Here is a 144,179-nt window from a genome sequence, read left to right as displayed (position 1 = left end):
ATAATAAAGTACATGGCCTATGGGAAAGTTGTCCTTGCCCCTTGTCAAAATAGCCATTAAACAGTGAAATACGATATTACCATTAAAGTTTTAAAAAGTATGTTTTGTGTCAACAAATTCACATTTTTCAATTATTGAATACGTTGATATTCAAACATGGAATTCTCTCATCATTCTGAGAGGTTGAACTGGAATAAAATAGTTTTGAAACACAATTCTCTCTTTATGTCGCTTCTGCACGTCGCACCTCCTTTCCTTCCCCGCCGACCTCACCCTCCCCTCCTCCCCCACCCCTATCTCTCTCTCTTCACTCATCCTCGTTCTCATGCCATCCTTCATTTTATCTGGTCACTCATCCGTCTTTGGACGCCAATTTCAGAAGGATGAGGAACGTACGCCTATGACGGGCCGTTCATGCCATAAGCCGTCATTCATTCACTCACTCGAGTGGGTGAATGATTTGTACGTTTTTTGCCATCACTCACTCGGGAGGGGGAATGATTGTACAGTATTATCCAATCAGAGAGCTAGAATCGTTATCGAGACCCCCCCCTCACTGGAGTGGTATATCCACTCGAATTGTTTTACATCCACTCAATTAGATTTAAATCCACTTGAATGGATGTAAAACCACTTCAGTAAGAGGGATCTCAATAACGATTCTAGCTCTATGATCGGATGAAACTCTTCAATCATTCACTCTCCCGAGTGAGTGATTGTAAAATACGTACAAATCATTCACTCACTCAGCATGCTCTAGTGAGTGAATGAATGACGGCTTATGACATGATAGGCCCGTCATATACGCCCACTATCCCTCGTCCCTAGGAAATTTGAACTTTGTGCAGCTTCCGACGAGGAAGGGTGACGAAAATCGCAGAGCCTAGCTGCACGCAAACATCAATATTCATCTATCTATCTATCAATATATTAATCTGGCTATCTATATTTCTGTATACCCGTCTTTACCAACTCCTCTTCATCCATTTGGGAGTATATCATAAAACGCTATCGTTCTTTACAATTGCCTTGTTTGACAAACCTATTTCAAAGTCTTTGTACACACATAACCGTAAAATAACTCATAATCTGCCCGAACAAAGGTCATTCACATGACCTATACTACTCTATATTGCAAAGATGCTATATATATGTTGTTTCATCTTGGTTAAGTGTCGAATGACTATAGGCTTGCCGGTTCGTTCGGGAAATTATGAAGGATTAACGAGCTTCATTAATTATATGTCACGTGGAGGTAAGCCTTGCTTGTTAAACTTTTTTTCATATTTCATTCATAGCTTACCTACTCGAGGCCACCATTATCATGGATTAACACATTATGATAATAATAATAATAAAAATAATAATAAAATCGTGTGATCAATTCTTATTTATATTGGTTTATGCAAGGAGTTAGCTTGTTGTTCATTTGATTTTAGTTATCAATGCTCCCGAATATATTTACGTTCTTCTATAGTCGAGCGTAATCAAATTCAGAACTAATCTAGCTCAAACTTAATGACACAAAACCGACAACATAATATAGCACAATTCTTCCTTTGTGCAGAACTTTCCTCATGGTATGGCTGAAAAAAGAGTTTCAATTTGATTAAACGCCGATTACATTTTTGTGAATTAGAGATCACCAGCACAGATAAGTACATGTGGAATAGTACATTATTATTATTAATATTGCATGGAAAAGACCCGACATCGTGCTCGAATTTCATGCTTAGTTTGCTCATTTCTCAGCAATCACAGAATCCTTCATGGCACATATTTTGTATTCGTACATACATACATGCATACACTTGGTGGTCATTTGATTGGATTCTGTAGGAACCCATTTTTTAAATCCTAACAACTGGCGTTAATCTTTGATATTTTTGGCATACCCAATGCCATGGAAGAACCACCATCAGATTGTAGGCCATCCGATGCAAACAATACCAAACTTATTATCAACAATCATGTCTGGACTTGATCAATAGGGGCAAATATTACCTCAAAATGGGGCATTGTGTTTTACAAATATTTGAATCAAAAGCAAACACATCTCTTCTGAAGTTCTGTATCTCTGTCACTATTTCACCCAGATTACAGCAACGGTACAATAGCGTTCACTATCATTTCGGTGCATCCAAAAGACGACTCGTCACCCGTCGATCATGGCATCGAATCGGACGTTGATGCTGGCCATTGGATTGGTGTTGGGTGCAGGAGGTCTTATTGCGGCGATCCTGTGTGGGGTGCTCATTGACACCTCGGAAGGACCAGTGTTTACCCCCGTCACCGATGGTTATGTGGAGATCAGACACGGGGACGACGTCGTACTCGTCGGACAGGTTGGGGTAACGCTAGACGGTTCCGGTGACGAGTGCACGAGCGAAGGGGAGGTATAGGCCAATATGATTGCTTTCTCTAAAAATCTCTTTTCTGTTATGAATAGATTAACATCTACCAGCCAAAATAATTCAATATTACCATGGTACTTCGATGAAATTTACATAGCTCTCGCGGATTACCTCTAGAATAAGAGGGGATTGTATTCATCCCCTATGATCAGCAATATCTTCATACAAGAAAACCGGCATAGCAAGTCTAACATTTCAAGCAAGGATCACATTTGACAATTATTCTTGAACTTTCAATCACAAAAATATAGTGCCGTTGTTGCATTTGTCCATCGCTTATTTTTTTATGCAATTCAATTTTCTAACTTAGATCAAAAGTTGTAATCGTTGCAATCTTCCGACGAAGGACAACTAATATTATCCTTGATAAACATTATGGGAACCCCGGCTATTAATAACCAATCTGAAACGGGTCTATCCCTGCGATATATAATTTTGTATTAAATGCATTGTTTTTTTTTATTGTTACATTATTATTATTTGATCATGTAATGTTTATTTTGTTTTTATCTATGTATATTTTCTTTAAATCGTGAATAAAACCAAACAATCTTAACTTAATCTATTTTTCCTTTTTGTTCTTTCCCAGAATGTAATTCAGTGTTTCGAGTGGGAGAATACAGCAAGGTTAGAGATCCGACAAGAAACACCAGATGACATTATATGTAACCGCGTGAGTTGGCAAGCCATGACGCCCGACGTCGTCCTCCAAGACTGCTACGAGCTCGGCGATGCACATTGGTTCGGTAGCGCCAATAGGTTCTTCCAACACTGGCCCATCAACGAATGGAACGAATCTATGACCATGTATGTCTCCGGTGATATGTACGCCAATTATAACGACTATGGTTCGGTGCTCGAGAGGTACTGGCTGTCGTCAAAGGGAGTGGCCATTCGGGCATCGCATAATTCGCCGCTTCACGTGAGCTTGAACTACGACGATGACGGCTTGGTGTGTTTCAAAGGAGAATACAGAAACTCTTACTACCCAAGTACGGAAGATGCTCCGCAACCGTTTCTGGATTACACGATCTGCACAGGTGAGAACACCAGGGTTATTCATGACTACATGACACAAAGGTACGTGAAGAAACCCTCAGGTTTACCTGACATCCGAATGATGCGTTCGCCAATTTGGTCAACATGGGCAAGGTACAAAACAACTGTCAACCAGTCGCTAGTCTTAGGATTCGCAGACGAAATCACCGCCAATGGATTTAACAACAGCCAGATAGAAATCGATGATGGGTATGCTGGAAGAAATTACGGGGATTTTTTCTTCGACGAAAATAAGTTTCCCGATCCTGTCCAGATGATCACGGAGCTCCATGACAAGAACTTCAGAGTCACGCTCTGGGTTACACCTTTTGCGAATTCCAACACGGACGCATTCATCGAAGGTGACGAGAATGGGTTCTGGGTGAAAAACGAAGATGGGTCTACGGCTTTGATCAGATGGTGGGCAGGAATTCAAGCTGGAATGCTTGATGTCACGAATCCCGAAGCGGTCAGCTGGTTTGTCAACAGGCTTGAGGAAGTCCGTTCCGACTATGGTATCGACTCATTTAAGTTTGATGCTGGTGAAACAAACTATTTAGGGTACCACAAGACAATGGTCCCGATCGTAAATCCATGCGAGTACACTACGGAATGGGTAAAGCTTGCGGCTCAACTGGGAAGACAGATTGAAGTGCGAGTAGGCTTTGAGACACAAAACCAACCGATCTTTGTTAGAATGATGGACAAAGATTCCAAGTGGGGCTGGAACAATGGTCTAAAAACTCTCATAACATCAGCCTTGTCCTTTAGTGTTTTAGGATATCCATACGTCTTGGCCGATATGATAGGAGGTAATGTATATGAAGGGGGCTTTCGGGAGACCTATCTACCTGACAAAGAGCTTTTCATCCGATGGCTACAGATCACAGCATTCATGCCGTCCATGCAGTATTCAATATCACCATGGCAATACGAGGATGACCCGGAAGTGGTCGAGATATCTCGCAGATGGACCAGTTTCCACGAGAACGTCATTACACCGATACTAGTTGATTTGGCAGAAACGGAAGCTATTCCTGAAGGAAAACCTATGATCCGACCTCTTTGGTGGATTGCCCCGACCGATGAACACGCCCTCCTCAGCGATGATCAGTTCCTAGTAGGTGACGACATGTTGGTCGCACCGATTGTCGAAAATGGTACTCTTTCTCGCGATGTCTACCTACCAAAAGGTAAATGGCGAGACGAGCTTCATGGAACTGAACATGATGGTGGAACATGGTTAATAGACGTAGGAGTACCTTTATCGGAAGCCCTCTATTACACAAGATTGTAGCCTTGGTTCCGTAGCTCGTAAGAGAGATATTGCACCTAATATTTTTCAAATGATCAGCTCAAGTATTCTTTAACGTAACATGGCTGTATTCGAAAAAAAAATATTTCATGAGGCACACACCAAAAAAATTAAGAATAAGACAATCTGGATCAGCATCATAGTGTCAATAACTGATGCAGTTCTTAAGGAAAGGCGAACTCATCATTTAATTTCACCATCTTATAAAAGGATGTTGAAGTTCTTATATTCAATGGTATTTTATTCAAAAGCGTCATGTCGCCGCTGAAAAATTCTTTGCACCATCGTGATCGAAATGTCTGGCGGGGGGGGGGGGGTAAGGTATGATAGCCGCACGATATGATCTGATGTGTGAGAAAAATCTTGTAAATATTTTCGCGCCAGCCAATTTGAAGCACAGATGTTGAAATATGCAGATTTTGATTAACATTATAACATGTATAATGTTGGATTATTATGATATTATATAACTCCGTTATATATCATGTAAACTATACTCTCTCTTATACATTGGTCACATTTGCTCTACAGTGGTCGTAGGGCGAGTCAAAAACAGCCGTTTATTAATTTTAATTCAAACCACCTATATATGGAGTTGGTACAAAAAATGTTAAAACGGCCGTTTTCGACTCGCCGTACGGTCGCCGAAGAGCAAATGTGACCAAGGTATTAGCTGGTCCCTCCCCTATTTGGAGGGATCAACACACTATTCACAAATTGAATGATAAATAATAAGATCACCTTTGATGAAACAAATTTTAACACCAATGTATATATCAATTAATGCATGTACACTGTAAGTAACGCGAAGATCTGCTATATTTTGAGTCAATCATTAAAGGATTACGCTTTGAAATCGTCACTTAGTACACTATTGAGGGTTTTACGCTTATTCCTGTTGTATTTATCGCAGAATGTTTTCTTTGGATTGAATTTTTATTTTAGATGTAACATGAACATGACAATATTGACAGGCACATAATGATTAATTACATCTTTGGATGGCACATATTTCATCTGCATTGGGAATACCGTAGACAGAGGCGGCAAATTCATCTGGATAGTCATATTCATCCAAAATAACTTTTCTCTCTGGTGTCAACAAGGGAGTAAGAGATTATAGAGTAGAATAGGTGTGCATCCCACACTTGGTCAAAGTAACCAATCTGAGCGGGAATAGGTGTCCGACCGATAAAATTATAGCATACCTTTAACAATTCATAGTTCACGGTAAAATACTGTTTTAAGCCCGCCACTCTAACAACTATTCTTTAAAAAATTAAACAAGTTGCTTGACGTTTTAAACAAGTTAAAAAAACAAACGAAAGGCTTTGACGATTTTAGTCGGTCGCACACGAAACACATTGGCTACTTTGACCTATAATATCTAAGAGTGCTTGATTGATTGATTTTATTTGTCAGGTAACTGTGAACAAGTACATGAAAATATGAACAGTAGTGTATACCTTGACAGGATTGCCCATGAAAGCCGAGATGGCTTATTTCCAATGGGGTCCTTACATCAGTAATTGACAACAATGTACATCTATGAAAAAACACCTATAGAAATCTACAAACTACATCAATTAAGTCTAGACCACTAAAATTTAGAAGAATTGAAGAATTGTAAAACTTAATATATAAAAAGACAAAAACAAATAAGTTTGCCATGAAAACCATTTACGCAAAATATGATTAAAATAATTGTAAAACAGGTTGAGTAAACGATCATTACTTCTAGGTTACATATGAAAATTATACTATAATCAGTTTTTAAATAGCGCTAAATGCATCGTAACTAATACAAGATTCATGAATCGTAAAACCTAAGATATGAAAAAGTACAAATAAGTTTGACATCAAACTTTCACGCAAACAACAAAAGATGATGAAACAATGTAAAACAAGTTGATTAAATAAATCATAACTAAATAGTTATATATAAGACTACATGATACACATGAAATTAGAAAGAATATTTAACATTACAGAGTGGGGACATTTTTAAGTGTTGTTTCAATACTCTTTTAAATTGTGTAAAAGTCTTAACCGATTTAACATGATTAGGGAGGGAATTCCAAAAATGTATACCATTATAATAAAATGTGTTGCCAATTTGACCTTTTCTCATAGGTACAACAAAGTTAAACAGCCTATTTCTTGTTTCATGCCCGTGAATATTAAATGACCGTGTAAAGTTTTTTGAGATGTAATGATATTCGTTTGAATAGAAAATTTTATGAACATGGTGAAGTATAAGTTGTTGCGACCTCAAGTCTATGCGAAGAAGGCCAGCTTTTTCGATTTCATTCTTCCCAACATGTGTTCTTGGGTGTAAGCAAGTAATAAATCTAACAATCTTGCATACGTTTCATACATTTTATTAGAATAAAACATCCTCCAGATCATAATTGGGGAAAAGTGGGACATCTGATTTTTGTCACTTAGTTGTCTAATGACATTTAAGTACAAAGACGATTTAAAATCTTCACGGCACCTGTTCAAGATCTTTCTTTCCCGTTTGGTTTCACTGTATCTGACATAGCACCAAGCGTGTTATTAACCCGTGTGTGTTGTAATCGGATGCCTGGGGAGCGTTTCATGAAAGGACTTGTCGGACGTTTTATCCGACAAGTCCCATTTATCCGACAGTTACTATGGTAACATTGCCTCTCAGCCAATCAGAATTTAGGAAAAATGTCAGATCTGACAACTTGTCGGATGAAAATGTTGATGAAACACTCCCCTGGTGACGCGACATTTTGCCCCTGCGGCATTTGTTCCGGTCTCAATATCTTAGAAGGAGTTAGAGATAGGATTGCAATAAAGTTTTATTGGTTCAGAATAATGTGTCAAGATGTGGATAGGGTATAGAGTTTTGTAGGTGGGTTTGGCTACACTAAAAAAAAACCTGATTTTACAGGGGGGAGATTTTGCAGAAAGCAATAACAGAATCATACTGTAAATTCATAAAACAGGACAGGTCTGTTTAAAAAAGGGGAAAACTGTGTTTTCTTTAAGGAAATTTGTAAGGTTCCATACACCAAATACCAATTTCCTGTAAGATTTGGACGCGGGCCGTGCGTACACTCGTTAAGGGAATAAAAAAAAGCACCGATTTTTTTTTAAAAAAAAGAGGTTTTGAAAGACTGGTCGAAGGTAAATCGGGGTTAAACGTATACATTTTATATAGGGGTCTTTCCAAAGCTTTTTTTCAGGGCTCATATTCTGGCGACTAACTTGTTTAGTGGCCAAAATGTGTAAATAAAGCCCGCGAAACTTGGTAAGGGAGTTATTTCGCACACAGAGAAAAAAATCTCGTTTAGGGGTGTTTGGAAATAATAATATGATCACGCATGAGTACATAAATACATTTGACTGGAGTTTATTGAATTGAATTTATTTACGCTCTGTAGGTTCATATTGCAGCTCAGGTGGGTGTTCATATAGCTGTTCGTAAGTTAAGAGCGACTCTAAGAACGACTGGTGGTCCTTTCTTGTGGTAAATAGTATATTCATTGGCGATGGTTTGGCACATAATTATGAAAGGTTCACCAGTCGTTCTTAAAGTCGCTCTTAACTTACGAACAGCTTTATGAAACGGCCCCCAGATTAGTCGCATATTCATGTATGACGTTATCGCGAGCCCAGTCAGATACAACTGAGAAGAGCAAAGTCCAAAACATTATAGGCCTACAATATGGGCCTTGGTGTATATGCATATTAATAGAAGGAACGCCTATCCATACAGTGTCACTTGCATGGGGTTCACGATACTGTGTCGGTATAGAATGAATATTTTCAGCAAACACAGCCTTGCATAGAAAACCTTAAGATTATATCAAGCCTATACTCCTTGTGACAACATAAAGTAAAAGGATGCCGCTTGTGGTTTTCATAACGGGGTGCTCGTCTGGCATCGGGCTGGCTTCAGCTGTAACACTCGCTAAAGATCCATCCAAACGGTTTCTAGTTTATGCTACAATACTAAAGGCCTTTGAAGAAGAAACACGATTTCAAGAAGCCGTTGATGGAAAGCAGATTCTGGATCAGACGTTGTTTCCGGTCCAGATGGATATCACCAACGATGAGTCAGTAAGGGATGCAGTTGCCACGGTGATGAAGCAACAAGGGCGGATAGATATTCTTGGTAAAAATAAGATTTTTGCGGTTTAAAGGTGCACGTTCCCGGGATTCAAGAGTGCGCTGCTGGACTATCATGACTTGAATTCGCCGCCATCTTCATAACGAATCATCGACGTAATATGCATGCAGCTGTCAATCATCAGCCAGTCGAACAGCATATGTACACATGCAACGTGCATATACTTTCTGCTGCTTTTCGTTGGCCCAAACATCTGTTGAGGTCACTTTACACACATCAATAGGGCCCGAGGAGCAAACCTACAAAGCCCGGGGGCCACTTAATGTACATTGACGAGTGGATACCATGCGTGACCAAAAAAACACGTAAAAAGGATGTCCTTTTCACGATAGGGCACGTTACGTACGTAACGTGATAAGGGTGTCAAAAACACAAAAATAATGAAAAAAGGGTGTCTATTTCGCTAGGAAAATTACGTATTTAGGGTCGAATTTGCGGGAATGATAAAACAAAATTAAAATGTTTTATAAAGGATGTCCATTTTGCCCCAACACTTCGTCTTTAGAGTCCGATTTGCGCGAGGTGTAGAAGGTGGGGTCGTACTAAACCAAATAAGGTAAAGCCGTAGACCGAAGGACCCGTATCAATAAAACATTCCTGTACTTGTTTAGGGGTTCATTTCAGGGAATATTTGCCAAGAGTATCGTTTTGTTTCCAATTCTTGTTAAGGGTAGGGTTTCACAAGCCAATACTTGTTAAGGGGTGCATTTTCAGAGTATGGAAATTACGTGTTTAGGGTGCTTTTCGAGACCCCATGGTCGCGCATGGTATCCACTCGTTAATGGAAGTGGCCCCCGGGCTACAAAGGCCTCCGTACAGCAGCCGAAGCGTAAGCGAAAGGAGAATTGCATTCGGAATAATACTTTATACGTAAGCGTAGTATATTAAACTTTGGACTCCGGCCAGCTAGCGCCATCTGCAGCGCGTACGTATTAGTGCCCTCTTGAATCCCAGGAACGTGCGACTTTAAATACTACATATACATGTACCAATTCTAATGTTATATTACCAGTGAGTCCATTTATAACGGATTTAGATGAACAGCTGTTTTCTATGAATCCTGAAACACACCAATTACCGAGGCCCAATGGCGTACCTTAAAACCTCGATGGGGGGGGAGGGAGGGGACAAACATTTCCTGACAATAAAAAAATTAAAAAGGAAAGAAACGGAAAAGTCAAACGTCATCGCCATTTCCAGAAGCAAAAACAAAACCACGATTTTTCTTTACACAAGCCAGAAAAGGGTTATCAAATTTGTGTTGGGGCGCTCTGTCCCCCCCCCCATTTAATTATGTATGATGAGACATAGTGGCTTGGTATAACCAAGGGTGAAGAGTGACCAGTAAATGGAGACTACTTTTTTCTCCATACTCAGATTAAATGTAGCTGGACTCGAATCATTGTACTCAGTAATTCATGTTTACAATTTTTTCGAATAAGATATTAGTGTGAGTTCGTCGTGGTCTAGTGGTTCTGACGCCCGCCTTTCAAACAGAGGGTCGCGGGTTCGAATCCCAGCCATGGCGTGTTTTCCTCCAGCAAAAAAAAATCACCCTAACTGTGCTCCATTCGACCCAGGTGAAGTGAAGTGGGTACCTGGCCGGATTGATTCCTTGAATGCGCCGAGTGCCGTTGAAAAAAAAATGGTAGCCTGAGCTAAAGCCGGGGTAATAATAACGGCGCTTGGTATCCTCAGGCAAAAAGCGCTTTATAAATCCAGCTAGTTATTACTATGGTTATGGTTCTTATTATCATTATTATCATCATTTCTAACGATTGATATTGCGCTTTATAAATCCAGCTAGTTATTACTATGGTTATGGTTCTTATTATCATTATTATCATCATTTCTAACAATTGATATTGTGTGGCACTGACGCAATCAGTCTTGATGGACCCGGGGTTTGTTGCACAAAAATTTGCAATCGATCAAACACAACTCTGAAAAATATTATTCGTACCTCGAGTTTCAGCCGATCAAAAGCGACCATTCGGGACTTGCCACTGATTATTGGACTTTCGTTAGAACTCAACTTTATCCGTAGCGGGCCCCTAGAGTGATCATGTCAATTTTTCTTTAATAATTTCCACGTAAGCCTTTTTTTTCAAAGGGGGACTGTGAGACCCACAAATGTAATAATCGCCCACAAATGTAATAACGCCCACAAATGTAATAACACTTTACCCACAAATGTAATAACGCCCACAAATGTAATAACACTTTACCCACAAATGTAATAATTTTTGATCACCCACAAATGTAATAACACTTTACCCACAAATGTAATAACGCCCACAAATGTAATAACACTTTACCCACAAATGTAATAATGCACTTTACCCACAAATGTAATAATGACTTTACCTACAAATGTAATAAATTTGAAGTGATTTTTGGCGAATTCGTTCTAAACTAATATCCTATATAGTAATGCGTTCATATAGCACAAAAGTTCAAAGTCTTTTTTCCAGACCCGGTTAATGAAATATTACAGTACAAGTCCAAGTCTTTTTCCAGACCCGGTTGTTTCAAAATTATAATATACGTCCAAAGTCTTTTTTCCAGACCCGGTTTATTCAAAAATTATAATGCAAGTCCAAAGTCTTTTTTTTCAGACCCGGTCGTTTCAAAAGTTATGATATACGTCGGTGAGGGGTAAAGACAACACTCTAAGCCCAAGCATTTTAAGTGGGTTTTAATTTTGAAGATTGGTCTCAGCTGTCATTTTTTTCAATATTTCTTTATCTTTTAAAAAACCGGGTCCAGACGAAAGACTAAGCATAATACTCGTGTTATTCCACAAGAATAAGAATATGAGTCTTTTGTTTTTAGGATTATTTAAATCATTTTTAAATCACCGGGTCTGGAATAAAGACAACGCTCTAAACATGTGCTTTTCTACATGCATGGTCTTAAAGGGGAAGTTCACCCTGAAGAAAACTTTGTTGTAAAAATAGCAGAAAAAATAGTAAAAATTATTGGTGAAGGTTTGAGGAAAATCCGTAAAAGAATAAGAAAGTTATTGGAGTTCAAAGTTTTGGATTTGTGACGTCATAAACGAGCAGCTGCTTCATGTGTTATGTAATATAAAATGCATGAATTTCAAATTTTTTATGGTTCCTGATGACTTAATTATCTTTTCTATTCATGATCGGGTGTGAAATGATTTGTCTATTGATATACAATAGGTACAGTGAAAACCATTTTCAATTTTCTGAGAAAATGACATTTCATTGATTTTTTACCATTCGCTATGTAGGAATGCTGCTCGCATATGACGTCACAAATCAAATAATTGAAATTCTAATAACTTTTTAATTATTTGATGAATTTTTCTCAAACCTTTGTCAATATTTTTTATTATTTTTTCTGCTATTTTTACAATAAACTTTTTGTCAGGGTGAACTTCCCCTTTAATTTGGAGGATTGTTGGTTCTTAGATTCGTTGTTGGGGGTTGATTTTTATTGATTTTTTATTCCTGAAATAATTGTGTCTGGAGGAACCAAGTCTGGAGAAAGGATGTCTGCTTTACCCACGCGTTATTACAATGTTTTGTAGGGGTAGTAGTATTATTTAGAAAAAGACATATTTTTACTGGGTGAAACTTTGGAAATTTGGTCTTAGATTCGAAGTTTTTCAGTTACTTTTTTTAATAGCCGGGTCTGGACGAAAGAGTACGTTTTAAAACTCGTGTTATTCCACGAGAATAAGAATAAAAGGTATTATGTTAGAAGATTTTTTTTCGTAACTGTTTTAGGTCTGGAATAAAGACAACACTCTAAACCTCTTTTAAAACAGGTTCTTAGGTTGAAGGTTTGTTTGGTTTTATACTTTGATTTTTTTTAATTCTTACTATGAGGGTTTTTTTTTTTAAGAAAAAAAATGGTCGGGCTGAAAGACTACGCTATATCCAGCATTAATAAGATTACATGGGGGTCTTTATACTGTTTTTGAACTGTTATTCATAATGTTTAAATAACAGGTAACCAGGTCTGGAGAAAAGACTACGCTTGATTCTCAATTTACTCTTAGTGCATATATTCACAATATACACCGTATAAGTTGAAACAACAACAAAGACATTAATTCCACCAGTTTTAATTAACTGGGTCTGGAGAAAAGACTAAGCTCGATTCCCATTTTTTCCACAGGAATATCATTATCGTATATTAGTTTGGACTTATATTATAAATTTTGAAATAACTGGGTCAGGAAAAAGACTTTGGACTTATTAAAATTCTTGAAACAACCGGGTCTGGAAAAAAGACTTTGGATTTATATTATAATTTTTGAAACAACCGGGTCTGGAAAAAAGACTTTGGACTTGTACTTTGATGTTTTATTAACCCGGTCTGAAAAAAAGACTTTGCACTTTTGTGCTATATGAACGCATTACTATAGGATTTTAGTTTAGAACGGATTCGCCAAAAATCCCTTCAAATTTATTACATTTGTGGGTAAAGTCATTATTACATTTGTGGGCGATCAAAAATTATTACATTTGTGGGTAGTGTTATTACATTTGTGGGCGTTATTACATTTGTGGGTAAAGTGTTATTACATTTGTGGGCGTTATTACATTTGTGGGCGTTATTACATTTGTGGGTGCAACAGCGCATCCGAACTGATAAGAAATATATCTAACTAAATAGAGTAAAAATTACCGAGAAATACTCACATTATCATCATCACTAGTCAATGCACGATCATGAAGACATGCATAGAATTGTTTTACCGAAATAATGCAAAGTTTTGAAATATCATAACTTTGTTATTCTTTGTTCGTTTTTTCAGTGTTTTGTTTTTAATTTATCTGTTCAAATCATAATATTTTCTACCCCTTTATTTTTTCTTTCTCTTTGTTCGTAAGTGAACAACGCAGGTGTTGCGATGGTAAACGTTTCAGAGACGGCTTCAGTTGAACAAGCCAAGAAATTATTCGACATCAATTTCTTCGGTAACTTCCGTGTCACAAAGGAAATACTTCCGGGGATGAAGAAACAGAGGTCCGGTCGCATTATCAACATTTCAAGTAACAATGGAATATTTTGTAAGTTAGGAATTCTCTAATATAATTCTTCCTCACTTAACTCTCTCCACCAGAAGGAGCTGAGCGAAATAGCAAATTTCATTCCACAGTAAACGAGTAGATTTTTTATAAAATGATCAACGTTAAAATTTCATTAGAAAAATGATTCAAAGAAATACACATCCACTTCTCATAAAGCATCACACTTAAACAATTGCTTTTCTTTACTTATGACTTCCAAGTCTCTGTTAAAGGGGGTGCTCCCGGCTGAAAACAATATGAATTGAACAGATAAAAACAAAACACTCAATATTTCATCAAAATCAAACAAGGAACAACAAAGTTTTGACATTTGAAAGATGTGCATTATTTCGATGAAACAGTTCCGAACTATTTCATCGAACACATGCGTAGTATTGCTTCTGTTCATGACTATTTCATGAGGAAACTGATGATGTCATATATCCATGATTTTGCGTAATAACACGAGACAATGGAAAGTGGGGATGTGACATCATCAGCCAACCTAATGAATATTCATGACGACGTCCATAACCGTTTTCACCAAACAATGTTCAACTTTAAAATTCAATAACTTCAGTATTTATGAACAGATTTTGATGAAATTTTAAGCGTTTTGCTAGGTTGATTTGACTCTCCTTAGATAATTTATAATTATTTACCCGGCGTATCCCTTTAAAATCGCACAGGCAATGACACATAACTCTAAGACTGTGGGTGTGAGCCTTGACCTGTGCGCATCGGCCAAAATGCACAAGAAAATATATAATGTTTTATCTTTCCTATCGTTCCTAATTCTTACATAAAGGTAACCCTTACTTGGGATTATATGCAGCAACTAAGCAAGCTATTGAAGCTTTCAGTCAGGAGACAGCTATTATCGGTCGCTTCTTCGACATATGGTAGGTTTAAGAAGAAATCTTAATAATAGTCTAGTAATGAACAATAATAATTAGTATTCCCAGTATTCTAGTTTCACGGATTAGTGTGTAACTCATTTTTAAGTACTGATCAATCCTTTTTATAGTGTGAGCTAGCACCCCAGTTATGAGAAATATGGTACCAAGAATACTTTGAAGCTGATGATTAGGCCTACAATGCAGAACCAACGGAACGGGGAAGGTTGTTGGTCTGGGGCTTAAGACCCCCCCCCCCCAAAAAAAAAAAAAAAAAAAAAAAAAAAAACACACACACACACCCACACAATTACTTCAGTAACCATAATTGTACAGAACGTAAAAATCAATATCAAATTGTTATGAATGATCTCCATATGCCCATCCCCCCTTGGCACTTTTTACGTGCCGCAGCCCCTGTCATCTGTCTTTTAAGTCATTATAATTTGGAAACGTGACTGTGGGAGGGTAAACAATAAAAGCAATATAGAAATACATCTTATTGACCTTAATGGTGTGGTTTGATTGTGCTTTTTTTGCAATTATTTCTTTTAATCTTTCCAATCTTTCCGATTACGCATTTTTAGGATAATTCAGTTTAATGTTTCCAATCCTCTTTATTATTATTATTATTACTTTCATTGTCCACAACTTGATGTTCTGTTGGTATATTAAACAGCAACCAGACTTCTTCCAGAAATCTAGGGTTATTGTTCTATATTCTATCAAATGGGTCCTCTTCTCATTTATCATTATTATTATTACTATTATCATACAAAGGGTTAGTGTTATTGAGCCTGGTCCCGTCGACACCCCTATCCGACAGACGATAATATCCAGTGGGATGGGGGGTGTGGAACATATCGCACAGACTCCAGACATCGATGACCTCGATAAACACCTAGCCAGGTACTTCGAAGTCGAGAGCGAGTACCACGGTCATCCGATGCAACAGCCTGAGGAAATCGCTGAGATCGTCATCGAAGCGGCCACCGCAGAGAAACCCCATTTTAGATACCAATCATCAAAGGTAATTTACTTCAATCCATCCTTCCTCCATTCATTCTTTTCTTTCAATCTTTCTTTTATGATTTTTCTCTCTTTCATTCTTTGTTTCTTCGATTCTTTCTTTCATTCTTTCTGTCAACTTTTTTTGCATTTCTTCGATTATTTCTTTCTTTTCTTTGTTCTTTTTTTGTTTCTTTTTCCTCTCTCTTTCCGTCCTTCTTTTTTCATTCATTCTTTCTTTCCTTTTTTTACGATGTGTCTTTATAATCTTTCTTTGCGGGCATGAACTGCCTTTACGCGTCTTTGTATAATAGCCAAAAAAAATACCATTATATTGATCGACGTGATTGAGCATATCATTTTCGAATTAAGATCTAATTCAAATCAAAATGTATTGTAGTGGCTCAGTGGATAAGTCGGTAAATATTTATTGCCCATTCGTCCCATGCCAACTCCTCCACTCATCACACTGTCTACCGTCATTTAGTCTAGTGCCATTCCGTCCATCAACATTTCGTATAACAATCATTTGGTCCAATAACCTTTTGGTCCAATCAATACTTCGTCTGATCACGAGTTTGTCTATTACCATTTCGTCTAATAACCAGTCGGTCTAATTTTTATTTTGCACAATTAACACTTAAGTTTAGTTAGACCAAATAGTATATTGATTAAATGGTTATTGGACCAACTGGCATTAGACTAAATGAAAGTAGACCATGCGGTGAGCGGACGAACTGATGGTAGACCAAAATGATGATAGTAGACGAGTTTGCAATTGGACGAATAGGCATTAGATGAAATGGAAATAAACCGATAAGTCTTCGGATTCTGAAGAACCACAAGGTCCGAGGTTCGATGCCACCTTGGAACTTGCATCCTTTAAACCCCATTCCACAGAGAGCAAGACCTCTAAAATACCGATGTGAGACCATGAATCTTGCTTGATCTTTAAAGGGTCTTTCAACGAACTTTCAAAGATCTCCGAGGTCTTTCACGATTTCTGATGGATCTTTCAAAACAGTCTTTCAGCGGTCTAACAGGAAAAGTGTCTTTTGAAGGTCTTTCAGCAGTCTTTCAATGAACTTTCAAAGTTCTTATTAGTCTTACCATGATCTTTCTGCAGTCTCTCAAGATTTTTTTTCGAAGATCACTGTAAGACTCAATATGAGAGATCATTGAAAGATCGTTCAAAGATCATTGAAAGACCAGGCAAAGACCATAGAAAGAATTCTGAAAGATCACTAATTGAAAGATTTCTATATCCATCAGTCTTTCAGAGTTCTTTGAGAGGTCTTTCTGAGCCATTCCACAGAGGTGACAATTTTTTTAGTGATCTAAAACCTTGCCAATTTTTGGTCTCCCCTCTGTGGAATAGGGGACATATCAAGGCGTTTATCTGTAACATCGAGCATCGGATCAGGGTTGTTTGCTAACATGAACCGCTGTTATCGTTAGAAACATAAATGTGCCTTGTATGGCTTGCATATTTTGCTGATTTATCATCAAATCTAATTTTCTTTTCTTTTTTGAAAGTTTTTATTGGGTTTTCATGATTTCGTGTGACAAATCAGAGATTTGTTACACGAAATAAAACAAGAAAAAAATAAACACAAAATAAAAAATTATGCAACATACACATTAGTTTACATTGGAAACAGTGCAGGATGTCAGCAAATAATTAACAAGTGATTAACAATTAGTTAACGCAGTCATTTTTGTTATTTCAACATAACCCCTTTAGTAAAGGCAAGAATGTAATAACACAGGGATAAAAATCTTAATTTTCTTTCTTTTTTCATAGGCCGTGGAAGATACTGCGAAAGAGATATTCATTGATGTAACAGGAGATTCTTATATCGATTCCAGAGCAAGTAAATTGAAGTCTTGCACCGATAAAATCTGCACAAGTCCACCCCAACAAAAAGTCGATATGAATAAAAAGATAAATATCCAACAATCATAACACAGAAATTTCATCAAAATTTGATGTAAAATAAGAAATTTACGACATTTTAAAGTTTCGCTTTTTTTACAAAACATTTATATGCACATCCTGGTTTGCATGCAAATGAGGAGACTGATGACGCCATCCACTCACTATTTCTTTTGTATTTCATTATGTGAAATATGAAATTTACATTTACGAAATTAACATTTTATGGTTCAATCAAGTTGGTCCATATTGTCAAATCTAATCTGAAAAATATTAAATATTGTCTAATTCAAACAATAAAAAACAAAAGAAATGGTGAGTGAGGGATGCCATCGATCGCCTAATTTGCATGTCACTGAGTTGTACATAATTACTGTTTTGTGAAATAAGCGAAACTTTAAAATGTCATAACTTTCTTATTTTACTTCCGATTTTGATGAAACTTTCGGTGTTGCTAGTTTGATTTTTCTCCATTTATTCAAATCAACATTTCTGGAGTGGACTTGACCTTTAACTAGAAACATGATGCATGTATACCAGCACTTAGTCATCAACTACTTATATTTGGCCAGGTTCATATCTGCCCATAATGCACCATTCTGAGCAGTGTATAGTCTTTTAATACATGCACACTTGAATAATGATACACCAATTCAATACTTTCATATCTTGATAATAATGCCATGTAAACAATAAATATACTTTTTCCTCACAAACCACTGTAGTAACTCCATATAAATCAAATTTATAAGCTAATTTACTTTTTGTTTAGATATCTCAAAAGATATACTAGAGTTTTATAATACACACAATGACAGTGATGGTCAGCTCGCTCCCCCTTTAATTCATTTTATTGAATTTCTGTGTATTACGTGTTTGGTTTGGGGTTTGTGCATTTATTCTTGACAATGGGACTACCGAGCGAGTTAAATAACTTCACTTAAAAAGTTCGATATGAAAGTCTAAAATTTTACGGGACTTACGAGTTTTCTATATCGTACTTATTTTTAACAGTCATTTGAATTAGTTTCTTTCAAATAACTATAGAGTCTTTACTCCATATTTACATATCAAAAACAAAAGTAACAAATTCGTTTTAAAAGTTCGAAATTTCAACTACTTGCGAGTTTTCTTTATACTCTAAATCAAAACTTGAATACGTGCAAGCTTTGGTATATGCGCGTATATCGTAAATCATTACCAAACAGGGAATGTTTGTACGCTTCAAAATATGTGAAACATGCGATTTACAAAGGTGAATGGATTAATATCATGTAAATACCAATACTGATAGAATATGTTAAAATATCGGATAGAAACTATTAATGCCCCGTCTCATTGTAATTTCAATCATTTGCTATAATTACTTTGAGCATTTATCAAGTTCATGGGAATATTTCCCCCATATACGTTGATAATACTTCTTAATTTGAAAAAAAATCAACTGAGGTAAATATATTTTTCATTGTTAACAAATTTATTATTGTGGTATGTATTGTAATATTTGACTTTGATGTTGTTATGTTTATCATTGTTATGTACGAAATGAAACGAAAATAAAAAAAAATCAAATCAATTGCACCACTCCTGTAGTTTGTTTACGATTAAAAAAAATGCATTTGCCAATAACTTTTTATTTCCGGACTGCCGTCCTCTGTTAACAAGAAATACTGACTCTGTGCAAAGGGTTTCTCTGAAAAAAATGAAGAAATTGTGTCATTTTCTATATAAAGATAATTGCTTTCGAAACTCAGAGGCGGACCTTGACCCGAAGGAGACAAATGATTGGAGGGGCATTGAATTCTCTGTGAACAATGCTGTACCCCTCCAATGCTTAATTTATTGTCTCCTCCGGGTCACGTCCGCCAAAAACCTATAGACCTATATTTCGAGTATTTCATTTATCAACTTCAACTTCATTTGGGAAATATTGTGGATAATGTTAAAAAAAATCAGGCTTCATCCGACGAATAGTGAATACAATGAATAGTTTATTTATTCTTAACCATTTTTATATTCAATCTGCAGATCAGTCATCGAATATGGAATGTATCTAGCTTCCTCACCAACAAAATCACATGTCTTTGCGGTCCATTCAAAGACGCTTCACACGATTTTGTTTTTCTTATAAACAGGCAAATGCACTTTCCTACTCTGCAAGATTATTACAAAACTTGATCTTTCTCCGCCCTACAACCGGCATATAATTTGTTTGTTGTTTCATCACGTTTCTTCCGATATAATGTACCTGCCTATACCCCTTGCCAATTAAGTCCAAGACTTCGCAAAACGTCCATAAACCCTATATCTGCGCGATACGGGGTCCTGGTTACAAAGAGTTACGATTGATCCAATCAATCGTAACTCTTTGTAAGACAAGGCCCTGGAATCACATCTATATAGTCTCCCTCACATTGAGAATGCAACCTGATTTTCATCCGTCTAACATAATGCACAATGACAACTGTAAACAAAGAGAAGTGCAGTGAATTTTCAAGAAAACAATGAATGCATGAATACGCATCTATTTTGAACAAACATGCGTAGGGGAAGGCGGGGTAAGTTGAGCATAGGGGCAAGTTGAGCCACCACCCCCAGGCCAATAATGAATGAGTCAGACATTGTGGTGGTGTCATGTATTGATGACCCATTACATAACCCTTTACACAACCATACTGTTTTCGACTTTGAAACAAAGAGTAATTTTTTAGACGGAAAAATACAAATTTCAGCAAAAAAAGTAAAAAGGGGTGTAAAATAGTGGGGTGCTGTTTCCCTACACAAGTCTTTAAATATGATAAAAAATAACAACAATATTGTTAGACCAGGTATGGATCTTCATTCTTTTCATAGTCTTTAAAATGATGGATGCATAAGAAATGAGTGGATGTGAAAATATCGCATTAAGTTCGGACTGGGGTACTGTGAGCCAGCCAACATGGGGCAAGTTGAGCCAATGGTAATTCTTATGGTAATAAGAGTGAAAAAAAATGAAAAGTCTTTGATATGCACGCAGAAAAGTGTAAATTCACATAAAAGTTCTTTTACTTTTAGCGGATGTTAGTATTTATAGAGAATTAGCAAGTGAAAAGACTTGAAATAAAAAAAATTAAAATGCTGCTTCTTCCCGCATACATTTTGTACATAGTTTTTGTGGCCCAACTTACCCCAATGGGGCAAGTTGAGCCATTTGACATCGTTTTTTTCAAAGGTCACAATGATTTTCAGTGTTGGGGTAGAAAGTTTTATATAGGTGAAAAATGTTTCCCGAGAATCAAATTTAAAGGCAATGTATTTATTTCTACAATATTATTAGTCATATCAATTCTAACATGCAAAATGCAAAAAGTGTCACAACTTACCCCGCCTTCCCCTAATGATGTTGACGTTGCTGGCCGTCCATAGTTGTGATTGATCGGATCGATCGCAACTCTTTGAGACAGGGCCCTGAAATCACATCTATGTAGTCTCCCTCACATTGAGAGTGCAACCTGATTTTCCTCCCTCTAACATAATATTCCACAAATGATTTCTGATGCTTCACTTTTTATTTCATTTCATTTCGTCTATTTCTATTTCCATTTCCAACATTAGGCCTACAGTTTGTAATGACAAAACACATTTCAAGTATCCCTGTACAATCAGGTTGGAAATGGAGGAGGCTGCTATGAAAAGCGGAGCTTGTAGAGTGCAGCCTCCTAATAAGTAATCTTGTAGTTACATAGCATATAAAAATCAAAATAACAACTTGAGCATGAACATGTAAAAACAAAAAAAGAAATAGGGGAAATTAATAGTCTCTAGAATCAACAGGAAAACGAAAGAGATGGAAAAGTGATGAAGAGTTAATTCAATGGTTATCTAGGAGAAACTTTTTGAACTTATATTTGAAAAAATTTAGGCTTGGCGATTCTTTAATGTTATTATTAATAGTTTCCCGGAGTCTAGGGCCTTCAAAAGTAAAAATTGATTTTGCAAGGATGGTCCTGGTTATTGGTAAATGGAATTCATCTGATTGACGTGTGGGATATTTGTGAAGAGTTTAGATTTTATTAAAATATGGGTGGTAACATATTATTGTTAAGTAATAATGATAGGCCTTATTGTTATGGTACACATGTTAAGTTTTACACTTATATATGCAGTGACTTTGTCCTCAAAATGTAGGCCTATCTTACATGACGCACTCACCCTGCTGATTTAATTCATAGAATTTTCTCCCTTTTACACTCAACTATTTCTTTTTAATTCACATCAGATTAAAAGATGATTATCATGGGCATGCCATCATGGGCCTGACATATGGAATACATTGCCAGATTCACTCAAACAGTTAAGATTCATTTCTCCCTTTAAAACAGGTATTAAAACATTATTATTAAATAAATATTCAGAGAGTTAATTTCAAAATTGCTCTTTCTCTTTATCTAATGAAACACATAATTTCCAAAACAAGAAAAACAACCAAGAATCAAAATACATTGTGAGGACCAAACGCCCCCCCCCCCACCCCCGTCATTTTGCAACTGCACCCTTACGTTAAGATATGTTGGATGAATAAATAAATATTCAGAGAGTTAATTTCAAAATTGCTCTTTCTCTTTATCTAATGAAACACATAATTTCCAAAACAAGAAAAACAACCAAGAATCAAAATACATTGTGAGGACCAAACCCCCCCCCCGTCATTTTGCAACTGCACCCTTACGTTAAGATATGTTGGATGAATAATAATTATTGTTTTCTGGGGTTGCCACGCAGTCTAGCTTAGCTTATAGTTGTAACCCCTGCAACCTTCTAACAATCGATATATATTAATAGAAAATGCAATTATGTTCAACATTTTGCTTGTCAGTTAAACGTATATTATTGTTGTATTTTCATTGTTCATGTATTTATGAAAAAGTGTTGCAGAAACCAATAGATGAATAATCATGGACGGGAATCCCAGAGGGGACAGGGGAACGTGTCCCCTCTACTCAGAATAGTAGGGGGCACAATATCAAATGTCCCCCCTACTATTTGTGGTCTTTTATGATGGTAAGAAATACATCATTCAAAATCGAAACAAAACATGTATTTTAGGACGAGTTAACCTTACCATTGGGATGATAACCTTTTTTTGCTTGTTAAATCAATTTTCGTCGAAATGACTTTGAATTCTTAAATTTGGGGTGATAACCTTTTTACCTTTTTTTTTTTTTTTTTTTTTTTTTTTTTGCTTGTCAAATTTTCGAGCCCCTTGTCCCCCTACCTTTTGGGAGAGATTTTCCTCCCCTGTATTTGTGACATTATATATTTCGCATTTTGTTTTACATGTTCCCTCATGCTCCTCATTGCTGCAAATGTTTTTTTTTTAATTTAAAAGTGTTTTTGGTGACAGTGCAGTAAATCTATGTATTTGTATTAATTTTAATGTTTATAATGATGTTTGTAAACTATCGATGTGTGATGTGATGAGAGAACATTTAATAGGAAGTAGTGTCCTTTTAGCTATCCCTGGCCATCAGTAGATGGGTCTTTCAATTTCCTTGCATTTGTAGTTTTGTGTATTCCTTTGCAAGAAATAAAATAAGTAAATAAATAAATGAAATATCATAAGCCTTGAAGATAGGGGGCGCTATAGACGACTCAAGAATATTTTTCTGCATTGATTTATTTTCGACACGCCCCCTTGCCGGCCAACCACGTGTGCTCAGTATATACGACTGTCGACTGGTAACGGGCAGGCCAATCGGGCGCAATATTATATTATACACGTACACGACGCGACGCGACAGCGACAGCTTCCCAACAGCAGATCGGACAAGGTTTGTGAAGAACCTCGATACACGACTATATGAGCTGATTGTAGTAGACCAGAGGCCGAGCAAGAACACTATCCGACGACGTAGACGAGGCACTGGAGGCAGCTAATTCGACGAAGCTTTACCATGGCGTTAGCAAATCTCAAAATTGGTTTCATTGGGGCTGGATCTATGGCGCAAGCAGTGATAGAAGGTTGGATTCGTGCAAGTGAGTATCATCATCACCGCCGGGAGCTCCGGCCCGTGTGTTCCGCGGGAGCTCCGGGCCGCCATACGCCCGGGCCGGAGCTCCCTTGGTATGTTTAACAAGTGAGTAGATAGACCAACTCACTCATTCAAGTCATTGACATTCCACCTGTACCTACCTTCCTCACTCCATTAACCGTGTATGTAGCCAGGATTTAATTTGGAGGGGACCGGCGTTAAGTGCTAGTGCACGCGAAGCCTGCTGAGTGCGCTCCCAAGGGGTGGTCCCCTCTCCCGCAGCGCGAAGTTTTGGCATTATCGTGATATAGGTAACCACCATTCACTTCATACAGCAGCGCTTTATTCAGTCGCACGCACGGTTCCCTTTTTCCACCTCCATTCACTTTGTACACAAATGCGCGTACACAAATCTATGAGTGGTTTCCAAAACCACGATTTGGCCGAAGTTTTTGATATCAATGTCAAATCAGAAGAAGACGGAAATTTCTTTAACTCGATCGCAAAACAGAGTAGAAGATCGGTATATGGAGGGAGGAAATTAGACAGAAATAGCCATCGTTTCTGGGGATATATGTATTTAACAATTTTTTACGATTTACTATCATCTCCATTCACCGACGGTAGTATGTTAGACATTTATGATTTTCTTTTCTTTTTTTGGGGGGGGGGGTTGTCCCCCATCAGAATTTTTGGTAGACACGTATTATCCTGCTCCCGCTGCCTGCATATGTACATTATTTTTTGTCTTCTTATTTTGATCCTGATTGATGTGCTTGTGCGATTTAGTGTAATAAAGTTGATTTGAGTAAACAAAGAGTAAGGGACTTTGTGCAAATTATCTGAAATCTTAAAGGTATTATCTACAACAGAGAAATGTTGATTCAAGTAAATAGACAAAAATCAAACTATAACGCTAAAAATTTCATCAATATTGGATGTAATTGAACAAAGTTACGACATTTTGAAGTTTCGCTTATTTTCAACAGTGATTGGCACAACTCAGTGACATGCAAAGGAGGCAGTTGATGATGTCCTTCACTATTTCCTGTGTTTTTTATTTTTAAATTATTCAATAATTAATTTTTTTACAGATTTGACTAGATAGGACCAACTAAGTTGAGTGAATCATATAATATTTGCACTGCTAATTCCACAGGTTCAGGGATGGCTGTTTCAATTAACAACGAGGAGAAAATTAGAATGTTTCATATGCAAAAAAGGTGGATGATGTCATCAGTCTCCTCATTTGCATATCAAACAGGACAATATATATATATATATATATATATATATATATATAAATATATATATTTATATATTGAGATTAAGCGAAACTTTAGATTTAATGTAAATTGTTATAACTTTCTTATTTAACATCTGATATCATTTTTTTGATGAAATTTTCAGTGTTATTCCTGTTAGATTTTTCTCTTCTTATTCAAATTTATCAACTTTTTGTTGGGATGAACTTGTCCTTTAATGTTGACCCTGAGTTATATTCAAAATCGGTTAAGGGCTGTTATGATATCTGTAGGAAATTCCTACTCGGGAAATGAAAAAAAAAATGCACAGCAGAGAGATATAGGCCTTAAGAAACTATTTACAGGAGATGTAATCTAATGGTAATAGATCTATTGGAACAAACTTGAACTATAGGCTATACAAGTATTAGACATTTCTAAAGCTACTATTATACAGTACATGTGCGGTATGTGGTACAATGACCATGGAGCTATATGCAATGACCATGCAATGACCATTCCTGCATGTGTACAGAAGATCCCTAGAGGGTCTTCTGGGCACTGGGACATTGTTTATGTTGGGTTAATTACTGGCTAAATCTGATCTGCGTTATCAATTATCTTCTCACTGACCGCTGGTAGCAGTTCCCCTGAGAGACTTACGAGCCAATGGAAAGTGACTCCGAAAGAAGGGGGTGGGGCTATATTTGGAGTGAGAGAAATTATTTTTGAAAGATGATATAAATGCAGAGTGAGTCAAATGTATTGTTGTACACGTGCGTGATCAATTTATTTCCACCCCCAAACAATTTGTTTCTCTTTATGCAAAATAACCCCCTAAACAAGTTTTTCACGGGCTTTATTTACACAATTTGGCCCCTAAACAAGTTGTCCCAGAATATGACCTCGGGGGGTAAGCTTGAAGGGGAAGGATACTTTTTCTTGAAATTTTGTGTTTTTGATACACATTGAGGGCATGAGCAAAACTGAAAAAAACAAACCGTAAAGGGGAATCCAACCCAAATAAAAACTTGTTTTTATAAGGAAAAGAAAAATCAGACAAGTTGATAGGTGAAAGTTTGAACAATATTGGACAAACAAAAAGAAAGATATGAATTTTTAAAAGTTGTAAATATTGGTAATCACTATACCCATGGAGATTTCAAATTGGCCGCATATGGGATGTAATAGTGATGTAAGGCAAGGACTACTCTTCCATGTACTCCAATACATATTATGGCTAAAATGTCATTTTTCCCAAAAGTTTTATTTCAAATTATATTTTTCTTTCATGAGGACATAAAACAATATACTACATGGGTTATATTTAGATTACTGCCCCAGGGGAATGGGTACTTAGGAGAAAACCACAAATCCCTGATAATTAAGTACATGGCCTATGGGAAAGTTGTCCTTGCCCCTTGTCATAATTTAATTACCCAGTTGCCAATTTGAAATCTACATAGTATTAGTGATCTCAATTTTAAAGCAGCTATAACTTTCTTATTGCTTGTCCAATTTCTTTCAAACTTTCACCATTCTGTTTAATTTATTTTTCTCCTTCCCAACACAACATTTTATGGCCAAGGCTGGATTCCCCTTTAATGCGTTATTTTGGTCATGCATGTGTACAGCAATATATTTGACTGCCCCCCCCCCCCTCTGTTTTCTCTTGCAAATTGTGAAAAACTTTTTATTTTGGCTTAAATACTATTTATATCATAAAGCCGAAAGTGTGTACTTTCTCACAATATCACTGTCAATATGTGGCACCTTTTAATCGGGTCAAGATCACACTTTTCCCATCAAGATACAAGACAAGATTTTTGAAATTTCTGAGTAGCATGAAATCCAGAGATATGATTGGCTGAATAAGACTTAATAACAACAGGCACAGGAAATTTGAGGAGATTACCAAATGGGGAGTGTGAACTCCGACAGGCCTCAGGAATGGAATGTTGGAATGTTGAGGGGTGTTTGGTCTCCTTGACCAATCAGAGTGCAGTATTCTTGTTTGAAAGGTGCTAAATATTCTTGGCCTAGAAAAAGTGTGATCTTGACCCGATTAAACATTTTCCTTTTACAATCTAGTTATACTGGGGACATTGTGGTCAAGTGGATAAGACTCGTCTTTCAATCTGAAGGACGTGGGTTCGATTCCAAGCCATGGCATGTTTTCCTTAAGCAAGAAATTTACCCACATTTTGCTGCACTCAACCCAGGTGAGGTAAATTGGTACCGGCAGGAAGTAATTCCTCAAAAAGCTGTGTACATTGGTATCCGGGATAATCTAGGAGTGCCTTGAGCACCTTGCAAGGTGGATACGTGCACTATACAAATCCTATATTATTATTAGTTATTTGAAGCTTAGATCTTCAGCTTTATTACTAACAGAAATAAAGAGAAAAATAACAACTTTTGTGAGGTGAAAGTGATTATTCTGCAGCATGTTTTAGATCAAGAGTTTCACCTATATTAAAAAAATTAAATAAATTCAAACACATGACCTGAAAGAATGATTCTTCTTTACAATGATACCAGAATCATGATATAAATTTAGAGCAGCAATGGCCGAATAAAAAAAAGTGTTTTAGTTCGCACCCAGCTCATCAAATATGCAGAACCTCTTTAGTCATGTATATCACTTGGATGCCAAAAAGAAGCTACTTTTTGAAGACCTGAACTTGCTTTCCCAAAGCACAGTTAACCTGATGCGTATGGGAACGGGGTGGGCCCTGTACAAAGTCTATGGGGATTTTTTTAATCTTGTGGTAAGCTGGTTAATTGTACCTCTCTACACATCTTTGAACAAGAGGTACCAAAGACCCAGCTCCGTTAAAGGACAAGTCCACCCCAACAAAAAGTTAATTTGAATAAAAAGAGAAAAATCCAACAAGCATCGTACTGAAAATTTTTATCGAAATCATATTTAGAATAAGAAAGTTTTGACATTCTAAAGTTTGTTTAATTTCACAAAACAGTTAAGGCCTGGTCACACTGTTGGAGCAGTCGTGGAGCAAAGAGATAAAAATCATCACCGCTCGCTCCCGTTCACCATTTTCGATTGTTTTTATATTTTCGATTTTTGTTTTTGATCTTTTCCCCAATTTTGTGAGTGAAATTCGACCCCCTCTCCCTACCGCTCCACGACCACACCAACAACGCTCGGGCGGTGTGACCATGCCTTAATATGCACATCCTGGTGGGTATGCAAATGAGGAGATTGATGATGTCATCCACTCAGTATTTCTAATATTGTATTTTATTATATGAAATGTGGGATATTCTATTTTTCTCCTCATTGTCAAGTGAAACAACGATCAATTCCTCCCTGAACATGTGGAATGAGCATTACTACATGTATATGATTCAGTCATGTTGGTCCTCATTGTTAAATCTACAAAAGAATGAAATATTGTATAATTCAAACAATAAAAAACAAAAGGAAGAGTGAGTGAGGGACATCATGGAATGTCTCTTGAGTTGTGTATATCACTGTTTTGTGAACTTAAGGTCAAAAGGGGTATGTATGTAGAGGACTATAACATAGATGTTATTGAAGTTATGCACCATAGATACATTTTGCAAATTGATATGCAACACATGTGTATAAATGAGGATCAGGTATTAAAAAATAGCTGAATTTTAGCCAGATTTACGAGTCGCAGCATTATGCAATAAAATCCAATTGACAACATCAGTTATTCTGTCCATATTGTTTTGTTTTTTTGTTCATGACTTTTGTAATATCTGTTTTGATGTTGTGAAGCAAACCAGATTCCAAACAGGGAATTGATCATGCGGTAGGATATCAAATTTGCTCATTTTATGTTTCTTGTATTCCCTTTTAGATGTTGTCAAACCAAACCAGATAATGGCCAGTGCACCCAGTGACAGAAACCTCTGCAAATTAAGGGTAAGGTCCTCCCCCCCCCCTCCCCGTTCCCCCTCCTGAACAAATGCTTGAAAAAAAATTAGAGAGTCAAAAGGGGCCTAAGCTTTCGATCCTAGCAGAATCTTCGTCGGAGGCAAAATGACAAACATATAAAGTGGAAAAGAAATCATGAGAAGAATAGACCCTTTCGTTTGATGATTGTAAATTACTTAAATGACTTGTATATCTTTAATAAGAAAATAATTGAAAATGTGAATATGTAACCTTCCTTCCCTACTTCTGATTTTGACCAATGCATATAAAAACATGACAGGATGAGGACAAAGCACAACTTCTACATGCATCAGATAATCTTTCTTGTCAAACACAGACACCTACCTGCTCAGGAAGTAGGGGTTCCAGGACCATTGCTCTGATGAAAAAATCTGCAAGTTAAGCCAAAAATAATTAACCTAACCTCCAAATCTAAATACTAATCCTCATCTTTCCTTTATTCTGAACCAAATTGCATGTGTCTACACAGAATCGTTAAACGGTATTACCCGCATAAGTATCCAGAATTCCGGAAAACTTCCATGTAGAAACAGACGCAATGCGGTTTGTTAAATAAACCGTATCCTTCAAAATACGGTTATATGGTGGTTATTGCTGTGTTAATCCATTTAACTTTTCTGTAGAAACGCACAGCAAAAAAGTGTATCATGTCTGAAGTGCGTGAATCCAGAACGGGGGGGGGGGATTCACATATATTGGTGGTACGGGGACGTGCTGCTTTGATGACCTCCTCCTTCAGTTCTCTTGATACTCCAAGTGACAAAACTTCAGTTCAGTAACAAGACACTGAAGACAGCTCAGTTCCTTTGCCCTGCCAAAATTGTCAAGCGCAAGCTCTGCATGCTAGAGATGCATATACGACTTCGCAACTCCGTACATATAACTGGTGGCCACTCCATGCATGGCTAGCGACTAGCGTATTCACACCGCTATGCTGGATCCAGTTCCCCAGACCCTGTTTTTCACACCGTGCAGTATATATTTAGTTCCCAAAACCCTGTAGTTTACCTTTTAGTCAGTTCCTTAGACCCTCATTTCAGAGTTTTGTGAGGAACACCCCCATCAAAAATTAATTTTACTGCCCCCCCCCCCCCTCACCGCCCCCGTAATTGCAATTTTGTGCTCTGTTTGCACATTCTGGCCTTTTCTAACTTGCCAGCTGACGTATCTTAATGCATGACGAAGTGTTTGCGACTCTTTATGTGAGTTAATTGGATCATTCACTCTGTAGAGGGCGTTAAGGTTTTTTTATTCTGGAAAAGATAAACACTTTTGTAATGATTCTCTGTAGAAACACGCTGAAAGACTCTGTAATTACAATCCCAACTCTAAACCTATGCCCTCTTAAATATTTAGACCAGAGCAAATGTCACTGAAGCAAAAGACATATCACCGAAGCAGGTGATGAAGCTCCAGAATACTTGCTGTTGATGAGGATTTCCACCTCTTTTGAGGCATATTAATTCAGAATCCAATAAATTCCTTCTTCTCTACTACAGGAAAAGGGCCTGTCCACAACCCATGACAATGCTGAGTTGGTCAAATCATGTGCAGTTATTGTCATTGCATGCAAGCCTTATCAGTGCAAGGACGTACTACCCCCTTTACCATTCGGTCCACATCACCTTGTCCTGTCGGTTGTAGCCGCCCTAAGCTGCCCTGCCCATGAAGCCGTGAGTGAAACTATTTAATTGATTACAATTACAGGAAACCATATCCCAAGGGGGGAATCTTATTGGAATGAGTTAAATTAGAGGAACAATTTCAAAGAAGCTTCATCAAAATCATTTGATATATGAAATAAGATGGTTAAATGGAAGTTTGAAAAGTTTCCTTGTACTTTCTATTTGGATCCTCAAATTGGCAACCATGCCAGTGACTTCTGTTTTTTTTTTCCATGGTTATCTTGAACAATTCTTTCTGTTAATATATTTAAACCATTAAGCTAGGTAGCCTTGCTTAGCCGGGTAACAATAGTAGCAGGACCCGCTGGGAGAACAGTTTTCAGAACTGAAGTGGCTACCCTGGGTTAATATACCGTTATCATTATTATTATTATTACCATTTCTTCCCTATCCACTCCAGTTATTGCCTCCAGGAACCCGGTTAGTGCGAACCATGCCCAACGTTGCAATCGCCGTCTGCGAAGGCATCATAGGAGTTGTCCGGGGCTCCCACGCAACGGACGAAGACATGGCACTCGTAGATAAACTCGTACAACCCATTGCCTTCTACGAAGTGATGTCTGATCCTCAGCTCGATCTTATGTCTTCTGCAGTTTGTACTGGAGTAGCTTGGGTAAGCAACTTTGCTGGTGGTTTCAGTGGTGGATCCAGGATTTCAAAATATAAGGGAATTCTAAGAGCAAATTTGAAAAAAAGGGCCTTCCTTGATAATTAACATTTGTATAGTGCTTATCACAAAACATGTCTTTAAGAAAATTAGGAGGAAAGAGAAAATTTCAGCCAAAAATTAACCTTTATCCTAAGTATGGGAGGGATGAACACGACCTAGCGGGCAAGGAGTTCAACAGAAAAAAAGGGATAGAATTAGAAAAGGGGAAAGAGAGAGAGGTATGGGAGCTTATCTCCTCACTCTGGTGAAAAACCAGCCCATCACCAGATGATGATGATGATGTTGATGATTGTTATAATAGTGATGATGATGGCAATGATCGTTGTTTTTGTCGTCCTTTTTTCAATATGATCTCATATTACCAAAAAGACACCAAACACAATTCTGTTAAAAAAAATCACCATATACACACTTTTTCTTTGTTTTTCTTTGACCAGGCTGCCATGGTATTGGAAGGTCTTGCTGATGGAGCTGTCATGGTGGGACTCCCTCGCTCTTTAGCCTTAAAAACAGCCGCCATCACATTAATGGTAAGTTAATGATTCATGATTGATTCTATAAGAATCCTTATCCTCAGCCTCGCATTATTTTTAGCCAAAGTCGACACCATTACCCAAACCCTAACCCTATGATGGGATAATCTTGTGTTTGGGGTTTTTTTTCTGCATTTGTTCATTTTGAATTACCCTTTGTATTAAACCCAGCTTATTTTGGTAACTGAATGCTTTTTTTCCAGCTATCTTACTTGACAGGGGTGGGGGGGAAGCAAGTAATGGACCACACCCTCAACTTTTTCCACCCCCCCCCTTGGTCTTCTTACATGGCACTTGACCTTTCTGAACATGTAACTTTGGATTTCAGATTCCATTTCCAAATTAAGACCCAAAAATGTGCTTTCCTGAAGGCCCCATATGTAGAAAAAAAAATGTTCGGAATTTTTTTTTTCAAATCTCTGCTCTTTCACATTCTGGCATCATGAGCCAACCAAATTTTTTTCCCCCTCAAACAGGGTACTGGCAAGTTACACATGGAGACTGGCAAACATCCCGGAGAGATCAAAGACTCTGTGTGCTCTCCAGGTGGATCTACAATCAGGGGTGTGCACGCCTTGGAGAAGAGCGGCGTGAGGGCAGCCATGATGAATGCAGTTGAGGCAGCCACCGAGCAAATCAAAAACATGTCCAAGAAGTGAACGGGGGTGTTCCTTCTATCAGAACAGCGGTATATCAACACCTGTGGCTTGTAACACAAAGCTTAGAATTAAGTTAGCAATCATCATAGAACATTCTTTTAATGATCGATTGCATTGACTACAATTTACAATTAATCATGAAAATCAGGCAAATGATTAATCACTAACCTTTGTCTTACAGGACCCAAAAGAGAGGCAAAAGAGTCTGATATTTGGTTGAATTACTGTTTGGGAAATCATAAGTAGATCACTTTCCAACTAACTTTCCATAGGGTAAGGTCTAATGATTATTTCCCAAGCTGTAGGTACTTTGTACTTTAATAGTATAGTCTTTATTTTTTCTTTCACAATTTTGATTTTGCTCATTTTGTAAAGCGCTGTGATGCAATCATTGTGAAGAGTGCTATATAAATACTTGTACTGTATTTGTATATTTTATTATGATAATACCAATAGCCATTTGTATAATGATATTATAATAAAGGAGCATACCAGGCTTTTGAGAAAAAAGTAGCAGAGAATTTTTAATTGGAGGTTAGACTTGAAAGTGTTCGCATAGCGATGTACAGAGTGTTCAAGAAGAGAGAAAATGTATTGTCAAGTCCCGGGGGGGCCAGTCAAATATATTGCTGTACACACGTGTGACCAAACAAACACGTTTAAAGGGGTGTTTTTTCAGTTTTGGACGAGGTCCGCGCGTGGACTCGTTAAGGGTATCAAAAACACTGATTTTCAAGAAAAGGGGTGGTTTTGAAAGACTGGTCAATGGTCAGTCGTGGGGTCAAACATATTTAGGGTATGTTTTGGGATGTTTTCCCCCCAAAGCTTTTTTTTTTAAAGACTAGCCAAACGTGTTTAGGGTATGTTTTTCCCCCAAGCTTTTTCCCCCGAGGTCATATTTTGGCAACAACTTGTTTAGGGGCCAAAATGTGTAAATAAAGCCCGCGAAAAACTTGTTTAGGGGGTTATTTTGCACACAGAGAAAAACTTGTTTAGGGGGTGTTTGGAAATTCCTTGGTCACGCGTGTGTACAGCAATATATATTGACTGTTACCCCCCCCCCCCCCCCCCCCCCCCCCCCCCGGGTGTCAACTGCTCTTCATGACCAAGAGCGACCATGTTCTCTGAAGTTGGTGAATTAAAACAGCATTTTAGTCCTTAAGTCTGGACAGATGACACATCTGCAATTTTTTTGTCCGCTCCAAAACTGAGGATGAAACTGTCCACCATTGTTCAACAAAGGCCTTCCTGCTGTTCTTTGTCATTTGATGGGCATTTTCAATACATTTACCGAGTGTTTTCATCATCCTTATCTCATGGAGCTAAACCTATCTGTTCTGATGTACAGAGGGCAGAGACTAACGCGACACGACCGACTCACATAAGTTCCAGATAGGGGGCGATCTTTATGAGAGGGGCTTCACATCATCTTGAGGGACACATTCCTTTACTAAGGTACATGAACATGGTGTTCAGTTTCACAATACAGGTGGCACACTTCTGTATATATTGGTCGATTTGACTCATACATCACACACTTCTCACATTTCACCGAAACACTAGTATTGCCATTTCAACGTTGCCGGTTTGAAGATGAATGATTATCACTTATACTTTCGAAAGAAATGCCTGGAATATTTGTTTTATACCCCTTCTTAGAGATAGAACATTGTCCCTTTAATGGACCAAATTTGGTGCAAATATGGACTTTATATTAGTACTAAGCCAAGGTAATTAAGCTGCCTTTATTGAAGAGCACTTAAAGAATTCTGATAAAGAGGCATTAGGCGCTATATAAGCAAGTATAATTATTACTACAAGTACATCTATATGATCAAAATTATTTAGTGCAAATGTGAAAACACAAAGTTGTGTTAGCTTTTGTGTCTAAACTAAAGGTACAAAGTCTAAAGTACAATCCAATCAGTAAAGGAAGTGAGACCTGTCTTAGAGGTCATAAGTGACTTACATCACCCATGGGGAGCTTCAAATTGGCAAACATGCTTCGAAATGGTACCTTTGTGGACAACTCTCCATTTGCTTTGTACACAATTTTTTCAGGTTTTTCCCATTATCTTTCAAATTACATATTGCCTCATTCTGAGCATAATTAATATATGTCATAGGAAAATATAATTCACACCACATATGTTAGGGTCAAGAGGAAATGTGTAAAATAAGGGGGAAATCTGAAAATTTGTGTACAAACAAAGGCTTGTCGACAAAATCAGCCATTTTGAAGAATGTTTACCAATTTGAGGATTCCCATAGAAAGTAAAACAAGGCTTTTTAAACGTCCATAACTTGCCTATTTCATAACCGATTTTGATGAAACTTCTTTTGAATTGTTCCTTTCATTTTACCCTTTGCAATAAGATTGCTTCTTTTCTTGGGTCTTGGTTTCCTTTAACTTAACAATCTGGATCGGAAATCAGATAGTATATTGGAATTATAAAGAAAGGGAAGTGAAACCTTTCCTAGAGGTCAAAGGTCACTGTCTGGACCCATTTTGAAACTGCCCTAGTTTAAAGAAAGGAAGTAAGTGACAACATAGGAATTTCCTGTACAAGAGCAAACCATGTATGATAAATTTAATACATTTTAATAGTAATGATAATAATAATGTCATATTTTACCCAGGGTAGCCACTTCAGTTACATTACCTATTCTCCCTGCGGACCTTGTTAAAGGTCAATTCCACCTCAGAAAAATGTTGATTTGAATCAATAGAGAAAAATCAGACAAGCGCAATGCTGAAAATTTCATCAAAATTGGATGTAAAATAAAGTTGTGACAATTCAAAGTTTCGCTTATTTCTAACAAAATAGTTATATGAACGAGCCAGTTACATCCAAATGAGGGAGTCGATGATGTCACTGACTCACTATTTCTTTTGTTATTTATTGTTTGAATGATACAATTTTTCAATTTTTATGAATTTGACGATTAGGACCTCCTTGCCTGAAGCACAAAATGTTAAAATAATGGAATTCCACGTGTTCAGGGAGGAATGAAACTTAATTTCACATGACAATGACGAGAAAATGAAAATATTTCAGATTTCTTATAATAAAATACAAAAGAAATAGTGAGTGAGTGATGACATCAGTTCCTCATTTGCATACCGACCGAGATGTGCATATAACTGTTTTGTAAAAGCGAAACTTTAAAATGCCATAACTTTCTTATTTTACATCCGATTTTGATGAAATTGTTAGTGTTATGCTTGTTGAATTTTTCTCTTTTTATTCAAATCAAGTTATTGTTGGGGTGGACTTGCCCTTTAACATGATAATGTATCTCATTTACACCGTAATCAACAATATATCATGATGTCTCTTAAAAACAGTTTAGACTCAGGCCTCATGGCATGAAATGTTTCTATAATGGTATCTTTACCATGGCAATGATCGCTTAACAGCTAATCAGAATCAAGGATTCCAAGGAATTTAGCATTAGATGGCAAAGTTACCATAATGGCAAGGAGATGATTGCATGTATTTGTGAATGTGTATATTGTGATCAGGATCACATTCCTGAGTGCTTCATTAATTTAACTATACTGGTTAAACCAGATTTATATTAGCTATAAAACCAGAATAAGAGTGAATAATGTGAAAATGAAAAGGTATTGTATTGGAATATCATTCTAACATTTTTAAAAAAGGTTACAGTTGTGCAGTGACTTTTATACTTTGTATTTTACTCTCATGGGAATATATATATATTGATGTTGATGATAAACATAGGGTGAATTTAATGTCCATCTTCTATGATGTGTAAAATATAAAAGGAAATGGGTGCACAAATTTTGTGAATAGATGAATGAATAGATAGATAGATTATGGATGGATGGATGGAAGGAAGGATGGATGGATGGAAGGAATGATAGAAGGAAGGAATTGATAAGATCAACTGCAATTAAGGCTATATCTTCACTTGCATTCCAGTGGACAAAATTCAACTTTCATTGAGAAAGAGTTATGGGAGAAAGTGAAGCACCCAAAGTGGAATGATGATGGGACCTACGAAACAAATCGGGGGTGGGGGGGTGTTGAAAGGGTGGATCCATAATGAACCCAGGATTATACTGCTGCATGTCTGCCATTTATTCTTGTCGGCTATTTTGTAGAGCCAGAGGAAGGTGAAAACAAGCAGGTTAGAAGAAAGGAAGGAGTGACACAAACGGGAGTGTGGAAGAAAGAATAGGAGAGAAAATAATTCCATGAGGACTCCCTCGACGTGTCCACCATCTACTTCTGTTAATCAAGTTGGAGGTTGAGGAAAACTTGAACTTTTGTTCTCAACACACAAAGAAACTTTTACTTATTTTCAACCAACACAGATGAACTTTCATGATTTCATGTAAAGTCAGAGGTTGGTGAAAAGTGGGTCAGGCTAGAGGAAGGAGTGAGACCAGTGAGAGAATGGAAGAAAGAATAGGAGAAAAATGATTCCATGAGGACTCCCCCTTCCTCCCTTTTCCTCATACATTTTGTTGAGAAAGAGAGGTTAATAAAAAGTGGGTCAGATGAGAGCAGGAAGAAATAATAGAATCAAGAGGAAGGAATAGGAGAAAGGCGATTCCATTCAGACTTCCTCAAACCCCCTTCCCTTCTCTTCTCGTACATCGTCCATCTTATATTTTGTTAAAGGAGAATGAAATCGTTGGAACAAGAAAGCTTGTGTGAAAACAGAAAAATCAAAGAAACAGATCAACGAAAGTTTGAGAAAAATCAGACAAATAACGAGAAAGTTATGAGCATTTGAATATTGCGATAAATAATGCTATGGAGATCCTCATATTGGCAATGCGACAAAGATGTGTGATGTCACTTGTGAACAACTCTCCCCATTACTTTAGTTTATATTTCACTTAAACTGCCTCTTTTATCACATCTATCAGGAGATCATGTGTTCTTTCTATAGGAGGGCATGTAATACAGATTTTTAAACAATACATCATGGATAAAAAGTTTGTATCATCATAAGAAAAATAGACCTTTTGGGGGTATTTTATAGTCCATCAAGGGGAAAGTTGTTCACATGTGACATCATACATCCTTGTCACATTGCCAGTGGGAGGATCTCTAGCATTAGTGATTGCAATATTCAAATGATGATAACTTCTTCATTATTTGTCTGATTTTTCTCAAACTTTCTTTGTGTTTATTCTTTCCTTTTTCTGTTTCGACACAAGCCTACTTGTTCCAAAGGTTCAGAGAGGTTAATAAAAAGTGGATCAGACGAGAGCAGGAAGAAATGGGACTATCAAGAGAATGGAAGAAAGAATAGGAGAGAAGATGTCCCATTAGTCATTCCTTTTAATCTCCTCCTTCACATCTGTCACATGACTCCGTTTTTCCCAGTCACCTATTTTTTCTTAATAACGTGAAAGAGATTTAAAAAAAAGTGGTTAGAAGGAATGAGACGAGTGAGAGAAAGGTAGAATAAAAGGGAAACCATACATCCCAATCATCCCTCCACATCTCTCTCTTGCTCTCACTAACCTCCTCTAACATACTGGGGGGGGGGGGGGGGGCTTATATTGACGAGTCACTTATATTGACGAGTGGATACCATGCACAAGGAAAGCTACGTGTTTAGGGTCAAATTTGCGAGGGTATAAAAAACTAAGACTAAAATGTTTTATAAATGATGTACTTTTTGCCCCAAGAGTCAACAATATGTGTTTAGAGTACGATTTGTGGGAGGTGGGCTGTACTTAACCCAATGATGTGGTTTAAGGTAGACCGACGTCCGTGACATAACAATTGAAATATCGCTTTACTTGCTTAGTGGTTGAATTCAGGGAATACTTGCCAATACTATTGTTTTGTTTCCAATACTTGTTAAGGGTAAGGTTTCACATGCCAATACTTGTTATGGGGTGCGTTTTCAGAATATGGAGAATACTGTGTGTATGGTGCTTTTTGTCCCCATGGTATCCACTCGTCAATGGAAGTGCCCCCCCCCCCCCCTAGTCTGCAGTCACAGACCTCGATTGAAACTTTTATCAACAAGTGGGTCTTCAACGAAAGACTAGCACAAAATGATACTTGTCATTTCAGAGGGGACCTTCTCCACACAAGTCAAAGCCAGGAACCTTAGGCTGCATATTCAGACCACTTTTCATGAGCGAAGGGTCGGCATAGCAAACTACACAGTGCACCCATTTCTCTACATCTCTCACCAATCATGTCTTTTTAAAATCATTTTTTTTCCAATAGCAAAACTCGACACAGGGGTAAGCATATTCTTCAGTAAGACACAAACACAACTACTCAGAAACAGATTTTCAAATTTATATTCTATGAAATTAGGAGTTTTCAATTTTATTCAACATTCACATCAGTTGTTGTTCACACAACACCATAATAAAGACTGAAAAATAACACATTGTTTCATAAATAAATTTTACATACATCCACAATAACAAGCTGCAAGAAAAAGGGGCGTGGTGACTATAATTTAAAAAAAAATGAAAAACAGCAACATATTAAGGACATAAACACCTCCAAGATAATGAAAATAAGACATATCCAAACATATAAAAGACACTATATTCATTTAAGACACAAAATTTTATTTCAATGTACATACACTAAGTGTTGGAGTCACAGGTTTAAGTTACATCTAGAAGTAAGAAATTTGCATTTTTTTGCGGGGGTGGGGGTCTTGGGGATATTTCTAATGCCCCTTATCAAAATCATAATCAAGACAATTATTCTTTAAATGTGTCTAGTTTATAAGAATTATTCAGAGACATCTAATGGAAAATGGTCATGACACCACAAACTTCAATGATGCTGGAGCGTAACTGAATAGTTAATGATGGTCACTCAAAATGATTTTGAAATAGTAGAATGTAGAAAAAAAAAGTAGTGTTATAGACATCAAGAATGACTGTTTTTATTATGTAAAAACCAAAATAGAGAGGGGAAAAGAAAGAGAGAGGGTTTAAAAATATCTGTACTGACTGCACAAAGATAAGCGCTAACAGTGCTCTAACTGAGGCCCTGTTACAACAGGAAATGTGGCAGCGATGCCTAATGTTAGAACAATGCAGTGCTTAACATTGAAATGATTGTTTCGACTTAACGATCTAAAAGAAGTGACTGAGCTTACTGTTAGCACTCTGTTAGGCTAACACTTTTTCTTTGCGGTCGGCACTGGTCTACAGTACCAACAGATGCAATGATCAATGAAAAATTGACATTTACAAATTCTTTACATCCAATAGGGTACTAGAACTATAAATTCGAATTAAATTCTGTAGGTAAAACCCTTATACGTGTGTATGCAGTAAGACGCCATGTATCAAATACAAGTTGTCATTAACTTTCCACATCAAAGAGGAGCAAGATGCATATTTCTCTTTACAGTTACTTACGCCCCCTTTTCACGCAGTAAGTAGCATTTACATTGCAACATTCATAATACAGTGACAATATACTTTGTTGTAAGGCAGTCACAGAACGCTAAAATGATAAGCGTTTTCAGTTTCCTTTCTGAAAACACCATAAAAGGCTGAATAATCCTTTTCTAAATAATCATCACAACTTGTTCATTTAAAGACAAAATCATTTTAGCTGTTTCAAGAAGTTTTTGGATCTATTTGCAGAGTCTTACTCTACTTTGATTTTTATATTTATAAACCATGGCATTCAAACTCTGCACATAAAATACAGGAGGAAGAATGGATTTGTCATCCAACACTACCAATACAGCAGTTTCCACATAGGTTTGCTTCATTATGATGAATAGCACAAAGAAAATTGTCTTGACACAATTTCATAGCCTTCCCGCAGAAAGACTTTAAGCATGCAGTGAACAGTGCCCGCTAACGGCCTTTGTGCGGGAAGGCGGCACGCAGTCTGCACTAACAGCCCTTAGACAGGAAGGTGACGCGCAGTCTGTGCTCTGCACTAACGGCCTCTGCGAGGGAAGGCAACGTTATTATGAAGGGAAAAATGCAGGAACCTTCGGTTTGCATCCAACAAACACAACAAAATTAACCGATTCAATATTCTCTGGTCAAAATAGAAAATTGCTGGCAGCTTTTACTGTTAAATTTTCAGATTATTTGTTAGAATACTATTGTTGGCATATAGACGATGTTCCTCATTAAATCTTCCCTTTATGTTCAGGTAGGTAAGTGGTTCCTACCTTTACAACCATTATATCAAGGAAAGGATGAGATTATGAAATACTATTTCCTAATTTTCTGCTCACCTTTTGTTTCATATATAAGCTCATACTAGCAGTGAAAGACCATATACATACCTTACACACTGTGTATATTTGATGGGAACACGACAATTCCTCCTGCGACAATTGCTCCAGTCTTAATATTCAAGAGGGCATAGGGTTAGAGTTAGGATTGTAATACCGTTTTTAGTTCAGAACCATGTAAAGATAATAATTAGGGTTTATCAAGTCATTGAGATTGGATTTTATGTTTGGCTAAACGTGCAGATTTTTTCATTGGAGCAATTGTCATGGAACCATTTGATACTTCAAATTTGAGGCAACGAGAATTTAGAAATAAAATCTACATCAACACTGAAAAAGGAGACTTATATAGCATGAAATAACACAAGAGGATGATTTTTGGCTGACTCATTCTATGAATAACCAACCTTTCTAAACGTCTGACCCCCCCTCAAAAAAAAAAAATCTCTGTTCTCAAACGTACTTCACTGCTCAAACCATAGTAATTAGAAACATACGGTGGAATACAACTCATCATATGAAATCTATAGAAAACAAATTACATGTATTTCAGGAATGTTAGGGTGATCTAGTGCCCATTCCGTGAAGCTCATTATAAAAACTTTGCAATAAGAGTAACTGAAATCATTCAATATGATCTGCTAATAGTAAACTTGTTCTAGAAATCACGCATTTGTTATTATAACAAGGTTTTCATGACGCCAGACCCATGAATCGGGGACATGTTTGGGATTACTCTTTGGGAGATTCTCTTAGTAATGGATAAAAAGATTGAATAAATACAAGATGGCTTTAATCTAGGCAGTGTTCCGATTGTTAAGTGTTCTACAATTACTAAGGTAATATTCAAAAATTCAATCAACAAACTTCCTCCTCATACTACAACATCTGGACCAAAATACATTGTTTCTGCTTTCAAGTAATGAAAATGCAATAAAATGAACAAAAAATACACATTTCATGCATAAAAAGGCATAAAAATGGGAGACAATGGCCAAATATTCATGATAATTGATCATTCATGGCAAATAAAAGAGGGAAAAGGGTTATTGACTAATAACATTTCTTTAAAATTAAATGTCTTTAAAAGGCAGTTGGGCAATGACTATGCTGTACAAACTAAAATACTACAAAAATATACAAATAAAGCAATTCTAAAAACCCTGAAATTCAAACAAATACTACACCAAGACATGTACCTCTTTCTAATACTAACTTTGCGGACGATAAGGATAAGGACGTCTTGTTTTGAAATCAAAATTACTTACGAAATTACGAATTTAAAGAGAATTATATTCAAGATTATATAGTGAAAATATAATATATATTCAAAATGGACATACTGCAAAACAACTATGCGACTATAGTACATCTCCAAAGTACTATATCATAAAAAGGAATAACAAACCAATATATAACATTGTAAACTGCTTTCCAATAAGTAACTTTCAGTATCATCAAATGCGTACTAGCATTACTCAATCATAGCCCAACTTGCGGTTGGGCACTGTTCACAATCGAAAAGGCCAACATCAAAGTGGGTTGATAGCTATAATAAGCAGTGATGCAACATAGCATACCTTACACACTTAACATATCTCCTGGATGTAAGTTTTTTTTCAGAGAATTATAAAGAATTATATATATATATATATATTTGTCCCTGGCTAACAAGAGGCTGCAATGGCAACATTCAAAGCAAGAGTTTTTCATAAGGGCCACATTCGTAGTTGGAAACCTTTACTTCGCCACTATCCAACTCGCTTTGAAAGCAAAGAGATCAAAGCCTCACTGCAGGGGGTCCAAGGTAATACCTCTTGTGTGTTGGGGGGGTATAGGGGCAAAGCCCGCAAAGTGTTTGAATACAAGCCTTTTCAATTGGCCCCCAAACTCATGTGTAAAAAAAATTGGAACAAAATCTATGAGGAAATGAAACATTTTCAGTTCTTTACGTTACGTTCACAGCTGCATGTATGCACCACTTCATAAGGCCTGGGGACTGATTCATGAAAGTTGTCAGCACTGACAACTTGTCTTTCTCCAACAGTTACCATGGTAACAGTCAGAGGTTAGTGCCTCTCGGCCAATCAAAACCAAAGATTTCACTGAAATTGTCCGCTCTAACAATGTAGTCAGAGCTGACAACTTTCATGAAACACCCCCCTGATATGCCACAAGCATTCCGTGCCCAAACTGAGACCCTCTGATTTGAAATCATGCTCGGCCAAAATAAACTGTTGTTTACACAAAGTGTACATACAAGTTTTATACTAAGCAGATAACGCTTTTTCCGGAGTTGGCGTCAATTGACCACAGATGCTTCACAAAGGACAATATGAAGTGGAATTTGCAATTGGCATATGGGGTATTAACACTTTGTATCTCAAAATTTCACATAGAAGAATTCCATTCCATCTTTCAACCTTCATTTTTTCCCTCTTTCTTTGGGTGAAAAAACTTCCTAAGCACATTCATAACTCCTAACGCAACGCATCTCTTACACTCTTCAATATGCAAGCAGTAAATTGTCTAATGTCTATAAACCAACAGGAAATAGTTCATAATATATTCTATATAATAATATCATATATAATCACACAGCAAAATATATTTCATACTTTTGATCCTTTTTTTCAACACTTTTCAAGGAAGATCATTTTTTTAATAAAGCATTAATTTCATGAATATATTATATTTTCATAGTGATCTGTAGTAATTTTATTAATTTTTTTATATACATGATCAACCACTCTCATTCTTATATCATACCCCTTAATATCACACAGAGGCTATGTACCTTGCTATCACCCCTCTCAACTGTGCAGCAAATTGGAAGCTGCTAAACATACGTTTATGAACCTCATTATTCATACTCCTTGGAAAATTCAATACCATTTGCTTGTACATGTACGTAAATAGCCTGGGCTATTTTGAATTGCATGGGGGGGGAGTTCTCTCTTGTTGTTTTCATCTAATTCCCAAAATAAATGCCAAATTGAATTGAATTGAAGTTATCATACAATTGCAAGTGAAGATCAGCGGATAACTGTGTACCAGTAGTTAATTTTTCCCAAAATATTCAAACTCTCAATATCATGAAAACAGAAAAGTTATACAAGTTTCTTTTTCGTGATAAAGTAGAGCAATAATATCGATATTTAATGAATATTCTTGAAATTGATTCATTGCCCTTGTCTGACATCAACCAATCATGCACTATACCTTTAACCCTATCTAGGCCAGGGTATTTTGAGAGTTCATATGGCCAGGGGGGGGGGGGTTGGGCCTGAGAGGCCCCCCCTTAAGATCTCGGCTGTCGACCGCGCGATCGCGCCGAAAATTGGCACGCGGGTTGGCCTGGGACATAATCTACAAGACTGTTTAGTAAATTATTTCATGCAATCACTATTAAGTGATTATGCTAATTTATGCATAATTAGTATGCGAAATCATACTTTTTCCTCTAACTCCCTAAAGAAAGCTCCAAATGTACTAATCTTTGGTATAAAAACTCTTTGTGGTGATCTTAGCAAGTGTACATGAAAAAAATTGTGATATCAAATAATTTTCTTATGTTTTATATTGTTTTTTGCAATTTCTTATGTATATCTGTTTTTTTACCTTTTGTTTTTTATTGTTTTTTTCAATGAAATTTGTAGCTCAGTCGGTAGAGCGGGGGATTCGTATTCCGATGACCCGGGTTCGATTCCCATTTGGTGCGCAAGTGCCCTTTGGTAAGGCATTAATCCTTAGTACCAGGTCCTTCGGTGAGAACCTTAAGCCGTTGGTCCTCTGGTTGCTTGCTTACAAGCATTCATGCTTTCTTAGCAATCAGGTAAAAAAATTCACCATCAACCAAAACACAATTTGCATTGACTCTGTACACAAAACCACGTTTTTGAGCAATTTTTGGTCTGACATGCACTTACATAATGTTGCGTAATTTCGGAACCACTTACCTGGGGTGACGCAAAATTGGTCTCAAAAGTTGCACAAGACTTGAAAGTAAAAAGGCAGCGAGCAGCGCAGTAAAAAAAGTCAGCGAGCGGCGCGGTCAAAAAAATTCGCGCGGCTAAAATATCTAGCGATTCGTTGAGGGGGGAGCCTCCAAGACCCCCCCCCCCCCAGCCTAGATAGGGTTACGCCAGAATTTTAAGTGTTTTACCAAGCCAAGTAAAATGCCAAGCAAGTTACTCAGCTAATCAATACTTTGCATTGAATGCCGGCTCATGAAATAAGAAGGAACATTAACAGCAAAAACTTTTTTCTCTTTTTTTTCCTAACTGCTAGGTCAGACTAGAGCTAAAAATAAAAGCACATAACTTCCGGACTCCAAATCATTCAACTCATATATCACCATTAAACTTTAAAAAACAACAAATGTTTCACTTGAATGTCAGGATTCTCTCAACATTATCCAAAGTCTTTCAATAAATGATACTTCTGGAAATAATGAAAATATACAAAATAAGGGGGATAAACAATCAAAATGTCTGAAAAAACAATTATTACATATAGGAGGATATGATAAATTGCAGGAGTATACTTTGAACTACTGGGGATCTGAAATAAAATTTAATAGAATTTTATGAGCACTTAAACCTTGCAAACTATATCATGCTTTATGCAATGCAGCTGTAAATGCATAAATTAAATGTGTCAATTCAGATCCAATTCTTTTCATGACAAGTAATAGGATTAATCAGGATTGACAAAATAGAAAATACGTTTGTAATTATCATTAAAGCTGAACTTGAACTTGAAAATGCCAAGTGTATATTAAATGCATCTACAGATGTAAACATAAAAACGATGTTCGCACAGGGCAAGTTTCAAACAGCAGTGTGGACTACCAAAATCAGCACATTCCAAAATTGCATTGGGTCAATTCCGTACTGGTATAAAACATTTGATGACTGAGAGCAACGCATGTATCATTGCATCGGTGCCAGGACACTTCAAGCTCCAATCACTTGCAAATTGCATAAGTTTTTGATTCGCAAAAACATTCTACTGTAGGCATTCTTGCATTCACATGGCAACATACTTAAATCACTATATATGCCCTGAATATCTTCTCAAGTTATGAATAGATAAAAAATGTGTATAGTCACTATATATTCACTATGTTGTGCAAGATATAGTATTGTGGTTCAGAGATACAAAATAGACAATTCTACGAAGTGAAAAAATGCTTTCATTAAATGAAAGCAAAATATACATATACTGTACGTGAACAATTTGAAAATGCATAACTGTCTATAATGAAATTGACAGATGTCATTATGAGGACAACATACATTCCACAAGTGCTTAAAAGATGAAATACACATAACAAGAAAAGAGTAACACCTTCTGGCAACAATCATCATAATTCTTCTCTCCGTACAGGAAAACTGGGAGGATCAACGACGGACTGAAAGACATCTTCACCTGGGATATTTTCCTGACCAAATGAACCAAGGTGGGACCTTTGCAAAGCATGCTGGGAGGTCAGAGTTGAACTATTGTTATTGACATTTAGCATGCTTTCGCTTTCTCCTTCTATGCAACCTAAATCAAATCCAGACATTTCTGCCTCACTTGCATCTTTGCATAATGAGCTGGTGTCCAGTAATGGTTCCCGTTTGAGGAGAACATCCGTTGGCGTGGAAACGGCACTACCTGTGGAATTTGAGGCATAGTCACTACTGTATTCCATTTGGGAGGACATGAGAAGATCAGCTTTGGTCTCGAAATCTTTATCGCTCTTTTTTGTAACAATCAACTTCAGGTTCTCGTTCTTTCTCTCCACGATACCTGCTTTCTTAGTGGTCTCTCCTTCTTGTACGTCGCCCATCCCACTATCTTCCCGATCTTTATCCAATCCATCGTCTCCTATAATGCTTTCTTCTGAAACACATTCAGTCTGGCTTTCTCTGATAGGGTTCGTGTCGCAAGCAACAGCATCTGTTGCCTCTGCATCCACACTGGTGATTGGCACTTCTTTGCTTGCAGCAGGACTGCCATCGCTCGGAGAACTCTGTCCGCCCTCGCCTTCGTTAGCCACTACGGTGCTCTCGCTGTCATCCGTAACATCTCCCGCTTCCTTTCCATCGTCACTCCCGCAGCTGCCGCTTTCATCGCTCTGACCAGCGCCCTCAACGTGTGGTTTAACACTCTCCTCATCTGCAACCTTGGATGTTCCCAGGGTCAACTTAGCTAAAGATACGTCACTCCCGTCATCAAAAGAGGGCTCTCGTATACTTGGCACATCCTGGAACCATTTGTCCTTTGTCACTTCGGACCCCTCCTCTTCATCAAGTGTCTTTCCTTTTGCACTTGCAGCATTTTCAATCTCACCGGTCTCCTGCAAGCTACTGCTTGGCACGATGTCCAAAGGCGCATCCTCTGGGAAGTCATAGGTATCCTCAACATCGGTTGCCGTGACGATTCCTGAAGAGAACGAGGACGATGCACTGATATCCTGGGGTATTGCACTGTGGGCCAACTTTACACTGGTGGCAGCATCCTCATAATATTGCTATGCAGGGAAGGAGGAAAGGTAAAGATTCAGTCTTGACAAGATTCTTACCTTGATAATTCAGTTGCTTAAATATTATACAATTTTTTATCCTTTTTTTTCTTTAATCATATATAGGTGTTGGTTTTGACTTTACACATACTTACTTCAGCATCTTCACATCACCCAAAACAGGTTAGTTTTGTATCTATTCATACAAATGAACATTTCTTATAATGGAAAATAAAACAAGCAAAACATTTACTATCTAACAGCCAATTATTTTCTTATCTATACCTTCATTGCAACTAATGTTTCTTCAAAGTCAAACAATGTACTTTTCCCTGCTTACGTACGGGTTTAAGAAGGGCTTATGAGCTCGATGTGGGTGGTTCAAGGAGAAACGGCCAAAGGAGACACGAAGAAGGCAAGTGGAGGAGAGTAAGAGGGTTTGGTTGAGGAGGGAGGGATGCACTAAATAGAGCAAAGTGGAGGGAGGGGGTAAGGGCGATTGCAGCGAATTTTGAGGTGAATCAGCCCAGTTCCTTTCACAGGGACAAAACAGAGAATAGAAAAAAAAAGACACTCACCATTTTTTCCTGGAGTTTATCCAGACAATCCTGGATCTCGTTAGCAGTAGACGGAGCAGGAATACCGATGGACGTAAACTGATTGAAGATCTCTCGGCTGTGACGGAGAGGCTTGTTCTGAGGTAGTAACAAATAATATAGCAAGGGTTCAAGTACATGTATGTAGCCAATTAAAGAGGGAGTATACAGGTCATGTTTTATTCTTACACAACCTTCAAGCCATGCGTTTTTGGGCCGGGGGGGGGGGGGCACTCAGTATATAACGCATAGTGGGTATGTGCCGTGGAGGGGACCCCCATTTTTACACTCAAATTTCCGTTCCAAGGCATAGCATTTTTGCCTTGTTGAGAAAAAGAACAAAGAAAGCCGCTCCAAGGCATAGCATTTTCTTCTTATCGAGAAAAAAGAAGAGAGAAATCCGCTCCAAAGCTTCGCATATTTTTCGTTACGCCGCTCCGATCGCGTTGAATGAGCTGCAATTATTTTGGAGAAAAGCGGCCGCAGAGCTCCCCGGCGGAGGCCGCGCTAGCTGCATCATGCACGCATGACCGTTCCGTAGGGATGCATACGCGCTCACACGCTGGCGATCCGTTCCAAGGACCCCCGTTTTCACAAACATTTGTCGTTCCGAAGCCCGTTCCAAGGACCCTCCTTTTTACAATAAGCCCGCTCCAAGGCCCCGTTTTTTGTCTCGCCCGCGGCACACCCCCACCACTTTTTTGGTCCAGTGCCCCCCCCCCCCCCGGGGTTTTTGGGTGCAGCACCGTGCATTCTGGATACTTCTAGCATTCAAAGGACTAGTCCACCCCAACAAAAAGTTGACTTGAATAAAATGAGAAAAATCCAACAAGCATAACACTGAAAATTTCATCAAAATTGGATGTAAAATAAGTTATGGCATTTTAATGTTTCACTTAATTTCACAAAACAGTTACATGCACATCCTGGTTGGTATGCACTAGACGAGACTGATGATGTCATCCACTCACTATTTCTTTTGTATTTTATCATAAAAATAGGGAATATCCTAGTTTTCTCCTCATTGTCAAGTGAAACAATGTATTCCTCCCTGAAAATGTGGAATGAGAATTGTTTAATAATATATGATTCAGTCAAGTTGGTCCTTATTGTCAAATCTATAAAAAATGAAATATTGTATAATTCAAACAATCAAAAACAAAAGAAATAGTGAGTGAGGGACATTATCGTCTGTCCCATTTGAGTTATGCATATCACTGTTTCGTGAAAAATAAGTGAAACTTTAAAATGTCATAACTTTGTTATTTTACATCAGATTTTGATGAAATTTTCAGCATTTTGCTAGTTTCTATTTATTCAAAATCAACATTTTTGTGGGGTGGACTTCACCTTTAAAGATAAACTATGGAAATATTAACAGTAGAAAATCAAATGTTCACTGAACTGAACTAAACTTGCACAGAATTAAAAAATATAAATAAATGAAGATGTGCAAAATAATATTTCCGGAAATTGTATAATTACAGAGTAATGAACAAATGAAGATCAGAAAAATATTACTGAAAAATCCTATCATTTTATAGTGCGATTGCACATGTTTTTTGCTGTGTTAGCTACACCAATAACAGCACATGATAACGATTCAACATATAATGAACACTTAAGGATTGCTTCCATTCCATTCCTGTCAAAATTAGTTATCTACACCAGGGTCCCGACTTACAAAAAGTTACGATTGATCCAATCAATTCTAACTCTATGGAAATCCATCAGTGTCCTTATTGTTTCTACAGGAAATGTGCAAAATGTCCTTTGTGACCAAAGAGAAGTACAGTGAATTTTCAAGAAAACAAAGAATGCATGAATATACATAACAGTTAGAAAATATTTTGAACAAACATGCATAACAGATGTTGATGTTGCTGGCCATCCATAGTTGTAATCAATCGTAACTCCTTTGTAAGACGGGGCCCAGAACTGGACCTTAAGTAGCTTTACTAACTGAGAAGTCATAAAATATGTTCTTTTCCAAAGTGAAGACACTATCACAACAATTTTTCATTTCAATACACTTACCAGCCATGACTTTCTCTTACTCTTCTTTTTCTTCAAACTGGCAGCTTTTTCAAACACCTCATCGTCCTCATCCCCTTTCTTCCTCAGAATGGTGTATGACCCCTCCTCGTCTTTGAATGATGGACTCCGGCCAAGGGAACTCACTAGAGGGATAAAAGAAAGGGTTACCATTACTTTCAAAATATACAATAGAGAGAATACTTCAGAGTAAATTGAGATTTTTCAAATTTTTAAAACTTTTAAACTATTTTCGACTGATTTTGATCGATATCTTTTAATAATAAATTGCTTCTCTCTCTTCCTCCTTCATTAAAACTTTATATTTCCCAGCATTTAATTTTCCTTCTAGTCAGTTACGTACCTGAAGAAGATGGGCTGGCCCCGTTGAGGGGGCTACCCCCTTGAGATAATACCTTTCCCTCTCCTTTGGGTAGCAGTCTATGGAGATAGGTCGTCAAACATTCAATCTGGGTGCGCTCTTCCTGAAAAGGCTCTCTCGTTGTCTCATACTCAAACCTGAGAAATGAAAAAAAAAAAATTGTAACATTATTTAGCTTCAAACAGTGAATAAAATTCAAACAAAGAGGATGCTGTATTAGATTCACTGGCCCATATTCTGAAGTCAGGTTTAACTTAGACCACTGTCTAACTCTGTGCTAAAATTATGGGAAGCCAAGAAATCAAACATTAAGTTAATATTTTATATTTCTTATGTGTAATATTTTGTTTCCTTTTGCTTTCATAATGAAGAAAATACTTCAGTTATCATTCCCAGACAATTATGAACAATTTGGGTGTCATATGAGTTAATAAACTGAATGTTTACTGTTAGGGATTTATGCTCCAATTGGCTCTCCATACTTAAACCACAACTTTAAACCAGGGTTTAATTTAAACCCAACTTCAGAATACGGGCCACTGAATATATCTGGCATTTTGGCTGGCCATGACCTGGCTACGACGCAAGTTATCAAAGCCACAAGGAACAAGGCCAAGGATGAGGTCGAATTATTGGAGACCGTGTCCAAGGCTGGAGATGTCAACGTCATCAAGACCGGCCTCGAGGCCTTCAACATTGATATTTGTCCCCCACCCCCTTTTTTTCATTTCACTTGAAACTTGTATGTTATCTCTCAATTAGCAAATTAAAAGATAACATACAAGTTGGTAATTCTATATTCTCCCAAGGATTTGTTTGATTAATAAGACTTGCAAGCATTTTTGAGCATTTCCTTAACTTTTGTATGGGATCATTAGACTTGCGCCCACTCCTGCAGGCAACTACATGCAAGATACTGTCAATGTGGGTGACCTATGGGCGACCTGCATGACAAAGACAATCATCCGCAAGTTGCAAGCAAGGCTTGCATGGGACCATGTGATGAAGCCTGAACTGAACTGGTTCAGGTCCAGTTGGAACCAGTCCGGAGAGTGAAATGCGAACAAGGTCTACGGTAGCCTTACCATTCTCTTCTGTATGTGGCCTCCTGAGCCCTTTTCTCCTCTTCTTTCCGTCTCTCGTTCTCCAACTTTTGCCACTCGTTGTACTCCTTGTAATCGCGCATCTGCATCTGGAAGTCAGCATTGAGCTGTCGCCGCTCGTCATACAAACTGTCAATTTCTGTTTGAGGTACATAAAAGAATGCAGATGATGACGAGAGCAAAAATTTCAATGACTGCAATTTTTGTACAAAGTCATTTTATACACCACAAATTATGTGTAAGTTTCTACATAAACTGTATATTCAATATTTCATAGTCTTAAAGAAATGAAATATTTTTCTTTTCGATATGAAAGCACTTTGCAAGCATAGAATGGGCTGAAATTCTCACAATACAATCCCTGGTTCATAGCTTTCTAACTTAATTTATAAGATAAAAGCCAAGGGAGCCCTTTGTTAAGGTGTGATACAAGCATTACTGAGAGTGAATGCTCTAAGATAGATGAAAATTCGAATTTGAAATCTAAAAATTTAAGAGTCAATAATAATAATACTAATAGCTGCATTTATAAAGCGCTTTTTGCCAGAGGATAAAAACTGCTGCTATTATTACCTCGGCTTTACAAGAGGGCGCCATACACGTAGAAAAATATATTCATGGACCGGTTGGTCAATATATTCATCGAAGGTGGACCGGCTGGGAAAATACATTGATTTCAATCATATCACGTGACGCGCTATGGACCAATCGCGCTTGGCTATCTGTCTTGGCTATCTAATATAGTGTATTACTGCACAGACCTCTTTTGTAGTGTAGAATATTTTAGTAATTTCTTATGCTAAAACCGTCTGAAAACAAAGCCACTCTTGACTGAATTTACTGACTGAATATCCCTAAACATAATAGCAAGATGACATTTTTAAAAATGATCAACTGACATTTAGAACCCATGTTTTTTACATGTAAGTCACATGACTTCAAGTATTTGCAAGTTCACTGCACAGCCGGATTTCCGGCCTTTCGCGTTCAAAGGGTTGATATAAATGACAGCAAAGATGAGGGGAATAAGATCAAAAGGATGTAAACCTTACAATTACTCAGCTTCTTATTTTTAGGTCAAAATATGCAATTAAGCCTACATGGATTCCCTACATGAATTCATGAGTTATAATCATGATTAATTAACATACTATGCACAAAATGAGCCAGTACCAGATGAAGGTTTTCATCATTATTAGCCATGAACATATATTGTATCACATAAAATAATCAATCAAGAGAAATGTACTTTGGAATGGGTACTTAAGTGAAAACCACAAACCCCTGATAATTAAATACATGGCCTTGTCCCTTTTCATAATTTACTCACCCAGTTGCCTATTTGAAATATGCATAGTCTTAGGGATCTCAATTTCAAAGCAGCAATAACTTCCTTATTGCTTATCTGAATTCTTTCAAAATTTCTCCCTTTCTTTTTTTTTCCAACAAAACATTTTATGACCAAAGCTGATTTCCCCTTTAAATATTGTTTGTAGCAGATCTTGGGGTAACTCTAGAAAAGTAGTCACCCCAAAGCATGTGGAGCGTCATGGCCCAGTGGATTAGTCTCCGGACTCTGAAACAGAGGGTCATGGTGTTCAAATCCCAGCCATGGCGAAATTTCCTTCAGCAAGGAATTCATCCAGTGTACTGCACTCGACCCAGGTGAGGTAAATGCGTACCGGCAGGAAGTAATTCCTCAAAAAGCTGCGTGCACCTGATTAGATAGCCTAGCTTAGCCGGGTAATATTAATAGCAGGGCCCGCTAGGAGAACGGTTTTCAGAACTGAAGTGGCTACCCTGGGTAATACTAATGTTATTACTATAATAACGTTAGGAATTTTAGGGGCAAATGAGCTTCCATGGCGAAATCATCCATCGTCCTCGTGTATTTCTTACGCTGATTGGTTACCTTTTTTAATTCTTTCTCTCTGTGGTCCAGCCTCTCTGTATCGATTCCAGGCCTCATCTGTCTTACTCTTTAACCTGAAGAGCTTCTGACGGATCTCGTCTTCTTTAGATTTCAGCTCCGAAACTTTCTTGAAATAAATCTGGCAATGAGAGTTTTAAATGAGAGAACTTTAATTGATATCAATTGCACATTCACAACACATTCGCTTTGAAGCTTAAAGCCCAGTTTTGACCTTTGCAGGCAACTAAAGAGAAATGCAATTTGTGGTGATAAACGATCTCAAATGAGTTTTAACAGAATCCAATCAATTAAGATAGGACCAAATATCGAAGGTGCTCTAGGAACCATGGTTTTGTGCAAATTTCTTGATTACACTTATTTTAGCAAGTACACTGAGAAAAGATATGAAATTGAATACAAGCTTTTGTAAAAAAGTGCTATCAAAATGAAGTTAATGAACACTTATTGCCATGGTTTGAGACCATATCCACCAATGTACATGTATTCAAATTTACTAGAATAAACAGGGCAAGCAAACCTCACAACAATTGAAGAAAAAAAAAATATTTGGACTAAACTTTATCATGTCAATTCATTAACTGGGTTCTGTAGTCAAACCAATAAACACTCCCAGGCACCTTGATGCTTCCGAAACCAAAACTGCTGAATCGAAGGTCAACTAATGCCTGGGTATGTCTTGAAACATGTTTGGAAGGATTTCTGGTTTTCAGGTGGTCAGTAGCAAGACAAAGGAGGACAAACATGCTATGATTTTTTTCCCCAGCTGCAGTTGAAATGAAATGAAGAAAAACAACCAAATGACAAGGGACTCTCCCACATCTAATAGCAGACAGGTCTATTGCACAACAAATGAAAATCACAAAAAGGGAATACTTTAGGGGCTTTCTCTTTAAAAAAAAATACACATTTACCAGTACACAGTAGCATAATGTATCTTTACCTGGGGCCAATAAGACCCGCAAAAATCTTGTTTAGGGGGTTATTTCGCACACAGAGAAAAAAACTTGTGTAGGGGGTGTTTTGAAATAATTTGGTCACGCATGTGTAGCCTACAGCAATCCATTTAGCCAGACCATTTACTACTCACCTTACATGTGCATGCATGCTTGTTTTTTTTACAAGAGAAACACAGCACAGAAGTTGAATCACACATCTAAAGCTTGATATAATGACTAATTTCTGAAAACGTACATTCAAACTCATACAACAATCCAAGTCCCTTTTATAGAAGCACCTAAACAGTACATGCACATGTACATGAACCGAGTATTATTATTTGACGAGTCTTTCAGGTTGGTATGCAGTGATGGGGGTAGGACATTGGTGACCAAACCACAAACAGAAGGGAACTGAAACTCAAAACAATAACTTGATATCCACAAAGTAAATTTCCATCAATCAAACAAAGTGAACTAAATGTTTATATGTACTAAAGTCAAGGAGATATCATAATAACAGGAAATCATATCAAGAATTATGCTTCCTTTTTATGAATAATTCAAGTTAGCTTACGCAATTAATGAATCAAAAGTCAAAATGAGGCAAAAACAAATTTGTTCAATACAAGCAGGCCAAATCATACTTTTTTATTTACAGGAGCTACTTTTCACACCTTACTGCTTAAATCTGAAACGTTGGACAAACTTTAATGCTGCAATGAATGGAGATTTCCAGGGGCGGTATTCTGAACATTGTCTTTTCTCCATGTTATATCTTCCTCAGAGATATGACAAAATTGTTATTCTGGTGGATGGCATAACTTTTGTCGCAAAATTTGTCATAAATTTTTTCTCTTCTCTTTCATAGCGTGCACCAAAAATGTGCGGCTTTAAATGCGCGTAATACTTTTATACAAGCAAAAGATATAACAAAAGTTATGAAAGGGGGATAGCAGTTTTTTGTACCAAGTAACCTGATACCCTGCCGACTGAATGTCAGGCATATATGACATCCATGACAATTTTGAAAATTGTTTTTTTCATGCTACAATTTAGTTAGGTTCTACATATCAATTCCTCCCTTTTTTCTTTGTTTTCCTTCTTTTTCTATTTCTCTTCTAAAATCCTTCACAGCTCCCTGTCTCTCTTTGAAATTAAGCGCATTAATATACGCATAGCAAAGCCAGCAACTGTATTGGGGATACGCCCTACCTGCCACGGGGCCTTCCTATTGGCTAGAAGAGCTCCCACTGGGAACTAACGATAATTTTGACTGGCTAGCTTACAAAAGAATGGGCAGAAACTTAGAGAGATATGACAGGGAAAAGACAATGTTTTCTAGCTATGATGCATATTCATGCATTGTTTTCTTAAAGGTCAAGTCCACCCCAGGAAAAAGCTGACTTGAATAAATAGAGAAAAATCAAACTAGCATAGTGCTGAAAATTTCATCAAAATCGGATGTAAAATAAGTTATGACATTTTAAATTTTCGTTTATTTTTCACAAAACAGTGATATGCTCAACTAAGTGAGTCAGTTGATGATGTCCATCACTCACTATTTCTTTTGTTTATTGTTTGAATTATACAATATTTCATTTTTTTAGAGAGATTTGACAATAAGGACCAACTTGACTGAACCATATAGTATTAAACTATGCTAATTCCAGATATTCAGGGAGGGAGGAATTAATCATTGTATCACTTGACAATGAGGAGAAAAGTAGAATATTTCACATTTCATAAATAAAATACAAAAGAAATAGTGAGTGGATGACGTCATAGTCTCCTCATTTGCATACCAGCCAAGATGTGCACATAACTCTTTTGTGAAATTAAGCGAAACTTTAAAATGTCATAAATTTCTTATTTTACATCCGATTTTGATGAAATTTTCAGTGTTATGCTTGTTGGATTTTTCTCTTTTTATTTGTCGGGGTGGACTTGTCCTTTAAAAATTCACTGTGCTTCTCTTTGTTTACAAAGAACATTGTGCAAACTTCCTGTAGAAAAAATTAGGACACTGATGGATTTCCATAGAGTTATAATTGATTGGATCAATCGTTACTCTTTGTAAGACAGGCCACAGGTCTGCCGTCACTTTGGTCTAGTTGCCATATGGTCCACTCTACACTTGGTGTCAAAGCCTCCCAATTGCAAATGAACAATTTAGAGATCAATTTTAACTCTGTAGCAAATCAATTGAAAGTACTTGATTCAAAAAGCACACCAGCATTGAGTGCAAATTTGCAATCAATTTCAATAAATGCTTCATTCTGGAACCAGAATATGTAGAGACAGTGATTTTCCGTTTCAAAAAATGGTCTTTTCCATTTCTGAAAATCTGAAATTCCTTTTGAACTTGATCTAAAAATGGAAATTCCATTTGTCACCTAAAATGTACACAGCAAAAACCTGAATTCCATTTGTAAAGGTGAATTCCATGAATTTTTTACATGAAAAGTGTAAGATCCAAATGGAATTTCCGCTTTATTTACCGGTAAAACAGAAAATGACTGTCCCTATCATATGCTTACAATTGAATGCTAATTTCGTGCAATACTCCACATCTCTCTTCCACTCATTTAGGCCGTGTTTATGCTTCCACTTTTCAGGCCAGAATCAGCGTTTCCAAACGTGATTAGTCCAAAACACGGTTGCGTCCATGCTTATTTTCATTTAAACGCTGTTTCAAAACGCCGATCGTAAACTCACAAAAAGGTGCGTTTGTAAACGTCGTTTGACCAGAATCAGGCTTTCTGGGGAAGCATAAACAGAACCACGATCGTAAACGTGTTTAAATGACGTCATTTGGTACATGCTTCCGGTGAGATGAAAATCCGCGGGCAAATACCATGAATACAGTCGTATTGCTCCATGTTATCTCTACGTAATAACAACAATCGGGAAAAAAAAACTTTCGAAAAAAGGCGTGCCCAATTTGACCTCGCTTTACGATGCGAAGCCAGCTGGAGATCATGATTTGCTCTGAAAAGTGAAGCATAAACAGCACTCCCAGAACGTTTACGATCGGCGTTTTGAATCGACGTTTGAAATCGCTGATTCTGTCCTCGCAATGGAAGCATAAACATACCCTTAGTCTAATACTCAGTTGGGCTTAATTCCAAATGTTCACTCATACTTGTTTACTATTAATGTGGTGCAAGACCAAGTGGATATTAGGCAAATAGGTATAGCCTAAAACTGGAAATTAGATAAAAATGGTGAATAGGCTACATGGCATATAGACAAAGTGGTTAGTGGACAAATTGGTTGTCCAGATTCTAGGATGAAGATGAGACAGACTAGAAAGTAGACATTGGTGGAGACCAATTTCTAAGTTACCAACTTAAAGAGAAATTCCAGTAGTTGCAGTAAACACTAATTTCATGAGAAAGTCTGTAAAACAAGGCTTAATTTTCAGTATATCATCGAGGATCTAGATCTGGTACAGTTACATAAACTGAACTTTGTGAAATCTTGAGATCTACGCTGAAAAATGTTCAGACTGAAGATCCCCAACACAGATAAGCGCACGTGGGACAGTGTATAATTATTGCTTTGAATGTCAGGCCCAACGCTCTACCCGAATCCTGTGCTTATTTGCTGATTTCTCAGCAATTACACAATTTCTTCCAGAATCCTTTGGCACGTATGTTTTATTTAAACAAACAGACACTTTGGTTGTCATTTCATTGGATTCTGTACGAACTCATTTTGATATCGTTACCAAAACTAGCATTTACCTTTAATAAGGCAAGAAAGTGAGTACTTACATTTCTCTGTTTCTTCATCTCCTCCTTCCTCCTAATACATGACTCGATTTCAGTCCTTTTCGCCTGGTATTCGCTGTTAAAATACAATATAATACTTGATAATTAAAGATAAACATACAGGTGTATATTTTTTAGGGGAATGAAAAAAAAATACACCAAAAGAGAAATTACATAATGAAATGATATGGTCTTTTCTACAAGACATCATCCTGATTCCAGAACAACATACGAATGCCCTAAATTGATAGCATCACTCGAAAAATGAGGAAGTTGTTTGATCCATAAAATTTTGCAATCATTCATTGTAAAATTGCCATTACCATGGTGATAATATCTGACACATTAGCAAACATGTATTATCCCAATCTGATAAATAAGTATGATCTGCAAAATTTCCTATTTCATTCTTGAGATAATAAAGAGATTGTATCTTTTAATGTTAGAAAAATAATTGTTTACCGGTACTTTTATTCCATATCATATACCAGATAACAATTTTCATATGACGATATAAGGGCCATGTTTCTCTCTCCTACATGTACACATCTATATATCTTGAGACACACAAGGATTTGTAATACCAGCAAACATAAATATATACCCCTTCTCCTCATCCTTCCCTCCCCATTAATATCCCCCCCCTCAATCCTTTTTCCAGCGAGGAGTCAAATATAAATTGTCAATAAGTTCAAAGTATTCAAGACTCACTGGACTTCTTTCTTTGACCGTTTGAGCTTCAAGATCTCGGCAATGAGCCTGTCCTCGTCACGGCGGAGCCTGAAGTTGTGGTTTTCATACTGGTACTCCAACCTTCTAATGTTATCATCGATAGCCTGGATGGTCTTGTGTGGCAGATTGGCTTTGATCTTGGAAAGTACATCGCTCTGCAGTGATTCGAGAATTCACAACACAAAGCTTGTTAAACATAAATACAAGATAGCGCTTTTGACAAGAGTTTCAAAGCGCTATTTATACATACATAAAATGAAAGAGAAAATTACATGTGAACAATTCCCAATACAAAATAAAATGTTACCTATTAATTATCAAGATGTTACAGTAACTTTTTAAAATGAGTTAAAAAAAGAATCCAATAAATTCCCATCCAAGTGTATGCACATTTTTTTTGAAATTCTGGCACAAAATGATGTTGAGAAAGGAGTAAAAGAATCACATTCCAGCCAGGAGTTGGGCCTTTTTTTTCTGAGCAATGATAAAATACAGTCCCACATGCCTTTATCTGTGTTGCTGATCTTATATGATCACATGTTTACCAAGCAAGCAAGCTTATAATACGTTTTTCTTTCTAAGAAAAACTTATCAATTGTTCAGTTTGAAAAAAGAGGCCATTTGAGAATGGCTTATGCCATGAAGTCATTTGCCGAACTTTAAATGGAATCAATTCAACTACTTTGTTAAACATCACAGTATTTTCACACATGTTGTACTTCAGAAGCTTCACTCTTTGGTACTTCCTTTTCATTATTCATGAAGTTGCTAAATATATTTTTATTTATGACAGGCAAAATAAACATATCTTTATTCTATAACAGGCAAAAAATTATCATTCTGAATTTCAGGGGGGGGGGCTACTTTTCTATAAAACCTAATGCCTAAATCTGTAACAATTACATGTACATCAGACACCAGGAACTCAGTTTTATAATTATGAGGGGAGCAATAAAAAGCTCTAATACTTTTAAGCAATAACACACATTTAAAATGAGACAGATATTGCATAAAGTATTCAGGTCATCCCATTTTTCTGTCTCCTTTGGTTGTTGGTTTAAACTTAGTGTAGGGGAGACCGGGGTTAGTTGGAACATGGGGTAAGTTGAAACATTGTAATTTTCTTTAACGCCTGTAAAATAAATTTATGCAATACTGCCCTCAATTTATTGCGATAATACTTCAACACTGTTGTATTATTAATAACGATAAATTGAGGGCAATATTGCATAAATTTATTTTACAGGCTTTAAAGAAAAATTACAATGTTTCAACTTACCCCATATTCCAACTAACCCCAGTCTCCCCTACATGTACATTCCTCCATCCTTTTTGTCATCGGACAAAAAAGCTTTCTTTGTATGTCAAATAAGAGCTCTTTGCAGTGCCCCCCTAACAATCCCCTTTAATGTAATTTGGTAATTGTGTGTTATTCATAAAACCTTGACTGAGAATGAGGTTTTCAAGGTTGGCTCTTATACACTGTAGTTCGATCATTGACTGACACTCAATTCTAAATTCAGGTCTGATGTCAGAATAGAGATTCAATTCATTCATTTCATTTACTTCACTCGATCAAAATAACATACACGATACAGGTATATAAGAAATACATAATGGCAAGAACAAAACAAAGTAACAAAAATGATAATACAGTAAATAGTGAACAGAGCAGGCTTCGAGTGTGGACTGTACATGGAAGTTAAGTGCTGTACAAATAATACAGAAGTGTATGATCTACATGTAGCTAGATTTCTAATTTTTCTGCATTTGTTATTTTATGTCACAAAATCCACTTCCCTAAGGCGAGCGATATCTCGCTCTTCCTGAAATGGATTAAAACTCCCCTTAAAACTGAGTCCCTGAGATACACTTTAAAATGGCAGTGAAGTGGGATTTTCCCCAGTAATTCTGTCCCTGATTAACAAGCAGTTTTATGAAAAACATCACTAACATAAAACGAGAGAGTTTATTGCTCTGATTCCATCAATTGGATAATACCTGGACACAGTCAGTTAAACACACAACGTTTATAACGCTTGATTGTAAAGATTTTTTTTTTCATTGAATTACAATGATCACTACATACAGTCAAGCATAATAAAGACCTTAAAATGACATGACATGACTGACAACAGAGAGAGTCTCGTAGGTACACTATGAAATTTTCAAATCAATATGTTTTCTTCATATTTTCATGTAAAATAAGATCATAAACCATATTGAATCTTAATTCTACATGTACACAATAAATGAAGAAGACGATAGAGTAAAAAGTCAGCAGCCAATACTATTCGTACTCAGTCTGCCAACAAGTAGCAATTAGGCACACGTACAATAATCATAAAGGAATTTTCAACCATAACAAAAGAGTTCAAAAACTAGCTGGGCCTACATGTAGTACAGACATGTACAATGTACATGTCTTCTGTAATCATAAACCATAGTTCAACAAAACAAGGTCACTTTGAGAATCACAGATTGGCAATAAGCCCAATGCATATGTAACCTAAAAATGCCAGTTGATTGTGTTTTGTTGGTTTGAGTGCATTTAAAATATGTTTTGATACCTTCGACAATAACACAGCTTTTTAACACAGCTTTTTATAGGTTAAGGAGTTGTGTTGACTACCTTTATGCACATATTGTAGGTCAAATAACACATCCTTTCTTTGTGATTTACATGTACATGTAGGCCTACAAGAAGTTTGCCCAAGTTCAAGGTCCTGGTTTCATAAAACTTGTTTTCGAAGGCCCCTGATACATGTACATGTATGAGCTACTGAAATGGTGTGATTCTGTGATCTAACTGAAATCTAGCAAATTTACGTTCATGTGAAACAGGGCCTTCAAATGACATATTCATGTAGGCCTGCAAAATTCATCATCTGGACTCCGTAACACATAGATTCAATAGTGATCGATCGCTAAATGAACTGACTAATCAATATCAATGTTACATGCGCATTATACATGTACATGTACTGACCAGGGACCAATCAGTGCAGTTCTTTCATATTTGCAATCCATCGCAAACCTTGTGTTACGGAGCCCTGGTGAGCGCTGCATGAAACATAGTCAGTTGTTTTTACTGACTATGTGTTATAAGCTACTGAAATCCTTGCATCTGATTGGCCAAGAGCAAATCTGTCACTGAAAGTCACTGAGAAGATGCTTCATGCAACACTCACTAGGTGACCCTTAAAAAATTGGGTGAATTCTTTTTAATTTTTGATAAATAGGAAAAGTTGCATGTGATCATTTCAAAATCTCAAATTACAGTAATTTGGGTCACTGGAGAATTTCTTTTTAAGTTTAGACAGTCCTACTTTATGTAGACAGTCCTACTTTATGTAGAAACTTGCTACATGTAAAACATATTTGCATAGCAATCATATCAAAACAGCAAACTGTGATGATATACATGTATGTCACAAAATTTGTGTTGAGAGAGAACATTAGTAAGATTATTCATTACAGCCTTGTGAAGTTTATTAAGTGAAATGTATGTTTATCTCTGATAAAGCAGCTTATATTTTGTAGCCAGGTTTAATAATCAATATTGATTAGCTTTTAGAAGTTATTACAAAGTTTGTTTATAAATGACCATGAATTGTATGTACGCATGAGCATCCTACCTTCTTTGAGATGTCATCACTGAGTTTACGAATATCTTCATCAAACTCTTTGCGTTTGGCAATGTTGGCTTCTTTCGATTCCCTGATGCTCTTCTGATCTTTCAAGAGGAGTTCCCTTTCTGCCGTTTCAGCCGGTGAACTTTCATTGTTGGGTCTACCCAAAGATTTCTGAAAAGAGAGAAATTTGTTGGATTAGTATATTTTTGTCAAGAGTTTTTGACTTGTTCCATCATCATCATCATCACCATCATCATCAATCACACCACCATCATCATCATCACCACCACAACCACCATCATCATCATCATCATCACCACCACAACCACCATCATCATCATCCACACCACCATCATCATCATCACCACCACAACCACCATCATCACCATCATTATCATTATCATCACCATTCACACCACCACCAATCATCATCACCATCATCATCATCATCATCACCATCATCACCACCACCAATCATCATCATCATCATCACCATCATTATCATCATCATCATCATCTCCATCACCATCATCATCATTATCACCATCACCATCACCATCATCACCATCATCATCATCACCACCACTACCATCATCATCATCATCATCATCATCATCATCACCTTCATCATCATCATCATCTCCATCACCATCATCACCACCACCATCATCATTACCATCATCATCATCGTTCACACCACCATCATCATCACCACCACAACCACAATCATTACCATCACAATCATCACCACCACCACCATCATCATCATCACCACCACCAAATCATTACCAGTTCGGCCTCCTTGCCACTGATCCTTTCTGTAAGTGATTGCAGATCTCGTTCATGAAGACGCCTGTTGGGTTGTCGTACGACCCTCCTCTTCCCAACCCCTGAAGAAAAGAAAAAGAGCATTTAAAGACAAATTAGATTATGAGAAGTCAATAAAAAAAAACAGTGCATGGAATAATTTTACTCCTCACATTTGATTAGCATTTCTGGTTGTAGGAGAAATTCTTTCAACAATGTTTTGTACAGTCCTATTTTTAGAAAAAAAATGCTACACAAAGGAAATTTTTGCAACTCTCTTCAACTGTGGATGGAATTGTGATGCTATAACAGGAAAATTATCCCCTGCAGTGGAGTAGACACACTTCATGTATTAAAGTGAAAGTTCATCTTGAAAAAAGTTTATTGTAAAAATAGTAGAAAAAATAATAAGATTTGAGGAAAATCCCTAAAAGAATAAAAAAAAAAAACATTATTAGAATTTCATTATTCGGATTTGTCACATCATATGCCAGCAGCTTTCCCACATATCTTATGGCAAAAAATCAATAAAATGTCATTTTCTCAGAAATTTGTTTAATGGTTTTATTGTACCTTCAGTATATCAAATCATGCCTCCCCACTCCAGAAAGAAATAAAACGAGTCATCATGAACCATTATAATTTGAAATCTATGCATCTTATACTACATAACCATGTATGGGGCAGCTACAAGTATATGATGTCACAAACTTAAATTCTGAACTTTCTTAATTATTGATGAATTTTCCTAATAGCTTTACCAATACGAGTTATCTTTTTTTCTACAAGTTTTACACCAAACTTTTTGTCAGGGTGAACTTCCCCTTTAAAGAACATGTACAATGGCATTGAGTATCTCTTCAATCTGTCTATAGTGACCATCGAAGGGAGACACAAAATGCTGCCCTTATACACGTAGGCAAATGGCTGCTACAGGTTTTTACATGTACAGCTGTATATGCCATCTTGGGAGTCAAATACAGTGGTCACTATAAGCCGGTTGCTGCTTGCTGTAGCATGATAAATCTAGAATGGTCGCTGCTGACGTATGCAGTTTTGACAGTACACTGGACTTAAATTTTTCAATGCTATACAAATAGATTTCATTCACAGCTTCAAAAAAAACGATGACGTTCTTGTACTTTCGTTATTATTACTTCAATGAAAATTACAAATTATAAAATGGTAACTAAAAAATTCACACAAAACAGGTGATACTATTAAACAGCGAAAAAAATACACGGGGGCAGCGAGCGAATTCGCCCCGGAAATGCCTAAAGTCGCCCTCGAAATCACCCAAAATCCCCTGGGGGGGGCCACTTACATTGACAGGTGGATACCATGCGCGACCAAAAAAACACATAAAAAGGATGTCTTTTTCACGATAAGGCACGTTACGTACGTAACGTGATAAGGGTGTCAAAAACACAAAAATAGTTCACATGACAATGACGAGAAAATAAAAATACTTCATTATTCATATAATAAAATACAAAAGAAATAGTGAGTGAGTGATGTTATCAGTTCCCTCATTTGAATACTGACCGAGATGTATATATAACTGTTTTGTGAAATGAAGGGTAGGGTTTCACACGCCAATACTTGTTAAGGGGTGCATTTTCAGAATATGGAAATTACGTATTTTTGATAGGGTGCTTTTTGAGACCCCATGGTTGTGCATGGTATCCACTCGTCAATGGAAGTGCCCCCCAGGCCAAAATCATGCTTTCAGGGGCGACATAAAATCTTAATGTCGCCCCCGAAATTATTGCCGAGCGATCAGCGGCCAAAGAGCGCCACATGCTCGAGCTCTGCTTACTATTTAAAAAAAAAATAGTTTTTCCATCCACATGGTATGAAAAAAAAAATCAACGCAATGGTAAGGAAACAGTTGCATGTATAAGGGTCCATTATGAGTACATGTACCACAATGTGCAATTTCTAATGCACATTTTCCCCTACAGATATCACGATTCTGTGATAAAAAAAATTGTATTACACAGGAAATAAATCCCAGAGTCTAGTAACCTCGCATTGGTGAGTTTTCATTCAGTTTTGCTTTTCAAAACGGCCTACATATGCACATGTAGTAACATCCAAAATTACTTAACTTATTTGCTAATTATAACTTACAAATCATTATTTTATATTTTTCTAGGGGATGAGGTAAAGATCAGACAATAAATCATCAAACAAAGCTCGATCTATTTTACAAGGCCGGCAAGAGGCTCACGCACACACACATTGGCGCTTGTACCAGCTAGCCAGTCTGAGCTCTGTCTCTCTGCCAGAGCTGTGGGGGACAATTCGCTCAGTAAAGGCCTCAATGATGGTGATTTTCTGTTTCAGACAATTTACATTTCGGGTATATTATAGTATTCAAAACTGCCAATAAAGTTTGATGATTTCTTCAATGTCAGTTATTAATGAGTTCATTCTCACCAAATTTGGACTCCCCAAAAGAGAAATGCAATTTTCATGGAGATCTGCGTTTTCAAAGAACTTCAGGAATATTGTAATAGAATAGATGGAGTAGAAATTAGATTCATCTATATCAAAGTTCAACTCAGTCACACCCAAGAAACACACCCACAACCAAGATTATAAGCATGAAAAAATAACTTAAAAAATCATACAATATTAAACAATAGTAATAATTCATTAATAAGTGAATAGGTTTTCCTCAAAATACAAAAACGTAGCATTTGAAAAGGGCCCCGAAATAAGTATCCCCCAAAAGGTAGAAATGGAGCCCCAAAATTTTACAAAAAATTGAAAATGGAGCCTCCGCAAAAAAATGATTAATTTTTTCCCTGCTTTTAAACATAAATAGGTTCAGAGCGTGTGATAAAAATACCACAGCATCCTTGCCTACAGCATGGCATTATACACTGTATATCAAAATAAATACTATACATACATGTACATGTAATGCTAGATTTTTTCTCAGAAATGACAGAAATCATGAATGCATATCACAATACACTTGTAGAATAATTGTAAATTACATGTACCTCTCTAATGGAGAAATTGGAGATTTTTATGAAAGTTTAATGATAAAACAGGTCTCATGCTAATTCATCTCTGGTTCATTACCCCTATGTACAGGGACTTTCATGTTTCTATTTATAACAAAGCATGTTTAGATAATTTTATTCTATAGTTCATGTACTGAAAAAAAAAATTATTATTGATTATAAATACCAGGTGAGTGTTTCATAACACTGTATGTTATTTGACTGGTGATCCTTTCTTTAGGGTAAACGATACACGCCAGATTTTCATTGGTGTCGTCTAGTTCCTTACTACATGTAAGTGTCACCAGTCCTTAGCAAAGTTGTTCATTATTAAGTCTTTTTTAAGTTGCTCACAATACAAGAACAGCGTAACATCCACCAGTAGTACTGATATGTTGAACCCCAGAATAGTCCCACAGATGTTAAACCAGTTTACAACCAACACAATAAAGATCCTGTTTACAATCTTTCCATCACAGGTGGACTCTCTTGTGTCATGATAAACCATTCAATGACATATTGGTATCAACCACAGAAATAAAAGAATATGAATGTCTATACTTTGAACTCTATCCAAGAGACCACAAAACCACACAGATATTGGCAATAACATATGAACAATCCCTGTCCAATAATGGATGATAAATGTGTTTGTTATGTGTGCATTTCTCTCATCCTTAATAAATTGAAACTACGGTACCTTCTTTATGTACATTGTACATGTACACTCTCTATCTCCCTCTCCCATTCCCTCACTCAACACCCCCCCCCCCATGACTACATGTACAGTGTATAGCTTCTTATACCCTGGGTAATACAACATGTATTTGCCAATCTATATAAAGTCTACATGTATCTGTCATTTTTTTTTTAACTTTTAATCCTCCCCACTCAAGTTCAGACTACAACAAAGCACACAAAACTTAAATTAAATGAACAAAATTGGTACTGGTGAATTCCTCCTCTCCTCCCCCATCCAGTTTATAATGCATAGTGGGTATGTGCCGCAGAGGGGACCCCATTTTTACACTCAAATTTCCGTTCCAAGGCAATAGCATTTTTGTCTTATTGAGAAAAAGAACAAAGAAAGCAGCTCAAATGCATAGCATTTTCTTCTTATCGAGGAAAAAAAAAGAAAGAAATCCACTCCAAAGCTTCGCATATTTTCCGTTACGCCGTTCCGGCCGTATTGCTCTGCTACAATGAGCTCCAATTTTGGAGAAAAGCGGCCGCAAAGCGCTGTCCGACCATCACCTCTGCGCTGGCGCACCCAGTGCCTATGCCGCCGGGCTAGCTGCATGCACGTATGCCCGTACCATAGGGATGAATACGCACTCACATGCAGGCGACCAGTTCCAAGGACCCCCGTTTTCACAAACATTGTAGTTCTGAAGCCCGCTCCGAGGACCCTCCTTTTTACAATAAGCCCGCTCAAAGGCCCCCGTTTTTAGTCTCACTCGCGGCACAGACCTACTACATGTACATGTACTTTTTTGGTCGAGTACACCCCGCCGCCCCCCCCTCCCCCATATCAATGTTTACAGACTGTCTAAAGCTTTGGTCATGGACCAATAATAATTCCATTTCATTTTATTTATTTCCTTTTTCAACATTTAACATTTTTCCTTGTACAATATTCACTAATACATGTAGAACATATACAGTAAGCAATGAAACATACCATTTTTTTAGTACACAGTGGCCACAGAACATTATTATCAGCCATTACATGTACATTGATAATACATAGGCCTACGTTCAAATCAAATCTACTGTATGTCTGTTCAGATTTCTCTTCTGCAAAGTAATGTACATTATCATGCGCCATCACTGTTACATTAAAGAATAATGCGAATCCATCTGAAATACTTTGTGAAAGTCATTTTTTTAAGTTGAAAGAGAAAGTAAAAATTTAATGAGGAATATCAAGAGGATGTACAAATAAATGATGGATCCTCTTTTTACTTCCACCGGCTACACGTGTCTGAAGCTATTGCATACGCCTTCAAACGTCCGGGCAAACTTTAACATTGTTTACCGTGTCTACTGAACTTAACTCTTCAATTCCTGTATGAGGAAGTTTCGCTAGAAAACGGAAAACTCAATTTCGAAGGACTTGGTCTGTTTCCTCTATGGGAAATGCAGACAGGAATCTTATTTCACTACAAGCGGACGACTTATCACACTATCTTCTTTTTTATTTAAAGGAAGTAATGAAGGTTGACAGGTACCCATGTACTTTTTTTCCACATTAAAATTAAACTAATATACAACCCTGAACTTGTTGCTGTTCTTTTATGCTCTGACAAGCTCATGTCCTACGGACAAATTGCTGCAGAGAGTAAAGTAATATTGCAAATATTAGTTCTTGAAAAGAACTAGAAAATTTCTTGGCTTCCACACAAAAAGTACATACAGGCCTACATTTAACATTGACAGTTTATTTAATAAACTTAATTTGTTATCACTAAATATCAGCCTTTGTAATACACCTGTACATGTACTTCTCACTCCTGTATTCTATGTACATGTAGGTCTACAATGTGTATTCAAGAATGCAATGTACAAGCAATAAATGTACATTTATACTTCACAATAAGCGCTGCATAGTAGTACATTTCAAGCAAGGAACTCCCACTTCTCTGCTTCAAGCAATCCTGACAGAAGATACATGTACAATCTACCTGTAGGAGGAGGCTGCTGCAGATTTTGTCTTTGCCTTTACGAGTCTGATGCTGTTTATACGCGAAATTTCAGCAGTGCCTGTGATGCGGAAGAAGAGTAGGGTAAACACAATGCTCTCCCAAAAAAAAATCAATTTTGTTTATAAAATTGAAATAGAAATCGGAAATAGAAATACTAAAAAATAATTTTGCCCAACTGAGCATCGGCCCGGCAGCCATTGAGCAGCACCAGATTGATGTCGTTGAAAAGGACATTTATTAGAGGACAGCAACAACTCCAATTTTTGGTCCGACACAGCCGGGGCTTTAAAGGTATTGTTTAACTTTGTGAGCAGCTGATTTAAAAAATTCTCAAACCAAGATGAAACATGTGTATAAGTGCATGTATTAGAACTAATAAACCCTGAAAACAACCATTATTGAGAATGAAAAGCTAAAACTACAAGACAAACCCCGATTTTGTAAATAGGCGTCTATAAGACCCCTGTTACATCTGAGAGATTTCCTACCTCGGGCCGGCCCGGGGCCTACCTCGGGTCGGAAAGAAATCAGATGTAAACATCCCAAACCTACCTCGGGCCACCTTTTAGCGAACCTACCCGAGACCACATCCAGAGGTAGTCTCGGGTAGGTATCGGGCCGGCCCCGGTCCACCGATTCGTAGATGTAAACGCACACAAGCTTTCGAACCTATCTCGGTCCGTTCGCCAGCTGTCAAATTACGTCATAGCGCGCGCTATCCCCTCCCCAGCCCCGTCGTTCTTCGAATGTTTTTGCGGCATGCGACACGTGAATTGTGATTGATAAAGTCTTTGATTTGAGTGAAAAGAAGCATTTTAAACGTATCCTTTTCAAGTCGATCATATCTTCAACGACTGCTGGGATCATCAGCATTCTTTCAGAATCTCGGGTAACTTCAATTAGCGCGCGCGAATTATTCGGAGCCTAGATCGAGAGCGCCTTTTAAAGGTGTCAGCAATCGGATGCCGCTCGAAACAGTACAGATAGGGCGATAGGGAGGAATGAACACTGTGATGTAAACAGACCACATTTCGGACTCGGTCCGTTCGCGAAGCTAATCCACCAACAATCCAGTCAAGGTTGCAAGTGGACTCGGTCGGGTCTCGGGTAGGAAACTTTCAGATGTAACAGGGGTCTTATAGACGCCTAAATAGTACACATAAGTGTATGGGATGAAATGAAGATGGTGTTTCCGGTCACTTTGTATTTCAATTTTTAAAGTACTAAATAATTATTTTGGAACGCAATTTTTTCTGGGCTTCATTTTTGTAACATATCGCAGACACAGGTGACAAGTGTGACCTTCTAGCTCAGATTTTTTAAAAGTCAAACCAATGTTAACCAATCACTTTAACTCCCTACATTGTACATGTACCTACCAGTTGTGAGACAGATGCTCTACCAACTGAGCCAACACACCGGTTAATACCTTTGCACTCCCTGTCTTGCAATATTATAGACTTAATTGACATATTTTTTTTTAGAATTCATTTCAGCCTGGGTTTTTTTCTAAAAACCGCCGAATGATTACCGGTAATAAAGCTAATGAGCCTATGTTAGGATCCACTGTGCGATTCAGCTGCGTTGCATCTTCTTTTAAAACGAATATGAAAAAAAGGTAACATACCATAATGACTGACAAAGACATGTAGGCAGCAATACTGAGCATTCGGTGCCATGATGTAACTCAATGGGAAAAACTTGATTGACGATGCCTACATGTACATGTAAGAGGTATAACTTTCTACGAGTGAAGTTGTTTTCAAATAAGTTAATTATGAGATATCGATGTTTATATCCATCATTCATAGGAAGCTAACAATTGAAACAAAGAGAATACACTTGTTGAAACAAGTCTAATTTGACTCGACATGTAAACACACTTCCTGATGCAAGGACAGCACCTTTTTATTTGCCGACCAAGTTCATTTGAACATGCTTCATTTAGAAGTCTGAAAATTCATATTAGAAGAGGGGTATTAATTTCACTCCCTTCCATAAACCCATTCTTTTGAGAACCTACATGTACATGTAGATACAGTGCTATATTACACTTTGTTTCAGCAGTTTGCATTGCGATCATTATTACATGTACTTACATGTAGACATTGGATTCTGGCATGCCCCCACACAATGTGTGCATTTCTTCACTCCCTGGGGAGCATTCTGACAAGCGTTCCAAGACTAAATTACTAGGCATACGACATAGGCTTCCGCATCCTATCAGGTACCCTCAATACATGTAACACCTGGGTGGAGAATGGCAAAGTGTAGATTAACACCTTGCCAAAGAAATCTAAGCCATGGGGGATTCAAACACACGACCCTCTGATTGCATGGCAGAGTCCAAACTGCTACACCACAGTGCTTCCCAAGTGTAGGCTTGCTATAAAGTTCAATGAAAGGTGACAGGCCATAGTTGAGAATCAAGTTGGAACATGTTCAGACCCCACCACCTTACAATTGTTTTGAAATCTGTTATACCCCATTGAATTAAGACTTCCTCCCCCCCAAAAAAAAATATATAGAAACGTTGTATATGCTATACGATGCTCTCGCTGCACTAAGCTTTACATCAGGGAGACCAAACAACCTCTGGGCTGACAGAGTAACAGAGCATCTCCCTTCGATCCGACTTACATGTAACACACCTGGCCTTCCAGTAGCAACGCATTTCAACCAACCTGAATTTTCATCAACGATCTACAGGTATGCGTTGCCATCTCTTGCGAACGTGAGACGGATTGCAAACTCAAAGAAGAGAAGCTGATCTATAGTCTCGGGTATTGACCTTGCTACGGCCCTCTCCATACTACTGATCTCAAATATATATATATGTATATATATGTACGACAGCTTTGGCAACTCTTTATTTAAATATTTTGTGAAAGAAATGGATGAAGAGAACAATGGTAGGCATAGCTTAAATCAAGGTTTCCCAGAGCTATCTGCCCTTTAGAAAAATTGGTGATGCCGGAAAAATTTCTCTGCCGGGAATCGAACCCAGGCCCCCAACTTTGAACGCCGGTGCCTTAACTACTAGACCACAGTGACTAGTTAATGGCTAGGGCGACCCCGATCCGATTGACCATCAGATGGACAGATTTTCGACACCATACCAAATATAATTTCCTTTCTCGGGTGTAGGTGGGTTTTGAACAACGACAAGCCGCCATAATATAAATCACAAGTAAATGCCGTAGAAATACATGTATAAAATCACAGATTTTAAAAGGAGCATAATAGCTCTCAAAAAATGAAAGGTACATGTACTGTAAAGTAACAATCTTCGTCATACATTTTAGGCTACATGTACATTCATATAGGCCTACATGTTAAAATTTAATATTGACACTCGGGAAGCATGTATATTTATGCACACAAAGTGGTCATTGCAATTCTGTAATACATGTACAGCTATTAGAATTGTACAGAAGCTAATGTGCATGTACAGTATGTAAATCCCCAGACATACAGTTGACGCCAGAAGTTTATATGTACATACATGTACACCCAGGAAATTCAAAGAAAAGTCGACACTTGCCAAATATAAAATTTACTGTATCTTGTAAAATATTTGTGCTACATGTATCATGACAAATTTGATATCAAATGAATGAGTACATGTACATGTATGTCATGTTCCTTCATCACATTGCTATGTCATCAGGAGCTTATAAATATTCAGGTGTCATTTTTTCCTAGAAAATCTTCATATTTTAGACAAATTAAAAATAAAAACTTGTGAAAAACGTTTCAACATTTGTGCTAGTTACTTCTCAACACAAACATTTCAGATTACACAATTTTATTAAGTGGTGACATATCATGATAGAAAATGTAAAATAAATCATAGATTTGACATTTATATATTTCTATGAGACAATGTTTGAAAATATAATAAACAATAGAATACATTTGGCATGAATTTTCCTTTTTTTTCCTCAAAGAAAATTCCACCTGAAATAAACTTTAATCACAACAGCATCCCAATCATGTGAAAAAGCTTAATACACTCTTTCATTTGATACCAATTTTGTCATGGTAGTATGTACATTTCTGAAGATATAGCAAATTTTACAATGTTTGGCAGGCAAACAAATTTAACTGAATTCCATGGGTGTATGTAAACTTTTGGCCTCAACCGTACATGTAGGCTACTGTATGTAACACAGAAGTTGTGTGAGGTTTTTTAGCACACGTAGACCTACTGTACATGTACAGGCCAACATGTACATGTACATGTAAACCTTCTCATTAGTGCAAGTGCCCTTTACATGCATACTGCACATGAATTGAACATACATGTAGGCCATATAAAATAAACTCATAGCAGGCCTACAGTATCCATGACTAATCACTAATATACCCATACATTCGGATTGGTAAATTTTGAATATAATTATTTGAAATGTGTGAAGGTCAGCCACTCGTCAGGGCTATTAATAACATGTCACAGCATTTCCTACATACAATTCAATACAATACATGTACATGTACATGTATTCTGTTTACACTGTGTGTTTTGTACAATGGAATCTACAGAGGATGCATGTACAGTACCAGTATGTGTCCTCATGTTCCTGGGCATACGAATTACTATACTACATTGTATTTACATGTATTAAAGCCCGTAATTATCATACCTTAAAACACACAAAGTCACAACTACATGTACATGTACTTCTGCAGGGATTTTCCCTTGAAGGGATATTTTCAATGAAAACAGTAACTTTGCTTTTTAGCAAGTCCAAGTTGTATGAATGCACAAGGTTTGAAGCAAAAATATTTCAGTTTTCTTTTTAAATTCACTGGTACTTTTTGTTGCTTAGGGAGGTGTAAATACATTTATTAAAGGATCTTACAATGTAATAAATTTACTGGTACTTTTTCTGCTTAGGGAGGTGTAAATACATCTATGAAAGGATCCTACACTGTACAATTAAATGCAATACAATACAAGAATGGATGCATTCCATTAATATTTCAATGAAAATATAATACTACTGTTATTGAAGTTTTACTTTACACGCAATTCAATAATGTACATTGGTGTCAATGGCTGTAGACACAAAAGATGATGACATCCCATAGTTTGGTACACGTGTACCTAAAACCAAGCAACCCCTGCCCTGGGCTGGGTTATTTTGTTCAGCCAAGGATTACACCATCTCCTTCTGTTTCGATGCAATCCCAGGCCACTGTAGTCTACTACCCTAGACCCATGTAGTGTGTGGTTTGTAAATCCAGGGACTTGTATGCAGTCAAGCACAAAGATTGACACTTTTGGTCACACCCAGAATCAAATGATTTATTGTGCAGGGGGGGGATATGTACAGTACATGTACATGTATGTATATCATGTTTTACAGTAACAGGAGGCTTTATGCCACAGTAATACCAGTGTAGTTATTTTTTTTCTGTCTGTGACATTCCAATGGTTGATATTTCTTATCTTTGTTAGTACTGAAATGTATTGTTCTTTATATTTTTTTGCCTAATAAATAATGATAATGAAACATATGTGGGCTTTAATTAACCTACATATTGTATGTATTCAAGAATTCATCTCTACAGGTATGTACCTGTACAACTGGTTTTCATATGAAAGAGAAGGATATTATTATCCATATAAACAACATAAAGAACAGATATATACATGTGAATATATACATGTATGTACACCTACGCAAATACATGCACAAACATAATGTACATGTGCATGGACATACATATTCATACATGTATGTGTAGTTATACCAAAATTGTACATTGTACAAAATTACAGGTTACATGTACATGTGCACTGTCTTTTTTTAATAGAGATTGTGATGGTGGATGAACTTAAAATAAATAACATATAAAGTAGGGGCATACCTGGCTGTAAAGTATGTGCATATGCATGTATACCAGATTCAAGTCATAAAAGATATTTCAACTAATGCATGCCATTGGTTTTTTTCTCTTTTTTTTTCGACAGGCACATACATGTATGGCGCACTGTAATACCTGTAATGTACATGTATTGTAAGTCACATCTGTATTGGGATGAAGGTAAAATTAATTACATATAATTTAAAGTACATTTTGTAGGCCTAAATGTGTGCATATTCTATTAAATGAATAACAGCTCTAGAGTCATGACGTTGATATGTTCTACATACATGTACATGTACATGTATGATGCAGAAACAGGGAGTTGGGGGTACACCTAGGCCCCGTCTCACAAAGAATTGCGATTGATCCGATCAATCACAACTATGGACGGCCAGCAACTTCAACATCTACATGTATCATCTACAATACATGTACATGTATTATGCATGTTTGTTCAAAATATTTTTCAGCTATGATGTATATTCACGCATTCATTGATTGATTTCTTAAAAATTCACTGCGCTTCTCTTTGTTTACAAAGGACACTGTGCAAATTTCCCGTAGAAAAATTATGACACTGATGGATTTCCATAAAGTTACGATTGATTGGATCAAACATAAATCTTTGTAAAACTGGGCCATGGATGAACATTCTATTCACGTGCATGTACATTTTACATGGACCATGTACATGTACAACTGTACACTAACAATTCCTTGCATGCACAATGCATGAAGAGTTTACAGCAGAGCATGTGGAAGAATACAGTAAGGGTAGCCTAACCACAAGCAGCACAGACCCTGGCATTCTCAGAAAACCATCAAGGCTGTTGATAGTGTCTTTCAAAGAAAACTGTTCACTTTATAATCTTAAGCCAAAATCAGTCCCATGCCCTTTGTCCCCTGCTGTTTTCAATTTTCACAAAGCTGAAAAAATCCCATTTTTATTACATGTAAAAATATCAAAATACAAATTTCCCTGGTTTTATTTTACATGTATTTGGTGATTTAAATGTGAAGTCAAAAAGTTGATAATTTATTACTGTACAAGAGAAATCAAACAAGCAACACTCTAGTCTAGAAAATCATCAAACTTGGATGTAAATTAAGAAAGTAGTGACACTTTAATAATAATTTGCTTGTACACGTACATGTGAGGTACACATTTTAGCTGGTATGCTAATTTTGTTAAGTACATGTATGTTAATTATTCAAATGAAATGTGATTTTTTTTTCATTCATTAAAACATGAAAGACACATTGTAAAGTTTGTTTCTCTCAGAACATACATACACACAGGAGAATATTACCAGCTCATGCAATTCTTGTGATATGAAATGGGGTTTAATCACAATTTTTTTTCAGAGGATCCACTGGTAATGTAAAGCAGAAAACCTATGCAAAGTTCCTTTACTACATGTAGCTGCATTGCATGCTGAAAATTTGATACTAATGTAAAATCCACACAAAATACAAACATGTCTATTGTCCATACAAGTAGAACATTAAAAAAAATTCTAGGATGCCACAGATTTCTTATTTTACAATTACATTAGACTTTGAAAGTTTCAGTTATCACTACACGCTTGATTGATATTTTTGTTTCAAATCAACTTTATGCTGGGATTTAGTCCGGCTCACATCTTTAGATTTTCGCCTGCATTCACCTGTACATATCCAAATACAGACACACAGTAATTATGGTGAAACAAGCTTATGATCGCATTTCATAAGTTGGGTAAATACAAAAAAGGGTGGCAAAAGAGCAATATTCCCACATGGTGCCATGGATAAATTGTTGCTACATCACAGCATCTTGACCAAATTTTTTGGAGTAAGATTTCATTTTGAAGCTAGAACTATAGGATAAATATAAATTAGATCAATACAATTTCAGGAACAAAAACTATAGCACTTTTAAAGTAACGGGGGTGACGAAGCCGGTGAATGATTGAATGTTTATTAAACTCAATTACATGTAACAACTTACATGTACTATACTGTATGTAATATGACTGTCAGCCTCATATTTCTGCAACCTATTCAAATAGTAAACTAGAGAAATTTGGTTAATCATCTAATTTGTAAACTTAATGTTTAGTACAAATGTTGTGTATCATTGCAACAAACAGATCCATGATGAAGTAATTTCGCCAAGCATATACAGTGACAGGCATTTTGGGGGCAAAAATGTGAAATTAAATATTGTTAATTAGTGTAATCAAAATGCATACAATAGCAGATAATTATTGAATTTTTGTTACAGATTTAATTATTGATTAAAACTGCAAAATACATATACTAGGGTGATCCAATGTTGCATTAACTTTTGACACCATTTTATGTGCAGCAGATCAAATTTAAGAAAAACACATTTCAAAATTCACATTTGCAATGACGTCTATATAATAAATAGCTGTTACATGTATATCTGTCTGAGGATATGCGTCACATAGCTTGGCAAAGAACGAAAAGAAACAAGATGGAGACATAAACATCCGGCAGGTTTCCCCATCTTTTTATCATGCTTTTCTCATTTTTTTTAAATTAATTTCTTTTTCTCGTTCAAAGATGAAATCAATATCATATAAATGTAGGAGATGAAGTTGTATCTCATTTACATGATTTAGGGCTAGATTTAGAAGGAAAGTAGAAATCTCGGGGGCCAGAATTTCAGGGTTTTTGGCGGTACACGCACATAAATTGGACGCAATCCCCGGCTCCTGGAGAGTATAGCCAGGCGGCTTCTTGAGAGTAAAAATCATTTACTGATGTAGGCTTACCCTCAATGAAGCCAGGTATCCCGATCCATTCACGTGCGTGTAGGCCGCCAAACCCTGAAACTTTCGCCCCCGAGATTTCTACTTACTTTCCTTCTAAAAGATCTAGCCCTAAATCATGTACATGGGATGCAACTTCATTTCCGACATTTTTGCGCCATCGATTTTATTTTTAAAGAAGAATTCATCCAAAAAATTAGAAAAATATGGCAAGACAGAAGAGACTTGCCCAATGTTTACGCCGCAATCTTGTTTCCTTTTGTTCTTCACCAACGTTACCCGACGCATGCGTCTTGTCATGATATTTTTCTCTTTTTTGTGATGAATTCTTCTTTGAAAATGAAATCGATGGCGGCTCGGCGCAAAAATGTCGGAAATGAAGTTGCATCCCATGTACATGATTTAGGGCTAGATCTTTTAGAAGGAAAGTAGAAATCTCGGGGGCGGAAGTTTCAGGTTTTGGCGGCCTACACGCACATAAATGGATATGGATACCTGGCTTCATTGAGAGTAAGCCTATGTCAGTAAATGATTTTTTCCTCTCAAGAAGCAGGCAGGATAGGAGAGTAAGCACATGTTAATGAATGAATTTTACTCTCTCGGAGCCTCCTGGCTAGTGGCAGTGCCAGGAGGCAGATGGAAAAATTAAATGTCAGAAACATTTGTTTTTAGTAAGCTTTAGTTTTTAGTATACCGTATTACCGTTGTCGTTGACATTGGATGAGGCAAATAACTGGATTTCTATATATTATAGGCCCTAATAGGCCTAGTATTAGATTAATTTTCAACAATAAAATTGAGGGGGGAAAATGACTAAAAATAATTAATCGGTTAGCCTACTAAATTAAAGACAGTTTCATTCTTGCCGACTTCGTCATTGACATTTGGCAACTGTTACTGTCTGGCAATAAAGACACAGTAACGTACTTAACTACTTTGCAGGCCTAAACTTAAGTTTACTTTAAAGTAATTTAAACCTATAAATATTATTATTACTAAAATAAGGCTAAACCATTGGGCAAAATCAGACAAACACAAAGTAGAGAAGTCTACTGTTACACAGGTCAATCTAATTACAAATTTGGCCAGGATTTCAAATGAACCTCACCATCACTTCCAGATGAAGGTCGTAATTTCCCATCCTCCTCAGTATCTGTTGTCGCACTCGCTTCAGCCATCTCTCCGCGTCTCCGCCCTTGCTCTGCTCTGAGCTCCCCAGTGCTAGCAGCGCAGGAGAGCGAGAAAACACAGATTAGGTACCCGGAAGCTCAGGGCCGAATTACCGGTACCGTACCGGGAAGGATGCCAGAGTGGGTCCTCTGCTTTTGCCTTTTCTTCTGCTTAAATCGTATAACTGGGTTGTGACTTTCAGCAACCAAACTCAGTAATTTCAACTGCATTCTCCGCTGAAGGAATATCCATACCTCCAGGAATATATATCCAACTTATACATCCATAACAACTTTTTACAGAACAAAAAGGATCAGAAACGGGGATCGGCGAAGGCTGACTGTCTCCTTCGCAGCTAGCTCGAGCTATAGATATAACTTAGGATATCGATAGGGACTATATTACTGGACTATCGGCCGGATCGATCACGTGAGGTGAGTGTGTGTGTTAGATGTGTGCATACACATGCAATATACCGTACCGGTAATGCAAGGACGTCCGGACGTGTATAACATATGCAGAGATCTCTCTGTGTGTGTTGTTTTTGGGGGTTTATTCCTTGGTTTATTCAAGTTCAAAGAGCGAAGCGCGCGCCTGGTACAGAATAAGGCACGTACCGTGCTCGAAAAAGACGCAGGATCATATTCATTGAGGTCCGGCCATAGAGTTACGTATTTAACTCTATGGCCCGAATTCCCAAAGGTGACTATGCTGAGATATGTATACTCTTAATGGATCCCTATATATTCCCTGTTTGTGGTCAATATATACAAAAATTTCAGCTCGCGCTTCGCGCTCACATTGTTTGTTTAGCAAGGCAGGTATGGCAGTGTATCCTATTGCCGGACACCTTTATTTCAGTGCTTTAAAAATGACAACTAGAGGAAATACAATCAAGAAAAATTATCACTTGCTATTCCAAATATTCTGAAAATTATGAATATGACGAAATTATTTTATATATTCCAACCGTTTTCTTTGCACCGCACTTGCCGCATACCCTTCGCGAAAAAACAATTATTTTCGTGCGTGACAAATTACATCATAATTCCGGACGCGCGCCGGATGGGTAAAAATATTCTTGATTATATTGATGTAAGAAAGAATTGCGTGTGATTTTTTCATGATATATCATATCATGAGTAAATTCTAAATTTTTGTTTGCTTTCTTATATCGATTCTGAACAGATCTTTGTAATAAATTTGTGTTTGCTAACCAATTTCATTTTTTATCGCGCGTTCGATATGGCACTTTCCAGTATTAATGCTCGTTCATATCGTGACCCTCAGTCATCAAGTTCGATCGATGCGCTGTCGATCGTCGACGGCTCTCTAGATCTGGATCTATCACGGTAAACCTCGCGCACGGCCGGACTACCGAGTACCTTGAGAACTAGCCGTCGACGATCTGAGCGATGGAGCGGACGAGATTAAAATTCGGCAAATAATTATGCCCGTATTTCCATCAGAAAATAGATCAATTGGGATCAATTGTTAATGCAAAACTATGTTATAAGCGTTTTCTGTCATTTTAGAGAAAAATAAGGTAAAAGTTGGATTTTTTCGCCTTGTTTTTGCAATTTTGTTCTTTGAATTGATCTGTGAAATTGATCTGCGGAAGTCTTACGGTACGAAATTGATTTCATACGCATAATATGCGCGTCCGGAAATATGATAGTGTCCGGTAATACAATACGTGCCTATACGTATCATGATTACAAAAAATGTGCTTATTTAATATGTCCCTTTCTAGGTCTGAATATCAAAAATTTTCAGCTCGCGCTTCGCGCTCGCATTATTTAATCAGTGAGATACATATCCGTTTAATGGCACTGCATGTCCTTGAAATATCTCTATAGGTCAGCATACCTGGCAACTGAGCGCGCTTCGCGCGCTCCCTATGTGACTCGAAATTTTTGCTGGTGCCCCCCCCCATGCCGTGACCCACGGTACGCCACTGTTAATTGATATAAACTCATTTAAAGTTTTGCATTTTTGTAAGGTTTCAAGCTTAAATCACCCCCCCCCCCTCCTTCAAAACTCCACAAAAATCAGCTTTTGAGCGGCATAACGGGGAAATTGTGAACGAAAATAATCCCCCTGGAGAAAGCTGGATCTGTGCATAGGCCTACTATACATGCTATAGTAATCTCTCATCTTGGTCTTATAAGTTACATAATTGCGAAATGTTTATAAAGCTTGTTTTCTTTTGATTTTGGATTTTTTAAATATTTCTTTTTTATAAGACTGAATAATTATGAAGTAGCTTTATCAAGTGACTTTTGTAAATTCTCTCCTACTTAAAAAAAATTGTTGGGTTTTTCTGACTTTTATGTTCTATGTACACCGGTTAACACCACAGTTTTTGCTGTGTAGGATGTAAATTATGACATTGTTTTAGAATTTTATGGCTTAGTCAAGTTGGTCTTTGTTTTCAAATCTGTAAGAATTAGAATATTGTATAATGCAAAAAATAAAAAAATATAATAATCAGGACATCATCGACTCTCTCATTTGCATGTTACTAAGTTTTGCATATAACTATATTTTATGAAAAATAAGAGAAGTTTGGCAATGTTACATCTTTTTTTACTTTACATCAAATTTTGATGAAAATAATGTTCAGCGTTATGTTCTTGTTTGATTTTTCTCTGTTTATTCAAATTATGCCCCCCCCCCCCAAAAAAAAGTATTTTGTCAAAATCAATCTCAAAACTCAAATTTTGTGATTTAAAAAAAGAGAAATTTTAACTCTGCTCGCTCGCTCGCAATTACTTTTCTGGCCCCCTAATTTGTTTTTACTCATTATACGCCACTGCCGAAACGTGCAAAAACTATAGTCATACAAGCACTCAAATCAGGGAGTAGAAAGGTTCCCCTCCCTCGCCATGATCGTCGGACTCGGTTAAGTTTCACAAAAAGAATTAGATCCCGATAATATCAAATAATATCATTCTCTTGTCCATTTTATTCAAGTATATATATATATATATATATATATATATATATATGACAGATTCTATACTTTTCCAGAAATAAATTCAAAATCCTTATTAATGACATATTATTATGCAAGAAGGGCGTCGCTTGGACTTTTCCAGTGGAGGGGTGTGGAGCGGAGGACCTGCTTTTGCCGACAGATATCGGTACTGATTACCCTCTTCTTCTCTTTAGTAATATACTGGGGCGGGTCCAACTTTAATTAGTCGGGGGAGATGCGAAAACATATTTTCATTCACATTTTCCGTCTTGGCCGGCCAAATCTGTTTTTTTTTTATAACAGGATAAGGCATTTCGTGGCTTGAATGTTACAAAATACCATGCGAGCTCGAATTTTATATTTCATATTATTTATACCTGAAAATTGAACATTTTGAGTAGCTTTTGTAATCATGAACTTATATGCATAGGATCGATGGAAGCGGGAAGCGCAAGCTGACATTTTCTACAGATTTAGAACTTAAACACATTCGAAACAATGTAACCATGATGAGGGAGGGTATCGAACTAAGCAATTGTTGCGAGAGCAAAGCGTGAGCTGAATTTTTTTTACGGCCTAAAAATTGGACATTGTAAACATTTTTTTTTTGCAATCCTCAAGACCTCAACACGATGTGTAAGTATAACTAAACAATTCAATAATGCAAGCACGAGCTGTTTTATTGTTAATGATTTCGAATTAAGATCGGACAGTCCACGAAGTTTTTGTAATCATGAATACGGAGGGTGTCAATGAATGATGTGAAGCGTAAATATCATGCTATCGCGAAGCGCAAGCTGAGAGATTTTTGATATTTTGACATGAAATCTCATAAAGAACAAACCCAGCTGCTGCATTTGTAATTGAACAAGTTGTGAATCGATCTCACTGAATATATTATTGCGAGCGCGAAGCGCGAGCTAATCTTTTTTATATACCTGGGACCCGTAACACAAACCTTAGCAATGATCGTACAACATTTTTCTACGATTGATTCCATTGACTACAATGTACAATCAATGGAAAAAAATCAAGAGTATACAATTATTAATCGCTAATCTTTTTGTTACGGGACCCTGGACATTCTAATCATTGTCGGTAGATTTTTACCGACAGGTATCAATCCAACAGCAAGTAACAGACGATTCATTTATATCTTTTCCAACATCTCAGACTCCGCATCTTCAATTTCGTAATCAAAACCTCTTCTACCCTATCATCTTTCTCTCTCTCTGATTATTCTCCATCCTTTTGTTTCGTTTTATTTTCATTGTGTTTTCCTCTTCCTTCCGTTGCCTCCTTTTCTCTCTCTCCCTCTCTCTCTCCCTTTCTTTTTTTTCGTTTCTTCCTTCCTTCCGTCCTTCCTTCCTTCTTCCTTCCTTCCTTCCTTTCTTTCTTTCTTTCTTTCTTTCTTCCTCTCTCTCTTTCTTCCTTCCTTCCCTCTTCCTTTCTTTCTTCCTCCCACTCTTTCTTTCTTTCTTTATTTGCTCATTAAAATTTAGTAATCATCATTCAGAAAAAAATGCCTCATTTCCGCTCATTTTCTTCCTCTTTTCCTCTTCCTCTTCTGCTTCCCTAGCTATATTTTCTTCTTCTTGAATAATAATTACGGAGCGTGTGTTGCATATTTCACTTTCTGTTCATCTTTCTGAATTGCAGGGGCCGCGGAAGCGGGGGGCTGGGGGCTTCAGCCCCCCCCCCCCCCCTTTTTTTCCAAAACCGTGTACAGAGACGTAAAAAATTACCATAGGATTGTGATTTTTTCATGGTCAGCCCCCCCCCCCTTTGGAAAGCGTTCCGCGGCCCCTGAACTGTATTTGCTTTTTTTTTCAATTTTTATTGATAAAATAAAACATAGTTACAGAAATCAAAACAATAACTACAATGTATATTTACACGATTGCACAAAGCAGCATTTTTTTCAGAAAATGTTTGGTACAGTGCACAGGATGATAAATTCTTAACTTATAGCCTATCTGTCTTTTGTTAAAATACTTTATGTCTGCGAATGATTTCAAGGTAATATTTGAGGGTTTCTTGGCTTTACTAAAATCTAATAAGGATTTAGAATATTTCATACCCAAGAAAAAGAACAAACTTCCTCTACATTAAAACAAGAATTGAGATATGATTTCAATGAACTGTATTTGCTTTATCATATGCCTATCCTGTTCACGTGAAATGATTTTTTCCCAGTATAGCTCCTCAGTGAAGGATCACATGGCCACTGGCGCATAGAGATGACAAAAATCAAGACAGATAAACCTGTGTTTTTTGCATTAAATCTTCGATTAAATATTCATGTAAATATATTATAAATATTTTTTTTCTTTTCCTCTTCTGAGGTACGTTATTTCATTTAATCAAATAACAATATAATCACATGTATACAAAATTAATCAACAGTGTAGACAAAAAATGACTAAATACGAATGCAGAAATGGTAAGAGTATCGAAAACAGAAACTTTTCAAGTTCTTCTAAAACATCTTTCTCATTTTTGTATTTCCACTGAACATAATTCCTAAAATCTTTTTAAATACCATCCAAATTGATTGACTATTAAACAATTTATTCCTAAAGTAATTTAACATAAGATACTTTGTACACTGCATATTGTGCATAAATTAATAATAGGTTAATCAAATTAAATTCAGACTCACTGCTTTTAAAACCAATTACAATAATCTTTTCTTCTAAATAAATGTCTTTTTGAAACCAATCTAATATCAAAATGTGAACCTTTTTCCAAGAATCAGTTACTTGGTGACATTTTAACAAATTGTGAATAGATGATTCAGGTTCGTTACAAAATGAGCAAATAATGTTTAACGGGATCTTCCATTTAAAAAGATTTTCTCTAAAAGGCAAAATATTGAAAATTTGAAATTGTCTCACTTTATTATCTCTAACATTTTTCAACTTAAAAAAGATATGGCATATAGGGCTAAAATTACAAAAGTTGCTAGCGAGCAGGCGCGTAGCCAGGGGGGGCGGTGGGGGCGGTCGCTCCCCCCAAAAAAAAAACGTCCCCAAAAAGAAAAAAAGAAGGAAAAAAAGAGAGGAGAAAGGAAAAGGGAAGGGAGGAAAGGGAAGAAAGGAAGGTAGCTTTGTTTTTTTTTCTTTTTTTCTTCATTTTTTTTCTCAAAAGAGAAACTCCTTCACTCTTCTTGCTCTAAATTTATATATGAATTTTGCTTCCGCGCTGCGCGCGGTTAGATGACAATATTGAAGTTCTCCATTGTTTCCCCCACCTTTTCTCTAACCCTGTTTTTCCACCTCAGCTATGTGATTCTTGCCAGTTAAAGTTAAAATTGTATACATTAGGGCATGAATTTGAGTAAGGTTAGGCCGAAGTAAATATATGAAGTTATCTTTTTTTCAATTGATCGCGCAACTTCTGGTCTGGTCGGCTCCGGGTGGGTAAAATCTTTATATCAGTTTCTGCCGTCACCTCCATAAAGTCAACTTCTCCCGCTTTTCAGCTCATTACTAAACAACCATAATTTTGGGGCAAACAGGTTCCTAATTTAAAAAGAGGAAGGTATGAAATTCGTGTCGTATTAAATAAAAAAGTACAATATTTTTTATCAAATTGTATTAAACTTCATGTCATTTCCCTGTATACATTCATCTCCTGTCCTGTTTTGCGCCCTCAGTTTGAAATTTTGAATGACACTTAAGTTTCTTTATCTTCAAAATGAAGCGCTTCAGGATAAGTAAAAAAAATTAGGCATCCTTTTTTTATATATATAGATAGATAGTTTCAATAAATCGCAGAAGTTTCAACTTTTTGCGCACTATTTTCCTTGTAATGAAGTTCAATAATCTTAGAAAATCAATTGAATTAGAGCCGATTGGGTATTCATCTACATTTGATGAAACGTCCGCCCTTTGAAATTTCAGAGTTTCATTGCTCTGCGCGGGGAGGAATATCTTCCTCTACCAATCTTCTCTGTTTTGCGAGTTAAAAATATGCACTGTTGCTAAATTGTTTGTAATCAAATTTGATCTTTCCAAAGAAAGTATTCAATATATCTTTGAGAAAACCCTTTTCTCGGGACCCTTTTTAAGGCAAGAAAAATTGATAAAACGCTTTATTATCATTTGAATTTCCTCCATAAATTTGTGCATTCACAATCATTTGAAAACAAGGTTCAAAATCGCAATATACTAGTAGTCAACCGAATTGGAGGTACTAGAGACAAGAGAAACGGCTCCTTTTAATTTTAATTTATGAAACACTAAAAGCTTCGCGCTTCGTGCGGGAGGGGGAAACTCCCCCTCCCTGCACCCACCCCCTAGGGAGCGCGCTTCGCGCGCTCTGTAAGTGTTGGCACGCTTTGCGTGCATTTACCGCCCCCTCCAAAATGAAATCCTGGCTACGCGGTTGCTAGCGAGCGAAGCAAGCATTAAAAGAATTTTGGCGTTTTTAACAAAAATGAAATTTTGTGATAGATTATAACATAATATTCAGAATAATAATATCGTAATATACCCTTATTTCCATCTTTTCATTTTTTTTCTTGGTCTATAATTTTTTTTTAGGGAGGTGGGCATGAAGAGCCACCCAAGACCCTTCCCTTCCCCATCTGTACGTACACCACTTGATCGAATGTTTTGCTTGCTCGCTAAATTTGTGAACTATATATAACAGCTTTAGTTTTTGTTATTGCTCCATACCGGCAAGTCTCATGACCCCCTCAAAATTTTTAATCATTATATCCGCCACTTCTCTTTTGGGTCCCTTCTCGTTATAGGTCTTGCTCTATCTGGAGGATGAAGGCATGGATAAAAAAGAAATTGAATAAAAATAAATAAATATATAGGGTGGCAATGACAATGATATAGATCTCAGCATAATATCTAAAAAAATATAAGACCCTGAGGCCTGAGCAGTCCCTGATGAAGCTAGGCCCTTGAGATATTGCAATGAATGAGTAATCGCTTCTATTTCTTTTCTAATAATTTGCAATGTTGGGCGCATACTAATTAAATAAATAAATAATACTACATAAAATAAAAGAGACGCCCATGACCGGGGCCCATGATACGGATGTAAAAATTATTAAACCGTGTTGCACGTATATTTCCTGAATCCATGCGCTACATGTGACGCTGCCATCCATCCAAAATTAACTCATATGTAGAATCTAATACATGCCGGGATACATGCTTATACTTTTCATTTGTCACTTTGAAATAATGGAAAATATATGTCTTTCAATAAATTTGGTAATGGTGGAATAAGATGACTCCCCCTCCCCCCCCCCCCCCCCCTTACGCCGCATCACTCAATATTTCAAAAAGTATGTTTGGGCGGGAAACAAATTAGAGACGCCATCTTGAGCGTCGGTACGAAAAATCGTCTGACTGATGTGTTTTTTAACGCGAAAATCATCACTTTGGGTCGAATCACAATTGCTCTGCACCTGTATGTGGTGTTTCCATATGGAGATATATGATACATAATTGTGTAAGTATTTTCTTAAAGGATTCCTTTTTTTTCTTGATGTTTTTCATTCTTTTTTGCAGGAAATCTACTATGTGCGATTGATTGAGTGCGACTGCGAGCTACGTTTGCAATACACACGGTACCGTACCGTACTGTATGGAGTGGGGGACCTATGGAGTGTTGCGTGTACGTACGCCACGGTGCCCTAGCTCTACCGTGATGCGAGGGCTTGAGCAAGAGCTGTGTGAGTGTCTGTGAATGCTACAGGCCTACATGTAGCCGATTGTTTTTTATGCTGGATGGTGGCGCCGTTCACGCTGTGATGAAAGTGATTGATATTTTAGTAAAGTTTGCACCAAAATATGAGTTTAATGGCATTATTTTGAAATAATAAGCCCCCTCTCTTCTCATTTGTGTTGGTGTGTGTGCGATCAATCATTTTGTGTGTAACTGACAATGACTGATGGGGTGTCCAACTCCAAACTTCGCACACTTTTCAATTTAATATATTCATCAGGCTTAAATTTTTTCACAAAATATTCATAATTTATTATACGAAACCAATTTAAGAAATAGTTACCTACCACATTGACGGCAAGATCGTAAACTGTAAAATCATGGATGAAAATGTAAAGTAGTTCACAGGGTTTCGCTGGTAACGCGATCTCAAATTCTATTCCTATTGACGAATGCTCGCTGTGCTGGAAAACCGTTCAAAAAAAGTGTGACCTCACTTTAAGGACCAAAGTTTTTGTGGAGATTTATATAAAAACTCAAGCTCAAAACTGAAATATTTATCAGATTGATGCCTGATGGCAAAATGGTATAGAATTGGTAAATACCACATTTAACTCACATTTTTGATGATTTCTGCTTGCAAAATATGGTGATATTGTGATGCTTGTTGAGAATATCAGATTTCTTCGAAACGGGCGTTAACGGTGACAAATTTGCTGATCTTTTGCCATTATTTTCATGATTACTGAACTCATCCTAAAGAAGTCAATGCTGGGAGAGGAAAGAAACTGAAACTTTATTCTGTCGACCCCTTTCGGAGTATGAGAATATACACAGTCAAACCTACGTGTACATACATCATACATACTTACATAGTATGCATACGTACATAAATACTGGTACCCGGGGGGCCACTTACATTGACGAGTGGATTGGATGTCATAAGGTGGTCCAATTTCGCGAACAGGGTAAAAATGGTCAAAAATGTTATTTTTTTATATGTTATAGCTATTACCATTCTCTAAATAATGAAAAAGTCTCGACTACCTTTATTTCTTCTTAAAATGACTAATTAACAGCTAATTATTACATAGACATCAATGTAAATGTGAATTTTGAAATGTGTTTTTCTCAAATTGGACCTTCTGCACATAAAATGGTGTCAAAAGTTAATGCAACATTGGATCACCCTAGTAAATTGCAGTTATAATCTTGAAACATCAATAATTAAATCTGTACAAAAATCGAATAATTATCTATTATTGTATGCATATTAATTATACTAATTAATTTACAGTATTTAATTTCACATTTTTGCCCCCAAAATACCTGTCACTGTATTTATATGCTTGGCAAAACAACAACATCATGGGTAGAAATGTTTGTTGCAATGATACACAACATTTGTACTAAAAATTAAGATTACAAATTAGATAATTAACCAAATCTGTCCGGTTTACTAATTGATAAGGTTGCAGATCAGAGCTGACATACACATGTATTCAATTGCTGCATATTTTCAAAATTGTCAAATTTTTATGACATTTAGTTGTTCCCTGCTTTAAAACACCAAGAAATATGAGGATAACAGTCATATTACATATTATAGTAAGTTGTTAATTAGGTTTAATTAACATTTTATCATTTACCGCATCCACCGGCTCCGCATCCACCGGCTCCACCACCCCTGTTACTTCAAACTTAATGTGCTATAGTTTTTGTTCCTGATATTGTATTGATCTAATTCATAGTAATATATTTAGCCTATAGTTCTAGCTTCAAAATGAGATATTACTCATTAAATTTGGTCAAGATGCTGTGATGTAGCAACAATTTATCCATGGCAAGGTGTGGAAAATTGTTCATACGCCACCCTTTTTGCATACCCAACTTATGAAATGCGACCATTGACGTGTGGATACCATGCGCGACCAAAAAAACACGTAAAGAGGATGTCCTTTTCACGATAGGGCACGTTACGTACGTAACGTGATAAGGTGTCAAAAACACAAAAATAATAAAAAAGGTATCTATTTTGCTAGGAAAATTACGTGTTTAGGGACCGGTACATTCATAACAAAACATGAATGGATATAAAAAGCTATAACAAAATGGCAAAAAAGGTGATGAAAGCCTTGAGTGCAAAAGATAATGCTGTTGAACAAATGAATAACAAAAAGAGATAGAATTTAGAAAAGGGATATAATAAAGTTAGAACCTCACCGCCGATGACAAAATAAACGGCATTGAATGGTGTGGTGACTGAAACCAGGATAATGCAGGTTTATGATATGCAGGCCTACCTAGCCTTGAGGACTTCGTGATGATATTTTTTCATAGTTTGACATATTCATCACGTTTTAAATGCAAAAAGTTTTCTAGAGCTGTGTATTCTGAAAATCAATTTATCCCAGTACTGGAGCAAATACAGTTTATCTGTACCTTATTGTATATAAAGTAACTTGGTCCAATGTGTTAAGGTAAAGCTAAAATTAACTGTTAAAGTTGTGTTGTGTCACTCACAATGTCGTGTCACTCACAAAATGTTGTGTCACTCACAGTATTATATTGTGTATAAAAAAGGACATCCAGTAATTTTTGAAGCGTTTTACCAGGGATACAGTCAAAATGTTGTTCCTGACATCATTTAGGCCTATTTTAGGCTAATAATTTCCTCCATCTTCCTAATTTTACTCCTTTTTATGGAAATATTGAATTTGACATTGAGTTCATCTATTTTCTCTCCTCTCCGTGGTTGCCTTGGTTTAAAAAATCCTGACAATTTTCCATTGGTGTGAAGACTCGGATCCTAATTCATATTTTGGTGAATGTACTGTGATTAAGAATATAACAACATAATCAATCAACACAAAATTATGAATGTATCAAGAGAAAAACCACTACTTTTATAGCAATGGAATATTTACAATGCATGAAGGGTTGGTGATGGTTCAAATCATTACTCGAACATTCTCTGTCTCCATTTACAGAAATGAGCAGGAAGTTCACCTTTCTTTTGAGCAGTGTTATTTCTTATACTCATAGCTAGAAAAGTCAGGGATCCTTTTTTTGAAATTTGCAGAAATTTTAGTGGTAAAGTAGTGTACATGGGATATAAGAGATCACCATGAACACCAAACATTTTTTTCAAATTCGGAAAAGAAAATATTTTTCTTTAAACCTGTAAACTTTCATATACAGATAGGGAGAAAGAGTTAAAGTTTTGAATGATATCAGGCCACAAAAATAATGTTTGAGTTGATGTAAATGCCAAGACCTCATAACACCTCCTTCAAGTGCCCCCTCCTCCTCTACAGAGGAGAGTGGTATAGCATTAGTGCTGCAAGTCAGGCGGCATGTTCGGGTTCGGTTCGGTTCGGCATGGTTCGGCAATTTTTTTCCGAACTTTGGTTCGGTTCGGGGTTCGGCAATAAATGCCAAATTAAATTTAACATAGACAATAAAGATCGCCGACCTACAAACAAGTATACTCTGGGATGAACTGTCATGTATTAATAATAAATTTTGTTTCTAAAAAGAATAGTTAAGATAATTGTTGAACTTTCTTTTGTTTTAATAAACAAAAAATAAGTCATTTCTACTTTCATTTTTCAAATGAAAATAAAAAAAAATCAAAAGAAAAAATAGTGATAACGAGAGAATCAGGACAGAAATAGAATTACAAAGATCAGAATATTTTTTTCACGATTATTTCATGTAGCTATAATCATGATCGATTACGATGTCATTGCCAACGCAGCTTCTCAAATTGGAAAGTGTTGATCGGGAATGTCGAAATAGTAGACAAACAACCTCCACTCAACTGTTATTATACCGGTAAAATTCACATTCCAAAGAATATGAGTGTTTTAGAAAGTCCCTATTTCCTGAAAAGTGGTAAAATCTGGTCAATGAATTACTTTAAAAAGATAAAATATCAGTCCATTCTTGGTCCAGAAAGATCGACGCTACGTGACTTCAAACATATTTCTAACACGAAAATGAGTACATGGGACTGTACTGGGTATTTTAGTGTTGTGAAATCACTCGGTGTTGATCGTCAGAACTAAGACGGAACTGATAATTTATCATTTCATTTTCAGTAATTGGCCAGATTAAACCACTTTTAAGAAAATACTGACAATGGAAAAACGTTTCAAGTTTGGAATACGAATTTTACCTGTATAATAGCAACCGAGAGCAGGTTGTTTGGACTTCCTGTTTCAACTTTCCTTACCAACCATTTCTGGAACATCGATCAGGGAACATGCGTTGATTTTGTTTAAATTTTTATCTTTTTTGTTTTTTTCACCCTCATTCCTTCATCTCTTATTTATTTATCTTTTATGTTAATATGGAAATTTCAGAAGGTGGAATATATATACTTTACCATTACTTTGTCAGTCACAAGGAATTAATTTATGTCTTTTCAATTAAATGTACATCCGATTACAGCAATACGTAATTCAACTACACTTTTTAACTGAGTTAAGCTTAAAATGTCCCCACATTTTATAAGGAAAAAATATATTCATGTTTAGGCCTGGGACGATTGTTATTATTACCATTCGATTATTTCCTGGAAAAATAATTGAATGATTCGATTGTTCGTCGGGAATCACGTCTTTTAAGTCACAATATAGTTGACCTAATTTATGGTGACCCCCCCATGAAGAAATCTCCATCAAAGTCACATGTTTAGCATAAATGAGGCCCTTTTCCCCCTTCTCCATGATTTTTTATATCAAAAGAAACTTCATGAAATGAGATTAAATCTTTCAGTTTATTGTTCCAATGAAAATCTTTCCTAAATCAATACTGGTACCCTGGTATTATGCATGCATCCCTCCAAGTGCCACACCCCTGCATATAAATGAATCAGCCCCGCCGAGTCCAAAGACGTAAACAACTCATTCATGAAGTATATTCTTTGAGACTGAGCCCAGGTGGAGCATTTCACTTGAAAAATTTCATCCCTTGCCCACACCATGTCCCCGCCTCCACTTGTGGCACTGCCCACGATGCTACACATGTATTTAAAAAAATATTTCATTTGAAATACCTTTCAAAATTACGATTTTTTATCATTTGAACCCACATGTATAACTGGGTCTATTTTTGGAGACTAGTCGAGAAAGTACTGGTGAAGGCGGGCGCGTGTTGGAATGTAGTTTTCATTGTGTGAGGGGGATATAAAAAAGGTTGCATTGTTCTGAAACATGAAAGAAATTCTCCGGCTCCCACCCCCTATCCTTCCCTCTCTCTTTCCCTCACACGCACACACACACACAGATGGGGGAGGGGTCAATTTATTTCTGAAGTCATGACCTTTCCTGATAATAAAGGGAACCACATGCCTTCCGCTTCTTTGTTTCCCAAAGTTTCATTGGCTATCCGAAGGTCCAATCAGCTCAAGTGAGCTGGTTATGTGTTTATTATTGTGCACGCACACAATGACTTATTTTGTGTATGAGGGCAAGGTCGGGTGGGATTAACATTTTCGGAGCGCTATCATGTTGGTATGTAACTGTGAATGTGATACCATCAATGATAATTTTTGAAACATTACCTCGGTAACATAATTTTCAAACCTGTAAAAAAACAGCTGTCATCTTTGTTTTCTTGTCATTTTATTATTATTATTTGGGTATTAGAGTTATGCCAACGTCATAATCGGGATCTGCCGAACATTCGATTAGTGTATATTTTGCTAATAGATTGGTGATTGGCGGCATGCCAATCGAACCATTCGATCAATCGATGTTTACTCCCAGGCCTATTCATGTTTATAAAAAAAAATGAAAATAAAAAAAATTTAATCAAACACGAGACCGAAACTGTCATACTTTGTCATTTACGAGGAATGAATTTATTTCTGGTTCTTTTTCTTTATTAAATACAAAATGATTAGGTCCGATTACGATCACGATCGATTACGGCAATACGTAAATACACCACACTTTTATACCGAGTTTAGCTTCAAAATGCCCCCTCATTTTATCAAGAAAAAATATATTTATGTTAATAAAATATTCTTAAGTTGATAACAGTTCAATCAAAGACGAGATGGGAGCTATCAGTGGATTTTAAAAATATATTGAGTGGAATTCTCTTTGTGCACATCACTAACCAATATATATTTTGTTTATTTTATAATTAAATCTATGTAGTCATCGCATTCACGCATTGCATACAAACATACTTTTTTTTTACCGAACTTCCGAACCAGGCCTTTGAGTTCGGTTCGGTCCGGTTCGGAAGTGCCAAGTTCGGCGAACTTCCGTTCGGTTCGGCGGTTCGGCTGCAGCGCTTTATAGCATACCACAATGTGGTATGGTATAGGGAATGTGAGTTGATGGGCAAATATTACAATTAACCAAGAATAAAACATCAGGATGACATATTATGAACTTTAAAGAAAGCAGTTATGTTATTAAGCTTGTTTTTAGGTAAATGGCATTTTACTCTTTTACATCATGCAAAAAATACTTTCAATGTTGAGATAAATGTTGTATTTTGCACTTGTCGTGTCACTCACGTTTTGGATGTCGTGTCACTCACGGTATATAGGAGGGTACCATTTTCCATAGAGAAGGTTTGATTGATTTTGACTATATGCGTTAGATAGGTACACTATTTATGTCCATTTACTGGTACTCGCAGTACTCCATGACAACTACTTGGGCACGAATCCAACCATATGTGTTAGTGGTCAGAAACCCATGTCCAAAATTTGTCGTGTCACTCACACACCATTTTTTAATCATATCTACTAAACGAATTGTTGAATTCAAATCAAACTCGTAGTGGCCCATGCCAGTCCTACATTGTATATAATATAGTAGTCATGAATGATTCATAACCTTTAAGTTTGAAGATATGAGCCCTTAAACCTCTCCGATTGTCGTGTCACTCATGTTTGAAAATGACCTATTACAAAATGCTTTTTGAAGAACAATTTATAGATAACAATTATTATTTAACAAATAATAAAGTTTGAAACTTGATTATAAATAATTATTATTAAGGTAATAGGGATTTAAATTATTTTAGTATAAATATGAAAAATTAGAGGTTTCTTTCCAGACCGATCTCATGTAGATCCCTCGATCCATTCCTAAACACTGCAAATACAATAGGCTTGAACTGTTTCGTTATGACATAGCTTCGATAAGCGATGTTACAAATGCCGTTTTTAAGATCAATTTATAGATAAAAATTATTCAACAAATAAAATTTAAAACTTGATTATATTATAATTAGCATTACAATAATAATTATTTATAATCAAGTTTCAAATTTTACTCTACCCTTTTTCCATTAGTCTTGCATTATTGTTTTTGATACCCTTATAAGGTTACGTACGTACATGTATGTAACATGCCCAATCTTGAAAAAGAGATCCTTTTTACATGTTTCTTTGGACACATGGTATCCACTCATCACCTCGTGTCATTACAAGTTTAATGTTGCTGTCGGTGTTGGAAGTACAATTTTGATTACATTCTAGCTCCTAAACCTATTCTGAGTTTACACAAATGATTAACAGCTCAAAATCTAGTGAGTGATTTTTCAGTATCTAGTTTGTTCTATGTTTGGTTCTTGTAAAAATTGACCTTACACTAACACCAAAAGTTCAACACTAAATTTGAAATCATGTACTGTAACTAATGTTATGTTGCATGTTACATGTATCTGAATGAGGCTTGACTCAAATAATTTTCATCCCTCTGATAATTGATTTCTTTCAGATAAGTGATAAAGTGTACTTCTCTTTGGGGCTGTAAGACAAACCTTTGAAGAGTAACTGTAGCAGCAGAAGTCATCATGTTTTATGCACATTATGTGCTGAGTAAGAAGGGGCCCTTGGCCAAGATTTGGTTGGCTGCCCACTGGGACAAGAAGTTGACAAAAGCTCATGTATTTGAAACAAATGTTTCATCATGTGTGGACAGCATCATTCATCCAAAAGTAAGTGAACGCAATCGGTTCTGTTACAAATGTAAGTTTGAAAATATTCAAAACGATTGTACTTTTTATTTTGTGAAAGGTTAAAAAATAGTTTACAATTTATGTTTGGAATATCTTCTGCCTTTTACATAAGGTATAGGTAGTTATTAAATTCAACTTATTTTATCAAAACAAAACAACTATTGTAAATAGTCTGATTAGAAAAAATTGGTTATAAAAGTCTGAGAATAATTGATGGTATGAAAATTGTTCTAATATGTAATTATAGCATATTTAGCATACATGTATGTGTACTGTACAAAATTAATTGGCAGAAATCTTTGAAATATATAAGATTGAGGATAATCCTCTGTTTATTCTGCCGTGTTGATTCTATGGTAATAAATTTCCTCTTCTTTTTCAGGTCAAGATGGCATTGCGTACTTCTGGGCACTTGCTGCTTGGAGTTGTGAGAATCCACAGTAGGAAGGCTAAGTACCTCTTGGCCGATTGTAATGAAGCCTTTGTCAAGATCAAAATGGCCTTCAGGTAATTCATAATCAACAATTTATGATTTAGATACAATACAGTTGCTGCAAATATGGTTCCTGGATAACTGGTTTCCTCTTGCAAGTTACTACATATTATCCTGAGCATAAGAATGAAATATTGTCACAATTCACAAAGAAAGATGAAAGCAAAAATATAAAATATATGTTTTATTTAAAAAAAGCATAATAGTAAACTAAGAGTGGTAATTTACACATTCCCCCTTTTAAATTTACAAAATTCTAATTATTTTGTGATAGATGATACTTTTTTAATGACAAATCTACATGTATATGACTTGGTTGAAAAGTGTTTTTTGTGTGTGTGAAGTAGGCAGGACTAAAATTTATTGAAGGCCAATTGCCTTGGATGCCTAATTGATAATCCTTTAATGCCTTTTTTCTAAGATTTTTCATGTGCCCATTTGTGCTGTAATATAAAAATGTGCGAATAGTAAAGTGGCTTGAAGTAGGAAATGAATATACAATTATGGTAGAATGACACAAACATGTGATCATAAAAAGGAGGAATATACTTATTCCAAATAATTTTATGATTGGATTTTGTTTGTTTTGATTAACATATTCATGCATTTTCTTATTTTATGATACACAGGCCCGGTGTTGTGGATTTACCTGAAGAAAACAGGGAAGCAGCATTCACAGCCATCACGTTGCCAGAGGTCTTTCATGACTTTGATACAGCTGTTCCTGACCTCAAGTAAGTCATTCAGTGATAGCAAATAGAAACACACAATCACAAGACAGATAATAAATGAATTAGATTCATGATTTTCTAAATATTTCTAAGTCAAACTCCCAATTTACACCATGTTGGTGATTTCAGTTAAACCTTCATATAGAGTATATTTCACAAGTACAAATCTTTTGATTGTCCATACTCACCCTTGATAAAAGGCTGATTGAAATTGCCCCAAAATCAGAGCTGCCAAGTAGTACTGATTTTCCGTATTTAGTACTGAAAATAGAGAAGAATACTGATGGTTTCATGCAAAATACTGATTTCTTAACTTTCAGTTTATGTGTTGTCCTATGGTATTCCTGTGAATATACTAATTTCCTCACCATAATACTGATTTTCAGCCTTGAAAATACTGAAATTTTCTTGATCAGGTTGGCAGCTCTGCAAAATACTGTGTGTATTTGTACATTTCTTTTTAAATCATGTGATATAAAATCATGTTCAGTTTTATTGGGATTTCATTTGCTTTTGATGTAGGAATTTGTGTTTCTTTTTTAAAGACATATTGCACTCATAGCAATTCTTTTCTGATTGTCATTTTCTTTCTCCTCTTCCCCCAGTGATGCTGAGGTCCAGAAGCAGTTCGCCCTAAATCAGAGCAGAGTTGAAGAAATCACGATGAAAGAAGATCTTGGCAACATCACTCTCACACAAGATGATGCCTTTGGTAAGTTCACTATCTTGCAAAAAAGAACAAAAATGCATTATTTAAGAATACAAATTTTACATGTTGGCAATTCCATAAAGTAATCAACCTTTTTGTTCATCTGACCCATATTTTTCTCAAGTTTTACTTCACAAACTGACCCAAGTCATGGTCATTTAAAGGCATTACAGACTGTCAAAAGAACCAGAAATCAGAGACAGAATATTTCGTGAAGGTCCCACATATATGGGGTCGAACGTACATATTTTATGGAATTGCCCTTTTTTGGCAAGAGTGTATGCTCAGCTACATATACTTTTAATGACAAAGAAGTGATTGTGTTGGGGGTGGGGGAGATTTTGCAAAATTTTTCCTAACATATTGCCTGGGTGATAAACATGACCAGATTCAAAGAACAAATGCGCATTTCTATTGTCTTTCCTCACTTACTACCAAAGAAACCCAGGGGTTGTTTCATGAAGCAAACAGACTTTGGTTTTAAGCCAATTAGATGCAAGGAATTCAGTAGCTAATAACAATTGTCAGTGAAAATTACTGACTAGCTGTTGCATGAAATGCTCCCCAGTTTTAAAAAGATAAAGGTTACATACTTTCAGGGTAGGAAGTAATAAACACAATACATTTTAAGGAGCTCTTTTTTCCACAGTGGTGCGAGTGTCGACTTTGGGGGCTATCCCTTTCATGCCAAAGGCTTCCTCTACTAAGAAAAATCTCATTCTACCATGTATGTAAAATATTGATTTTCAGCATATTGTCAGGAATTGTTTTTGGCAGATTTTGGGGTGACTCTAGAACATAAGATCGCCCCAATACATTCCATTTTGTGAATTTCAGGGGCAGTTAGGGCTCTGATGAGAAAGAAATTACCAACCAGCCTCACATCATTCCTACACTGCTCAATTTCTTTCAAGGATGTGTTTCTGCACTACGCTGATACTAATCTTATTGACCCTTTCCTGTAGGTGACATCACGTTTGATGACCGTGAGATGATGCGCGATGCCCCCAACATCGATGATTCCCTCTACAAGCGTGGCTCCGACGAGTCCACCATGCTGAGTGAGATGGGTAACAGGAAGGACAACACCATTGACACCACCCTAGAGAAGCCTATGGACCTTGGTCTGGATGAGCCTATCAGAGATGATGGCTTCGGAGCAGAGATGGGCATGGGGAGTGGCATCCTTGGTAAGAATATCTTGTTTCCATAACATACAGCTCAGTGGTTATTCTTACAGTTACTACAGTTTCAAAATAATTCAAATTCATTTAAGAAAAAAAAATCATGATAACAAAATTATTTACGGACAAAGAAAACATTGAAATATCAAGGATATCAATAGAACATTAATATAACAAAAGTAATAAACTAATAATGAAAGTATAGTTGGCAGATAGCTAAGACAATGGAGTTGAAACAAATGAATGGAAATGTGGCATGTGCTAAAAAGCAATAAAAAGGGTTGTTGAAACACACATGCCCAAGAGAAATTGATTTGTTTGAGTGATTGACATTGTACATGAACTTTACACTAAATGATATAGAAAATTGGTATTTGTATGTGTGTGTGGGGGGGGGGGGCTCCCCTCCAATACCTCTTTTTTGTGTGTGTGTTTCTCTTTCTCATGCCTGAGTGGTGATCACATAAAACTGCACACTTAACACATGACTCACAAGTATGGTTGCCCAGTTGGCATAACAGCATTAGGATTTACGCATTCTCATTTCTATAGTACATTTCACAAAGTGCACTCTTCAGCTATGCCTATGACCGTATGCCAGCCATGCAGGGATTGAAAAAAAATCACTGCACTCACAACCTACCGTCATTCTACATGATACACATACCTTTTTTTATCCCCCAAATTTTGTACATGGTAGTGTTTTCTTTTATCTTTCCACCAGGCAATGAGTTTATGGGACCTGAAGAAGGTTTATTTGATGAGCAACCAGAGATTCATGCCGGTGAAGTGCCCATGGGAGGTACTGCATCGGGAGAAAGCAGTCCAGAAAGGCCGAATGAACCAGAGAAACAAATGCCAGGTAATCTAAGGAGTAACTGGCTTTCCCCTCCCATTTTCTAATAAATTTATGTTAAATCTATTTTTTTAAAGAATTCAGACTTTTTGTGGTTATTTTTTTTTTCCTGCTAAGAAAGCATAATGCTTTAAATGCTTGTAAACAAGCAACCAGAGGACCAAAGGCTCAAGGTCGTCCCCAAGGGACCTGTGATAAAAGGGCACCAAGTTGGAACTAAACAAGGGTCACCGGAATCTGAAACCCGCTCTACCCACTGAGCTATTTCTTATTGCCTTGTAATTTTTGTCCTCTCTTTCATTCAATTTATGGAATTGATGAAAGCTGATGTTAACATTACAGAAAGTGTGTCAGCATTGCCATGTATAATTTTTTTAGGTGGTTTATTTTATACTCTTGATAAGTCCTTGGATCAGCTGGTTCATGATGATTTTAATTTACCCACTTCAGGTCAACCGATGGAGCAAGGGGAGGATGTTGCTGAACAACCTGTAGCAGATCAAACAACACTAGTACCAAATGATGAGGATGCATTTGCCCTAGAACCAATTGACATTTCAGGTGAATATTCGTAGACAGTACATTTAAATGGATTGATTAGCTTCATTTCTAAGTGTTGTCTATGAAAGTTTGATTATGCATGTATTATGAAAGGAATGAAATGAACTACATTTGGCATTCCACTTGTTTGCAAATCTATGAAATGGGCCCCTGCATGTTTGAGGTTGGGTTGCTCAATTTTATTATTTTTTTAATCAGGGGTGGTGTATTTATTTTGTGTGTATGTGTGTGTGTGTTTTTATAGTATAGGACCTGTTAAAAAAATTGTCATGTTTTTTCATTCACAGCTGGCATGAAAGAAACTAGACAGAGACGCAAGAGGAAACTGATTGTTGACGAGATGAAGGAACTGGCCGGTGATGTCATCAAATCGCAACTCAAAGATACATCCGACATCGTGGCCACCCTAGACCTTGCCCCACCCACCAAGAAACTCATGCTGTGGAAGGAGACTGGCGGTGCTGAGAAACTCTTCTGTCTGCCGGCAAGGCAACACACATCAATATTCATCCTGTCTGTAAGTCCATTGTTCCTTCTTACAAAGATCTATGATTGATCCTGTCAACCACAACTATGGAAAGCCAGCAACAACAACACCTGAAATGCATGTTTGTTCAAAATGTTTTCAAGATGTGAGATATATGAATGCTCGTACGTTCATCATTGTTTTTATAATTCGATATGCTCCTCTTTGTTTACAAAGGACATTTTCCTTTAGGAAAAAGTACATCAATTATGGTTATCCATATACTTGAGGTTGATCAGATCAATCACAAAGCCATGTAAGAAGCGACCATAATAGACTCCCTCTTTTCATCATTATTCACTGTTAAAAGAGATACACTCCCAAAGACTTATGTAAAAAAAAAAACAATAAATAGTATCAAGAAATAGATGGCTTTGTATTTGCATTCTCTTACTTTTTTGTATTTTCTTGATGAAATTGTTTTTCCATTCACTTTTTGTAGGCTTATCAGAATGTATAAACTTATGAAACTATAACACTTATGAAACTATAACTACTGCAAAACATTGAACAAACACAATGACATTTATCAGTTTGATAAATATATAACACAAATGGTAATGGTTGTGTGACGAGGATCTTTTGTTGTTATCGTGACCCACTTCCAATTCAATACATTCCAGAAAGGTACTCTGAGCTTATACCATGTAAGCTTTTATAATGGTAACCATTGTTTTAATTCTTCTTTCTTTTCTTTTTTGTTGCTGATAGATTTATAGACGGAATCTCACGGCCGACATTCCCAAAGATCTCAAGATTGTCCGAGATGAAGACTTTGAGCTTGAAGAGCCTGAAGTACAGCGAAGAGTAGAGCACCATGACTGTAAGTATAGCCTTTCTGTGGTTTGAATTAATCTGCATTCCTCGAATTGCAGCAATTTACTTATTTCCCCTATTTTTTTAAACCTATTTGATAAAATGTTGTATGGATGTAACACAAGTTGGTATGAAGAAAAAAAAGTTGAATCCAAGTCAGTGTACAGGCAGTGTTATCAATGTTCAGTTCTCTCTTTTCTCTAAAAACGATGTTAATTTCCTTCATAAGACGCAAATATTTCAAATTGATGGTAATCTGGATTATAATTGACAGATCAGTCGCAACATTTGTTCAAGAATGTGTACCTATGTAATGATGTATTTGTTTTCCCCATCAGTCACCCTTGAGGCTTCCAGAGACCAGACGTCACTATCCATCGACGAACCCTCAAGGATTGAGGAGCAGCCCAGTACCTCCGCTACACCCGCCCCTCCTGCTCCAGCCGACTTGCCCATCCCCATGTCCAGGAGATCCTCTTCATCGGACGGTGGTGACTACGGTGGGGACCTCTTCGCTGGCGACTACGATGATGATTATGATATCCCGTCAGTGGCACCCCAGTCTGTTGGACCAAGTGATGCTGAAGAACCCGAAGAGGAAGAAGAGGTGAGGAGAACTATCTGCTGACTCCTCTTAAGTTTTACAGTCAACCTGTGCATAGAGGCCACCCAAGGGATGCAAAGAAACGGGTCTTTATCAGCAGGTGGTCTTTATGCACAGGTTTCTTTTGATACATATTTCAAATGGGGATTAATTTTCACCATATCATCGTGGATCTTGTGAAACCTTGAAATCTTAACTGAAAAGCGATGGCACTGAAGATTGCCAGCATATATAAGCTCACTTATGGAATAGAGTATTATTAAATTGCTTAAAAAAGATCTGACATCTGATCAGAATGACACATGTGTTTTGCTAAATTCTCAGCAACTACACATTTTGTCCCATAATCATTTGGAACATAATATTTTATTAATGCGTACAAACATTCGGACGATCATTTTATTGTACTCTCTTCAAACCCATTTTGAGATCGTTATTCACACCTCGAGCCCGTTTCTTAAGACTTGTTACAATAACAAATGTACAATTTCTGTAATAAATTTATCATCAGCCAATCAGTTTGGAGGATTTCAGTTGCTTTCAGCGGTTATAAATTTGTTATCATAATGAGCTTTATGTAACAGACCCCTGCCATTTATCTTTTAACATTGTTCTCTTTGATATTTTTGCACTGCTAGCTCCAAGAGGGTGAAGACCAGGAAGCACATGAAGAGAGAAAACTCAACAAGAGAGCACATAACATGTTGACAGCTATCAATACCAGACTACAGACGTCATCTGACGTATCATTCAAGGTATACTCTTTGTTGCTATTTACTTGCTCACCTGAGAAACAAGTTAAAGAAAATATTTCATTTGCTTAGAGGGCAATTCCATGAATTAATCAAACTTTTTTGTGCTTCTGTCCCCCATTCTTCCAATTCTTACTTCACTTATGAACTTGAGCCATAAAAAAAAATGTGGCATTACTCCTTTTATGTGAACTAGAAAACTAGAGACAAATGAGTTCAGATTTTTTTAGAGGTGTTCAAACAACCCTTTTTAAATGAAAATGAAAACATATAAAGGGGCACGCTATATATATTCAAACAAAAATAATTATTCCATATTTCACAAAGGATCATTGTCTGAAAAATTTGCCAGGACACCTCTTGAAGATTGGAATGTTATATGATACTGGAGTATAATTCTAATAACCAACCATTTACCAAATATTAGGCAGGCTTTTAGGAACACTTACAGTTCACATTAGCAAAGTCAATTTTGATACATTTATTATGGTTATTTTTCAAATTACTACATCTTTATTGAATTTTCCTTTTATTGAATACATTTTCAAGTTATATGCAAGAAATTATTTTTGCATTAAGAAATCAGCATACAACTTAATTTGAGTAAGATTTATTCGTTTATCGATTCATTCAACCTTCTTTTTAATTTTTAACACACCTGATTGTACATACTTGCCTTGTGAGTCTCAATAATGTTGGTTGAATGTGTTGATGTTGAATTAATATACAGGTAAGTAAGCAATATTCCTCAATGGTTTTCTGTGAGGGCTTGCATGCCTGTGGGCAACAATATTGAATCTTACTTTTGCAAGCCCTGTTCCATGGAAAACCATTTTTCACACTTCTTTTCTGTCATTTTACTTATATGTATTTGATTATTCAAATAGTGTTTTTGTATTAACATTGTTTGATTTGTAATTTTTTAATGGCTGATTAAAGATAATAGTATATGATAATAATAATCCCTCTTGTTATCTTTGCACAGCATGACTTGACAATGCGACTGAACAGGAAGCAAGCTGCAGCCAAGTTCTACACCCTCTTGGTCCTGAAGAAGCAGCAAGCCATCGATGTCTTCCAGAACGTCACGTACGGAGACATCACCATCCAGAGTGGGCCTATGCTGGAGGGGGTTGCATAGGCAGTACCCTCGCCGCTAACCGCAACTAGTTATTACACTGAACAATCTAAGACATGGCCATTGTATCAAGTCCCTTGGCATAATCAGTGTGAATAAGTCTGCAGGGCTACCAGGTCTCCCCGATTTCCATAGAGACTCCCTGAAAATTGACTGATTTTTGAGCGAAACACTGCAGATTGTCAACATATATCTCTGGTTCATACATAGATTTCTTTCATCGGACTGTGTGTAATTGGGAGGGATTTCCCCCATTCCACGGTAAATTCTTCCAGAAAGGTGAATATCAAAGTTGGCGGCACCGAGTCCGTTGCTGCATCCTCATCTGTGTAAAATCAAGCCAGGGTGGATGCTATTTAGACATACAGAGTTCTTTTCTAGAGATCATTGTCATCGACTCTGCATCAAGTCAAGTTCCCTACAACCATCATTCATCTCGCCCCTGAGGTTCATTCGCACTGGATGGAAAAGGAAGTACATATACCAGTAAAGATTTCAGTCCTAGAACAGAGATGTCAGGATTTTGCCAGGGGTGTGGCATGTTATTGCAGCTGCCTGATGATAGTGGATTTTACAAGTGGTGTAGATGCACATCAAGTCGATTGCAATGCATTTTTAAGCGAGACGGGAATGATTTCACCCGACAAACTGTTATTGATTTTACAGAAAGCTGTTTTAGTCCCTTATATCCAGTTGATAAATTTCATTCATTGGTTTTATTACCTGAAAGTTTGCGAGGTTCTAGCCACTTCATTTCATCAACACTGTGTTCCATCAATAGATCTTACACACTAACTCGGCTTGGAAATAACCCTCTTCGCCCATGTGATTTTCAAAATAAATTTGACCAACATTTTCGTCTTTGAGAGTATTTGATCCGATTGTAAAAAGTGTGTACAGTGATGTAGAATTTCTGTTGCTGTTGCCAAGACTGGGAATCCTAACATTGTGATTATCTTATTCTTTCCAATGGAAAGCATACCAGATATAATGATATGGCAGTTATTTCACCGTTCAAGAGATGTTAGTGTATTTGCACAGTCTTTGTTGTCAGTCGTGATGTGGAATATAAGGTTTGATAATAGTTTCCATAAATGAAGAAATGTTCATATTTTTATAGGAATTTTTAAAACAGTTACAAATGTCGAAATGAATTGGAATATTCTCATTAACAAACCTCATTGAAATCCAAAATGCTATGAGGAAAAATGTCTTTTGATATGATATGGAAGGCTCATTCTCCATCTTATATTTGCGATGACTATTTCAGATTTTGTGAAGAGTGCTTTTGATACCAATACCATAATTTGAGCATTGTATAGCAAAATATAAATCCAGAAGTTGTCCACAATGTTTCATAATGGAAATAACTTGTTTTTAAACTTAAAGTTGTTTTTTATCGAATGATACTGGTATTTGGAAAGCTTTTATAATCAATTACAGATTTCTTAAGCTTATAAGGTTACCTTGATTTCATAAATGACTGACAAAAAATTTGTTAATCAATTCCATGCTAGATTGACTGCAAAATTGTGTTTGATTCTGTTTAATTTCAATCTAGGTCTATTTTTACTGTATTGTCTTCTGTTGTAAATAACATAGATTATCTCAACCTCCATATTTTGTAGGAATCTTTCATTTAACTATTTATTTGGCCATCAATAAAACAGTGAATACATGTTGGATTCTCAAATTAAAGTACATGTTGAAAAAGTCTGTTTGATGAAATTCTGTGAAGTAATCTGTACTGTAGATGATTCTTTCTCAACAATACTTGTGTGTCAATAGCTCTTTGATTTTAACGAAAAGATTCTTACAGCTAGTCTGTAGATCAAGGGTTCAGGCTGGTTTGGGGGAAGGAGAGGTACCTCCCCCCCCATGCTTCCAAAATTCAGTCAACCCCTAACTTTACCCCCCCCCCACCAAGATGTGCAATGCACAGTGGATTTGTTTTTGAAGCACTGTTGAAAGCAGAAAAGGGGGTGGTATTTTGGGGGTTTGCAAGGGAAGGAAAAATACTGTTTGACTTGTGCCCCCCCCCTTGGCCTTCCTTTGTTTGATCTACATGCACATATAACAACATAAACATGGTATGAGCCTCTCCGAACTGGTATTTTTGTAGTAATGTACTATTATTTAAAATTGTAAAATGCAAATACTTTTTCAGGGTTTACATTGCCTCTTGATATATAGACTTCTGCCTTTTAACAAAATAATAAAAACAAATCTGAAATTCGATGTTTCCAAATACTGATGGTTCTCAAACATCCGTGATTCATTGTAGGACTTTGTAATACCTCTATCATACCAATTGAATATATGGCCTGAATTGTGTACTATTGTTCGTCCTATTGTTCTCAATGGCTTGTTCAAAATGCGTCTTAAGTGTTTGAATGTTTACCAGTTATTACACAGTTTGCCAAAAATTTCACTTGCATTTCTTATATATTATACACATTGCACAGTGCCATCATTTTTAAAGAGCACTCATGTTCGGTTAGAAAAGGAGCTGTATAGAATAAGTAATGTTAGATATCTTCTTTCTATCTTGGCTATGCTGTAGCTGAGTCAGTTGTATTTCGGGAACAAATTTGCAACAGTCAACCCTGCTCCAACATGTGAAATATACATCCAAGAATGCAAGGATTCTCCATCACTGGTATTTTTTTGTACACCTTGTTCTCATTCCCAGAAACCATCTTACATGCTGTATCTGCATAATTGACCAGGGGCCCGTAACACAAAGTTGGCAATGATCGTAGACATTTTTCTACGATTGATTCCATTGACTACAATGTACAATCAGTCGTGAAAATCAAGCATAGGATTAATTGCTAACCTTTGTGTTACGGGACCCATGCCATATTCTGAACTCTGGTTTAAAATTATGGTTAAACTATGGAAAGCCAATTGTGGCACAAGTCTCTGTCAGTGCATGTTCAATTTTATCAACTCATTGACACTGGAATCATTCATAATGTTGACTGAGGTATATTTCTTCATCATAAAAGCATGAGGAAATAAAAATAGTAAATGTGAGAAATATACAATAGAAACAATTTTTTTTTTTTTGGGGGGGGGCTTCCCATAAATTAAGCACAGAGTTACACCATGGTCCAAGTTAACTTGGACTTCAGAATATGGGTTTTTCTAGATACTTTTGCCATTGGCTTCATGTACTTGATGACTTCCTGAAAATCCTACCAAGGAAGCAAAGGTCTAGAACATCTTTTTCACTTTGGATTAAAACATTTTTTTTAAAGTCTGTGATTAGTAATTATACTTTTGTCATTTTCATGAAGTTTGCTAAAAATGTAATTTTGTTCTAAATTGCCCATCCAACTTTCCTTTTTTTTCTACTGATGTAAATATTACTTTGTAAATAGAGATACTCCTGTACTATTCCCCTTTTTTCATTTTAACAGTAGCTTTCATTCATTATTGTCCTGTTTAAGATCCATTGTTGTTGTTTTTTTTAGATTATTATAACTTTTTTTGTTTCTTTTGTATTTAAGTTGAGATGTGTAAATATGAAATGAATATGATAAAATTAAAAAGGTATTCCAAGTTGGATTTACAAGTCATGTAATGTGTTCTGTGAAGATTACTCTGTTGAAGTCTGCATGTTAAGTGACTAACTTCCTAAAGCAAATAAGCATGAAATCATTATTTAATGAAACGACTCGAGTACAGGTAAATCTGCCCAAGTCAGCCGTCCACAATTTGAATAATTAAGTCCAATAAATACCGTAAGTCCTTGTAAATTTTTAGACCATTATTCAAAATGTGTTACCGGTATACACTTGTTCTAAGTCAATTTTTAGCTCATCCGGTACGAAGGGCAAGATGAGCTTATGCCGTGGCGTGGCGCCCGTCGTCTGTCCACAATTTCAAAATGCTACTACATCGCCATTTCAATCCGATTTCAATTCTGTTTGCTTTATATGATAGCACTAGGTGGGGCATTCAAAACTTCTACACAGAATTTTGAAATTCATTAAATATGCTTATTTATGCACATTTTTCAAAATTCACAAAAAATGCTACTTCTTTATTTGTTGACTGATTTTGATTTTTTTTGCTTCCATCTGGTAGAGCTTCATGAGGTTCACCAAACTTCTACACAGAATTTTGAAATTTTGACCAGGACAATTTTTATGCTAATTTATGCATATTTTTAAAAATTCACATAAAATGCTTCTTCTTTATTTGTTGACCGATTTTGAATATTTTCCTTCCATCTGGTAGAGCTTCATGAGGTTCACCAAACTTCTACACAGAATTTTGAAATTTTGACCAGAACAATTTTTATGCTAATTTATGCGAAATTAATTGATGTATATTTCTAAAAATTCACATAAAATGCTTCTTTATTTGTTGACCGATTTTGATTTTCTTTCTTCCATCTGGTAGAGCTTCATGAGGTTCACCAATCTTGTACACAGAATTTTGAAATTTTGACTAGAACAATTTTTATGCTAATTTATTCGCAATTTATTCATATTTTTAGAATTTCACATAAAATGCTTTTTCTTTAATTGTTGACCGATTTTTCCTTTTTTTTCCATCCTGTAGAACTTTGCGAGGTTCACCAAAATTAGTTATTTTCACAACACTTCTCAACCTGCTGTCCAAATAAAAGAGGAACTTCAAGTTGTTTTGTGGTAATATTAAAGTACTACTGGGTAGTCTTGTAAAAAAAAATGACAACCAACAAAATTATGTTTTCCATTGATGAATTAGGGGTGAAAATGTTGTGCATCATACATGATTTTAATCCATTAATTTCAAACATTTTTGTTGCTTATCAGTTTTTCACATCACTATCCGCTTTAATGATAATAATATAGGGTATTTATATTGCGCACATATCCACCTTGTTAGGTACTCAAGGCACTCCTATATTACCCGGCTAAGCTAGGCGTTCATAGCGCACACAGCTTTTTAAAGAATTACTTCCTACCGGTACCCATTTACCTCACCTGGGTTGAGTGCAGCACATTGTGGATCAGTTTCTTGCTGAAGGAAATTACGCCATGGCTGGGATTCGAACCCACGACTCTGTTTCAAAGTCCGAAGACTAATCCACTGGGCCACAACGCTCCACTAACTTTATCATTGACCAAAAAAAGAGAAAGATTTATTGCTCACGCAGGCAGCTAAGAGACCATAAATTGTCAAAATGTCCCGTACGCCCAATATAGCTTTGTTTACAGACTGAATGCCCTCTTGCTCAGGAAACAGGAAGTTTTATATAAGCTAGTCTTGTGTGAAGACCCTCCTGTTGATCAAAGGGGCTGTGCCTAACAGACTACATCCCTAACTCAATACTCTTTTTGCCAAACACACAACAATACTCTGTTCTCTTGTCTTTCACAACAAATAACTACCAGTCCATGAAAGAATAAGAAATCAATCTATTTCACATTTTCAACATTGTTGATATGTATTATTTCATATACACAATATACAAATACATGGAACAATGGTATACACACCATCTAAAAATTATCGTGTACATAGATGAAAAATAGAAAATATTTCCTGCTTCAAATCAAAGAGTTTTGTGGATTGTACAAAAGCATAAAATAAGCGAGTCTTACAATATTAAAAATTGAACTTCTAGCAAAAAAAATAAACTGAAATGACATGGCACATAAAATGATTTTAATTTGCACTATTTGTTTGGATGTCTCAAAATAGATTTGTCCAATTCATGGCTTGGAGGGGGGGTAATCAATTTTGCTTGCCAATATCATTAACCATACGTCGCTACGCACAAGGGGTAAGCCCCCAGGTTGTAGATTATTGGGTCCAGGATCAAAACCCACCACTACTGCAGCTTCCTTTGGCAAGATGTTGATCTATCTTTTGCCGCTCTCCACCCAGGTGTTATCTAGCCACCCAACTATTAAGTTCTGTATTGTAACTACCTAAAAATACCTCTAGTCCCTTGTGAGTGGGGAATGAAGTGAAAAATTATTTATCTGGTGTGCATGCAAGCCTGTCAACACTTTGCTTCAATGGAAGTCAATATCGCACTGATCACAGATTTTATTCAATTTTTTTATCAGCACATCTTTGTCTACCACAGGTTCTAATTCAATGTTTTTAACAATTATCTCATGCACTTTTCTGAACACGTGAAAACAACAAAACTTGAAGAAATTCAGTTGTACAATAATTATTGGAATATTGAAAACATTATATACCTGCGATAATGATAGAATCATCTAGATGGATTCTTAACATATGCCTCCACCATTGCAAGAAACACATTACACACCCAACTTCTAACATCCTCAAATATTGTGTTACCTTTGACCCCGTGGCCCCAAAATCTATTTAGAGCGTTGTCATTCCTACATGCAAACTTATTGGACCAAGTTTTAATTTGATCAGCCAAATGGTTCTGTAGCAATTGAAAGGACAAAAACAGGGGAGGAAAGATGAACAGATGATCAGAAGATATAATAATCTGACAACCGCCCAGATGGGCGGAAGCATGTAAATAGCTGGAAAAAACATAGCCAGATCTGAGTGTAGTCCCATTTACTTGCTTTTGAGTCCTGTGAAATTTACCTTTGGTTGAAAGATAAAAACTTTCCTAATTTGACTCTAACATTGGATCTTAATTATGCTCCCAGTTACTGCAATTCCACATCAAAAGAAAATTCTGAGTTGGAAACATCGGGCTACTTTAATGGTGAAAATTTCTATAACTCCACATGGAAATTCTATACACCACCTAACAAATACCAGATTATTACTTAACAGTTTCCGACTTACTAACAAAAGATCATTATATTGAATACAATTTATGGCTTTCACCCAGTAAATTTACGAGATTGATCAATGCAACCCCATTTACTGGGTGAAAGTCATAAATTGTATTCAATATAATGAAACTTCCTTTATACAAGCCTTTGACATTCCATAACAAAAAATCATAGGGAAGAACAGAGCTGCCAACCTGAACAAGAAAATTTCAGTATTTTTAAAGCTGAAAATCAGTATTTTGGCGAGGAAATCTGTATTTTCAAAGAAATACCATAGGAAAACACATAAGATTGAAACTTGAGAAATCAGTATTTTGCATGAAACCATCAGTATTCTCATTTTTCAGTACTAAATACTGAAAATCACTACTTGGCAGCTCTGGAAGAATCAATGTGGACGAGTAAACATCAGTGGAAATCATCTAAACTTAATCTCAATTTTTAAGTACTGCATCAATTTCACAAGTATGAATTGATTACAATTACCTCATAATATAATAATTACTATAACAGCTGCATTTTTTTATCATCAACACTGAACACTGAAATATCAAAATGCTGAGATTTCGGATTCCTAAAATCAGAATTATATTCAGATGACACAAGAATTTATGCTTGAACATTGAATATTTCTATTACTTAATGGTAACAAAATCATGTTCATTGATAAATTCAAAATACGTTCATTGAGAAATTCCTAATCATGATCCAAATTCCTACATTTTTTTCTTCAAAATTGTGACATTGAAGAAAAATAAAAACCCAAATTTATCCAATCAACATCTTCATACGATTTCATGAAAATAACAGCAAACAAACATTTTTATTGTGGTTTCTAATTCATTGAACCAAAATCTTGTACAAAGCTGAGCCCTCTTTCATAAAACTATTATCGATGGCAAGTTAAAAACCACTTTTATAAAAGCCAGTGAAGTGGTGCGATTTGATTGGGTAAGAGCGGCTCTGTCAACAGAACTAGGATTTTTGTATTGCTACTATAAATGTTACTGAAACTGGGGCCATTTCACAAAGGATTTATAATGATTGTAACTTTGCATTTATGGTAAATACCTTGGTAATTTCGCTCACCAGCCAATCAAAACCTTCAAAGGATTCCATGGGATTTACCAAATCGGCGAAGTAGAGGCCTCAGGATCCCACTATCCATTCCACTCATAACAAAATATATATCGATATTTCTATCATGACGAAGTGTGTGAATCATTGGAAACAGATCTGTACAATGACAAAGTTGCAAAAGTGGATATCGCGCTTTGCTGTGCTAAATATTTTTTTCTTTCTGGCAAAACGAGGCATATTGTGTCTTTTTATTTACCAGTCGCCACTTAAATTTGTGCATAATACAAACAATAGTTCCATTTTTACTGGTTTAACTATACTGGCCCATATTCTAAAGTATGGTTTAACTTAATAGAGCATGATATATCTTGGTGCTAAAATTAAGGAAAGCTAAAATATAAAAGTTTGTTAATACCTCTGTCACATTTACTCTACGGCGGGCGTACAGCGAGTCGGAAACAGCCGCTTTTAACATTTTTGTACCAGCTATACATAGGTGGTTTGAATAAAAATGAATAAAACGGCTGTTTTCGACTCACTGTACAGCTGCCGGAGAGTAAATGTGACCGGAGTATTAGATATGCATTGATTCTTTTGTTTGCTTTACTCTTTTCCTTTTTTTTACATTGTTCTTTGGGCCTGATGTTGCCATTGTAAAATGTTGAAAAGTGGGTAGTAGAATGTAATTTTTGGTGGGAGTATCAATTATTACATTTCTAACAAATATCTGCAAAAAATTGCAAAACTATATCTTATGTATTTTATTATTTCTTTAATCCTTATGTATTCCTTTGGTTTTTCCAAACCTTTGTTTATTGTTTTTTCCGAAGAACTTTGTCGAGGACCCATTGCGATCATAAATAGCATAAAATAAATCCATTTAAACCAACTAAAAAAAGTAAAAATAATCATACATTTATGACGTTTGGTTGAATTTAACTCTATTTATTGAGATATAAATATCTTCAGCCCGGAGCATCCCTTTAACCCTTATTAAACTGGGGGGGGGGGGGTCAATATGATTCTACACTTACAATGTGAACAGTGAACACAGCTTTGGAAGGCAAGCATGGAAAACAAAAAGGTACAAATATATCTCCACATGCACATGATTTTGGTAATGTTACAGAATATAGCAATAGTAATGAACACCTTATACAGATAACAGATCCAAAACATGTATTTACAGTTTTACAAGTATGACCTAAGGGCAGGTCTAATCTAACAAAACTTTCAGAATAGGCCAGTGAACTATGAAGATTCTTGCAACAATTATTGCTAGTTGAGACAAGAGACAAGTGAGTGGTGTTATCTCATGCACCTTTTATAAATATTGTATAGACAAGCATATCACAGAAATTACGCCATGGATCTATAGCTGCCCAAACATACCAGGGGGCCGTTTCATAAAGCTGTTCGTAAGTTAAGAGTGACTTTAAGAACGACTGGTGAACCTGTCATATGCGCCAAACCATCGCCAATGAACATTTTGGTACATACCATTTACCACAAGAAAGGTTCACCAGTCGTTCTTAAAGTCGCTCTTAACTTACGAACAGCTTTATGAAACACCCACCAGGAATGGACACAACAGTCATTAAAATTTCATAACCAAAGAATTTATCTGGGCCCCGTAACACAAAGGTTAGCGATTGATCGTACGCTTGATTTTCATGATTGATTGTACATTGTAGTCAATGGAATCAATCATAGAAAAACGTTCTAAAATCATTGCTAAGCTTTGTAATACGGGCCCCAGAACATTGTGTTACGCAACTGATGTATTTTGAAGAATAAATGCCCTTGAAGCATGTGTGGTGTACATGTCCTGAAAAATGTATTTCAGTATTGAGAGGAAATTTCAAATAGTAATACTAGATTAGGAAAAAGTAATATATGAAGGACAATAGGGTTTCATTTATGTGAATTTGTGAAGGTGTGATGTACTGGCTGTAACCTGTAATGTTATTCATTACAAGACGTAATCTACAACATGGACTGCTTGTGGTTATTTTAATACAGATAAGACTTCTGAACAGTAAACCTTTAACCAAAACAAAGCTCCATTTTGAAAAATGATTTCAAAAAGATATGAACAGAAGGATGGAGTCTCTTGGATAGGAAGTAACTAAAGCAGGTAAAAAGACCAAAATCTCTGCCATTACTAATCACCAAGTGATGTATTATTTCAAATCCCCATTTACCTTCCATGCAACAGTGTTAAGTTTTGTTTCAAGATGAAACAAAGATGAGAAATATATTGTCTAACAGCAAGTTGCACAGTATATCTATGTTGCCATAAGTTTATCACAGACAGATAAATTTCAACGAAGCAATGACATAAGGAATGCTTCAGTCTTAGAAGTCTCCTTGTATGACTTTCTAACACTAAACCAATTACTGAACATTTTATTAGAAAGAGTATTGCATACAGTTTATTCTTATGCTGCACAGGATTTTACCAAGAATACTATGTTCTGTAACCACATGGTAATGAACAATAAATGCATCTAAACTATTAAGACGTAGACAGATACAAAACACTGAATGTCTTGGTTTTGTACTATCTCGGCCGAGAGCCATGTCCATAATCTCTTGATATAGGCCGATCACGACCCATCCTTGGGTCTTTCAGTTCGTTTGACCTATGCCCGTAATCGACTCTCACTGGTTGATCTTCATCTCTATCAGAGTAATCTCTTGACCAGTCGTGTCCCCTCCCCCTACCCCGATCTCCTTTGGGCCCCCATTCCTGCCTCGGCCAGGGTTCTCTCTCCCCCCTCCTGCTACGTTCCCAATGTTCTTTGGCCCATGCCTCCCGGGGTTTATCAACCTCCCAAGGCCTCCTCTCATCAGTGTCCTCAAACTGACCGGTACTCTGCCGCAGGTCGACATCTCTTCGGAAGTCAACGTCCCTGGGAGGTTGCTTTCGTGGAGCCATTGGGCCAGGATCATCGCTGTGTTGGACCTCGCCTTCATCATCATCATCTCCGTATTTCCATCCCTCTTCGCCAGGGGGTGGTGGCTCCAGTTTGCGCTTCTTGGTGACGGGTACGGATGGAGCCACTGGTGGTGGGTGATGAGGGACAAGTGGTGCCCTTGGACCAGGTGGGCGTGGCAGGCGTGGGGGAAGGTGCGGTTGGTGTCGGATGGGAGGCTGATGGGGTGCAGATTGATGGTGGGGGGTTGAAGGATGAGTGATGGGTGGGGGTTGGAATGGAGCTGGGTGTTGCCCTTGAGATAACGGAGGGCCAGGGTGGCGAAGAGGGGCATGAGGAGGGGCAGTGGAATGTGGATGATGAGCTGGCTGTGAACCTTGCTCATCATGATGGGGCATGGGGTCAGGATACCTTGGAAAGTCTTTCTGTGGGTAAGCAGTAGGCTGCTCCCTCGGAACTACTGGTTGTTGTTGCTGATGGCTAACGTCTTGGGTTAATGCTGGAGATGTTGAAGAAGCCGAGCTGACTGTATTGTTATCTGTTGTCACTGCTTGCGGCACTGGTGGGTTCAGTGTTGGGCCTTGCACCGCATTCCACAGCACTGCTCCCACAGCAAAAGGAGGCAGATTGGGTGGTGGGCACAATGGTTGTACATCTTCTCCACCTTGAGTTGTCTCTTGAGCGGGATCCGATCCAGTTCCTCCTGGAGTGCTTGTAGCGTCATCCTTTGGAGTCATTGTACTAGAATCAGCCTGAGCCAATCGTACATCTGGTGAGGTACCTGCCTCATCTGATGTTTGCTCATCTGTTTTACCTAATTTCCCTGTAGCTTTGTTGATCTCTGACTGCAGTGACTCAATCTGTCGGTCCAACAGGGCCCTCTTGGCCTCCTCCACTTGCTTGGTGAGTTGAATCAGTAGCTGCTGTTGTTCAGAGAGACCAGATTGGTCACTGAATGAACTCAGAATGTCCTGAGATGCATCGGCTGCCACACTCGCAATATCCGTTGCTTTCACTCCGCTCTCTGTCCCATCATCCGCTTTCACCACTTCCTTATCTTCTTGAATAGCCACTGGAGGAACCTGAGGGTACAGAGCAGGTTCTGGGATCACCGCAGAAGCTGGCATGCTACGTCCTGCTTGCCAGTCATCTGTCGGATCTGACGGATCATACGGAGCCTCCCGCTCTTCTCGAGTTGGAGAATACGGTTCTTCAAGCTCCACTTCGAGTTCCTTTGGGTCAGCATTGGCATACTGTGCCACAATAGGATCCACCAGCTGATCCTCCGTAACATACATCTCCTGCTGCTTGGGATACGAATCCTTAGGGGCCATCATGTCAGATATCTCCCTCATGGATGGCACGCTGGAGTGGAAGGACGACATAGTGTTCTCTGGAGGTGCAATGTCATGAGTAGGCTGATGGTGGGTTTTCCTCTTAGGGACATGGTGGACTGGAGGAGGCTCCCTAGGAGTTTGACTGATAGGCTTAGAGGCAACCTCTGCATCAAGGCTCATGGACCGCTGCTTGTCCTTGTGACGGACTACTACACCTAGCATCAAGTGTGGTCGATTAGATGGCAGCCCTGCATAAAGAGAAATAGTTCATACAATAGTTCACTCAAGATGGAGAAATATTACCAATAAACACCTACAAAGGAAGAATATAAATTATTGTTGTAATAAATACAACTTTCTAATCTAGGGCAGATCCAAGATTTTCCAAAAGGGTCAGGGGCTTTGCGAGGAAAAATTTGACCCCCCAAAAAAGAAGTTTTCAACCAAAAATTTTGTCCCAGAAACAATAAAAAAGTCTTCACTTTTAAAAGGGGGGGGGGGGCACAATTTTGTATCAACGGCATCTTTACATTACAAATTTTTATTTTGCTTCTAAAAAGAGAGGGGGGAACAGGCCGGGTGTGCCCCCACCCCCCTGGATCCACCAGTGTTTTTATTATCAAAGTTAGAATTTCTTAATATTTTACATTGTAACAAATTGATTAAAGCCTACTCAATGTTTAGTAGAAAAAAAAAGGCTTCTTGTATTCAGCAAGTTTTTAAAAACTTGAGAAAATTTGCAAATATGCAATCTTCACAGCTCTACAAGTTAAATCTGGGGGAAGACATACCTGGGCCATTGAATGGCAGTATGTGGTGGGGAACCTTATCGCTTGATGGCAAGGCTATCAGGTAGAAGTCCTTGACGTGAGGCCGGTTCTTCCCAATCACACCGATGCGCTGGCGGGTGTAAAAGTAATCGAAGAGCGCAAAAAAGGCTGGCTCCTCGTCCTCCTGCCAGACGTGGAAGCGAACGATGGTCATCTCTGTCGACTGCGACTGTTTGAGCTTGGTGAAGTAGTCCCAGACCACCTTGTAGGGAATACGCCCACATACCTCCAGAGTGTCTTGAAGGTCCTGTAATGTGATATTGATAGTTTCACATTGGTTAGTGGCTACCACGTCAGATTTACCTTCTGAAATTTCATGATCCATATGTTATATGTGAGACTAGGTATGGAAAAGAATGATTCCATGTGCACTTAATAGTTTGTTTTTTTATATTGTGTTCACTGACAGTTCTATTCTTTTAATGTTAGTAATAATCAATTTGCAATCAAATGGGTCATAATTCATCTACATGATTCAGCCAAGAGCATTTGATTTATACAGCATGGCACCTGATTAATTATCACCATCATCATTACCATCATCACCATTACCACCAGTATTACTATCAACTTCACCATCATCACAAATCATCAGCAGCAGCAGCAAGGGCAGCAACACCATCACCAGCACATCACCTCCACCATCATCATCATCTTCATCATTACCACTGAAAACAAATCCAGATACTCACCAATGTTATACTTTGAGCAGGACCAGACACATGATGGGCCACGGCAACAAACTTGGACACCTCGTGCATGAAGATGAACCCCCTCCACGCCGGTGTGGGTGTCAGTGCAGTGGACGACACTGACCTCTTGACCTGCGAAGGTCGCGAGGCTTTCTTCTCCTTGACCGGTTTGGGAGCGGTGCGCACTACGACTGGAGGCGGAGGACTTCCTGGAGGGGTTCTGAAATTGGGGAAACACAAACAGAATAAAGTTTAGATCCTCTAACCAACAGTTCAATCACAAGAACTACAGTGACAATCATGGAAATCAAGAGAAATGAAACTGTTCACAATGTTTTGCATGTGATGTATTTGCTTAAATGGTGACACGACATCTGCTAGCGAGAACTGCTTCGGGCTTTATTTCGTCTAAGATACAGGTTTAAGTTTAGGATAGGGCATAGTGTTAAATCCAGGGTTGAAATTAGTAATCCCTTTAGTGTATAAAATCAACAGCAGAGCAATTGTCGGTGGAGCAAATGTCATAGAACCACTTTATCTGCATGGGAAATCAGGTCATTACTTTTGTTCATTTTTGTTTGTAATTGTATTTACGTATTTTTGATTTGTATGTGAAAAATGGAAAGAAAAGAAATGAAATGAATCAATAAATTCAAAAAATATGATTCTTTGATTTTAATCATTTACAATTATTTATTGCATGTTTTGAGCATGCCACCAAAGAACAAGCAATGAAATGCTTGGATCACCACAGAATGATGAAATTGGCAAAACAGAAAATGGATAATTGGGATCTCTACAATAACCCAACACTTACGTGGATTCCTCCACCGTCTCACTGATGATGACAGCAGCAGCATCGTCATCATCATCGTCGTCCTCGCCTCCGCCGACCGTCTCCATGAGATCGTCGTAAAGGTCCTCCGTGACCGATTTCACCTTTGGTTTTATCTCCTCAATCTCCTCCCCAAAGAACTTGACCGGTTTCTCCTTGACGATGCCTCCTCTCTTCTTTTCTTCCCCCACCGCTACTTTCTTGATCTTGGGGGTTTTCCTTACAATGGCTTTTTTCTTGGCAACTTTCTCCTCCTTTGGAGCTGGTATTTTACCTAAAAGATGGAATATGTAAAAGTTGTGATTAGAAAATTCAAATCAATTTGTGGATAATAATTGTACATCTTCACTGTACTGCAATAGCAGTAGACTGATTTTGAATTACAATGTATCGGGCATTGTATGGACAAGCTAGGTATAATGACAGTGTATAAAAATATGTGCTATGTATTGCTCAGCGATGTTTATTAAGAATGGGCCATTAGAGATAGAGGGAATAAGTTGCTTTAATTGGACCTACTCACAATTTGGAGAAAAAAAATCTGCTGTTTCTGAGCACAGTCGTTGGTATCATAGGTCGCTTGTTTAGGGGGATCTACTCACAAACTTGAGTTTTTTATTATCATTGAGGACTTGCAATAAGGAGCGCTTTTGGCAAACTGGCTCATCTGTACAGTTCTTGCAGTAGAGATCAACGAGGTGAACTTTGTGTTGAGCATGATCGTTAGTGTCCTACAATAGGGAAAAATATTAACAGGGTGTTTTCATAGAACCTACTCGTAATCTTAAGTTTTACCATCAAATATGAGAAATGCTTTCAAGGATAGGTTCATGGCAAACCGACTCACCTGTGCAGATCTTGCAGTTGAGATCAAAGAGATGTGCTTTGTGTTGCTCAGTGGTGTCTATGAGCATGGTCGTCAGAGTCGTCGGCGAAGAGGGTGTGGTCGGGGAGGATCCAGAATGATGACGCGTGGGAGATCCAAACGAGGGTCTGGATGGGCTCTTCAGCTCGGATTCTGTCGAAGGTCTCTTGGACCGCTTTAACGTTTCCTCCTCCACCTTGGTGTGTGGCTGCAAGAAACAAAACCCTCCATCAGAACGACCTCATTTCTCATCTACTTTCTAAAACAAAACTTCTTCAGTTAACAGTTTAGTCAATACCAGATTAATATCTAATGAGAACACTTCATGCTTGGGAGCATTCTTAACTGGTCTTGGAAACCAGTTCAGAAATTCACCTTTTAGTGTGGTTTTCAAGACCATTTTGCTATGCTTAACTAGTTTAGGCACAACCATTTTTCAGGAACTTCACTCAGAAACACTGAAGTGTGCGTATGCTGGGCGCGATACTCCACACACACACGCACACACCCAGTATGACTTGTATATGCAGAATGCTGTCACTGCATGCTATGTTTTCGTGCAAAACATGTGATCTCACTTCCTAAAAATAAACCGACAGAAAATTCAGGAATGTCATACTTACAGGGGATGGGACAGTGGGATATACATATTTTATGGATTGCCCTGTAGGTAAAACAGATTTATGAGAGACCCACACAGATCACATGGTACTCCAAGAAAAAGTTACACAGAGCAATGCAAGATTTCGCACTTATGTGCCTCAAAGCACTATTGTGATACCAGTGTATGTAGCTTACCACTAACTCTCCTAGGTTGTCCTCCTCGCCGAGTTCCACCTCTCCTTTGTGGGTCTTCTTCACAATGGTCATTGGCATACTCTTCTTATCTTGCTCAGTCTGCACAATCATCTCCAACTCCTAATCAAGAAATAAACATCGAAATACAGAGTCAAGACACAAATTATATTTTCACTGATGTGGTTTACAGTACAGCGATTGTACATGCCACCATGCAAACTTTCAAATTATATTTTATATAATTTATATTTTATAACAAAAATATTTGTATAAAAACAATCATAAGGGTTCTTCAAGGCTCTGGAAAAGGTATGACTATGGAAAGGCAGTGGTGCCATAATTCTTGAGCTAGTATTCAAGTGATACATGTATACAAGTTCATTGTACGATCTATCCAAACTCAAAGAAAAACGTGCATATATTACATATTTGATTACATAGTCATAACAGTTTGATTGTCCAATTGATAGTAACATTCAGCAAAAAATTCCAAAGTTATGTTATAATACAGTGTAATTCATTCACTGAATGAGTTTTTAGAGACCTGTTATATTTGTCTGTGGGTACTTTTTCTTGTTTTTGCTGAATATACAACGATTTTTTGTGTGATAAGTTACGGAAATGAAAATCATTGAAAGATGAAAAAATAATTTTTTTAATTTGAGCTGATGATTTTCATCACGGTATATTTTACTCACATGCTTAGCCTCCTGTTCCCTCCATTTCATGAGCTCCTTGGATGCCAGCTGATCGGAAGACATGCGTACCAGATTCCTAGGGGAGATCTCTCCCTTTAAGATGTGACGGAAGAGACCCTGCATGCAAAAAGATAGCAGTGTGAGAACAAACATGCACGTTGCAATACTACAGGTCTTTATAATGCCTACACTATATACCTACGAGAAACAATGACCGGAAGGATGACTTATGCTAGTCTGCAGGCTCAGACTCTGGTTGAAACTTTAATCAACAAGTGGGTCTTCACACAAGACTAGCACATGTAAAACTTGTTACAATTTCGAGAGGGCCTTCAGCACATAAGTTATTGTAGGCTGTATATTCAGACCACTTAATTTGAGAGAAGGGTATGCCGACATATGTAGAGACTGCCATTTTACCATTTTAATATTTCTTGATATCAAGAAATGCCATTTGTTAACAGCACAAAATTAACAAGTCTCGTCTCATTTTGACACTTAGGGGGTGTTGCAAGAAAATATTTGCAATCAATCGCAAATATTCCATTACAATTTTACAGTTGATTGATCACTTTTAACTTTAGCAAATCAGATTACACTCCTAGATTCATGGAGCAGAATCACAATTTTGCAATTAATTGCAGGGCATATGCTTAATTTCGGGAACGAAAATAGACTTGCAATTGATCGCAAGTTTCTTGCAACGCCCCATTGGTGACCTTTGACCCCATGTGGTATTACCCAAGGATCATTTGTACCAAGTGTGAACACAATTGATGCAGAAATAAATAAATGAGAGCAAGTAAAACAAAAACATTAAAGCGTTTGTAACAGACCACCAGGAAAAGTGATTACTAGGTCTCTGCTGAACTTTGTTCAGATGAAACAAAGTTGTATTCAATGATGAAATGGTTTACCCTACAAGCTTTGCAATACACCACACTAAACTGTCCAAATATGACAACCCCTTAACGTTGCTTATTGAATAATAGAATAGAACTTTCAAGTTGAATATTTTAGTTTAGTAACAATTTTCCAAAATTTAGTGTGCAAAATCGTTCTAACAATAATAATGCCAAACAAAAAATTAATTACTTCAGACCAAGCAGGTCTTTGCGCTCATCCACTTCTGGCTTCCTTGTTATTCCAAAAGTTTCAAAAACTTGGTGGAAAACATCATTTGTTTTTGCATGCCCCACTTTGTGGAACAGCCTTCCTGAAGACATAAAAAAATGTACCTCAGTCAAGACTTTTAACCCTAATTCTCCCAGGGGGGCCATAATGGCCCCCCCCCTCAACAATTTTCGCGATATATCTGCTGCGCGAAATTTTTTCACCTCGCAGCTCACTGACTTTTTACATTCAAGTCTCGCGCAAATTTTGAGACCAAAGTTGTGACGCCCGGGTACGCGGTTACGACATTATGCAAGTGCATGTCAGACCCAAAATTGCTCATAAACGTGATTTCATGTATAAATCCAATGCAAAATGTATCATTATTTCTACTTTTACTGATTAAACTTAATTAATTTTGCCTTGTTTATGATCAGAATTATGTCTGGAACAATTTCCATTGAAAAAACAATAAAAAACAAAAAGTAAAAAAACAAGGAAATACATAAGAAATTCATAAAACAATAAAATACATAAGAAATTTATTTCCAAACCAAAGTTTTTTTGAATTACGATTGTTAAGAATGCTACAAAGAAAATTTTTACCAAAAATTAGCATTCTAGGAGCTTTATTTAGTGAATTAGAGCAAAAAGTATGATTTATGCATAAATTAGCATAATTAATTCATATAAAATAAAATCTCATTATTTTGGAAAATTTTACCATACAGCCTTGTAGATTACATCGCACACTACCAGCGTGCAAATTTTTGCGTCGCTCACGCGATCGGCGGCCGAGATCATAAGGGGGGCCATCATGGGCCCCCCCCTCGGGAATGACAAGAATCAAAATACCCGGGAGATTTAGGGTTAAAATCTTCTAAAACTTTTTTGTTAAATTCTTAGCTCTTTATGCACCTTGAGCACTCTACAGACTAGATTTGGCACTTTATAAGTCACATTACTATTATTATTAAAAAAAAGAATTTACCTTATTCTTCATGTCTTTGATGTTGAAGATGAGTGTCCTGTACTTTGCTTTATACTTGGCACCTGTGTCATTGTAAAGCTTGTAGAGCTCAAACTCCACCTGCTTGGAGACCTTCTTAACATCGTCTGCTGTAACGTTCTTCACATCCGGAGCTTTCTTCACCCTATAAAAACATGGTATGAAAAATCAAATCAATCAAAACTTCACATGGCAAAACAAACACTAAAATGTGTTTATCACTATTCAATATTTCACAACTTTACTTTAAAAGCAATTCGATCCCGAGGGAATACAAAGCTATTTCTTCAATTTAATTTTCAAAGAACATATTTTATGATAATTTGTTCAGGGAGACATCAGAGACTGCTGCATATAGCTCTGCGATGAAAAAAAAACAGAGATACAACATTTTTAGACACTAAAAAGTTCCCATTGAGGTCTGCAGTCATTATTTAATGCTGCAATTGATCACAATATTTATGCAACAGGCCCCTCAGGACTTAGATGAAAAGTAACACCGCAACATTGGATAAATTGGGTAAAACAAAATTTCTTGAATATAAGATCATTCAATGGAAAACATACCTGGTTAGGAGAACATCCAGGAGCGTCCTCTTGACGTTGACCCTTACGCTCTCCGATGTCTGCTCGGCCAGCTTACTATTCTCCGCCTGCAGCCTCAGACGTTCCTCCTTCTCTCGCTTCTCCCTCTCCCTCCTCTCTCTGTCCTCCTTCCTCCTCTTCTCGTCCTCCCTCTTCTTTCTCTCCTCTTCCTCTCTCTTCTCCTCCTCCCGTTTCCGTCTGCTCTCCTCCATCCTCTTCCTTTCCAGCTCCCTCTCCCGGGCCTCTTCCTCCCTTCTTTTCATCTCCAGTAGCATCCGAACCTGGAGAGAGAAAAAACATTAGAAATATCACATATAACAGTAAATACCATTTCCAGTAACCTCAAAATAAGCTTGAACAAAATCCAATACAATGTCCTCAAGTGACTATATGTATGAATTAAGATTGTGTTTCAACACATTTTTTGTTTTAAGTGCCTACATGCAACTTTTCGGCAGATATCGGTGGACCGGAAAAAGAAACAACTGAAATCGTTGGCAGACATTTTGGTTAAAGTCGCATGCATGCTTATCTGTGTGCTGTTTTGTGACCTTTGGGAGATTTGATTCACTTTGTTATGATTTCAGAGATTCCAGAGCTTACAGCACACCCCAGGGGGAGCATTTCATGAAAGGACTTGTCAGAAGTTTTATCAGACAAGTCCCATTTTATCAGACTGTTACCATAGTAACATTGCTTCTCATCCAATCAAAATCAAGGAAAGTTGTCAGATCCGACAACTTGTCAGACAGAAATGCCGATGAAATGCTCCCCAGTTCTTAGACCTTATGAACTGCCTTTCACAATCTCTATGAAACAGTTCCACTATTCACATTCACAACCTGAACTAATAGGGGGTCAGCTTTCATGGGGAATTGGACACCATTCGGTCCTGGTAGAGCTATGGAAGAACAAGATTTATGACCAGCAGTTTCTATGTAATCCTACTGGAAAATGCCTTCTGGTAAAGTCATTTAGGTGTAGTGTAGTCTAGTGGTTGAAGCACTGGACTCATGATCGTAAAGGTCCCTGTTCTGCCATTGTCTCCACTTTGATAAAAAGACCCGAGAGTAATTTCTGTCGTCTGTAACTTATAAGGTCAGCCACTATGGCCGATTAACTTTGATGTAAAATGTCTCCTATGTATTTGGTTACATCAGCAGAGAGCTGTCACTGCCAAGTTCCTACAGAAGATATCATCTCACTTTCCCTGGCCTGACAGTTGCCCGAGGCTAATTAGACTTTGGCGAAGAATTTCTCACTAGTACATCAAGTTCGCTGTCCCCAAAGATGTCTGTTTTAGGCATTTCTAATGCTGATCACAAAATCTGGGGTCAGCAAATAATGATCCACTCCTCATGAAAGCCAATGCCCAACTGAGTGTAAAGCATGACTTTCAGTCTGACTGTACACTTACCTTTTCTCTCCTCTCTCTCTGTCTTCTCTCAATGTCGTCAGCCCCCGTGTTCGCACCATCCTTGGTAGGACTGGTGATTTGCTTGGTGCTAATCTTGCGCTCTGAATCAGAGGACGAAAGATTCCTGCTGGATTCGCCCTCGTGTGACAGCCTCCTCGATTCAGACTTATGCTTTGACGATCCTTTACCTGCACCATAAACAAACAATAATAATAATGATGATGATGATAATGATAATAATAATAATGATAATAATAATAATACTTAATAATAATAATAATGAATCTTCAAAAAGAACTTAAAAATTACATTCTTCACACAGAAGAATATACATGATAAATAATACATTTATTATGATAGCAGGCACTCAGAATTTTTGCAATAATGTTTGCACAATAGATGGGGAGAGGGGAGAGAAAACGAAGCCGCAGAAAGAGAAACAAATAGACAGCCAAAGGAATAGGAAAATATAGATGAGGTAAGGACAAATGACAGTAGAGTGCACTTCATGATTTTAATAGCAAAATTCACTCATGTTCCTCGATATGGGTTTGTATATTATCGAATTCTACAAAGGAAATTCAGAGAATCATAATTTTTTATGGGGGGGGCTTTGGAACAGTAACATTTCAGTATTAAAAATAGTAACCCATTCTAGCACATTTGCTTATCTATATAATTAAGTCTAAATTGCCTAAATATGAATAAAAAGCAATCAAAGACTGTTTTATGTTTTAAGGGGGGTAGACAGTTTTAGGTTGGTACATATTCTGTACAACAAGAAACAAGCATTATCATTATCGAGTATGATGGGGTGTCCAAACTTCGCGCACTTTTCAAAAATATTCATCAGGCTTAATTTTGTCCACAAATTATTGATAATTTATACAAAACCAATTCAAGAAATAGTTACCACATTGACGGCAAGATCGTAAACTATAAAATCATGGACGAAAATGTAAAGTAGGTCACGGGGTTTCGCCGGTATCGCGATCTCAAAATTCTATTCCGATCGGCAAATGCGGGCTGTGCTGGAAAACCGTTCAGAAAAAATGTGACCTAACTTCGCGCACCAAAGCTTTTGTGGAGATTTAAACAAAGACTCAAGCTCAAAAAGTGAAATATTTATATCAGATTGATGGCAAAATGCTATGGAATCGGTTAGTACCACATTTAACTCACATTTTTTATGATTTCTGCTTGTAAAATGGTGATATCGTGATGCTTGTTGCTTTCTTCAAAACGGGCGCTAACGGTGAAAAATTTGCCGATCTTTTGCCAATATTTTCATGAATACTGGACTAATCCTAAAGAAACTTTCAGCGAAGGGTAATTTTAGGTCGCTTTTCACATTGATGATGTCAGATTTTAAGGATATTGGCTAGTTTTGGAGATAATGACCGTCCGCGAAGTTTGGACACGCGCGAAGTTTGGACTCACTGCCATACTTGTCAATTCTTTAAATAGAACAAAATATGACATTGTACTTCGTTGATAAATAGTTAAATCCTATTTCTCAACATAATAGTTAGATCCAGGCCCCATCCTACAAAGATTTGTGATAGGTCCGATCAACCTCAACTATATGGAAAGCCGTCAATGTCATAATTTATTTATAGGAAAATTTGCGCTGTGTTCTTTTGAAAATGAAGAAGAGCACACTGACTTAACAAAAACGATGAGATGTATGAATAAACATCATATCTAGAAACTATTTGAACAAACATGAATTTCACATGTTGACATTGTGGGCTTTCCATAGTTGTGGTTTATCGGATCAATCGCAACTCTTTGTAAGATGCAGCCCAGCTCTACATTATTATTTTCAGGAAAAATTTACAATCATTTCAAAGACTTTACCAGGAGAATATGCAGAAGCGGTGTATCCATGTTTGATATTTGGCCTGAGCACTTCATACGTTGGATGTCTACCCAGCCAGTATGGCAGCTCTTCATACGTTGGTGCTGTTAGGCCCGTGCGAAGACGACCTGTGTGACGCTCTATCACTGATATACGCTCGTCCTCTCTCAGCTTCAGTGACTGCATAGAGAAATAGAATTATTCAAAAAAAGCTTTAGGCCATCAGTCTAAGATAAAACATAAATGCCAGTTGTGGCAACAATTTGTAAGTTAGTTCAAACTGAGTCTCATCAAATGATCACCCTAATGTTTGTATGTAGGAATAAAACATATGTGCAAAATGATTCGGGTGGAAAATGTGTAATTGCTGAGAAATCTACCACATAAGCATGGCATTCCAGTGAGATGATGAGCTTTCCCAAGAAATAACTACAGATGCTCGGCGGGTCGCACGGCCGAGCACATGTATCCCCCGAACCCACCGCGCCATCCGTCATTGCGACATATATACATAATTCTTCCTGCATCAATTTTCAATAGGCAGTTATTTACTAAATAACAATTTCGTGACAAACTTTTTTGTCACTAGGGTATATCAACGACACACTGAAGAATAACCAACCTGAGTCGGAGTGCCGGCAGAACCACCTGCGGAATCCCTCCTTCCCTTGAGTCCCGTAGCCCTTTCCTTCTCAGCGGCAAGAAGCTTCATGCTCTCTTTAGCATGCTTCACTATGCAGCCTGGACTACAGTACACTGACCCGGCCCTGGCCCAGTTCTCACACCGGGTCCCGATGCAGTGCTGCTTGGGTGGAGGGGGTCGGAAGAACTTGAGCCGTTTCTTCTTGCTAGCCACCTCCTCCTCGGGCTCCTTTTTAGACTTTTTTTATGAGAGATTAAAAATAAATATGTATTTTTTTAAATGGGTAATAATTTATCAGACTGGAATTAAATGATTGAAAAAAAAAGGTCAAGACAGGATCGAAAGTGTGTGTGAAATATTCCATAGCATCTTTTTTTACACAATGGCATTCTTTTTTTTTAAATGTTTCTTCTTTAACTAACATCCTCTACACAATGTGTACTTTTTTATTTACCTCTTTCATAACCAACCATTTCACTAAGTTCCATGTATGATGCATCATTAACGCTTGAATTTGAAATGTTTTGAATTTTTCATTAGAAAGGTTGAAAATCAAACAATACATACCTCTGAGTCCTTCTTTGTCCCTGCATCGCTCTTCCTTTTCCTTTTCTTCTCTTCACCCGCCTTTCCTCTCTTCTTCTTTTTCTCATCTTCCTCGTCGATATACTCCTCCTCATCTTCCATCTCTTCTTCTCTCCTCCTATCTCTGCTCTTCCGTCGGGCTTTCTCCTTGGAATGTGCATCCTTGGAGTCATCTGTTTCTTGCTTAGACTTCTTACTCTTGTCGTCCTTTGCCTTGGATTTGTCTGCTGCCTCCGTCTTTTTTTCCTCTGACAAAATAATTCAAAGATTTTCAGATCAATCAATTTAGATAACTTAACATAGTTCCACTCAAATTGTTACAATATTTTTTTACACTAAATCATGTTTTAGCAGTAACATGAGGAACGCCTCTGGCAGTCTCGCCTGCATTACGCGATCCGATATAGCAGCAGTGCTAAATTTGAAAACATCTATTGAATAATGATTCACAAAAGAAAACACTCATGATAATAAAATACTATGTCCATTTACCCAATATTACCTTTGACCATGATCATGTGACCGAAGACATTTTCAAAACAATCATTCATACTTGATTACCCTTATGTCTATGTTTCATGAACTACATGTGTAGATTCATAAACTTTCTAAGTTATGATGCCAATTCAACAAATACCCCCAACACGACCATAGTTCACTTACCCTAAATGACCTTTGACCTTGTCATGTGACCTGAAACTTGCACAGGATGTTCAAAGATACACAATTGCTCTTATGTTTAAGTTTCATGAACTACATCCATAAAATTTCAGTTATGATGGCAATTTCACAAATACCCCCAACATGGTCAAAGTTTGTTGACCCTAAATGATTTGACCATGGTCATGTGACCTAAAAAATTAGGCAGGGTCTTCAGTGATACACTATCACCTTATGTCCAAGTTTCATTAACTAGGTCCATATCATGAAAACTTAAAAGTGCCACCCAGATGTTCATATAATCATTTTGTCATGTCTACATCACTTAGGGAAAAGGATAAGAGATCTCAGATCTCGTCGGGTCTACATCTCGTGGGAGAGATGATCAGATGGCAAGATCTTGGATCTCGTCATGTCTATATCTTTTAGAAGAGATTATCATCTGATCACCTCTCCCAAAGGATGAAGCCATGACGAGATCTAAGATCTTGCCACCTGCTCATCTCTTCTTAAAGATGTAGACATGACGAGATCCAAGATTTTGCCATCTGATCATCTCTCCCACAGAGATGTAGACATGAAGAGATGATTATATGAACATCTGGGTGGCACTTTTAAGCTTCCATAATACTTTCAAAGTTATGATGACAATTCAAAAACTTAACCTTGGTTAAGATTTCAATGTTGACGACGACATCGAAAAGCGGCGCCTATAGTCTCCCTCTGCTATATGCAGAAGAGACCAAAACATTGAATAGTACATTATACAAATGATTAAATTATGGAAGATTACCACGTTTCAGGGAAAGGGTCGAATTTGTATTTTGAAAAATAAAGGCCACGTTTTACAAAGGTTCAAGTTCAATTTGATTCAAACCAATCAATCAAGAGATATAGGTTACAAAATTTGACAAAGAGAAATAAAGCATGACAGATCTGGGTTGGTCGGGTAATAAAAACAAACACGTTTTCTGGGGAGGGGGGCCAAGTATGAGCATCTCCCCTTTGGAATTTCTCTTCAAGCAACATGTTCAATCTTTGGCTGATTGTGTTGTGATGGGCTTGACTTAGGCTAAATGCAAACAGGGAGTTATATAGTACTCACCAGTACACTTTGGACACATCCAGCTAAGATTCTCCCTTTCCATGCGCTTTCCTTCTTTCTTAGTGATGTTCACACATTTGCCATGAAACCAATCTTCACATTTATCACAGCATATCATGAACCTTGAAGAAAAATGATAAAACAAAGGAACAATAATTCAGTGTAAAACATGTATTAGAAGAAAATAGATTCATTTGAATGAATTCATTCTGACTACTCAGGCACCTCTTCACAGGCAAACACACATTGTGAGAGATATTGTCTCAAGTAAACGTTGCCAGGAAAATCTCCTTCCGGCTGGCAAATAGCAATATAAAATTGTTTACACTGCAATATGACCATTACAAATGTTTTCAGCATGTAACTTCTGAAGATTTTCATGGCAAAGAAGAAAAGTGTATTGAGTAGTGTAGTGACGTTTCGGCGAGTGTTTTCTTGTTGTCGAAACGTCAAGTTTACGTGGTCTTTTTCAGGACCAACAATTGCCCACGAAAGATACATGGTGCACCGTGAAACCTAATACACTTCTTACAACCTGATTAGCAAAACGTGACGTTTCTTCAGGAAATGCAGAACTTTTTGTTTCAACATCAATGGGACGATTGTGCAGCCAGGCAATATAAATACTGCTTGGTTTCAACTGTCTAGGTGGGTGATAGGCCCATCGATTGTGAAACTGTTTTCCATGACAAAAATCAAGATGGAGGTGCAATGATTGGCAATTCTTTTAGAGTGGTTCCTAAAATACTATTGGGACTTCGCAATTCACAAAGAAAGATAAGATTTTAAATCATTATGTCAAAACATTTGGAAATTAATCATTGCATTTCTACAAGGTTGATAGAATCATCATCAGTCAACAGAAAATGAATTTCCTGGGCCCCCTCTTACAAACAGTTGTAATTGATCCAATCAATCACAACTATGGAAAGCCAGCAAAGTCAACATATAAAATGCATGCTTATTTTTAAAAATTTCTAGATATGAATGTATATCCATAAATTAATTGATTTCTTGACAAATTGGTGTGATCTCCTTTGTTTACAAAGGACATTTTGAAAATTTCCTGTAGAAAAAATTGTGACACTGATGGATTTCCATAGTTACCATTGATTGGATCAATCGTCACTCTTTGTAAAATGGGGCCCAGCCCTTGCTCTGTGCGAGTACATACATGTACGAGCAACCTCACGTACATGTACGCAAATAATTTTTGCTCTCCAAAACAACTCCATGCTATTTCTACCCAACACAGGAACTACAACAGGAAGTTACGGGGGCCCCCATCAATCTCACCTGTTCTGAGCACCGAATCAATAAAATGGTTAAACGCTTTTTAATCCGTGAAGCTGCGATTCTACTACCTAGAGTGGCAGCAATGCCACTGAAGAACCACATGTACTGTATCATCAGGAGGTTGCTCTACATGATATACAAACTTGTGTATGAACTTTGAGGGGAAAGTGTTCATCCATTACAAAGGAGAGGCAGTCTACATGTACCAGCTGGCTGAGCTCCAACTATACAGAAGGCATGTTATTACATCATCAAAAGAACCTTTAGATTTGACTTCCAAATGATACAAAGAGGCTCCATTCTATTATTAAGATTGACTAACAATCATACATACCCTGACAGGTGACACAAATTCCAAATGCATGCAGGAATTCCAGGGCCCAGTCTTACAAGGAGTTACTATTGATCCAATCAATCCTAACCCTTCCAATCAATCATAACTCTATGGAAATCCATCAGTGTCAATTTTTTCTCCAGGAAATTTGCAAAATGTCCTTTGTAAACAAAGGAGACCACACCAATTTTCAAGAAATCAATTTATGGATATACATTCATATCTAGAAATTTCTTTGAAGCATGCATGTTATATGTTGATTTTGCTGGCTTTCCATAGTTGTGATTGATCAGATCAATCACAACTCTTTGTAAGACGGGGCCCCTGAATAGCATTAATCAGCATGTCATTATAAGGAAATGATCCAACATAAAGGTCCATGATAATACATGTTATCTCATGGAAATAGAAACAGGACATCTTAGGTAGCTGTTCCTGACCAGTAACTTCTCCTTTTCACACCTCAATGAGTTGTAAGCATGATCTTGCTATGTCAGGTAAAGCTCATACAATTAAGAATATGCGCATGTACTAGTAATTGAAGAGTCAGCACTATTTTGTTGAACTAAAAGGTCAATGACCCAAATGACAATGACACACATTCAAACTGCTGGGAAGAGGGGAGCATTGAAATACATGTATGCAAAGGTACATGTATGCTGGAGCCCCATGACAAAAGGAAATAACATGATTTAGGTTATTTTTTTCTTCAAAATTTACCCTTTTTCTTGATTTTCTGTATAAATTTGCATTATGCTACATAAATTAGAGCCATATAGCCCCCATTTTTTTAATATAGACATTTCAAGAGCAAGTAACTCTACATGTAGGCCCTATGCATTTCTGTTTTAATTTTTCCTTTCCATGTCGTGGCTGATGTTCTACGCCATTCGGCAGTAAAAAAAAGTAGGTAAAACAATGAAAATCATGGTCCGACTTTTTTGGGGGAGGGAGGAGTCAAATTTGAATAAAATATGAAAGTTGGCAGGTTTGACAAGGGTCAGTGGAGTCACAGCAAACAAACTTTTTTTTTTTGCCCTCACAGTATGAGACAACAGTTTGAAAGGTTCCATGAGACATTTGCTCCCTCAACACTTTCTCCAATGGAAACTAACCTCATTATTCTGAACCAAAAACTCTTACAATCCTAACTCCAACCCTATGCCCTCTGAGATATCAAGACAGGAGCAAATGTCGGAGGACCAAAAGTCATGTCACAGTGTGAAAAAGCATTGGACGACTTACTTTCCATCATGAGGCTGTCTGCATATACACCATAGTTTCTCTGGATCATCGTCACTGGTCCAGTCACTGCCGGTATCATGTTCAGCCTGCTCTGCCTCCTCCGCTTCAGGCTCCTCTTCCGAAGAAAACGGAATATCGCTGAGCTCATCTGCACCTAAAACAACAACAAGACCAATCCAATGTTTCACATCATCATCATTAGAAATAACAATTTGCAAATGGAATATTGACATGCTCATTTGCATCTAAAATAACATTTACACAGATATAAACATTTTTTTATTCAAAGACCAAACTAATGTTTACATCAACTAAGATAAATAACAGTATCTATCTCATGGAAATGGAATATCTCTAAGCTCATCTATACCTATTAAAGCAATGTTAACCTAGAGGCTAGAGGAAACATTGATTTAACTAACAGTTGCTATCTTAGGGATATGTTTGATCTGTAAAAAAGAGAATGTTCTCTTCAATACATAGATGTATTTCATGGTTAGTCTTTTCAGGCTCATACTCCTCTTCAGATGAAAATGGAAACAACACACCTGAAACAACATTAACACACACGTAAACATTTCATTTAAAGACCAAACTAATATTTTAGATCAACAGTATATGAATTTATAATAGTTGCTATCTTATGGATGTACATTTGTCCTGTAAAACGATAATATATTTTTTTTCTTATCAATTTATATTTCTTCAGCTGCAGGCTTCCCTCCAGATGAAAATGGTTCATCTGCACCTACACCAACATGAACAGAGATGAAATTAAAACATTTATTTTTAAAGGGTAAACTCGCAATTCATCTCACGTTTTCTGTGAGTTGCTATTCAATGGATTCTTTAAAATTTTATTTAAAAGGAAATCTTTTGTTCCCTTTAAAATATTTCATATCAAATGATACCATACTTTCTCATACGAATGTACGATGACACAAGTTAATGGAGACATGTAATAGCTCAAATGATTTGAATAAATTTTCTTTCACTAATCAAAATTATCTAAGCCACCAGAAAATTTGAAAAGTAATTATGAGCTGAACGAGTTTGCCCCCAAAATAAATACTTCATTTTCTAAAAATTTCATGAACCAAAAATAAACTTTGGTGTAAAATGTTATTGTTAATGGTGCAACTGTGTTCAAAAAATTAAAAATGCACAATGATTCCCTAACTTCACAGGAAATGATCAAGTTTCTGGTGAACAGAAATTTCCAAGAAACAAACAACCCTTGACAGTAAACTTCACAAAATTTGAAACATATGATGGCACATACATATAAATATACATGAAGTCATTCATTAAAAATTGAAACTGAAACAGAGTATTTGGTCTAAAACCTTGTACTGTACAGGAATAGTGTAGACTGAAAATGAAACAAAGTGTAAGACGATGTTTGTCTATTCAAAAATACAAACTACTGTATGCATGTAAATAATAGATTTATTTATTTATTTCAAATACCCAGTATGTAAGATTCAAGTAATTCAAAAATGCTTGTCTTCTTTACATAATCATCAAGAGGTACCTCAATTTCGATGAAGACGTGAACAATTAGCACTAAAAAGTAAAAACTATCAATTCAAACAAATCACTTTCCAGATTAAATGCTTATAATTTTATGTAAAGGTTAATTCATAAAGGTGTGCAAAATAAGCATACATATAAGTACTTGTTTTGCATTTGGAGGACCCCCCCCCCTCCTAAAAAAAAAATAGAGCAATCTTGAAAGACACAGCTTACAATTGTGTATCCAGGCAATCATAAATCATATTAATCATTTCTATTACACAACTGATCAATTCAGACTTGCTATCAATTAAGAAAAAAAAATTCTCTTACCAAGTTTAGTTTTCTTGATATCTCTGGAGCTTCTTGAGGATTTCTTCTTTCTGGATTCTTCCTTCTCTTTGTCTCTTTCTTTGTGTTTCTTTTTCTTCTTATCCTTCTCTTTGCTGTCATCCACAGATTTAGACCGACTCTCTCTTCGATGTCTCTCCTTCTCTTTACTGCTACTCTTCTCTTTTGACCTTGACCGACTGTGCCTTTCTTTATCTTTCTTCCCTTTTGATGTCTTCTTGTCCTTATGATCATGTTTTGATTTAGATTTCTTATCCTCCTTGGCTTCTTTGCCCTCTTCTTCTGTTGAAACTTTTGATTCTCGTCGCGAGGATCTCCGAGGTTTTTCTTCTGCTTTCTTTTCTTTATTAGGTTCCTCAGAGCTTTTCTCTTTCCTGCTTTCGCTTCGAGTGCTGCGCTTCGTAGGAGAATCTCCTGGGGTTGTTGCAGGTACGTTACTTGAGACTGGAAGTGCGGAACTTGCAGCGTAGCTATGGTCCATCCAATAAACACTTGATTTGGATTCAGGGTGGCCGTTTTCATCGTCAGACAATTCTCCCGTTTCCTTCTCCTCCTTCACCTCACCCAACTCTAATTCATCTTTTGAATCTGATAATTTTTGCCCCACTTCACTCTTTGTTTCTGCATCAAGTGGTCTTTGACTACCATCATCAGGAGGTCTTTGACTAGATCCACTAGGTTTCTCTTTCTCCTTGTTACCTACTGTTGTTTCTTTTAAAATGTCTTCCTTTACAGTATCTCCCTTAACTTCTTTTTCTGGTTTAGCCTTTCCAAGGCTTTCAAACAGGTTGAGACCTGTCGTTTTCTTGCCTCCATCCTTGTCTTCCTCCTGTTTTTTTGTTGCTTCTTTCTGTTCTGCCAAAACTTCCTTCTTCACCTCTTCTTCCTCTTCTTTCTTTGGATCCCCATCCTTCTGCTCTTCACTCTGCTTAATTTCCTGATCAATGACCTTTAAGTATTTCTCAATTTCACTACTTATGTCTGTCCTTGATTTCCCTTTCTCTTTTTGTGCAGTCAAAGTGTCACTGTCACCCTCTACCACCCTCACATTTTTAGAATCCTTTGCTTTCTTTTCCTCTTCCTTCTGCCGTTTCTTCTCTTCCCGCTCCTTCTTCTTCTGTTCCTTTTCTCTCATGGCTTGCCTCAGGGTCAAGTCATTTGCCGTTATGTGTGCAATCCGAGCAGATCTCCTCTTCAGGTTATCCTCCTTCTTCTTTTCCGACGTCGAGTCCGTGGTCGATCCACCCTCCGATTCATCATCGCTGTTCGCCGTGGCCACGGCCACCGTAGCAGCTAGTCCGTCATCACCAATGGCTTCCATGAGTATCTCACTGCTCATGACCTGGTTCATCAGATGCTTGGTGCTGAAGCTTCCGGGTCCGATGTCGAGCACGCTGTCGATGTTGAGTTGAATCTTCTCCTCCACTTCCTGGTGATCCTCTGGTTCTTCGATGGGAATGCTTTCCATGTTCTCTTGGGGAGGAGGTGGGCCTTGTAGGAGAGGGTTAGGCTCTGATTTGATCTGTTCAGACTTCAAGGCAGCGTCGATCTTGAGAATCTGATCCTGGGTCAAGATTGTTGAGGCACCGCCTAGATCTAAAGGAAAGATGCTTCCTGTCTCCTTCCCCTGAAAATTGGGAGAAAAGAATAATAAATCTTTTACTGTGACTCAATCTGGATATCTAACTAATAAAGACATGGAAATTTTTGAGTCTAACATTTCATTCTTAAGGCCAAAGTCCTTTAAAAATATCTTTGATAAATAATTGAGTTATACATAGAAAGAATTACAATCATTAAAGCCCTACTCTGCATAAACCACAGAGGACTTTGTGAACATTATTACTTATTAGCATGGAAGTAACTGATAAGTAACAGATCATGCCATATAAAACAAGTTTTAAATATGGCTAAATTCAAAGAAAGTTTTAAAGGGGAATGAAACCCTTGAAACAAGATAGCTTGTGTGAAAACAAAAAAAAGTCAAAGATAACATTTGGTCAATGAAAGTTTGAAAAAAAATGGACAAACAAAAAGAAAGTTATGGGCATTTGAATGTCGAAATCACTAATGCTGCACTAGTGCTCCTCGTATTGGCAATGGAAACAAGATGCATGATGTCATACTTGTACAACTCCCGCCTTTGTACACTGAAAACATACCCCAAACCATTTTTTCTTTGCTCATTCTAATGATATTATAAACTCTTTGTCCATGATAGACTTGTGAAACCTTTTCTTTTGTTACATGTCCTCCTATAAAAATAACAGCTAATCTATGGATAATTTCATGAAAGATTTCAAGTAAAATACAGTGAAACCTGTTTTTTTATGACCACCCAAGGGAAACACAAAATGTGGCCTTTATAGACAGGTGGCCACTAACACAGGTTTGACTGTATGTACAAAGGGAAAAGGAGAGTTGTACTAGTGAGACATCACACTTCTTAGTAGCACTGCCAATGGATGTTAGTTATTGAAAAGTTAGTCATTTGAAATACGGTAGCTACAATGCTTACAGGAATAGATCAATAGAGATAGGACTTTTAAAAATCTGATCTACAAGGTCCCACTTGTAACAAATTCATTACATTTTTTTAATAAGACCTTTCTAATGTTAGCCAATGCCTAGAATGAGTATGGCACTTTGATTTTCAAGGAATAGGTTTATGGTACATCATGTGGTGAGTCCTACACGGACAGGCCAACACGGACTAAGAAAAGTAGGAGAGGTAAAATAAGGAGGTGAGAAAGTGGAAGGTCGGAAAGTAGATTAAAAGAACTGTAAACCAGAAAAAAAAGAGGCTTAAAAAATTGGAGAGAGCTGGCCAGAGGGGGTGAGGCAGGAGAGCAGACTAAACGTTTTGAGCAGCCGGACTGTCTGTCTTAGAAGACTGCAGGTCAAGCTGCCTGAAACGTCTAGTCTTCTCTTTCAAAAAGTAACATTCTCGATAACATGAGAGGATAACTCTGGTGGTTTTTCAAAAAAGCAGTTTGTAAGTTACACACAACTTTAAAGATGACTGGGGCATGTTTTGGGGTGCCAAATAAGATTGTCCATCATTCTTGTCAAAGCTGAAAGCCAACCTCTGTAGATTTTAAGTTTTGTCAATAAGCATCCAAATGTACAGTTTATCATTTTTCAGAATGTTACTCTCACAATATCAAAACGGGACAAACTTTAGGGGTTTTCCCCCAGAGCACATGACCATATCATGATTCGTGTGTATGTTACAAACAGCTTCACCACCACGACTTTAGAAGAAACCTCAACAAAAGAAAACCTCAAAAAATCTCAAACATGGGCTTTGTAAAATAAAGAATTTAAATTATTCAAATCAATCTAAAATATGGAAAGCCAGTGATGCCATAATTCATTAGCATACTGATTGAGTCAACAAATAGAACATTCATGAATGACATCATCTCTCCAGAGCATAACATTAGCATTTTTAATAGACTTAATTTTCTATTAAATCCTTTTTTTGTCCTTGATACAAATCTGTATAAGGATAATCAGAATAAATGTATTAATTTCATTACCGGTAAAGATAATTTGATATCTATATTAGTTCATATTCTTTCATGATGTCATTTTATGATAATTTGTATAGATGTTCCAACTTGGGTCTTTTTCTATCAATTTTTGCTAAATATATCTTCTCCATTAACTGTGGAGGGCTAAATTAAGAAAAACACCCATGTGTTCAGATCATATCAATAAGGCTACCATATAAATGTACTTGTAAATAAATAGACAAAGTAAATAAAATCCTTAATGTAGATAATGAATTTTGACATAACTGGCCTTCCATACTTGAGATTAACTTGAATCAATTTTAAGCTCCACAATAAAAGTTCACATAGAGCTGCAACTCCCTGGGCCCAAGATGAAAACAGTTTAGTAAAAAGGGAAAATGAATATATGTTTTATTAGTTACACGCTTTCACACTAGGCAGCAACTTTAGAAAAAGAAGCCAAAAAAAATTTGACTGAGACCAACCCAAGCAGATGGCTCCCCCTCACTGAATCCTTCGCTTGCGTACATTGGGGCATGATCAGGAGAGATATTTGGGAGGGAAATTACCTCCCCGTCGACATTGCCACCAGTTGCTGCTGTCAGGTTCCACGACATCAGCCCACCACCGACCTTCTCCACGACGACATTTGGTGTGGTGCTGACAACTGTCACGGAGGCCCCATCTTTTTCAGGAGACTCCTTCAAGGTTTGGTCTTCAGACTGCAAGGTTGAAACGCCATCTGCTCCTGCCAAAGGTTTCTCTGATGCTTCATCCACGGTTGCAGATGCAGTTCCATCTGAGGATATTCCTGCAGCACCAGAAGCGGGAGAATGGCTTGGAGTATCCACTGCGCTACCGGGATCTTGTTCAGACGATGCGCCATCATTGGCCGACGCTGCTATAGCAGGTTTTGAATCATTTTGGGGAACTTCACCCGAGTTCCCAGCATCTTCACCATCCATCCTTGGAGCCTGTTGTGTACCGTAGCACAAAACTGATTTTAATCTGTTCGAAATATAAATAATTGGCATAACAAATTTGTTGAAATTTCAATACGAAAATGCATTTCATCAACTTAAGCATCACCTCCTTCCCTTTGGACAGATGATCAGCTTTCAAATGAAAATTTTCCCCATTTTCGTAGGAATTGTGGTTACAGACTCAATAATTCAATTTCAATTCATGTGAAAATTATTTTTTTAATGGAATATAAAAGATTGTGTATCAAATGAGAATCCCTGCAGTGCATTAAAAGAAATGCTTTGATAACAAATAATAACATTTAAATTTTGATTATAAATAACAAATAACATTTGAATTTTGATTATAAATAATTATGATAATTTGATTTCAAATAATTATTACAATAATTATTTATTATCAAAATTCAAATGTTATTATTTTTTAAATAATAATTTTTATCAACACATTGTTCTTCAAACGGCATTTTGAAGTAACATCGCTCATCGAAGCTACGTCATACAAAGTGGTTCAAGGGTCAAGCCTATTGTATTTGTGGTGTTTATGGATGGATCAAGGGATCTACACGAGATCGGTCTAGTAAGAAACCCCTCATTTTTCATATTTATACTATCAGATTTTTCATACCTTCATACACATCAGGCGTATTGAAGGTGTATAAATCAAATCCAACAAATTTATGTGATATCTAGCTCTAAAGATCTGTGTTTACATCTCTCGCTTAGGCATGTATGAGGAGCGTTTCAAGGCTTCGTGATGTAAAAGCATAAAGAGCATAAAAGCATAAAAGTTATTTAAAAATATCATCACGGAGTCCTGAAGGCTGGTGCAAACCCAGGGAGCCCAGGACAAATGTCCCGCTTCAACCACTGAACTGAAAATACGTATTTCTAGTTCAGTGGTTGAAGCGGGACATTTTAGCACTTTTTAATCTAGCACCGCTCATGATTTTGCCGCCCTCTATACGCGTCACGTAACTAGGTTGCACTAACATTGGATCAAAGATGGCGATGACAACAAATGCGAGTAAACTCTCTTCTACTTTTATTTTTCTATCGCATTTCTGCGATATTTTTTAACCATAACTATCCATTTTTTGCCAAACGTTGCCAACCAATATTTTTACCCATGTACAGAAGTGTTAACCTCAGATTCTAAACATAACTAGCAGTCTGGTGCATTTGTATAGTTGCCTTTTCCCTTGGTGTGTGGGAGCCTATGTATTCGAGCGCCAGGCGTTAGGGGAGTTACTACGTAGGTAGAAGACTTTATTCCCCAGGGGCCCGTTTCTCAACACCGTCATAAGTCTAACTTCTTGACTAAATCGGAGATAGTGAGCTACTTGTCCGCTAACCGTTTCACGAAGTCCTCTTTACCAAGATCGCATACAACACCCTCACTAAATATTTATGACACCTCCGAACATGTCACAACTTCTTTCTTAATGACGTAGTGGCATCACGTGGGTAGACTATGACATGCAAAAGTGCCTAGAAATGAGAAAATTATAATCTTACGTAATCAATCAAAGATGTTGAAATTACATAAAAAACAAGTTGGATAATGCATTCTATGATCATTGTAATACAAAGAATCTGCAAAAACTGTTGGTAATACTCCACAAACCATTCACTTTGAAATAGTAAAATAATTTATTTGATAAAGATTCTACCACGTCAGGCCATCCATAAATGGACTCGTATTTGTCGTTTTCAGACCCCTACTAACATTTTGATAAATTCTATCTCTAATCTATGCATAGAATTTGTTTTCAAATAGTAAGTTTCAGTATCTAAGATTTAAAAGAAAATTGTTAAACTATATTTTGATGATGTTTGGAATCGTAGAATACCGTATAATTATCATCATTTTACAACGAAAACCGTGATGGTTTTACTTTCGTAAACTATTAAAATTGGATATCCCGGGGGTACCCATCTCAACGTCCACATGTGATTTTTTAGTCAAGAGATCAATTATTCATAATTCCATTTTCTCAGCAATTGAATGCTCAAGTCTTCATGGTCTAAGTATGTATGGTGCATAATATACCTGTGCTTTTATTCTTAAAAGATAAAATTCCCAATTCATCACAATATTTGCAATTTTGTTATAATTTTTCTTTTTGAAAATTATGCTATTTTGTGACTAAGGCTACATCTCGTCTGCTCTTTTTACCGATAATATCGATATCAAGCTACTTTAGGAAGCCTTTCGAGAAACGGGTTTAGTAAGATTGGAACTAACTCCATGGTTGGTGGATAAAGATATGACTAACTTGTCCAGGTGTTGAGAAACGGGCCCCAGATGCCTCCAGGCTATGAGAGACTTGTCATGACATTTTGGGAACAAGTATTGCCTTATGAGGTAAGCTGATCGGCCAGTGCGATCATGCGAAACTGCATTAGCGCCAAAAATTTCTCTTGTAAACTATAAATTTACTATTTGATTGTGATGAAGAAGCATCATTCAATAATTAGGCCTACTGCGGATACAAACAACATCGACCAGTCATGACATGACACATGTCTTCGATCTAATTCAGACCACCTCAGCCTAGCCAGGGGCGTTGTGGGGAGTGAAAGTTATATACTGTACGTAGCTCACTCCCCACTAACGCCAGGAATCACCGTACATGCCTTTGCGTATCGGACAGGATTACCCATGGTGAACCTAGACCTAAATCACCAATTTTGGTTATAGTTTTTCGCCCAAAGTTATGTACATGGGCAAGTTTTATGTTTACCCCCATTTGATTATATTTATTTATTTTTCATTAAATAAATAGTCGTAAAATTGAAAGAAATTAAGAGCAATAGCGTTCACTTACCCCCGTCTGTTTACGAAGCCATTTTGATTTCTTTTGTTATGATACCTAGATACACACGCGTGCAGAGCTGCAACTTAGATTTAAAAAATACTTGCATTTGTCAATAAAAATCACGATTTGTAAAATATTTGTTTCGGTTGAAAAATATCATGAAATAATTTATATGATATTTATCGATAAAAAAAATATTTTGCGATTCCTGATATCTATCGGCAGATGCAAATATTTTTTTAATTCAAGTTGGCAGTCAAACCGCCAACCTGGATTAAAAAAATATTTGCATCTGCCGATAGATATCAGGAATCGCAAAATATTTTTTTTTATCGATAAATATCATATAAATTATTTCATATTTTTCAACCGAAACAAATATTTTACAAATCGTGATTTTTATTGACAAATGCAAGTATTTTTTAAATCTAAGTTGCAGCTCTGCACGCGTGTGTATCTAGGTATCATAACAAAAGAAATCAAAATAGCTTCGTAAACAGACGGGGGTAAGTGAACGCTATTGCTCTTAATTTCTTTCAATTTTACGACTATTTATTTAATGAAAAATAAAAGAAATATAATCAAATGGGGGTAAACATAAAACTTGCCCATGTACATAACTTTGGGCGAAAAACTATAACTAAAATTGGTGATTTAGGTCTAGGTTCACCATGGGTAATCCTGTCCGATACGCAAAGGCATGTACGGTGATTCCTGGCGTTAGTCACTTGTTCACTGCTACCACCCTGCCTGTGGAGAATCTACAGGTAGGACTATGGTATGCCAATGTTGTACAGAGCACACACTTCAAAAATCATTAAAATATCACTTTTGTGACCAAAATTACTAATTTTCATACAGTTGCAATATATTTTTCATTAGTAACTTGGGAATAATTTTTGTATTCACCAGAGCGCTCAAAAACTTGAATTTTGGGCATATTTTTGTGTACGCCCTCTATTGGTGGAAAGTAATATGGCAAGAAAATTTTCATTTTTTGATCTCTATTTTTAATTAAGAAAAAAATGATTTAAAGAATCAAATTGAAATAAGAGCCAAGTAGTATAAATAATAGGTGTAATGAAAACTGTCAGTGTAAAAAAATCAAGCATTTGCCCCAAAGTAAAAGAGAAAATAAGCCAAACATTAACACCCTTATTTTGCCACACATGGAGATATAACTGAGAACAAGGTTATATTATAACCTTGTTCATTGAATGAGTGGCGTTAGTGGGGAGTGAGCTACGTACAGTATATAACTTTCACTCCCCACAACGCCCCTGGCTACCTCAGCCTGCCTCAAGTCAAGGCTCAGGCTCGGCTCAGCGCTAAGCCTGCCTGTGTCTTTGGCCTGGCCCATCCCAGTCCACCGGCAACCAGCACTTCCACCGCTGCGCCTCGCCTCGATCCTCGGCCCTGCCCTGGGTTTGTCACAGAGCTGAGCTGGACACATGCACACGATCATTCATCTCATCAATTCACATTCCGCACACAAAACCACCACCAGACACGATTCCCGGGCTGACGACCCAACAAGTGACAACATTTGATTTTGAACACCTTGTTTTAACGCAAACAAGACGAAATAAAGAAAATCGTGTTTTATTTTCTCACCTCGAATCAGCAGAACTTCAGTGCAAATAAGTTTCAACGTCGTCAAAAGCTATTTAGGCTCCAATTCTGAATTAACAAGAATTTTAATGTCCTCTTCATGTTCTCTTTCCTGCCATGTTTTTACCTGAAGTGCTAGAATAATTTAGAAAAGAAAAATACAAGCACGTCCACCACGTGCGCGCGCGAAGCACTGCGGTAAAATTATGCTAAAAGTTTCAGTGCTTATTTCATGAGCCAATGATACCAAATCAGAAACAAATGCAAAAAATGGGCCCTTCATTTTTAGCAAGTTGAATTCTATTTCCATGAGCCTATCTCTGTGAAAATTTAAGGGGCGCCCTCCCCTGCCCTTCCAGCCTAATTGTTTGGTTGACAAAATAATATTAATATACTTTGCAATAACAGACAGATCCCTGCTTCTCGGACCGGGGCCGGGGGGGCACTCAACCAAAAAAAAGGTGGGGGTGTGGCGCGGGCAAGACAAAAAACCTCGGACCCTCGGAGAACTTTAACTCAATTATCTCCCTAAAAGTGATCATGTACTACTTCTATAAAAATAACAATTGTATAAGCAATCCCGGGTAAGCAATTAGCATCACCTCCTTGGCCATTTTCTCTTACAACCTTATCTATTTCTTGATATAATAGCAAATTCTTCATGTCATTCACTAAATCCTTTCTTTTAGTTGCCCCCATGAATTAAGAATTATCCAAAAGTTCCCTTATCAAAAATTATCATATTCATTTTGCAAAACAAAATCGACAAAATCGACACATCCTATTACCGGGATCCTATTTGGTATGAGTTCTCAGGAAAAGATTCCTCATT

The 144,179-nt window shown here is 37.0% G+C and overlaps 6 protein-coding genes across 8 annotated transcripts; 4 read left to right on the top strand and 2 right to left on the bottom strand.

Moving 5' to 3' along the window:
- The first annotated feature begins 1,136 nt into the window (after positions 1 to 1,136).
- LOC121416736 (myogenesis-regulating glycosidase-like) lies at positions 1,137 to 5,306 on the top strand. The gene is made up of 3 exons (XM_041610197.1): positions 1,137 to 1,255; positions 2,097 to 2,396; positions 3,004 to 5,306. Exons 2-3 carry the CDS (start codon positions 2,169 to 2,171, stop codon positions 4,747 to 4,749), a joined length of 1,974 nt encoding a protein of 657 aa, XP_041466131.1. The 5' UTR covers positions 1,137 to 1,255; positions 2,097 to 2,168; the 3' UTR covers positions 4,750 to 5,306.
- A 3,130-nt stretch (positions 5,307 to 8,436) lies between these two features.
- On the top strand, positions 8,437 to 17,870 carry LOC121406473 (retinol dehydrogenase 8-like). Its single transcript, XM_041597484.1, has 5 exons — positions 8,437 to 8,917; positions 13,807 to 13,986; positions 14,795 to 14,888; positions 15,663 to 15,912; positions 17,695 to 17,870. The coding sequence occupies exons 1-5, from the start codon at positions 8,647 to 8,649 to the stop codon at positions 17,854 to 17,856; spliced, it is 957 nt and encodes a 318-aa protein (XP_041453418.1). The 5' UTR covers positions 8,437 to 8,646; the 3' UTR covers positions 17,857 to 17,870.
- Positions 17,871 to 23,542: 5,672 nt separating this feature from the next.
- On the top strand, positions 23,543 to 32,713 carry LOC121416726 (pyrroline-5-carboxylate reductase 3-like). Its single transcript, XM_041610188.1, has 6 exons — positions 23,543 to 23,841; positions 28,933 to 28,997; positions 30,530 to 30,703; positions 31,116 to 31,328; positions 31,823 to 31,915; positions 32,395 to 32,713. The coding sequence occupies exons 1-6, from the start codon at positions 23,760 to 23,762 to the stop codon at positions 32,575 to 32,577; spliced, it is 810 nt and encodes a 269-aa protein (XP_041466122.1). The 5' UTR covers positions 23,543 to 23,759; the 3' UTR covers positions 32,578 to 32,713.
- A 12,242-nt stretch (positions 32,714 to 44,955) lies between these two features.
- Positions 44,956 to 79,175, bottom strand: LOC121416715. Its single transcript, XM_041610178.1, has 11 exons — positions 78,747 to 79,175; positions 63,242 to 63,342; positions 62,456 to 62,623; positions 58,797 to 58,972; positions 58,089 to 58,161; positions 53,354 to 53,492; positions 51,424 to 51,580; positions 50,321 to 50,475; positions 49,960 to 50,102; positions 47,905 to 48,021; positions 44,956 to 47,335 (listed from the first exon to the last, which is right to left on the bottom strand). Exons 1-11 carry the CDS (start codon positions 78,814 to 78,816, stop codon positions 46,181 to 46,183), a joined length of 2,454 nt encoding a protein of 817 aa, XP_041466112.1. The 5' UTR covers positions 78,817 to 79,175; the 3' UTR covers positions 44,956 to 46,180.
- A 7,933-nt stretch (positions 79,176 to 87,108) lies between these two features.
- On the top strand, positions 87,109 to 106,459 carry LOC121416696 (double-strand-break repair protein rad21 homolog). Of its 2 annotated transcripts, none has more exons than XM_041610172.1 (13): positions 87,109 to 87,263; positions 95,235 to 95,450; positions 95,854 to 95,978; positions 96,594 to 96,698; positions 97,301 to 97,407; positions 98,370 to 98,594; positions 99,313 to 99,450; positions 99,895 to 100,005; positions 100,293 to 100,522; positions 101,243 to 101,354; positions 101,686 to 101,954; positions 102,590 to 102,706; positions 103,689 to 106,459. In XM_041610172.1, the coding sequence occupies exons 2-13, from the start codon at positions 95,307 to 95,309 to the stop codon at positions 103,842 to 103,844; spliced, it is 1,839 nt and encodes a 612-aa protein (XP_041466106.1). In that variant the 5' UTR covers positions 87,109 to 87,263; positions 95,235 to 95,306; the 3' UTR covers positions 103,845 to 106,459. The 2 variants fall into 2 exon arrangements, with proteins under 2 accessions (XP_041466106.1, XP_041466101.1); XM_041610167.1 differs by having other exon boundaries at positions 95,231 to 95,450.
- Positions 106,460 to 113,369: 6,910 nt separating this feature from the next.
- Positions 113,370 to 143,515, bottom strand: LOC121416677 (death-inducer obliterator 1-like). 2 transcript variants are annotated; one of them, XM_041610151.1, is made up of 18 exons: positions 143,351 to 143,515; positions 138,417 to 138,939; positions 134,396 to 136,040; positions 132,548 to 132,701; positions 129,673 to 129,794; positions 127,890 to 128,155; positions 127,302 to 127,559; positions 126,679 to 126,859; positions 124,819 to 125,006; positions 123,384 to 123,682; positions 122,799 to 122,961; positions 120,695 to 120,811; positions 119,997 to 120,116; positions 119,181 to 119,406; positions 118,316 to 118,607; positions 117,499 to 117,718; positions 116,768 to 117,053; positions 113,370 to 116,224 (listed from the first exon to the last, which is right to left on the bottom strand). In XM_041610151.1, the coding sequence occupies exons 2-18, from the start codon at positions 138,894 to 138,896 to the stop codon at positions 114,264 to 114,266; spliced, it is 6,978 nt and encodes a 2,325-aa protein (XP_041466085.1). In that variant the 5' UTR covers positions 138,897 to 138,939; positions 143,351 to 143,515; the 3' UTR covers positions 113,370 to 114,263. The 2 variants fall into 2 exon arrangements, with proteins under 2 accessions (XP_041466085.1, XP_041466092.1); XM_041610158.1 differs by having other exon boundaries at positions 138,501 to 138,939.
- Between the last annotated feature and the right edge of the window lie 664 nt (positions 143,516 to 144,179).

The sequence above is a fragment of the Lytechinus variegatus genome, chromosome 1 (genome assembly GCF_018143015.1).
Source record: "Lytechinus variegatus isolate NC3 chromosome 1, Lvar_3.0, whole genome shotgun sequence".
NCBI classification, from domain to species: Eukaryota; Metazoa; Echinodermata; class Echinoidea; order Temnopleuroida; family Toxopneustidae; genus Lytechinus; species Lytechinus variegatus.
Note: the sequence above shows the minus strand (reverse complement) of the source record. Positions and strands in the feature narration are given on the sequence as shown.

Bases quoted from the DNA above. Each gene is read 5' to 3' on its own strand.
- LOC121416726 (XM_041610188.1), top strand. From the start codon at position 23,760: ATGGCGTTAGCAAATCTCAAAATTGGTTTCATTGGGGCTGGATCTATG. The intron at 30,704-31,115 runs GTGAGTGAAACT...TATCCACTCCAG, and splicing joins GCTGCCCTGCCCATGAAGCC to TTATTGCCTCCAGGAACCCG. The intron at 31,916-32,394 runs GTAAGTTAATGA...CCCCTCAAACAG, and splicing joins CAGCCGCCATCACATTAATG to GGTACTGGCAAGTTACACAT.
- LOC121416715 (XM_041610178.1), bottom strand. From the start codon at position 78,816: ATGGCTGAAGCGAGTGCGACAACAGATACTGAGGAGGATGGGAAATTA. The intron at 58,162-58,796 runs GTGAGTCTTGAA...GTATTTTAACAG, and splicing joins CGGTCAAAGAAAGAAGTCCA to CGAATACCAGGCGAAAAGGA. The intron at 50,103-50,320 runs GTACGTAACTGA...TTATCCCTCTAG, and splicing joins GGCCAGCCCATCTTCTTCAG to TGAGTTCCCTTGGCCGGAGT.
- LOC121416677 (XM_041610151.1), bottom strand. From the start codon at position 138,896: ATGGATGGTGAAGATGCTGGGAACTCGGGTGAAGTTCCCCAAAATGAT. The intron at 123,683-124,818 runs GTAAGTGTACAG...TTCTCTCTCCAG, and splicing joins AGAGAGAGAGGAGAGAAAAG to GTTCGGATGCTACTGGAGAT. The intron at 119,407-119,996 runs GTAAGCTACATA...TGTTTCTTGCAG, and splicing joins ACAACCTAGGAGAGTTAGTG to CCACACACCAAGGTGGAGGA.
- LOC121416696 (XM_041610172.1), top strand. From the start codon at position 95,307: ATGTTTTATGCACATTATGTGCTGAGTAAGAAGGGGCCCTTGGCCAAG. The intron at 100,006-100,292 runs GTGAATATTCGT...TTTCATTCACAG, and splicing joins AGAACCAATTGACATTTCAG to CTGGCATGAAAGAAACTAGA. The intron at 100,523-101,242 runs GTAAGTCCATTG...TGTTGCTGATAG, and splicing joins CATCAATATTCATCCTGTCT to ATTTATAGACGGAATCTCAC.
- LOC121406473 (XM_041597484.1), top strand. From the start codon at position 8,647: ATGCCGCTTGTGGTTTTCATAACGGGGTGCTCGTCTGGCATCGGGCTG. The intron at 8,918-13,806 runs GTAAAAATAAGA...TTTGTTCGTAAG, and splicing joins AGGGCGGATAGATATTCTTG to TGAACAACGCAGGTGTTGCG. The intron at 13,987-14,794 runs GTAAGTTAGGAA...TCTTACATAAAG, and splicing joins AAGTAACAATGGAATATTTT to GTAACCCTTACTTGGGATTA.
- LOC121416736 (XM_041610197.1), top strand. From the start codon at position 2,169: ATGGCATCGAATCGGACGTTGATGCTGGCCATTGGATTGGTGTTGGGT. The intron at 2,397-3,003 runs GTATAGGCCAAT...GTTCTTTCCCAG, and splicing joins AGTGCACGAGCGAAGGGGAG to AATGTAATTCAGTGTTTCGA.